Source organism: Cryptomeria japonica, chromosome 1, assembly GCF_030272615.1.
Source record: "Cryptomeria japonica chromosome 1, Sugi_1.0, whole genome shotgun sequence".
NCBI classification, from domain to species: domain Eukaryota; kingdom Viridiplantae; phylum Streptophyta; class Pinopsida; order Cupressales; family Cupressaceae; genus Cryptomeria; species Cryptomeria japonica.
This window is the reverse complement of record NC_081405.1, coordinates 24,248,306-24,392,484: the sequence shown is the minus strand read 5'-3', so window position 1 is coordinate 24,392,484 and position 144,179 is coordinate 24,248,306. Positions and strand designations below refer to the sequence as shown.

General features: G+C 37.4%; 1 protein-coding gene across 2 annotated transcripts; it reads right to left on the bottom strand.

Annotated features, from left to right (window-relative positions):
• Positions 1-53,623: 53,623 nt before the first annotated feature.
• LOC131038914 (uncharacterized) lies at positions 53,624-119,549 on the bottom strand. Of its 2 annotated transcripts, XM_057971494.2 has the most exons (5): positions 119,376-119,549; positions 119,220-119,282; positions 118,988-119,119; positions 105,381-105,437; positions 53,624-54,640 (listed from the first exon to the last, which is right to left on the bottom strand). In XM_057971494.2, the coding sequence occupies exons 1-5, from the start codon at positions 119,388-119,390 to the stop codon at positions 54,038-54,040; spliced, it is 870 nt and encodes a 289-aa protein (XP_057827477.1). In that variant the 5' UTR covers positions 119,391-119,549; the 3' UTR covers positions 53,624-54,037. The 2 variants fall into 2 exon arrangements, with proteins under 2 accessions (XP_057827477.1, XP_057827478.1); XM_057971495.2 differs by lacking the exon at positions 105,381-105,437 and having other exon boundaries at positions 119,376-119,539.
• Positions 119,550-144,179: the final 24,630 nt, after the last annotated feature.

Here is a 144,179-nt window from a genome sequence, read left to right as displayed (position 1 = left end):
ATATTATACAAAGGTGAAATAGCAAGGCAAACTAAGAATCAAGCCAAGGTGCTGCAGGACTTGGATGTGAATGCCTTGCCTCAAGTGAAGCAGCCCATGGCAGAGGAGATCTTGGAGTCAAGGGTGAAGAAATCTACTAGACACCAGGTATACATGGAACACTTGGTGAAGTGGGCAGGTCAACCTGAGTCTGAAGTCACTTGGGTTGAAGAGGGCAGGTTCAAGAAACTTGGTATTGACCCAACTCTCATCTCTCCCCTAGTTCCTTAATTTTGTGTAGAGGGGGAGTATGGTGTAGGAACACCCTTCTAAGGTCTTCCACCATTTGAGTTTGTTGGGATTTTTCTTCTTTAAGAAGCCATGTAAATGTAATAAGAGCCAAGAGCTCATTGGTTTTGTTTAGGTCCTAGGTTCACAAGTCTAGGTTGAGTTTTCTTTTGGAGTAGAGAGTATGTGTTCCCATTGATGTGTTTGGGGTCCTTTTAGCATAGTTGTGTCCATAGGATAGCCCAATGTAGACCTAAAAGTCAAGAAAAGCAACATTGCAAAAGTTGCTCAAAAGTTGCAAAAAGTTGCATGACAACTTTTCAAAGTTGTCATGCAACTTTTCCACCTAATAGGTCATAACCTTAGATTAGCATTGTGAACCCTAAACCTGACACACAAAATGAGGCAAAGACATTATAAATTCGTGCAAACCCTAAAATGAGGGGTTGGATGTTAGATTATACGGCCAAAGGAAAAAGACCTTGACTGTGACTGTGTTTTGGGTGTCAGTCGGCACAAATGGAGCAATGAAGGATTGTTAATGGATTGTTCTGGAATCTAAACCATATTAAGGGTCTTTTTGAGTGTTGACACATTCATTTTGAGCACTTATATTAAGTTTGTTTTACAAGTTTTGGTGTGTTTGTAAATATTTTGTAAATTTCTTCCTTACTGTCCAGTTTTGGATTGTTTTGTGTAAATGGGTTGACAACTCCTATCCCCATTGTGGAAATACCATGAAACCATGGGGAATAGGAGTGCAGACCCTGTACAATATCTCAGAGGAAGCAAGGCCCTTGAAGATGCAGGAAAGCCTTTCAAAGACCCACTCCTAGGCGAGACTGGTTTGTGCCCAGCTAGGAAGGGTCAAGATTTCAAAGGTTCGTGAGAGAAAGGAAGGACAAGGAAGGAGGCACCATTTGGAGGAGTTGTAGAGGGGTGTGTGGAGAATCATCGGTGAGAAGGAGGAGCTTCCACCAATCTAGACAAGGTGGTGAAGACAACAAACCATCACTGTGACCCTGACAGGCCTAAAAACCCTTAAAAACCCTAAAAAAAAACCTTAAATTCACCTAGGGCAGTGTACAGACACTTGGGAACCCAAAACTAGGAAAATCCTTGAGCCTTGGGCAAATGAATAGCAGTCCCTTTGGGGAGTTTCACAAGTTTTGGCATTGTTTGCAAGAAGAAGCCTTAAAAGTCCAGAGTGGAGGCCTAATAGGGGCACATTCCTTGTAGCCCTATTTTGTAGGAAAGAAGCAAAATAGTGAGATCCGTAACAAGTAGGAAGGTAAAAACCTCTTAGGGGCACATGAATGGATGGAGAAAAATGTCAAAGACCTATCTTATCCTTGCTAGGACTTGAGAAGGTGTAGGAAGAGTTAAACCCTTATTAGCCTATGTAAGGGTTTTTGAAGCTTGTGAGTAGGTGAGAGCTTAGGAGAAGAATCACATGTTGTTGGTGGGTGGATTGGGCAAGGTGAGGGGATTCCACAAGCAAGGGAAGTCCTAGAGACCCTAGGGTGTGGTTGGAACACCTGGTGATCCAAGGGGAAGATCAAAGGGCATATACTAGGCTAGTCTATCCCATTTCCATTCCCATCAGATCTCCATCAAAATCTCTGTCGGTGAAACCCTCGTCAGAACCAAAAGCCAATCTTCTTAGCAAGCAGGATAACATCCAACCACCAGACCAAAACCAACTGACTAAATGTGAGTATAAGTATCATGAACATGCCAATTCCATCACTAGACTATATCGGAGCCTACCAAATCATACCGGATCCAAGTTAACCAGAAATCACTTAACCTACCAAGACCAGAAGGGTGTCGGTAAAGAATCCAAAAAGCTAGTGTTGACATCAATGACAAAACATCAATGCAACACATAATCAATTCCACCAAATGGCCAACATGTTATACACGAGTGAAAATTATTAAATAGGTTTTAATCTTTTCATGATTTTCTTTCCATGTTTATGATGAGATAACCTACAACCATATAATTCATAAGGAGGAAATAAAATCCTCTATATCCCTTGCCACATTGTATTGAGTGGATTTGGAAGGTGTACATTGTGTTGTGGGATTATTTTTGTTTGTGGACTAATTGAATTTCAACTATTCCCCTTGGTGAATTAATTTGTAGATATTACCACTTGAAATACATTGTTTAAGTTAAATATTATAAGAAGTAAATGTCAATTAAAATGATTTTTTTAGTGTTGTTTATCTATCTTAATGATTTTCTAGACATCAGAGTGATATGATTAGGACACATCCTGTTTCAAACCTTGGTTGTTAATAATTCACACCCACGAGTGCATTAATTATAGTGAGTTACATTCTCTTCCATGAAAATGTGTCCAATGGAGATATGTGTTGCATGAGCATACATATATGCTATCTTGATAGTGATAAACTAGATTTCATCATGCATGTTGACTCCTACTAAGTGTAATAGGTTGATGTAGAAAATTCAATGCATGTAGCTCAATGGACCAATAGATCCCTTATCAAGTAACCTATTGTCTCATAAAGGTTCACTTAATTATTGATTAGGGATGTGTTTTATTGGATGATGTTAGCACTATATGTGCAATTGAGGGCTCCCTAAGTTATCCTATTAGTTGCATATATAAAATTAACTTAAAACTATAACTTCAATTGGAAGCAAAACAATGCTAAAAGTAAGCCTAATGTTATAGTAGTTGCTGCAAATCATTGGTAGATTGACACAATGGTTGTGGGTGATTCTTACTATGACTATGCTGCAACTTAAGGCACAAAACTTTATTCTATCAATGCTACCAATTGATCATCACAAATATAACTCTAATGAAATAAAAATAACACTTAATCTATCAAAGTAACTACTAATATAACTAACATTAATACTAACAATCTAAACTACAAAGAGAGTTATAGTACCTCAAGTGGTCCTTGCTTGAGTGTTGTAACCATTAATAAAAAATGCTCGATCTACCTTAGAGTATCATCAACATTCCATTATTAAATATTCAATATATACATAAGTTTATAATAACACAAGATCTAATAACTAAATGACTAATATATTCTTAGTAACCTCAAACTCTGACAGGATCTAGAATTTATACATGAATGTCAAGAGTGGATTACTTTATGACTCTAGACAACCTTACTAACAATGGTCAATACTTCATGAAAATCAAGACGAACTATTCTTTTTCATAACTAATAATGACAACCTAACTAACAAGAGTTGATGGTAACATAATTCTAATCGAACTCATATTATATTTGAAGAACAATCAAAATAGGGAATGTGTAGGATAAATCAAATATCATTATTCTGAAATGTGGATTAAACTATTTTTCATCCCTTTGTTGAATTTTGTCAACCTTAAACAATAATGAACTCATCCCAATCTCTCAAATAATGACAAACAATATTCATCAATAAGTAACATTGTATGGTTTATTGGCTCCCACCTGATAATATCACCACCCATTTCTGCTCAAAAGCTTCTTGACTTACTCTAAACTTTGAATTCTCCCGATTTGTTGGTGAATTACTGCAATTACTCTTTTGTTCTTCTCTTTTAGACTAGCCTATAATGAAAACAATGCATGTATCTTCAACTAATGGAAACTCCTAAACTAAAACCAACTTGTGTGGAGTACTGGTTGTAAATAAGTTCACAAATCAAGTCTAGAGATTACCAAATAATTATTACTTTCATGTCCACATAAGATATTCATTCAATATGAGAAATCTAACCCCCCAACTAAAAGGTCCATTTGTCCTCAAATGATTTTACGAGGTGGTAGAAAGTACATAGAATAACAATTTTGTAAGTAATTCAAATGATATATGATCAAATAATAAATAACATGCTTATTAAATGGTATTAATGCAAGTAATACTTGTGATCATGATAAACATGATAGATGGCATGCGAGAAGTGTATTGAGAGTTGGTAATTTGATAGTGTACTAATAGTTGAGTGATTGATTGACTTGTCTTAAGTCCTCAAACTAGCCAAATAGATTGCAATAATGACATGTGTTCATAAAGTAGTAATGATGACAAATGAGTGACTACATTCTTGGAAATGAAAAATGTTATGTACAACTAACAAGAGAAATAGTGTGGTTGCATGTTCATTTTTGTCGAATGTTGTTCCATGTGAGTAGCTAGATTGACAAAATAAATTGACAACGAGAAATTGGTTTTTCTTGTGCATGATCAAGTCCCAACTAAAAAATAGGATCAACAACTACTACAGGTCCCCTATGATGGTAATGTTAGGTGCTCGTTTAGTATTGACCAATAGATTAATGTCTAGTGTGTGCTTGTGATTGTGAGGAAAAGTAGTTATATTTATGAAATGGTTGTGGATGAACCAAGAGGTTCATCCGTACAAGGTGCATGGAATGATGGTGATGGTTGTGATGATGGACCATTATCTTTAGATGAAATGAGTGACATTAGTGGTGTAGGTGGTGAAATGAATTCTTTATGCAGGTAATAAAAATAGGACAACCCTAACATCAAACCCTAACATCAAATGGTAGTAAGCTAAACAACTATGTTGTCTTCTTCTTCATTTTTTGTGAAAATAGGGCAGCCCTTACGAATTTTTCGTAATTTGTTCTCCTTTCTTCATAGTCGAGAAAGTGAGGCATTTTGGTCATCTCGTTTGTCATCGAATGTGTGTTATTCGATGTTGGAATGAGCTCTTTATGTTAAATTTTTTAAATACTAACTTAAAATGCAAACTTCCTTGTTTTGGTGTAAAATCGGGTTTTATCTCCGATTTTGCATTCATCCTTGTTGCTTAATGTTAGAGTATTCAGGTGTTTACTTGATTAATTAAACAATATTTATTTAATTATCTAAGTTCCCTTTATCTCTTTTACACTTAAGCTAACTTTAGGTGCATAATAATTAATTATTTTATTAATTATTATATGCAAGCCTAGGTTTTCTTTTTTAGGGTTTCTTGACCTATTAGAGGATTATTCTTTTCATTGTATTGTAAGGATTATCACATTACACATTTTGTGAATATTGAGCTCTCATCCTTTTGAGCATATTTTCTGTGTATTTGTTTTATCTGTTATTTGCTTCCTTGCTTCTCCTTGTAACAGGTTATTCAGCTTGCAGAGATCATTTGGGCTCCTGTGGTGTTGTGTTTCTCAACTCTCACATGGTATTAGAGCTTTAGATTTGTAGCTATATGTTCTTGTTTTGAGAATTTTTGCATTGGAAGCATATCTGGTGTTTCGGGAAGTTTTTTTATGCACTTAGGGACAGGCCTTTTTTTCTGAGCACTTTGGGCCTAAACGAACCTCACCATCGTGCTCAAGAGGCCCAAAAACCCTTATGATCATATAAAACTTGACCATTTTTTACTCCTGAGCCTCTGGGTGATTTTGGGGCTTGTTCTTCAGATCTGTATATTCGGGGGTTTGTGTAGTTGTTTTTTTCCATTTCTGGGGCTAGCTGATTTTTTGGTACATTTTGGTGCCAAAAGAACCTCACAGTTGGATTCAGAAGGCTGATTCCATGAATTTTGATATATAATTTGCCCATTTTCGGTGATGGGGGTATCTGGGGCATGATTTTTTATTGGCACGTTTTTCAAGGCACAAAAAACTGTATGACTGTACATGCAAATGCGTTAGAAAATTTTCGCCAAAAAAAAAAAAACCCCTTTTTATGCCATGAAAGGGGTTTTTTTATTTTGGCTGTAACTTGGTCATACGGAGGCATTTTTCAATAAATCTTATATCATCGGAAAGCTCTTTCTGAGCTCTATCCAGATCTAGAGGTTTGAAATTTTGATTTTTCTTTTTTTTGATAGTGTATTTTGTTGTCAAAGCCAGAGGTTCCTTTTTGCACTCCGGGAGACATCACTTGAGCATCCATCCGAACTCCTTTTTTCGAAAACTTTATATTGTTGGAAAGTTTGTTCTGTATGCTTTCCAGCCATATGGGTTTTCTTTCCAGATTCTGCTCCATGAATATTTTATTTAATTTTTTGCTTTTCAGCATTCTGGTGGATATCTTGGTTGTTTCAGGTCCTGGGATCTCTTCTCTGAGTAGGATGTCTCGGTTTTGATTCTTCTTTTTGTTTCCAGTCTTATTATCATTGTAGCTTCTTTTATGCAAACACACTGAGATAAAGTGCCATCATGCATTGTTTACTCAGGATCTTGCACATCTTGTGCCTTATTGTACATGTACTACTTTTAAAGTGCCATGAGGGGGTTGATGTTTGCCTTTTGTTTGCCATCTACCTTTGTCCAGTGAGTGTTCCTTCCACGACACTATGTATTGTCTCTGTGCCTTCAATGTTCCTAGTTCTTCATCGTGCAGTTTCTATTGGCCGTTCTTTTTATTATACCTGTCCCTCTCCCTTTTCAACATTATGGGGAGGTTTGTCCTGTTGGTTCTAATGCTTCCTTGGTTCGATTGATCAACTCTTCAGGATTTGGTTTCTCATGCCATCTATATCTTCGAGTTCAGTTGTTTGCCTTTGTTTGCCTTCTGATTTGAGTAGTGTCATTTGAGGGCACTCATACAGATTACAGTCTTCTCTACCTGATCATGTTCTCTTTCAGTGGAGGTTCTTCAGATCAATAGTTATTCTTCGACAGTGTTTGCAGGTTCTTCATGCTTCAGTGATTGTTTTGATCTTCTCTTGTTCCTATCTTTTGGAACATTCTTGTTTGGAGGCTTTTTCAGTCCTTCTTGCTTTTTCCATCTCTGTTTGGAGTAGAGTTTTGTTCCCACGTGGTTTTCTCTATTTCTTCGGTTCATAGAAATTTGGTTGTATTTGGGTACTTGATTTGGCCTTGTTGTCGGGACCCATCTTTCTTGCTTTCAGTAGTTGTTATAGGTTTTAGCTTCTCCCTAAGTCTAGCTTAAGAGGGGGTGTTAGAGTATTTAGGTGTTTACTTGATTAATTAAATAATATTTGTTTAATTATTTAAGTTCCCTTTATCTCTTTTACACTTAAGCTACCTTTACATAATAATTAATTCTTTTATTAATTAATATGTGGAAGCCTAGGTTTTATTTTTTAGGGTTTCTTGATCTATTAGAGGATCATTCTTTTCATTGTATTGTAAGGATTATCACATTACACATTTTGTGAATATTGAGCTCTCATCCTTTTGAGCATATTTTTTTGTGTATTTGTTTAATCTGTTATTTGCTTCCTTGCTTCTCCTTGTAATAGGTTATTCAGCTTGTAGAGATCATTTGGGCTCCTGTGGTGTTGTGTTTCTCAACTCTCACACTTAAGTGTAAAATCGGATTATAAGTGAGACATTACACTTGAATGATTGTCAGTGAGTGCAAATCGGACTTACAAGTCCAATTTGCACTATTTTGGTAATTTAAATGCAATTCAGACCTATAAGTCCGAATTACACTTTGATTATGCACGACTTGTCATTAATATTTTGGAGTTTGTTTTCAACTGGGTCTCTTTATCCTTCTATACTTTGATTAATGTCCCAATCCTTTATTATTGACTAATTTGTGGATTGGAGAATTCAAGTTTTCAAACTTCCTTATTTTCTTTCAGGTATGTATTGTTCTACCCAATTTATTTTAATATTTTTAGCGTGCCCTAGCTGTAAATCAAACTTCCAATTCAATACATCTTTGACGTATCGGATTGTAAATCCGATTTTTGTTTTTGCAATGATCTTATTGGTTATGGTATGGTGGACTGTGTGTCCGTCACACACCATAAACTTGTATGGCGTGGGGCGGGCATACACCTCTCCATACCTGTTTTTCCCTTTTGCATGCAATTCTTTTTATTTACACTAATGCGAGAATAACCCTCGACACCCACCACAATATTAACTATAGTGGTGGTCGGGGATTTATCCCCACGTTCCATTCTTTTCATAGTTGTTGTCGTAGTATATGTGGTGGGCAAGTTTTACCCCCCGATCCCCACCACAGTGTATGATGGTGGTCGGGGTGTTAAACTCGACCACCCTTTCCTTAACATTTGCTCTTCCCATAAGTGTTGAGCGGGGATTAAAGCTCGCTTGACACTGTCATATATGCTATGAAGTGTCGGGTGGAGTTTTACCCCCACCCAACACTCCTTATCATTATTTTTACGTTGAAGTGTCAGTCAGGGTTTAAACCTCGCTCGACACCTGATAATGGTTTTCGGCCCTTCCTAAATAGATGTCGGTCGAAGTTTGAATTCCACCTGACACTTGACTCAAATGATTTACAAATATGTTAAGCGGACTTCTAAGTCCGAATTACATTTCATGACTTGCATCTTTTAGATGTAAATTGGAGTTATAACTTTGATTTACACTGAACTTAGTTTTTTCTAAAGTGCAAATCGGAGTTGTAACTCCGATTCTAAAGTGCAAACCGGAGTTGTAACTCCGATTTACACCTTTTTTCTTTCCCTTTGTAAAATATGCAAATTAAACTTACAAGTTGGATATGCATTATTTTTGGTCTTTGATTTACACTAAGTGTAGACCGGACTTATAAGTCTGATTTGCATTTTGAGCACACACTTGTAAATTGATTAATTTTTTATCAATTTATAATGGATCGATGAATTTTTTGAATAAAATGGAGATTTCTATGGTGGCTAATTGGATCAAATGATGAAATTTTCATGTTGTAGTTGATCTTTTCAAATGTCAGAGCCTTCTCCAAAAAAGAAAACAATGAAGTTTAAAAAGCAAGATATTTATCCAGTGTTTCCTCCTTTTGTATCCTCTAATATTGATAACATTAGAGATACCAAAATTGGTCATGTGGATCTTGAATAATTTCTCAAAAGAGTTCAAGAGCTGCCAATATCATACCTAATGGATCCTAAAATTCATAGTGAGATAGACAAGGTGGCTGCATTTCCCATGTTAGCTCAAAATCCAAAGTTTGTATTGGCTCTTGCCAGTAAATATGATTCCACCACCATATCAGTGAAGGATGCAGATGGGAAAACACTCATCAAGCTTGATGAGGACTTCTTTGATACCATTTTCAAATGTTCACCGATTGATCAATATGAAGATATTGACACGCAATCAACTATTGCATACTTTGACAGAAATTCAGAGAAATGTAGGAAGAACATAAATGATAATTGGTTAAAAACACGTAGGCCTACAACTTCAAGATGGCCTGAGATTCTTCCTCGCAGTGACTTCATTGAGGAGGTCAATGATCTCATTACTCTACTCAATAGAGTAAAAGGCTTCCCAACTTCAAATACCTACCACAAGTGGATGTATCAATATATCCATGTCATAAGGCAAAATAAGAAGAAGATCTTCTGGCGTAAACAAATTGCAGATGCCCTTTGTGAACAGTTGACCAAGGTGCCTACCACCTTGAAATTCTACATGACTTCTTATCTTGTATGTGCAACTACCTCAATGAGACATTTTCTAGGTTTATCAACTGCAAATGACAGGAGTCAAGTTCATGTTTACGAGTATTTCTCTCAATTAACTCTCTCAGAGAGTTTGCATCATTTTAGGAGGGTAAATGATGCTTTCTTTGCTCATGTAATGGTGGAAAATTGGTGAATGATAGATCAAGAGGAAAACTACCCTTTCCCTCAAAGAGAGATGAGAGTCTCACTATTGATTACCCTTCAAACACTTTTCACCATGTTACATTTGGAAGAGGAGAGGATAATTCACTAGATTCAATCTCTCCACACGAAGATGGTAGATTGAATTCTGAATGAAATGGGAATGATAAGTTGATCCCCTTTTCCTCGTTTGAAATGGAAAGGAATTGATTGAATTGTGTAATGCAAAAGTGATAAAGAACTGATTATAACTTGAGATCAGAATATGAGATGAAGTTGTGCACCTGGATCTGGCAGTAATATGTCAAGACAAAGTCACCCTATGAATTTGAGAAAAAGTTGCACGGACCATGGCGAGAATGTACACGGTCCTCGAAAAATCCGCGAAACGAAAAGGGTTTTTCCACCTTTGCAAATGGAGCCCAAATTTGAAAGTACAGTTGTGTACCTACAACCTACACACAAAAAAGAGAGGAAAATGGGTTGGGATTGGGGGTTTGCCTTTAGGTCAAACCCCAGTTTTGGAATTAACCAAGTAATGAAAGAAAGCACTTGCAAGTAGATGTAAATAAAAGACTGAATTGTAAATCACCTCAAGGGAGGTTGTGATAGCAATGTTGATAGAAATGGTTGTGTGGAATTGAATATTGAAATCAATCTCCTCTTCAATGGTTGAATCCTTGACTTGAATGCAACACCTAGCCTTGAAGGGAGACTTGAGAATGCTCAATACTGGAAAGGAATGCTTGAATGCTTGATCTTATGTAAACTTCCCACTCATCCAGCTTCAACTTATGCAAATGAGAGGACAAATTCCCCTTAAATACATGTTAGTGGATTTGATTTTCGTCACAAGCCGACATCGGGGGAGTTTCCCGCCCAATGCACAACCAACAATGCAATCCTAGGAAGGGTCTTGCCCCAAAATAGGGCAGGGATAGGGGTACCACACCCCTGTCCTAGGAGGACAAGGGCACCAGTGCCCCACGCCCCTACCCTAGGGGGGATAGTGGCACCATGCCCCCTTCCTACCCCTTTCTCTAGGGAAGAGTGCGGACGAGGTGATATAGAGGCCAAGAAAGAAGCTATTTTTGAGGGCTGAGCAATCTTCGGTCTCTGATCAGGCTAGAGGATTCAATCTCATGTGTGTGAGGACCCTAATACAGTAAAAAATTGCTAGGGTCACAATTTTATGACACTACATTTAGCCCCCACTTCAATGAGAGTATAAGCGTACACCAATACTGTCGGTAAAGTACAAGGAAACAAGATTGAAAGACTTTTACCACGTCAAGGAGGCAAGATGCACCAAGCCCCCAATGGACTTAGGATCTTACATCTTTGATTGACAAAGTAAAAGGGAAGATTGAGAAGGGGAGAACCATGACTACAAGTAGCAAAGTTCCCTTCACTATGAGTCATGAAAGCAAGGATACAAAAGATTACAAAGAAAAACGAGGTTCAATAAGTAATTCTAAGTATCACAAGAAGGAAAATATGAACAAAGTGTATGCCCCCACGTTAAAGCGATCGCGCACGCCTTATCGGGAGTGATTGCTTTAAGGTAGGATACACCCAAGAGAAAGAGAAGGAAGGGAGCACGTTATCACAAGGATTTAGCCCCCAATCGAGGAATAAATCCAAGGACAATGAACACAAAACACGAGGTAGTGTCACTTTCCTCACGGTCAATATGTTGTATGATAACTCATGTATATCATGTATGTATATGCATATAATAATCTTCATTCCCCAAAGAAGGACACTACCTTAGAAGAAAGGGAAGAGAGGATGTCTTTTGAGTCAAAATGAAAGAGACCAAGAAAAGATCTCAATGCTTTGAATCGTCCCCAAGCAGACATTAAAGGGAACAATAGAAGAACATGGATACACATAGAAGAATGGTCACAAAAGAACAATAAAAGAGAGAGAGAAAGATCTGTAGTACTAATATTGCTAATCTAGCACGACATCCGCCTCCTGATCTTGCTGACCACTATTTCGAGAAGGTGAGAAACATGCCATAGGAGAGACATAAAGCACAATAAATGGAGCTATCACAAGATCCAAACAAGGACTATGCTCATGTTGTAAGTCACTTTGTTTGATTCTAGGAGCTAGGATTAGGGTTTGTAAAAACTCATCCGATAAATGCTTGTCTACATCAACATACTCATACTCACTATCAGAAGCATTAGGAGTTGTATTGCCATTATGAATAACATTTTCACCCATTTCTTCATCAAAATTTAGAGAAAGAGGAGAAAGAACATGAATAGGAGTAAAACCATCACATGTTTTATGCAACTTATGATTTGGAGATGTAAGTTGAACATCTTGCTTAGGAGAAAAGGGAGTCATGTCAACTGTCGGAGTTTGAGGAGATTGAATATTTTGAAGGATAGCTTCACAAGCTCGAACAACGACATCTTCGTCGGTGTTCTCTCGCACAACGCTTCCGTCAAGTCTTAGTGGAAGGCTGAGAAGGAGGAGGAACACTTGAAAAAGTAGGAATGTTTCTCTTCTTGATAGTTTTAGGTTGAGGTCTTTTAGGTTGAGAAAGAGGAGAAGTAGGCCTCTTCTCTTAATAAGAGGAAGGAGGTGGAACTGCACCATAGAAAGGAGGAATATTAGGTGTAGGAAGGAGACCAGGTCCATCATGACGAGGAGGTATAGGTCTAGCCTTAGGAGGAATATTGTTGTTCTCCTTAAGAGAAGGTAAAGTCACATCCATAGGAATAGGTGGACGATCTTCCTTAGGAGGGAGATTAGTTCTATCCGTGAGGGGTGTTAGTGTTGGAAATAAGCCACACTCAAACCGATGATGGACTAGTCCAAGAGGGGCTAGTAGCTCAGTGATAGAGCACTCCAACAACGTATTGAAGGTCCTAGGTTTGAGTCCTAGCTGGTCCATGTCTCAACATGGTATCAGAGCCAAGTCTAGGCTAGGAGTCCCAAGCACACGAGAGGTGTGGCTTAAGGGGGGTGTTAGTGTTGGAAATAAGCCACACCCAGACTGATGATGGACTGGTCCAAGAGGGGCTAGTAGCTCAGTGACAGAGCACTCCAGCAGCGTATAGAAGGTCCTAGGTTTGAGTCCTAGCTGGTCCATGTCTCAACAAGGGGAAGAACCTCATCTTGAAGAATAATAGGAATATCAAGTGTTGGGGATCTAGGTTGACTTAAGGATAAGATCATATCATTCTTCCATTTTTGATAAGATTGAAAAAGAGCATCGCTCCTTGATGGAAGAGATTGAAATTGTTTAGGCCAAAATAGATCAATAGGAACACCGAGGCTTCTTTCGCATGGACAAAATAAGCTATGGTTCACGGTTATGATTTCTCCATTGTGAGGAAATTTCAGACACTTGTGGATTGGAGAAGCAATAGCCTTCATGGAAGATAGCCAAGGATAGCCCAACTTCACATTGAATTGCTCAGAAGAAGGTATGATAAAAAAGTCAACATCCATGGCTTTAGTATGAAATTCAATAGGAAGAGCGATAGAGCCAATGGTAGGACAAGAGAAGCCATCAAATAACTTCACAACTACATAGAAGCATCATATATTGGTTTATGCAATCATAAAGTGAAAATATACTCTTCAGTTATGATATTAACCATGCAAGAGGGATCAATCAGGGCACCGCGACAAGGGATATCCTTAACCTTCACAACTATGTATAAAGGGCCATCGGGTGCTCTAATGGTCTAACTAGGGTCAAATGTAATACAAGGATCCTTAGGCATATCTTGTTTTTCTACCATATTAACCAAGTTTGGAGCCATAGAGGTGAATTCTTCAGAAGAGAAAGAATTAGGTACAATCTCAATAACGTTAGAGGTATGAGAAGGCAAGGGATCAGTGAAAATCTTAATAATTTGATTAGGAGGAGCTACTGATTTATTCCCTTTATCATTCACACCTTCCATAGATATAGCATTATTATCAATCAAGTCTTGAATCTTATTCTTCAATTCAAAACATTTCTCAGTATCATGACCACACTGACGATGAAATTGGCAAAAGGAATTGTTATCAAAATAAGGGGATGCAAGTTTAGAAGGATCAATTTGTTTTATAGGAGGAAGTATGATAACATTTTTGTGCAACAAATGAGACATATTACTATGTAGAGATTCATTCAAGGAAGTAAACTGTCTTTCTCTTTGGAAAAATGCTGAAATAGAAGGCACGCCTGTTGTAGTATTCACATTGTTGTTGTTGATTGCATCATTGAACTTGATGAAGCTTTTTGTTGGTTTGAAATTCGCAAATGGTTGTTGAACACTCTCCCCCTTATCACTCGGAGCCATAGGAGTAGATTGCTTCATTTGACTCACATCTAGTTGATAATTGTGGAGTGTTGCGCACAATTGCGGAAAGGAAGTAAACTCAGACAAAAGAAGCTTTTCCCTGATATATTTTTGTAAATTAGAAATGAAAATTCTTTGAATATCATTATCAGGTACATGAAAAGAAATTTTAGCACACAAATGCTTATATCTACCAATAAAATCAGTCACTTTTTCTTTAACACCTTGTTTACAATGCATTAAATCAGTCAAAGTGATTTTAGGACCAATGTTGTTTTGAAATTGTTGGATGAAAGCATTTGCCAATTGTTGAAAGGAAGTGATAGAATAAGAAGGAAAACATCAATACCATTGTAAATCCTTATCTCTTAGTGTTCTTGTAAACAACTTTGCAAGCAATCTTTGATCATAAGCAAAATTAGTGCACAAGGTTTGAAATGTTTTGACATGCATAAGATGATCACCTTTTCCATTATAGAGTTCCAATTGAGGGATCTCCGCATGTTTAGGTGGCACAACTTTAACAATATCAAAGGTGGGCACACTAAACTTGGATTGACTCATAGAAGCAATTTGTTATTGTAAGGAAGACACAGTTTGAGCAAGATTGTTAATTATCATTTTGGTAGAAGAATTGATGTTAGACATAGGTGATTGGGAAAGTGGTGTGATGTTATTGAAAGAAGGCATGGACTGAGAATAAGGTAGTGGGACATTATGGTAAGTAGGCATTGGTGATGATTGGGTAGGAAAAGGGACACTTAAAGGAGGAATAAATTTGTTGAAGGAATTGCCCCCTCGTGTCACACTAATTGGTTGAGGAATAATAGGAATACTTATGGAAGACATAGGTAACAATAGAGGATTAAATGAAGAAGAGGGATTGCCCCCATGACCCATGGTTGTAGGAATGACATTTTGAGTTGAAGTAGCCATGATGTTGGATGTGAAAGTAGGAATACTAGTCATAGGAGTAGTCAAAGGAATTGAAGGATTGACTTGTGTTGAATGTTATGAATAACCTAGGGTTTTAGCACAACTCTTGATAGGCATGACATTAGAATCAACAATATGTGCAATGCCACACAATATATCAATTCCATTCTTATCACTTTGAATCATGCACTTAAGGCCTTCAATTAATGGAAGAGCTTCACTATTAGGGTATTCTTGGGACATCCAGTGTTGAAAGTTATCAAATTGATTGTCTAATGTGGAAAGTTGATCTAAATAAACCATAGTTAAAGTTTCTTCTTCATCATGGAATCCATCAATGGGGTGAATAGACACATGATTAGGATGGGAAGAATTAGCATGATCCTCATTAAATAAGTCACCCAAATTAGGCTTCATTTCCTCAGTAATTAAACCTTGGGAAGCCTTAATTTTAATGCTTTGTCTAATGGGGATAGGATAGGTAGGACTAATAGTGGTAAAGCTCATGCACTAGAGGGAAAATTTGAATTGTGGAACAAAGCTTACAAAATTGAGTAATACAAAATTTAAGAAAATAATGATTACACCATTTGAACTTTGTTGGAGGAAGGGAATGACACAATTTCCAAAAATGAAAGGAAATTGGAATTTTAAAATTAGGGCCAAGGGAAGACCACTTAATTTTAAAATTAGAATTTTTAAAATCAGGGCAGACTATAATTAACCTCTAAATTTTTAAAAATTTCTTGAAATTTGAAATGTTGAATTTTGAAGGTATTTCCAATTCTAGAGGGATCAAAAATCGATAAAATCAACCAATCTTTTGGATTTAGGCTAGTAAATACAGTCATAACAGTCTCCTAAAATTTCAGGAAAAAAGCCGAGGATCCTGGCAGGAATGCACATGGTCCAACCAACTTTTTTTGAAATTTTCAAGGATGGATATTACGATCATTTTAAAGCTAACCACAAAAAATTGGCAAATTTTACGATCTCTAGATGAGTGAAATGTGAAAATAGGACCCTATTAGGGTTTTGAAGAAAAAGAGGAATTGAATTGCAAATTTGAAAAAGATCAAACCTAATGGATAGGGACACCTTGGAAAATGTTTAGAAAACTGAATTGGATTGAAATTGATTTGAAATTTGCACAAAATCCAATTAAATTTGAAAATTAGGGTTTTATGACCTAAGCACTTAATTTTAAAATTTGAATTTTGGGAAAAAGGGAGGAAATTGAAAATTTGAATTGTAGGAATGAAGACAAATATGAGAACAATCCGAAATATGAAACTTAAATGGAAATCCAATTTTTGCACAAGTTCAAGATGATTTTTAAAAATTAGGGTTTTAACAAGTAACCTCTTAATTTTGTAAATTTTATTTGCAAATTGAACAAGGCAAGGAGGAAATTGAATCTGACAAACAAAACAATTTTCAAATCTAAGATAATGACAAGCATTTTTTTACAAATTACAAGTTCAATTTTAAATTTAAAAACTAGGGTTTTTAATGATTTAACCACTAAGTTTGCAGAAATTTGAAACTTGTAAATGAAAATATGCAATTTTGTTCAAAGGAAAGCATGCAAGATGTCGGGTTCACCAAAATGTAATGGTGGAAAAATGGTGAATGATAGATTAAGAGGAAAACTACCCTTTCCCTCAAAGACAGATGAGAGTCTCATTATTGATTACCCTTCAAACACTTTTCACCATGTTACATTTGGAAGAAAAGAGGATAATTCACTAGATTCAATCTCTCAACACAAAGATGGTAGATTGAATTCTGAATGAAATGGGAATGATAAGTTGATCCCCTCTTCCTTGTTTGAAATGGAAAGGAATTGATTGAATTGTGTAATGCAAAAGTGATAAAGAACTGATTATAACTTGAGATCAAAATGTGGGATGAAGTTGTGCACCTGGATCTGGTAGTAATATGTCGAGACGAAGTCGCCCTACAAATTTGAGAAAAAGTTGCCTAGATTGTGGCGGGAATGTACATGGTCCTTCAAAAAATCTGCGAAACGAAAAGGGTTTTTCCACCTCTGCAAATGAAGCCTGAATCTGAAAGTACAGCTGTGTACCTACAAGCTACACACAAAAAAGAGAGGAAAACAGGTTGGGATTGGGGGTTTGCCTTTAGGTCAAACCCCAGTTTTGGAATTAACCAAGTAATGAAAGAAAGTACTTGCAAGTAGATGTAAATGAAAGAATGAATTGTAAATCACCTCAAGGGAGGTTGTGATAGCAATGTTGATAGAAATAATTGTGTGGAATTGAATATTGAATTCAATCTTCTCTTCAATGGTTGAATCCTTGACTTGAATGCACAACCTAGCCTTGAAGGGAGACTTGAGAATGCTCAATGCTGGAAATGAATGCTTGAATGCTTGATCTTATGTAAACTTCCCACTCATCCAAATTCAACTTATGCAAATGAGAGGATGAATGCCCCTTAAATACATGTTAGTGGATTTGATTTTCGTCACAAGCCGACATCGGGGAAGTTTCCTGCCCAATGCACAACCAACAATGCAACCCTAGGAAGGGTCCTGCCCCAAAATACAGTAGGGACAGGGGTGCCACGCCCCTGTCCTGGGAGGACAGTGGTGCCACGCCCCTGTCCTAGGGGGGGCAGTGGCGCCACGCCCCTGTCCTACCCCTTTCTCCAAGGCAGAGTGCATACAGGGTGATGCAGAGGCCAAGAAAGAAGTTGTTTCTGAGGGCTGAGCAATCTTCGGTCTTCGATCAGGCTAGAGAATTCGATCTCACGTGCGTGAGAACCCTAATGCAGTCAAAAATTGCTAGGGTCGCAATTTTATGACACTACAACTCATTACATGTGTTTGTTTGAAAAGGAGCTTCAAAACAAAACGGTGTTAGATGAAGCATGGAGGGTAGTGAGTGAATATGGTTGCATTTTTCTTCAGTTTCCTACCTTTACATATATCAAAATTGGGTGTTTTGATGGAGAACCATTCATGCTCCCAAGATATCCATTTGATAAGATCATCCTTATGGAGATGGGTTGCCAAATGATTTCCATCCATGAGTGTCAGGTTGGAGCTCGTAAGACGGGTTTGAAGTTCTCCATCTCTATTGGGAGATATTCTATCAATTCTATCTAAAATGCCCATGCCATGGAGGAGGAAATGAGACGAGTGACCATGAAATTCTTCAAGGTCAAAAATTTCTTTGACTATAGGGGCATGAAGAATAAAATTAAGAAAAACTACCCACATATCCACCGAATTGAAGATGTGTGGGTAGATTGCAGGACTGAAGAGGATATCCATAGAATGGATTACTGTCATTTGACAGTAGAGCAAATTGAAAACTTTGATCTTGCTGATGTTCTTGAAGATCTAGAAGAAGATGGTGACATCCTTGATCCTACATATGAAAGAAATAAAGTTGTTGGATTATCTTTGCCTCTTATATAATGGTCCCAAAAGGAGAATACATCCATAAGGATCATATGTCAGAAGATTCTTGATAATACCATTGCATGGTTGAACCTACATGGTGTGTAGATTAAGCCATTCCAGATTGAGTTATTTGAAGAAGATGTTGCGGGTTCCAAGGGGAAAACTTTTGAATTAAGGACCAAGGATAAGCAAGAATCTACGACTTCCAAGGGTCCTAAATTCAAGTTCAGCATTGGAAAAGGTAAAACTCAAGTTGAGTCTTCAACACAAAACACTCAAGTTTCTGATGAAGTTGGAGAAGGAGAATTGAATGAAGATGAACAATTTCAAGAAGAAGAAGAGTTTGATGAAGAGGGATTTTCTATAATTCCAAGAACTTCCTTGTCTCAAGAAACACATGAAAGTATTCCTCCTTTATCATGTGATGTCACAGGAACTAGTTTGGTCACTATCTCTGATATAATTTTTATGAATACCATCGTATCAATTTCCTCATAGGTTCTTGGAATGCATATTATTCCCTCCACTTCCACAAGTGAAACCACTCTTGATACACCTCATGACAACCTAGATACCGTGTTCCTTCCTAATTTATCTAAGGTCACATCTTCTATGTTTGAAGATTTTGATAAGTTCATGTCAGAAACCTAAGTTCCTCCTCAAGTTTCTAATGTTTCTAATCCATTTGTTGTTGTCACCTCAACTCCACCCATTGTTACTACCAATATGCAGTCTCAAGAGTTGGCAACTCTAGTTTTGATTGCTGATGGAAATGAAGATTGCTCATTGCCTCCTTGGTTGGTGTCAAATACTCCTAAGAGGAAAAAGTAAGTTGTCTCACTTGATGACTTTGATTTTAATCAGTTAGTACCAGTCAAGCCTAAGGGTAAGAACAAGGCTAAAACTTTGTCTAGAGTTAGAGTGGATGGATCAAAGAACAAGTATGTGGAGATGACTATTCCTCCTCCAGAGACTGATCTTGATAAAGTTCAACCTTTTGATTATGTGATTAAGAAGATTGACTTGGGCAAGCAAACACATATGGTACAATGAGGAGTAGGTTAATAAAGAGATTAAAGAAACTCGAGTTAATCAACTGACAAAGGTCTTGGTTAAAATCACCAAGTCTTTTGAGGTAATTGAACCAGTCACTTCTTCTGTGGATGAGCAGGTAGTGAAGCAACCTGAACAAATAAGTTCTTGTGGAAGGACGGTAGGAGAATGGATGGACAAGCTTTTGAGTCAAGGGACTCATCTTTTATGTTCAACTGTCACCTTGGTTAATGGATTGGAGGAAGCTAAAATTGAAATTGAAAATACTTTGAATATGTTTTCAATTGAGTTAGAGACACTTGAAAAGGACTTCGATGCTTGGTTGAAGTTAGAAGATTTTCATTTGGATGTACTTGTTGATAATGATGTCATTTACTCAAGGAACATGTACATTGAACATAGGGAAATTCTAGAGCATCGGATGAATACACTTGAGACACTTATCAAGGACTTGAGAAGAGCTCAAAGAGATAGTAATGAGAAAGGAAAAGACATTATGGAGAAAATATCATCTCTTCCTTATACTTTCCTTAATGAAAGCTAGAAGCCTCTTCCTCAGGATAATATTGTGAAGGAGTTTAGTTTGCTGGCTGGTGAAGAAGTTGATAAGAAAGTCTTCTCGATGGCCTCTATTGATAAGTTTATTGATATTCAGGTAAATCTGGATGATTTGGCTTCACTCCTTGGTGCAGGAGCACCCTTCTAAGGTCTTCCTCCTCTTGGTTTTTGTTGGTGTTTTTCTTCTTTAAGAAGCCATTGTAAATATAATAAGAGCCATGAGCTCATTACTTTTAATTAGGTCCTAGTTTAGGTCCTAGGTTCTCAAGTCTTGGTTGAGATTTCTTGTGGAGGAGAGGTTATGTGTGCCATTGATGAGCTTGGGGTCCTTTTAGCATGGGGGTGTCCATAGGATATCCCAAAGTAGGCCTAGGAGTCAAGAAAATCAACTTTACAAAAGTTGCTCAAAAGTTGCATGACAACTTTTCCACCTAATAGGTCAAAAACCTTAGCTTAGCATGGAGAACCCTAATTTTGGCACAAAGATTGAGGAAAGGATGCTATAAATAGTTACAAACCCTAAAATGATGGGTTGGATGTTAGTTTTTTACGGCCCAAGAAAAGAGACCTTGACTATGATTGTGATTTTGTTGCCAGTCGGCACCATGGAGCATCAGAGAGTGATAATGTATCTTTTTGCAGACTAAACTGTGTTGAAAGCTTTATGTTTTGCTTACTCTTCCATTTTGAGCAATTAGTTTTAGAGTGTTGTGCAGGTCTTGAGTCTTTTGTAAATATCTTGTAAAACACTCTTTCACTGTCCAGTTTTGGACTGTTTTGTGTCAATGGGTTAACAACTCCTATCCCCATTGTGGAATCACCATGAAACCATAGGGAATAGGAGTGTAGACCCTGTACATTACTTTAGAGAAAGCAGGGCCCTTGAAGATGCAGGGAAGCCATCCAAAGACCCACTCCTAGGTGAGACTGGACAGTGCCCAACTAGGAAGGGTTAAGGTTGCAGAGGTCAGTGAGAGCAAGGAAAGTCAGAGGAGGATGCACCCTTTGGAGGAGTTGTAGAGGGGTGTGTGGAGCACCATTGGTGAGAAGGAGGAGCTTCCAGTAATCTAGACAAGGTGGTAGAAACACTAAACCTTCACTGTGACCCTGGCAGGCCTAAAAACCCTCTTAAAAAACCCTTAAAAACCCCAAAATTCACGTAGGGCAGTGTATGGACACTTGGAGGCCTAAAACCTGGAAAATATTTGAGCTTTTGCTAATTGAACAACAGTCCTTTTGGGGAGTTTCACAAGTTGGGTCATCATTTGCAAGAGGGAGCCCTAAAAGTCCGGAATGGAGGCCTAATTGGGCTCCTTCCTTGTAGCCCTATTTTGTAGGATAGAGGCAAAATTGTGAGATCGGTAATAGATAGGGAGGCCTAAATCTCTTGGGGGTACATTAATGGTTGGAAAACCATGCCTAGAACCTATCCTAACCTTGCTAGGACCTAAGAAGGTGTAGGATAAGCCAAACCCTTATGAGCCTAAATAAGGGTTCTTTTGAATCTCATAAGTAGGGGAGACCTTAGGAGTAGTATTGCAAGTTCTTGGTGGGTGGATTGGGCAAGGTCAAGGGATTCCACAAGCAGGGGAAATCCTAGAGACCCTAGGGGGTGGTTAGAACACCTGGTGATCCAAGGAAAGGATCAAAGAGCATAGACTAGATTAGTCCATCCCATACCCATTCCCATTACTCCTTAAGAATCATAAGAAATGCTATGAAAACACCTTAGATTCTATCGCTTGAGTCAAGGTCATCACGAGTCACACCAAAGGACCTGATTAGGAATATATGAAAGTAGTGTTGCAGAAGTTCGAGGATTTCATGAAGCAAGATCAAAATGGAGTGTCTTTTGACACTTAGTTAGTTTTCATATTAGGTGTAATTTTGAATAAAACATTGATACTTGAAGTGCCATTTTAGTATTTAGTTTTTGCATGTAGGATATGCATGAGTCCAAAGTCAATTAGGACTCTTCTTTGAATTAGTCATAGTAATTTCCTAGTTTTTTGCTACACCTCTCTTCTATAAATATGAGGTTGCTCATTGTAATTAAGGATCTAATTATCTTTAATATATATGTCGAAACTCTGTTGAAGTGAAGAGAAAAAGTGAAACTTTGTGTTCCTCTTGTGAATTTGCAAATTTGATGAAATAAGAAGAAAGATTTTGGCAGCCATACTTTGTGTTGGATTCATTTGTGTTTATGGTGAGAGTGTTCTTATGTCATTTTCATTAAAAAGTTTTATTTATTCAAATAAAGGTGTGTGGAAATAATATTATTAAAGTGTAGAGGCAATTGTTAACTTGTGAACTTTGTGTCATATCTTGACTATTGTTGTTAGAATTAGGAATTGGTGATCATATTATCATTTTGAAGACTTTGTGCTTCTTTTTTATAGTTAAAATAAAAATAGCTGATAACGTATGTATTAAGGTTTCACTTTGAAGACTTTGGGCTTGATTGTGTTATCTTGGAAAAGAAACAATAACTTGAAGACTTTGAGCTTCATATTACTACTTCAACAAAAGTTTTATCTAAGGTAAAGCTAAGAATCATTTTGAAGACTTTGAGCTTTATTTTGGTTTCCTTAGTTAACTCTTTGGGTTACAGAAGAAATTATACAAAAGGTTGATAGGACAATAGTGAATTCAAGACTTTGAGATGGAGCATTCTTTCTCATCCCAGAGAAGTAACGAAGGACTTTGCACCTTTATGGACACTTTGCTTCTTTTCTCATTATATTATATCATTCTTGCTTTCCAAATTAATTTGTAACAAATAAATTATAAGAATTATTGTTGCTCTATATTGTAAATTCTTTCCTGAAAAAAGAGGAGAAGATGATGTGCCACCCATGTTAAAATAGGAGATATAAATTTGCATCTTAGTTTAGTATATTAGAGTAGTGAATCACAGGGGGGGAGCCTTCCCTTAATAAATAGGAGAGTTAATATCGTGTTGTTGTGGTTGAAACCACAATTTTGTAGGCTCTTTTTTGAGTTGACAAAATTTTCAACCAATAAATTCCATTTGGGAAATCTTGTTGAATCTCTTAGGGACCTAACCAACGTGTATGAAGTTTTCCTAGATGGTCCTTAGAAGTGTGTGGGTTGGGGAGGTTCATTATGATTCATGATTAGTTGGTTGCTAGTTTCATGTAGGGCCTTTTAAATTGGATATTGGCTCGGATATAGTTTAATGTGTGGTTACCCCATTGGCATCACAATGTTGTGTGGTGGGTCTTGCTATTGACGTGGCTTTCTTCTTGCTAGCTTACTTGCATGGCACACATGATTTGGTGCTTGTCTCTTTGGACACACTATGTTGGTTGGTGGGTCGTGTTGTTGATGTGGGATTCTCTTTGTCGGCAGGCTAGTGTAGCATTGATGACTCAACATCATATTTATATGGTGGCCCACCTTAGCAATGATGGCATTTGTACTTACAATATCCCCAATGAGATTCAAAATATTAATAATCTTCACATTTACAAAGCCTCATTATTTTTTATTGAAGTGATGGTGGTTGTTGGCACATGGATTGCCTTAATTCACCTCATAATTTGTACCTCTGGCTCTATGTGACATGTTTGGACATTTATGGGGATGGTGCCTAGTAATAATTCCTATTACTATGACACGCATCCAAATCAATTTATCTTTCTCTAGATTTTTCCTCTTTTGTTATCGTCTTGTTGGTTTCTAGTGTGTTGGCAGAGAGATACTAAGTTTGTTTTGGTAGTTACTGGTTTGAGAATGGGTGGGGATAAAGTTCAAATTAAACCTAGTAATTATGATGAGTTCAAGAACAATGGAGTTTAGCATATTTGCTTGGAATGTGGGGTGTCCCAATTTCTGGATTGTATTAATGGGTTTGATGAGAATCTATCAATTCAATCTATGACTTCTTGGGACAAATAGAGAGTGAGGGTTGGGAAAATTCCCTTTAAAATCAATGAATATGTCAGCACTAAGGCAATTGATATGTCCACCAAGGGTAGGAAGTGGAAGAAATAGAGAAAAGTGATCGATAATGATATCCTATCACTATTTGTAATGTCCCCTTTTCTAGGTGACATGAGATGAGCAGGGGTTGACCTACCATTCGAGTTCCCGTAGGTCAATGACATGGTTAGGGGACTCATTCTGAGGGTCATGGAGCTTTGCAAGAGCTCAGTGAGCCATTTTCATCCTTCAGATGACAGTTCCTATTTTTTAGGGAGAACTGGTAGCTGACTGAATGACCACCTGGGGGACCAAGGAGTAGAGCAGGATCCTTTTGAGCAGTTACAGGTGTTTAGAGAGAGGTTCCTACTTTTTAGGGCAATTCCCTACTTTTTAGGAGGTTGTGGCAGTTTCCATATTTGAGGTTCCATGGGACCATACCATGGTTTCAGTTTCAGGAAGATTGGGTGTGTTTTCTAGTTTCTAGGAGCATCCTTATATTTTAGGGATGGGACTGCCAATTGGCCCATCTTGTCCGGCATCAGTCACAGACAGGTGACAAAGTCAGATTCATGTCTGGTTGGCTATTTTGGGCTATTATTGGATCTATGGAAATATTTTAATATATTTAAATATTTCCTAAGTTAGCAATTAAATAAATTAAAATAAGGCTATGTATATAGCCATTTCATAGTAATAAGGGGTTTTTGGCTTCATCTGGTTTGATATGCCTATGTGTTATAGCTCGTTGGAAAGGTCTTGAACTTTGCTACATGATTCTCACCTTCCAGAGTCTTTTTAGATGTTGGAAGCTATTTATTCGCAATAAAGTGATATTTTTCTATAGTTTGACGCCATAATTGGGAAAGTGTCACTTTAATTATAAAGTGCAAGCTTTATTATTCTTTAGGGTTCGACTTGCAAATGGAAAGGAGTTATATGGAGATGAAAACCTAATTGATAGCATCTTTGATCATTTTGAAACTTGTGAATTTGGGAATTGCTCTGGAAGAGTGATTTTGGTTTGGGACGTAAACCACAGGTCTGAACTTGCTAGGACGTAGCCCTCAACAGGAGTTGACAGTGGATTTATCCAAGATTGCACAGAGATTGTCAAAGGTAGAAGACACGTCTTCTTGGTCTGAAGATTCAACATGCATATTGGGGGTTTCAACAGGGCGGCTGGTGGGGTTTCAACAGGGCGGCTGGTCTATTTCAGTTGGCACGTGATTTGCAACAGCTTCCACGCCTCCTTTTGCAACCACGCCTTGTTTGTATGTTGGCTTATAGGGTTGTATTCAGCTTATTTGGTCTTCCTTGTTCGTTGCCAGTAATATTCCTCCATCTGGCATCAATCCAGATTGAGAACAACTCCAAATAAATGTATGGATTCTTGTTGAATACAAAACTAGGTTATTTGCCTGGTATGATTTGTAGTATTTTCAGATTGCTTAAATTTTCTTACATATGAACATTGTTTATTGTTTTATTTCATACTTGCTGCTATTTATCAATTACTTTACTTATAACATCAAAACCCAAAAAGAAACAATCCCTTTCTGCAACTTCTGTCTATTCTATAAGATCACTGGAAAATTACAAAAATATAGTATGTTTAATTAAGAATTTACAACAGCAACAACAAAAGGATCCATTTGGGATCTTTCACTATTCTTCAAAGAGGGAGAAAATCCCATTAAACTCTGTGGTGGGTTAAATAGAGAGGAGATGCCAAAACCTTGCGGCCAAGTATGTTTAATGCTTATAAAGTTTTTCATGTTGGAAGGAAGGTTTAAAGCCTAATACTATCATTTTCCACTACTTAATCATTTTTGTCACAATTCCATTATTAGTTTCCCTTTCTCTTGGTTAACTTCTCTAAAAAACTCTATCAAAGATGACATTGAAATGGCTAAAAGCTCTAACAAGAAGCCCATTCCTCTTCACCAGGGGCTTATCTTTTATCTTTACCACTTCCATTTGTTCGTGTGCCCTCCCAAGATAATTATTGTTGTTGAGGATCCCCCATGCTCTAAATACCCTCCAATTGTAACTATTTTGGATTCCCCTATCAACCATAAGAGTAATAAGAAGCATATATAGCATCCTAGCACTAGTAAAGCCTCCCCCTTTGAAAGCAATGTGACTCCCTCCTAGCCCACCACCCCTACTACCTCTAGCCCACTTACCCCTCATGGCAAAAAATCCACTTCTAGAACCCCTCATATTGTGCAAAAATTGGTTGTCCAAGGTCTATACGACCTTAAACATAGCTTCTCTACCAATAATTTAGGTAAAAGAAGAAAATTGAAACATAAAATGCCCCCTGCTAAAAGAAGTGAAGAAAAATGTGACCAATTTAAAGATTGAGGAGACTGATATAGAGGAGGAAGCGTCTCTAGAAAACAAGGATGAAGAGACTAAGGATGTTGGTGGTTCTAACCTTAAGAGATCAAATAGACTTGTGGGCCAACCCATGGCTAAGGACAAGGAGATCATGAATATCAATGATAATGAGGATAAGTCTAGACAGAGGATGAGTATGAAGAAATTGAGAAGGATGGGGAAAGATCAAAGAATACTATTGTTAGGTCCAATATGGAAAGCTAATGTATTGAGAGGGGAGGGGTGAATCAATACTTCAAAACTTTTCTTCAACAATAACTTTACTGTTAAGCATGAACTCAATATTGCTGAAACATAATATAAAGCTAAAACATATAAATAACATTCATACATGTTTCACTCCATAACACATATATTTTTGTTACCCAGAAACTCTTTGTCAGAGAGAAAAACTACAGTGGGGATGGCACCCACAACTTCACTACTGCAATAATAAAGGTTGCTCAGTTAGAGCTACATGTTTAGCTATTTCTGATAGCTTACCCTGTTAGGAGTGTCAAGATCTTTAGATCTACCTTGCTAAAGGATTTTACAACACTTATACTAAATGATGTACCTAGTTAAAGGCTTTACAATTTATAGACTTTGTTAGAGTCTTTTACCCTGTTAAAGGTTTCTCTTACAACTCAAAATAATACAATCAAAATCTTTACAAAATATCTGCAACTTTACATCTGAAATGTTATAGCAGATTCTATGTGCTCAATATGAAATTGCCTTGCTCATAGCATACCTTGGTAATTGATAAATCAACTCGGTAAACCCTTCTGTTTACTTTGCTCCTTAATTGTTCTCTGAAATCTTTCTCGGTGACCTCTGAATATCTTTGTCAGTCGTAATAGTCACAACACATTGTGTTTTCTCATGATGTTGCCTTTCAACTTATCTATCACACATGTCTTGCTTCATACTTTTTGATCCCCATTTCATGTTGTATAAATAGATCTCTTATTATGGTGATCTATTAATGCTTCGATCTTACAAACATGATTCATCGAATGAATAACCATACAAATTATTTAATTGGATAGATGTCCTTAAAATCATACAAAATCTTAAGGTGCAATTTCCTATGTGATAACGGTTCCCTGTTCCTTGATCTTGTAACACGTTTCCACATGTGTCCAGGTTCAATGAATCTGGTAACATGTTTCACTTGGTTCATATTAACTCGGTATACCATCTTTGCTGCTCGGTAGACATAGAGCGTTACTCGGTAGATAGCTCGGTGTATACTAACCTCTGTGACTTCTTTCTTCTATAACCGACTGCTTTAGTGCTTATCGACTGAGTATTTCAGTAGTATTAACCGACTAGAGTATATAGGATGACTTTGGATATAAAACTAATGACAACTTAGTAAATAGTAACAATCTCCCCTTTTGACATTAGTTTGGTATGTTTGACAAAACTCTTTTCAAAGTCATAACTCAAAAATCTATATACTTACAAAATTTGACTAAACTGACAGTACATACAATTGCCAATAAATAGTATACTCAGATATACTCCCCTTATCAATATACTATACATAACTCTGATTTTGCATGTGTTGTGATCAATGCTCTGTGTTCACAACTCGGTGTTCATTGCTCCCCCTATCAAAAATACCTGTACATCCAGATACTCTGATCTGCTCGGCATACTTCCTCTTGTATACACTATACTCCCCTTTTTTGACAAACATCAAAACTAGTTACCATTCGATGGAGGCAACTGGTCAAAAATGGATTTATACTTTGTACGTGCATCGTTGAGAGTGGTAGAGAGGGCATCCTTGACACTGTCCATTAGGGAATTCTGAGTTGTAATATCAGCTAACAGTGAAATTGGACCATCTAAAGTGCTTCCCTCTTGTTGAGTGGATAAATAGGTAGCTCGGTTAATCTGCTCTTGGACGGAGGACAAGTGTGGAATGAATAAGGTTTGAAGAGTCATGACATCCATTCTTATTTTGTGCTCTTCATTCCGAAGTTCCAACTGTTGAGCCATGAGAGATTGTAACTTGGTATAAAAATTCTGAATAGAATTGGGCTCGGTGGTCAATTTATTTGAGAGATTGGTGATCTCTTTTTCAATAACTTTGGTTTTATTCTTGATATCTTTGATGAATGAAGAAAATGTATAGAGCTTTTGAAATAAATAAAGAATATGTTTGAGTTGAGGGGACAACTCAACAATGAGTCCGGCTAGCTTAACTTTATCGATAGCAATGGCTTTCTGTACCTCTTAAATCATTTTGGCAGTGAGCTCTTTGTCCTTCAATTTGCTCAGGTATTCAGATGCATCTATTCTAGATGCTTCTATTTTAGTGAGGAGTTCATCTAATTGAATATGGATGGATGCATCTTTTGTCACGGTAGCTTCAGGTAGCATTTCTGTTAATAATGCTTTAACCTTCTGAAGTACTATGTTTTTCTTTTGTATAGCCATTTGTCTCTCTTGTTCTGCTTTGGCTTTGCATAGTTCCCCGAATTCAATGAGTACTTGCCCTTTCAGTTTTGAAATGTTTACATTTGGCAACACAATCGGCTTTGACAGATCTAGCTTGAAACTATACTTCTTCATTTTCTTCTCTTTAGATGATGAGGCTTTAATCGGTTGAACTAGTACAATGGCTTGGGAGGCTTGTTCACCCTCGATAGGTTGCTCGGTAGAGGCAACACTTTTGTTGGTTTCTTTAGCCTTAGATGTAGCCTTCGATGATTCCTTGCTTGGGGTCTCGATGGCAACAATTTCAGTGCTTGTTGGGGCTTGAGAAGTTTGTTCCCTAGTGGTCTGAGAAGTAGCTTCTCCTTTGGTAGACTGTTGACCCTCTTTGCCTTGTTCAGTGTCCTGAGGTGTCTCGGTTGAAACATGTTGAGTTACCGGAGGATAGGACTTGACTTGTTCCAAAACTGATTCACTTGATACTAGTTTGGCATAGGCATTCCCTTCTACCATCTCCTGTTCCTGTACCTCGGTGTCCATGATATCCTCATTAAGTTGTATAGTACCAACAGGATCTTGCTCGATGATATCAACTATTTCAACTTCACCTTACTCATCAGCACTCTTGATTCGAAAAATTTCTTGCCATTTTTCTTTTGTCTCTTTCTCTACTTCAAGATAAAGGCCATTCATCAGTTTCAAGGCTCTTTGCTTGACTAGGAAGTTTGTCTGGTAGTTTTTCAGATGTTCACTTATCTCATCTACCGACATGTCTGGAAAGAGATGTACCAGACTTCTTTCTCTCATCTTCTTTTCTGAGTCCATAGCACATTTCCACCTGTTATCAATGTGTAAGTACAATGCTTTTAGAAGAGAATTAGTTACTTCCAATGGGACTAATCAGAATTTAAGAAGTGTGCAAATTACAGCTTCTTCAATTTGCCTCTTTTCTGCATCAGTTCTGGATTCATATTTTACATATATGAATGCTCCAAATCCACCATATTGTTTCATATTTGCACAAAAATTATCAACACTATGTACATTTTCCTTTGTGCTTTTGAGAATCTGGAAATTTTTTTTGTCTTCAGATTCGGTGTCACTTGACTCTTTATTCAAAATGAGTCTCTGAGTAGACTTCTTATAAGTTTTTGTTACCTTAGGCATTGCAACATTTTTCTGCTTCTTACTCGGTGACACTGCAGATGATCTAGTATTGGGGCGCTTCACTAGAGGAGTAGGTGATACCTGTGATGTATCCTATTTCTTCCTTTTCAAAATTTTGCCTTTTGGCAACTCGGTGCCCAATGTAATTGCTGCTTCTTGGGCTTTAGATTCCTCCTTAGTGATGACTTGATCGCTCTTGACAGGAGTGGAGGAAGAACCTTCTCCAAATTTCTCTGTTAATACTTTGATCATTTTGGTTGCTTTCCTTGTAGCCTTAGGAACTACAATGCTCATCTTAACTTTTTCTTTGACCTCTTCATAGGTACTGTACCTGATCTCAGTAGCATGCCTTGGAAGTGCGAGATAGGCATCTATCTGCTGCTGCGTAATGTCAGAATCAATCTCATAACCCATAGACGGCAAAGATTGAGTTCTTGGTTCTACTGCATTGACATAACAGTAGTTGGTGTCCACTTCAAAACATATATTATCCTTGTATTTCTCCACTAACTGGGGTGGTATTCTGTGCCTGATATGCATCTTTTCTTGAAATTTGCTAAAGTAATCATCCATTATCTCATTGAAGTTATCACCTAACTGTTTGATGAAGTCATTTATTTGATGGATGATTGGTCGGTGTAGCTCCCAAACTACGTTACCGAATGATGGAAAGAATTTCTGAAAATAGAAAAACATGCATACCAAGAGTGACCCAAACTTTAGTGTGTTTGCCAAGTTGTTCTTCTTTGGCTTCCTTATGGTGTTGAGATTTTCAAATAGATTTTTCAACAATACTTCGCATAGGTCAATCTTCATACCCTTTTTCACAATTTTGTATGCTAAATCAACAGCTGCACATGGTACACTATTTTCCCTTGCCGACTGAAAGAAACAATAACCTATGACTCTAATTGCAAACTTCAACTCTGCATCTATAACATTATTCAATTTCAGACCTCTGCAATCAGATTCAACTCCGGTTAAAGTGATCAATTCTTTCTGTGAAATCATTTTCTGAGCTCGGGCATGGTCGAATATAGGGTATCCGGTGATTAAGTGGATGATTTCCTTGGTGATTTTGAATGGTTGCTCCTCTAACCACATAAAGTCATCATGAACTCTGCTCAAAACAAATTTAACCCATTGGGGTTTGAAGACTTGCGGGTAGGTTAGGGCTTCGTTCAATCCCTTGACTTTGATATGCTCATATTTGCTATGTAGATTTCCATTGGTGCATAATTCATCATACGTGTCCTTGATCTCGGTATGACCTAGTTCTTCAACACGATACTTAGTGTAGAATCTGACATCCTCAATCAATAGAACCCTGTACGGAATGAGAGAAAATGTTGTTTTATTATTGGGTTCGGATGTTACTTTGGGAGGTAAGGAATATTTCAGTGAGGGCTTCTCAATGGTTTCAACAATAGAAAGTTTCTGAATCTTTGGAGCCATTTCTAACTTTGGATAGTTACTTAATGAAAAAAGCTTATGGTTTGAAACTTAACCAGCAAATGCTTTCCACTTAGTAAATATAAAGCAGGTATTCTCAACTAATATGATCGGTTGACTTGCTTGAAAAATGTGTTGAGATTGATGAATAAATACCTTGAAATTTGCTCGGGAGGAGTTTGATCGCCTTTGAATCACTTAGCTCTACTCTGAAAACTTGGTAAGTGTAAAATGACCATGCAAAAGGCTTTAAGTACACATTTAACCTTATCGGGCTCCATGCAGTTAGGTCAGAAAACATTAAATGCACTCGGTTCCATTAAACCGATTACCTTCCTTTTTATGCTTTTACCGACTAGACAGGCTTCCTGCATTTACCGACTTCTCTGGTGCTCCAAAAGACTAGATAAAATTTCAAACTTGCTATTGCATCTTAGCTATGTAGATTTTGGAATTAAGTACATGATAAAATAGGAACTGTTAAGATATAACCTTGAGAGAATGCAATCCCTTCATACCTTTACCGATTAATTTGAAATAGATGCACCTAACTCGGTAGGTAAGGTGCTTTCTTCATTAGTTGACACATTTTCCTTCTTTTTCCAAATCATCTGTAATTCACTTCTTATTTCCTCAGTATCTCCTCTGGGCTGATCTCTGCAATCTTTCGCCAAGTGTCCAACTTTGTGACAATGAAAACATGCCATACCAGGATTTCTCCATGATCTTCGGTTGTTCCTTCCAAACCTTATAAAGTAGTTGGCACTTATATGTCCATATCTTCCACAACATTCACACCATATCCTTGTATTGTAATCCCATGGTACTGCAATATACTATCGGTTAGGATCTGTGTGAGTTCGGTAGCTTCTAGTATTTGCTCGGTGTGCAGACCACATATAGTTCTTCTGCTTAAACCAACACTTCTCGATACTGTGTCCATATCTATTGCAGTTTTTACAAAACCCCTTGAATTTTGCCTTCTGATAATTGCTAATAGACTTTGTCCTACATCGATTAGATGTGTGACCATACTTATTGCAATTGTAACAATAACCATTAGACCTAGTGACATTCGGTTGCTTACCTTTTCTGATTTGGCACATGTTGGCAGTATGTCCTTGTTTTCCATAGTAGTTGCAAATAGGCTTCTTTCCTTTGATGTTCTTCTTGTTTCCAGCTTATTTTGATGATTCTCCTCTCTCGGTGATGTGGATTCCTTTCTCGGTAGAGTCTTTTCCTTTGTAACTGAGTCCTGCATCTTTGTTGGGTCTTCTTGTAGTTAGTTGTTCATCCAACATCCTTGATGCTTCATAACTTTTCTTCAGTGTTTCTTTTGACTCCTTTTCTGCTTCAAGTTCATCGGTCAATCTTGATAGTTCAAGTTTCAATGCTTGATTCTCATTTTCCTTTAGATTTGCTTCATGATGTGCATAACCCAATTGATCAGACAGATTACTTTGAATTCCAGTCATCCTTGTGATTTCATCATTCTTTTCAGACACCAATGCTTCTAGTTGTTGTTTTCCCCTTTCCATATCTCTTATGTTATCCTCGACTGTCCTCAATGCATCAAGATTTTCAGTCATCTGTGTGCTGAAATGCTCATGTTCTCTTTTCATTGCTTTGTTCTTTTATTTCAATACTCCAATCATTTCTTCAGTTTCTTCAAATATACTGTTCTTAGATGATGTCTCAATTTGTTCCACCAGCTCTTGCGAGTCCTGCAAATCATCAGACAATCTTCTTCTAACTTTCAGTGATCTTTGCATTTGTTTCTGCATATTTGCAATCACTTGATTAGCATGATCCAATTCATTTTGAAGATTCACATTTCTCCGAGATTGTTTGTAGCCTTCCATTGATAAGATATTTCTCTTTAGGTAGTTAAACCCTTTTCCAAGATTGAAGCTCTGATACCAATTGTTAGGTCCAATATGGAAAGCTAATGTACTGAGAGGGGAGGGGTGAATCAGTACTTCAAAACTTTTCTTCAACAATAACTTTACTGTTAAGCATGAACTGAATATTGCTGAAACATAATATAAAGCTAAAACATATAAATAACATTCATACATGTTTCACTCCATAACACATATATTTTGGTTACGCAGAAACTCTTTGTTAGAGAGAAAAACTGCGGTGGGGATGACACCCACAACTTCACTACTGCAATAATAAAGGTTGCTCGATTAGAGCTACATGTTTAGCTATTTCTGATAGCTTACCCTGTTAGGAGTATCAAGATCTTTAGATCTACCTTGCTAAAGGATTTTACAACACTTATACTAAATGTTGTACCTGGTTAAAGGCTTTACAATTTATAGACTTTGTTAGAGTCTTTTATCCTATTAAAGGTTTCTCTTACAACTCAAAATAATACAATCAAAATCTTTACAAAATATCTGCAACTTTACATCTGAAATGTTATAGCAGATTCTATGTGCTCAATATGAAATTACCTTGCTCATAGCATACCTCGGTAATTGATAAATCAACTCGGTAAACCCTTCTGTTTACTCTGCTCCTTAACTGTTCTCTGAAATCTTTCTCGGTGACCTCTGAATATCTCTGTCAGTCATAATAGTTACAACACATTGTGTTTTCTTATGATGTTGCCTTTCAGCTTATCTATCACACATGTCTTGCTTCATACTTTTTGATCCTCATTTCATGTTGTATAAATAGATCCCTTATGACAGTGATCTGTTCATGCTTCGATCTTACAAACATGATTCATCAAATGAATAACCATACAAATTATTTCATTGGATATATGTCCTCAAAATCATACAAAATCTTAAGGTGCAATTTCCTATGTGATAACGGTTCCTCGTTCCTCGATCTTGTAACATGTTTCCACATATGTGTCCAGGTTCAATGAATTTGGTAACACGTTTTACTCGGTTCATATTAACTCAGTATACCATCTTTGCTGCTCGGTAGACATAGAGCGTTACTCGGTAGACAGCTCGGTGTATACTAAACTCTGTGACTTCTTTCTTCTATAACTGCTTTAGTGCTTACCGACTGAGTATTTCGGTAGTATTAACTGACTAGAGTATATAGGATGACTTTGGACATAAAACTAATGACAACTTAGTAAATAGTAACAACTATAGGCAACTAGTCAAATAACTCTCATGGATCAGACAACACAAAGGTGACCCTGACAGACCTGTCTGGTGATGCCCACCGAGCTGGAGATACACAACCATCCACTAAATGCAATCCTACTGTTGTTGAACTCTCGATGCTTAAGGTTAAGGTGTTGGACTTGGAAAAGAAGTTGTGAGCATCTCCAGACTTAGCTCTAAGGTCATGCATAAGTTGATCACCACCCTTTGTTTGTTGTAGGAGAAGGAGCTCAATAAAGATGGTGACAAGGACAAAACATTATAAAGAACTATTCAAGTTCCTCATTGAATATTGGGGTGGTCTTCTTGCTTAGATCCACGTTGGTTGTTTTTTGGGTCTTTTGGTCGTTTTGTTTAAAAAATATTTTACTGATGGTTATTTATTCTACATATTGTTTTTGATATTAAGACTGGTTAATACTATTAATATGTTGTTAATGGCTTGTTGTTCTGCTTAAGGCACCTTTGGAAAATTTTGTTATAGGGTCAGCACCCATGTTGTGTTGTTGTTAATATCAAAAACATAATTTTACTTACACCATATTTATTTGTTGGGAACACAAAAACCATTGCAATAATTAATTTTTGTGAATGTTTCACCATCATTTATTGCATTTATGGTGTTTGGACGCCTATGATAAATGAAAGATTTTTTATGATGGTTGATCTTTTGTAATAGAAGTTATATTTCTCCTCTATATGTCATGAGTTGATATTTTTTGTATCTTCATTTTTTTTGGGATCAAGTGGAGCATATTCTTTTCCATGCATTTAACACATCTTTCCTTAATAAATATATGTCCCTCTTAATTATAAACTAAATCAAACCATAGTCTAAGCAATTTTGTTTGCATATTGTGGCAATGTCCACATTCATTAGCAATAAGGACTCAATATATGATTTACATTCATTCGAAAACTTCAATGCAAAGATCTCCTTCACTTACTAGAAGGGGGCCATCATCCCTTCCATAGAATTGTTTTCCATTAGTATCACAATGGATCCACTCATTATATTTAATAATTGCAAAATTTGCTCTACCATACATGACCTTAACTTGAAAGTGGGTTTGATAACCATTTTATGTAAATCTTTACAGTGTGTGCATGTTTTTACATTTGTTTCTATTGTATTTAGGGCCAAAATCACACCAATAATTCTTTATGCATGCATAAACATTCTATATTAATTTGTATAACAAAAGTCAAATATAAAAAGTGACATGCTTATTGACTAAATTAAATCTAAACAAACTTTGAATACATCTTGATAGTGTGGTTAATATAGTTTATTGAGTTGTTCTCTCTATGCAACTTGTGTATAAATGTTGTCTTTAAACTATCCAACAAACTTTCTCCTTTGACAAAGTGAGAGCGTCTTCCAAGAGGGATTGTTAAACATAAGTTAATCTCACCATTATAATCTTCAATAGGTATCCATTCAAATTTCTCAATTTAAAAAATATTTTATTGATGAGTAAATCTGATTTATTCTTTTTGTCCATTCTGAATAAAATTAAGATGGTTAGTAGTCCTCTATCATGTTAAAAAAGTGTAGGAACACCTTTAAATTTTCTAACCATTCTCTAATATAGTTCTCTTTCATGTTTATATAGGTTTAAGTTGCTATCAACATACTCATCATATCTTTTTAAATGCAAGTACTAGTAAATAGAATCAATCAATTGACATTTGATCCACTTTATCTTAGGGTTCACACTTCCCTTTGAGATTCAAAATAATATAAGAATGGTTTCAATGACCTATTGTGAAAGATTACATCAAACATTGAAATCAATTATATAAAACAATATACTAACATAAAAATAATAAAAATAACATTACATCATTAATAAGATAGAATGCCATATCCCTTGGTTGAAGGTTTTTTTCGTATTCATTTCTATTTATAAATTATCTAAACATATAGCTTAAAACAAAACTTTAGTAAACAACCAAAGCCATGAAAAAAAGTCACTTAAGGGAATGGTACAAGCATTGGAAACATATACCGCTAAAATCAATAACAAGTCTATCATTAGAGAAATGGCCTATGGACTTATTCAAATAATGTTTTGATAGGAAAGCTATGATAGGAAAGCTATGTAATTTCACTAAATATACCAAGACTAAAGATAATAAGGTTCCTTATATCAACTAACGAGTGTTGAAGCTAGTATACTAAATTATAGCAATTATCTTTTGCATGAACTATTGCACACTGCCAACTATGAAGATAACTAAAATCAATGTAGTAAGTTTCCAATTTTTCCTAGTGGTGCTCATATACTCCATAATCTAGTTAAAAATTCTCAAAAACACAACTAAGGGATGCATTTGAGTGTAAATTTATAATATGAAATATTTATACGCAATTAAAAGATAGATATGAGTTTATATTTATAATATTTATACAATTCAAATTTGTTTGATATTAATTTGTTTGAAAACATCTTGTGGTATCAATTAATTGATGTGTTGTGCATATAGTTTGTTAAGTTGAAGTCTATTATTATCCTAATTTGCATACATCTATAGGAAATGTACTTTATTATTTTTTGCTTTTATAGATATATATCTACAAGAAATGGGCACCATCATAATTTATTGATTTCTCTTGCATCAAATTAAATATAATTTTTAATTCCTGTTGCAAGTGGGATTGAAGCTTAGATTTTTTAGAATACTTTTTATAGTATACATTAGGTTTCTTCATAGGGAAGATCTATTATTTCACTAAATATACTACCACTAGAGGAAAGGAAGTTCCCTATATTCGCTATTGAGTCCAAAAACAATATATTAAATTATGGAAGTTATGTTTTGTGTGGATTAAATGCAAAAAGTTTCCAATAGATCCTAGTGGTGCTCTTGTTCCATATCTCTTAGCAAAAATGCCAAAAAACATATCTAAGAGATGCATTTGAGTATATATTTATAATATAAAATATTCAAATATATAATTATGAGATATAGGTGTGTTTATATTTATATCATTTATATAATTCAAAGTTTTTCAATATTGATTTTTTTGAAAACATCGATGATCAATTGATATGTTGTATACGTTTAGTTGAGTCGATTATTATTCTAATTTGCATACTGTTGGTTACCAAAACCATAGATTACCAAACCCTAAAAGAATGTCAAGCTTTATGACTAGGTTCAACACGAATTCCGACCAATGAATGAGGATCAACCCTTAAATCAAATTGATATCTCCTGCTCTTTAGGCTCTGCTACACCAAGGTGGGTGTACCCTTTGATATTTTGAAAAGATTCTCAAGTTCTAAATAAAACTATAATGAAAGCCTCATTAAATCTATTTCAAAATGGCATAAATGTTTGAAATACAAAAATTAACTTCTACTTCTTCTACCTTTACTGCTATTAAAGTGAAAAATAAGCAAATCGAGTTTAACTCAAATATTCTTAGCAAAGTAATTAAGATTGGTGCCTTTCCTATAGGGCTATAGAGTCCACACACATCCAATCTCTTATCAGAATTCAAATTACTTGGCGCTCAAATTTGTTTATACCTTATATAAACATGCACTAATGTAATGTTAACAATTTCTTTTTAATCCAGTTAATTCCTTCCAATTTGATGTAACTTTATTAAATGGAATTTAATTATGTCTTACAAAAACCAATTAACCAAATTACATAGAGTGAGAAAGGTACTTTGATAAATTAGAAATATCTTTGATAATTCGAATTAAACAAATAGGAAAACACTGAACTGGAGACAACCTTATAACATCTGCCATTCACAACCAAACAAGTAATTGAGAGTAGAAATTGAGATTTTTGTATTATATATTCACCACTGCAAGGAAAGAACAAAGGTTTCTTATGCCACCACTATTTTCTATTATTTGTCAATATCTTTCTCGGTCTTGGTTTCTCCCTTATATGAAAATGGGAGAAGCTACAAGCTTCAAACCGTTTACAAAATAAATGTCCATAACTAAAGGACACAACCTTTCATAACTTAAACAAAGCTTGATTAAAACATTAAGAGATTTGTTGATTAGAACATATTTTTTTGAAACAAATGTATAAAACATAAAATAAAAATAGCAGGTGAATATAAGCGAGCCCTTTATTATCAAACTACGAGTAGCAACCCGTGACCAATTGTAGAACACAAGATGCCACTAAGAAGGGGGGCAAATTAGTGGTTATCAATATTTTTAACCTTTTAAACTTGACTATGTGTACCAGTTAGCAATTCAAACACTAAGTGAATATACCAATGAGATAAGAGAAGAGATCAAGATGCAAGCACACAAAGACACATCACATAACACCAAATATACGAGGAAAACCCAATATGGGAAAAACCTTGGTGAGAAATGTTGTCGGAGTCTACTGCTCCAATCTAGCCTCACAATAAACAATTGTTACAAGGTTTAGGGCACCAACCCAAGGAGCACCAACCCCTGCTGATTTAGGGCACCAACCCAAGGAGAACCAACCCCTAACTGTTTATGGGCACCAACCCAAAGGAGCACCAACCCCTGCACTGAGCACCAACTCAATGAATACAATGAATACTATCAAAGCTATATACATTAGTAATAACCCGGTTACAAATGAGTTATGTAACCCCTGTATACAATTCACCCTGCCGGTTCAACTCCTCTCTGATTCTTTGCTTCTCATTACTGCCGATTATATTCTTTGTTGGTTATGCCAATTCTATTCACTCTTCCTGATTCCTCTTCTGCTCAACCTCAACCTCGCCTAACAACTTCTCACTCTCTCTCTGCCTCATACGCTCACTGCTGTTGACATACCGGTTCAATTAATGTTGGTTGGATGAATTGTGAGACAATGTAACTGGTTACCAGTTACTCTATGCCTTACCAATTAAACCTCTCTTACCCATTCTTTCTCCAAGCACTCAGTCACTTCAATTTTCTTCGATGAACTCTCTAACTGATTAACTTTATAATGCACACTCACACTCTGTTCTTCAATATCCAACACCACAACATCATCAACTTAGATCTTTGGTCTGCATATTTATATTTGTGTATTCCTGCCAAAACATAAATTCAATCTTGGCGCGCTAGGGTTTCTTCTACCAACCACAAACCGTATTAGATCCAATCAGATCTTGTATCAGAGATGGACAACTTGCAACAAATCACGCAACCCTGCCATAGCTTTTCTTCCAATAAACGTTTCCTAAACTCAACAAATTGTCACTTGCCTTTTCGGCCTTGAGATTTGCTCAATCACTATAAATGATCTTGTGGTTGCCTTCACTAAATCCGATCTACACTTGGACATCCTGCATTGATCCTTGCATCACAAGTTTGTGTCGTTCAATCTGCATTGAGTTGCAAACCTCTGCAATCGACCTGTGATTTTCGCAGTCTGCAATAAATACAGACTTAGTCGGCAACAACCTCACCGACGCACTCTTCACCATTGCACGTTAGCCACCTAGATCTTATGTGTCATCTTCATTGACATCTAGCTCAACTGACTATGTCGGTTCAGACTCAGGCACTGACCAAACATACACTACCAATATTCACCCTATACTACTGATTCATCTTGCCTTACCGATTACATTAACCGGTTAACCTTCATGCCATGCACTTCACCATTCTATCGGTCAGGTCATGATGACCTAGACTACTCTCGGTTCAGAGTTCATCACTTCACTATGCACATCTTCGTCTGAAGAGAGTCCTTCACTTTGTCTCTTTGTCATCTTTTCGGTTGCCTTACCTACCTACATACTGGACCAATATTCATTCTTCTTCACCGAGTGCATATCAGTCAGTTATAAATGTGCTCTCTAGTTCACCAAACCTGATGCAATTTTAATCACAGACACATGCCAATGTTATGAGCATATATTCTGAACCGCAACACCTGAATCATCTCCAATCATCTGTACCGGTTGCTTGATCATTGCTATGTTCCTGTTTACTAGTTGACAACACATCTGCTTGCATACTGGTAACAACCTTGATGACTCCATGCCATCAATCTCCAACTATCACCAATTGTGGTAATACCAATATCCATCTGCATCCTAGTGTAACTCCATGTTTGCAATGATAAACCTTTCCTTTCTTCTACATTAGCCCAGACATTATCTCAGTCAGTTTGCCAAAGTGGCAAACTCATCACTTCTTATCCTTCCTTATCTGTCCTGGCAGCTGATCATGCCTTCTCTTGTTGATTTGGTGCATATCTCTCTTTTCACACACCTGAGGCTTCTTTATGTGCTTCTATGTCTTATCCTAGAGGGTTATGATGTTGCCACCAACTAGTGGGAGTAGATAGACAGTTGCACTCAACCTGCCAACACCCGGTGGGAGTGGATCTTTGTCACCTATTGGCCTACAACTAGCAAGAACCAGTTGTCATCACATTGCTCTCTCTGCTTCTGGCATGCACTAATATGACTTTACTGAGATTGAGCAACCATATCTTCAACCAAAACACATGACCCAATAAACTTCCCATATGTCTTCCTTGCTGACTTGAACCAACACACTTTCTATCATTCTTCTCTTCATTCGGTGACAACATCTTCATCTGGTGGGAGTCTTGTTGGTTGACATAAAACTTGCATACCGGTTGAGAATGACATAATGCTAGCACATTACTTACCGGTTGACATACCATACCAGTCTCCAATACTTACTCACTGATCAACATTCAATACTTACTGGTGACATGCTATATCGGTTGACATCAATGACAACACAATGCCAACACCAATGGGTCTGGCAAGGTTCTACTTTAAATAAGGGCACTATTCATATCCACGAGCTAGCTTTCTTCTTCATCAATCCTCTTAAGGATTTAGATAGGTATTCTCCCACTGATAGATGCCATAATTGCTTGGCCATTTGTGGTTCTGAATGGTAGGCATATTTGTTAGATGGTCTCTCCACCTCTTGTCTGTCATGGCTCACACTTTTGTAATAAACCCAATATATCCAACATCTAGTGTCACTATTCTATCCACAAATAGATTACTAGACAAGTCTGTCATGATATTTTACTAGACAAGTCTTTCACTGCATTCCAAACCTTCTCCAACTTGTCTTTCCCTTTGGTTGCTTGCTTTAGTTAGCTCGGGGGTTTTGCAATATTCTCCTCCTCTTTTTCCCTTTTCCTCCAACTTTCCTAATATTTTCTATTTTTAAGACAATTCTAAATGCTTCAGCTGGATCATTTGGATTCTTCATTCTCAATTCATATCCCATTTTAGGATCAAACACATTCAAATAAAATTCCAAACACATAGGATCTGTGGGTTTTAAATGTGGTGGAATTTTATTTAATGACTTCATAAATCTCAAGTTGAATTCTGAAATTGTTTCATTGATTTTTTTTGAATATTAGTGATCTCATGTAAAGCAAACTTTGGGTCAAAATGATCACAATATTGCTCTTTAAATATCATCCTAAATTCATTCCACAAGCTAATTGTTGCATCTAGTAAGTTATTGAACCAATCTCTTGCATCTTCAATCAAGGATTACATAAACAATGTCATGTAAACATCCTCATGCTAGTCATCAAAGTTATCCATGAGTATTTCAAAAGCTCTTATGTGATCTTCTGCAAAAGTTGCATGATTGCCCGAGAATTTAGGGACAACATTCCTCACTTCATTTTCAATAGGGTTTGGGTACCCCAAAATTCCTGAGAAATCTAGCTCCCTAAACCTAACTAAGTTCATGGGTCTTCTTGCAAATAAATTTTGTCTTTGATGTTGTTGAGATTGTACCTGATGATTTTGCACTTGAGAACCCCATTGGAATTGATGGGTTCCGTAATTCAATGGCCCTTGTTGGTATTGATGAAGGTTATGCAAATTCTGATTTACACCACCATACTGATAATTATATCGGGGTATTTGATATCCACCTGCATATGGATTGTATCCATAATTGTGGTACCCCATACCTCCTTGGGCTGTATTAATTATGGGTGGAATAGAGGTATTGCAAGACATCTAGGGGGGACTTACTTTAGTAGTACTTGGCATCATAGATGATTGAGCATTGTGTACATTACTGGTAGATGTGTTTTCTTGTGAAGAAGGATGGAAAGTCATTGTAGTTTACATGGTGGGTATAGCACTTGTTAGTGGCATACTTTGTTGTAACTGAGAAGATATGTGAGTGCTAACCCTCTGTTGTGAACACTGCATAATATTTCCACGAGATTGGTGTCTATTATTGTTTTGAGATGTCAAGTTCATCATCTCCTAGGCAAGAAGATCCCTTTGTGCTATTAGTCTCAAATATTCCACCTTGTCTCTCATTTCTTTGATTTGGTCTTGTAGCTCCTGAGTAGTTGATTCACCTTGTGCTCCTGGTGAAGTGGCATTGTGTATTTGAGTGAAGCACATCCTTTGAATATTAGGTGAAGAAGAACATCCAAGAGGGGTACAGGGTGTTTGATGCCCACTTCCTGGACTTGGCGATTGATTTGTTCTTCTAGCTCACAATTGGTTATATGATGTTGCCACACTAACCAAGGTCATCTCTTCATATTGCCTTCGAATTTCCTGTTCAACCGATGTGACATAACTCACATGAGGATTATAGTATTGATTTATTCTTTCTGTCAGGGATATATCTTGATCCATGGGTGGAGTAGCAATATTACTTGCAGGTACAAGTTTTGTTAGGGTCTTGTTTGAACCCTTATTATTTTGATTTTTATATTGATTTCTTGCCTTTTTCTTGATAGTCATAGGATGAATGGGATGCCCTTGTTTCAACGATCTTCTTCCAAACATAAAAAAATAATTTTCTTCGATCTTGCTCACATGGAGATTCATAAGAGTTGTCACCTTCTTTTATGAAATAAGAAAAAAACAAATCTTCAATTTTATCCAGAGGTTCTAGATGGGATTATGATATTTGAAAACTTGTCCCCACCAAAGTCGCCAATTTGTTGGTTCCCAAAACCACAAATTACCAAACTCTAAAAGAATGTCAGGCTTTATGATTAGGTTCAACATGGATTTTGGCCAACGAATGAGGATCAACCCTTAAATCAAATTGATATCTCTTGCTCTTTAGGCTTTGCTACACCTAGGCGGGTGTACCCTTTGATATTTTGAGTACATTCTCAACTTCTTAATAGAACTATAATGAAAGCCTCATTAAATCTATTTCAAAATGACATAAATGTTTGAAATAGAGAAATCAACTTCTACTTCTTCTACCTTTACTGCTACTAAAGTGAAAAATAAGCAAATTGAGTTTAATTGAAATATTCTTAGCAAAGTAATCAAGATTGGTGCCTTTCCTGTAGGGCAACAAAGTCCACACACATCCAAACTTTGATCAAAATTCAAATTACTTGGCACTCAAATTTGTTTATACCTTATATAAACATGCGCTAATGTAATATTAACAAGTTCTTCTTTTTAATCTAGTTATTTCCTTCCAATTTGTTGTAACTTTATTAAATGGAATGCAATTCTTCCTTATAGAAACCAATTAACCAAATTACATAGAGAGAGAAAGTTGCTTTGATAAATCAAAAATATCTTTGATAATCTGAATTAAACAAATAAGAAAACACTGAATTGGAGACAACCTTATAACATTTGTCATTCACAACCAAACAAGTAATTGAGAGCATAAATTGAGATTTTTGTATTATATATTCACCACTGCAAGGAAAGACAAAGGTTTCTTATGCCACCATTATTTTTTATTATATGTCGATATCTTTCATGGTCTTTGTTTCTCCCTTATATGAAAATGGGAGAAGCTACAAGCTTTAAACCATTTACAAAATAATTGTCCATAACTAAAGGACATGACCTTTCACAACTTAAACAAAGCTTGATTAAAACATTAAGAGATTTGTTGATTAGAATGGAGTTTTTTGAAACAAACATAAAGCACAACATAAAAATAACCGGTGAATATAAGTGAGCCCTTCATTATCACACTATGAATAGCAACCCATGACCAATGGGTCTGGCAAGGTTCTGCTTTAAATAAGTGCACTATTCATATCCACCAGTTGGCTTTCTTCGTCATCAATCCTCTAAGGGCTTTAGATAGGTATTATCCCACTGATAGATGTCATAATCGCTTGGCCATTTGTGGTTTTGAACGATAGGCACATTCGTTATGTGGTCTCTCCACCTCTTGTCTGTCATGGCTCACACTTTTGTAATAAACCCGGTATATCCAACATCTAGTGTCACTATTCTATCAAGAAATAGATTGAAACTTTGAACATTTATTTCCCTCTCCTCCTTCATATGTGATGTGATCTTAGGCACCATCTGGTAGAAGTCACTCCTCCAATCACCGACCTCTAATATGTTTATCTTTATCAATGATCCAGGGTATGGTCCAGTGCTTGAATGTGTGAAAATAATCTATTTTGGCCTTTACCTTAGGTTTCTCACCTGAAATATACTTCAATTCTGAAATATACAAAGTGATGAGAGTGTGATGAACTGGTTGCCATCTTTTTGATAATGCCTCTAATACAAGTTTATTTTCTTTGAAAATATCTAACATTTTTAGCAAAGATTCATAACTCTTATAAACATCATCCAGCTCGTCAATGACATATTTCAACCTGTGTGCCAATATCTGCTCAAAAGTACCCTAGATATGATGTAGTATATCTTGTAGAATTCCTTCATTGGCTCTTTTTAATTCATTGACTTCCTTTTCATATTTTTGTTTTTCCTCAAGCCTTCCCAGATTGTCTCTGATGCCCTTAATTGGCTGGGGTGTAGCATTTTTATGAAGAACAATGGCTTTGCTTTGATTGACTGATTGCTCCTTTATTTGATTTTTCAATGTGACATTTTCAACATATAACCTATTTATTTCATCATTCATTTCAATTTGTGTCTTTTCATACTCAAATATCTTTTGTTGCATATGTTTTACCGCATATTAGGTGAACATTGTTGAATGCATTGTCATGGTGGCCGCCTCCAATGGGGAGGTATATTTCAAGGTTTTTAGATGGTTGTGCCTTTAGCTTCTTTAACCATATCTACAAATTTGGGATTATTAGTGCTCTTGAAATTTACCCAAGCTGCTAGAATCTTTGGTTTGGGATTGTATCTAGTGCCACTTACCCCTTCTTCAGAATCAAACTCTGCCACCAACATTGGATCTTCCTGATGTTTGACTTGGTCTAACAAAAAGATTTTCTTTAATGTCATTCCAAGAACAATTAACATGTTACTTTTCATGACCATTTCTCTTGCCTCAGACGGGGTAATGTTTATCTCATCAAACCTTATTTCTTTGAAATTTTCTATTGTCACCTCATCATGCTTTGATTCATCTACACACATCAAATTCATTTGTTTTCTCTCCTCAAATTCCTTCATCAAAAAATCCTTAAATTCAAGAGTGGTGATGAACTCATCATCTTTTATGAATCTCAATGAAATTGCCACCCTTTCATCTTCATGGTTAACCGACTCTGCATCTTCTTCAATCTGAGCTTCATAGCCGTGTACTTCCTCTTCATACCTCAATGAGGACATTTGTGGCTGCTCCACCTCCTCATCATCATTCAAATCTTTTAGTGTACTAATGGCTTCATCAGTGTCACCTCCTCCTTCTGTATCCTCGTATCACACCAAGGGCTCAAGGTCATTCTTCTTCTATTTCTTCGATGGGGGTGGGCTAGGTGAGGCTTCTTGCACTAATTCATCATCCGGTACATCATGAATTACAACCCCCTAGGGTTTCTTTAATGACAATTTGTCCTTTTTTGGTGGAGATCCACCGCCTACTGATTTTCCACACAAATTTTCAAAATTGTTTATACACAAATCAATTTTATTCAAGACATCAGTCTCATTAAAAAATCTAGGAAAACTCAGATCCCTCTTCTTCTTATCTTTTTCTAGTCGAGTCAATATATTTCATTTCTTTTTTCTCTGAACAATTTCATAAAATGTGACAATTTCTGATCAAGTCTTCATCTATCAACACTTCATGTGTTATAGCTCTACTGATATTATTGATGTGACCTTCTGGGTCACACATCCTCTCTCGACCAAATTTCAGAGAATAGTTTGTTTTTATGTACCCTTGTAGCTTCTCAAGAACATTTGATCCTATGAAGAATCGTGCACATTTGGTTACATGGGGTAGGAATGTCCCCTTCTTTCTTTTCTCAATAACCTTCTCTAACCATAACATTTGCCACATAAATTCTAAGAATGCAATTTTGTCTGAAACAAACATTGGTAGCTGATGAGGAGCCTGAGGACATCCATATACTCTAATAAGAGTGTTTTCTCCCATATAGAACCAATCAGCAAAGTTATGTGTGTGTCCTTTCTTAGGACCCATGGCCAATAGCCTTATTTCCTGTCTCATATGCAATGACAACCTTTCAACTCAGTGATTTAGGGAATGGAAAATCACAACAAAAAATGCATCATGGAAAACTTTGTAGTTGTTGTCTCTACATCTCTTGTCCCATATATAACACCACAATTGTACGGGAACTCCGTTTCCATTGTTATCTACCATTCCCAACTTCAAATTCTGACCCAAGGCTTGTCCGTTTTGGTACATAATCAAATAGCATAACAAAGAGTAATGTCAAAAGTCACACCCTTTCTTCTCTTTCCAAGTCACAATTTGTGTATGAATTTTCTTCTCCAACTCTAGAGCAAAGTCAAATTGAAGATTTAGTTCAAAGTTTTGGATCCTCATTGCCATATACATCAAAGAAATTGGCATTTTTTCCCTAGCATCCTCTCCTTGTATTTGGCATAAAGCGAAGTATGTTGTTTGGAAATAAACAAGGAACTCATCAATTAGGAAAGGTTCACTACTTGTAATCGCCACAAACTGATTATTTATGCCCCTCTTTCAGTAGAATAGGAGCTCATCTCTCCTAAAAGCTTTTTGTAACCTAGTGTAATCTATCTCAAATTGCTCCAAATCAACCCTAGTGAGGGCCTATTTGTTTAGCATGAAACAGTCAATAATGGCTGACTTTGTGATCACTAACAATGGATTCCCACTAGGCATTATTACTGTCCAAGTTATAGGTGATAGTTTTCAGCTAGTATTTGAATCAATTCCATATCAATAAAAAATATTGGCACAATCAATTTAGCCATGTCCAAGGTCTAGGGGTTTGACACTGGGATTTTCCCATCTCCGTTTTTATAGAAATACCAAAATAAATCCCTACTAGCTATGGGAATCATGGCGTCCCTGCAATCTTCCATCCTATCCTTAAAAACATTCTTGGCTCTAGTGTCTTCTAACCCACCTTGGTAATGCATCTAATAGGAATTTTTGAAGTGACCTCTTTTTATCAGCAAGGTTAGATGATTGAGCCCTTTTCTTTGAACCCTCACCCTTTGTTGAACCCTCGCCTATTTTAGATCCTTCACCCTTCTTAGGCATTTTACTTCTATATTCTACTCCAAATTTAGTTGAACTTGCAAAATTATTTACTCAAGAAGCTTCAGAAATGATTGAGTACTTATTTGTGGATTTGCTGATGGTTTTGACCCATTTTCCTTCGTCGCAGAACTCATACTGCTCGATCTCCAAGTTTCAAATGAATTTCGCAAGCAAGAGTTCAGTCTTTAATTGTAGGCTGCGAGAGTCATTTCTCATTTAATTTGTTTGTCTCATTGCAATGGATCTAATAGCTCTACCACCTTTTCTAAAAATGGAACTATGACATGCTGACATCACCTCAAACCAGCTCATTTCCCAACTTATTGCTATATCGCAAGCTTCTCCTTGATAGTCTAACTTACCGCTGTGAGATTGCGATAATGGTCAACACGTTATCACAACCTTCATTTTTATTATGTTCTTGCTTTTTGTGATATAGCGGTACATGAGTTTACCTTTATTGCTATATCGCAATAGCACCTTTTCATAGCCACTAGCATCTTGTGCTTTGGCAATAACTTTTGTCCCGAGATATTGCCATATCACAACATTCCTATCTTAGTGTTACACCTCATTTGCGATATTGCGATAGCATTACCTTTTAACCTTTTGTCATTGTATCGCAATGTGATTACTTTAATACTGCACCACTTCTACGATATAGCGATAACCTTATAGAATTTGTTCCCTTTGTCGCTATATCACAAACCACTTAATGTGATGAGGGAAGGGTCTTGCGAGATTGTGATAATTAGTAATAAAGCAATGTTAGGGCCTAGAGGACATGGTAGACAAGGTGAATAAGATTAATTAAGAAGTATGATGGGAAATAGGAACAATTAACTAAGGGGTCTTGAAAGGTGTAAAATCATAATTCCTTTTTAAGGATTCTTGATAACTCATGATTAATTATCAAGCCATTTGGTATTGATTTTTTGAATTTAGGCTAGAAAACACATTGAATTACGACGCAAAAGGGAATTTGGCTATAGTGTTGTTGTTAAATGAATGTGCACACATATGAGTTCTATTTGTTTTAGTCTAGCCATTGATATGGACAGTAGCGGGAAAATAATGAGAACTTGGTAACACAATAGTTATGCTAGATAATACTATATTTTTGGGAGTTCCAATAGATACATCTATAGGAAATTTGTTTTCTTTATTTTTTTCTAATAGAGGTGCTATTAGGATAATGTGACACTGACCTTGAAATCCTGACATTCATGTGTCTCTGTGTTCCTTGAAAAGTGTTCTCTAGGACACGAGAGAAAAATATTTAACATTTGTACTTTATGGAAAATTGTAGTTGCATTTTCAAGAGGTGAACATGTAACAGTGGTAAGCATAAGACAAAATGGATAAAGTTCCCTCTTTTAGGTGTCTACGTTGGGATACAAAGAGCCATGTTTTTGGTGCCTAAGATTGAAAAATGAAAGGTTGTTTGTTGGGTGATTTGAAGAGTCATTGGGGAGTTACAAAGCATCCAAGAAGCAAAAGATTTGAGTTGCTATGGGTTAGGTGTCCATGTTGGAGCCATTTGAAGGAAATTAACATTTTATCATGCCTTATGGCTATTGACTTTCCTAAGCATGGGTTTTTTGCAAGTGGTTTTTTGCCTCTTATTTCAAGTGACCACTGTTGTTTACCCTCCCTCATTTTGCTATAAATTGGAGCCATAGCATAGTAGTTTTGTATGATTCTTTTGTAGATATTCAATATATCCAAGTGTTCCCTGGTTTGGTTGGGGAAGTGAAGTGTATTATTGTAGTTATCTCTCTTTTGAAAATTAATAATATACTTGCCCCCTTTCTCTAGTGGAGTTTTTTCTTGAAAGGGTTTCTCCACATAAATCTAGTGTCTCATTTGGTTCTTGATTTTTATATTATGCTAAATGTTGCAATCACATGTTTATTTTAGATTTGGTAATCTAATATTCAACTTTGCAATCAAATAAAAAAGTTAATATTGCAAAGTCTAAAGGGGCAACATAATTGGTTAAGGGCTTTAGGTTCTTCCCATATAGGTCCTGAGATTGATTCACAGTGACTTGGGTTAAATGGCATGTGGTTGGTTCAAGCTTGATTGTTTCTTCCTGTTGACTAGTCTCACCTAGACTCACCTCTACAACACCCCAAAACTTGACAAAAAAGTAAGACTAAGGCGAGGTTTGTTGAGACATTAGGTTGAGTTGCAAGGGGCCAACACTTGTTGTAACTTCTGGGGATACCACAGGGTTATTAAAAAAAAAAAAAATTAATATTGCAAGCTTTTTGTGTCTTGTTTTCAATAGGTACATCTAGAAGAAATGGGCACTATCGTAATCTATTTATTTCTACTAAAGAAATTAAATATATTATCTATTCCTACAAATGAACAAGGAAACTAGAAAAGACAATTGACAACATTTCTAGAGTTATAATAGAAAAGTTATATTATGCCAAGTCCTATATAGTATTTGTTAGAATAGATGTGTTTTTCATCATTCTTCTCACTTGTCTCTTTAATTATCTAGTTATAAAGAATGGGTGTGTACATTAATAAACATAGAGAAGGGAGATGAAGTGTTAATCAAACCAAAAGTGTATCACATCCACTTCATAACTACCTCATGGCCACTGAATACTAGTTAGGACTTGTGGTTTTTCATTTGGGTGCTAAACATGTTAATGATCACACTACAAAATCTATAAGGGCCTTCAAACAACACCTAGTATTTGTGGCATGGTCCATTGACTCATGTACTCTTGGATCAACATGCTTTATTGTTGTGTTTTACCATTCACTTAGAATTGTAAATTTGGTCTAGTAGGGGTCTAATTGAGGAAAGCATGATGCTTGCAACTTAAAATTCATGGGAGGAAATAAAATATTACTTTCATCTTTTCCCTCCAAAAATTATTTTCGCAAGTTAAATAATTATCCTTTATGTGAGCAAAGTCCCCCTTATGCCTAGTGTCCTTTGAAGACACAACTTAAAACGTTGTTTATTAAATAATTATACCTTGGTTACCTTTTCTTTTTATCCTCCTTAGAATAACTTTTAAGTTATAACTATTTAATAACTTAATTATTCACCCAAGTTTAGATTAGATAACCTCAGGAAGGGCTCGATCCCATTTCCAAACAACCATCAAGGCAAAGAGAGTGAATCTCACAAGAAATGAGATTGGGAAAAACAAAAAAACCAACAACTAAAATGCTTTTGACTAGTGCAAGGAACCAAAGGGAAACAAGGGTGTCGACCCTATACTAAAGACTTCTCTTTCACAACACATGAAAGAGTATGGGGAGAAGGACCTTTCCTCCTATAGACTACAATCTAAGCAATGCTATCATCTAAGAACCCGTGACAACAAGAAGCGAGAGGTGACCCTCATTGGCGAATCAACGACAATCAGAAGGGGGACAATAAGATAACAAAGCGTAAGATAGTCATCAACCATAGGAGAAGACTGGAGTTGAGAGGAAGTAGATGACACAATAGGTGTCAAACACATAATAAAAGGAGCCACAATAGGGGCTTTAGGGCATGACAAAGCCATGCCAAAAGCAAGACTATTATTATGAATATTGGAAAGAACTAATCTCAGAAGAGGTAGGAATCTCAACAATCAAGTGATCTTCCTTAGCATTCTTCCACCACATAGCAGTTCCTTTATGGCATGAAAGAGACCAATTCAAAGCCAAGTGACAAATAAAAAAAACAATGACAACATTTGAAGGGGTGGCCCTCATAATCCAATGGTTTTGTCCAAGACCTATCCCCTACCACTAGAACTACATCATTGTGAAGGGGTTTGGAGATGTCAATATCTATCAAAATGTGAGTGAAGGTGGAATGTCCCATGTGAGAAGTGGAATCATCAAACTTTAAAAAATGATCAACTTAGTTATTGATAGCCTCATAACAAGAATCCTCCCAAAATTGGAGGGGAAGATTCATATTCTAACCCAAATTGGGCATACATATAGTGGTTCGATGATGGGGTTAAAGGAAGAAGACCAAGGTTTGACCGAGGAGAGTGCTCTCCCCAATCCAAAGCTAACCCATAACCAAGTTTCTATCCTCGAAAGAGGAAAAAGAAACAATGAAAAAACTCTTAGCATAGAGAAAGAGCTCAATCTTACCAGCCACAATGGGCTTCCAAGAATCCAAGAGCTAGTTGTGCAAGTTGGGAAGAGAAGGCTAGAGGTTGGAGAAATGACATAGCAAGCCTCTATGCTAGTAAAAACGGTCATTGTCAATAACATCAACACCACAAACAATCACAAGATAAGGTTTGGGACAAAAAAGAGGTCAATTAATTTGTTGAGGACAAGCAGGACAAGACTTGGTAGGTTGGGCAAAACTATGAGTCCCTACTGAAGAATGATCAACATGGATGGCGACCTCAACACCAGAAATAGGGATAACAACAAAGAAACCACCTTGCATTGGACCAAAGCGAGCCACAACCTCAAACTTGAGCACAAATACATGGGTATGAGAAGTCGAACCAATAGGAACAAGAGTGTTGTCAAGGGTGAATAAGAATCTTCTCACCAGTTCAAGGGCCAACATCCTCAATAGGAGTCTAAGGACGACTAGGAGCAACTCAAAGTAGAGAAGATGATAGAGTACGAGAGACATGAATAGGGGTTTCCGTAATGTTTCACTCAAGTTGTGGAAAGCATCAAAATTAGATAGATATGATTTTTTGGTCATACCATAATGTTTTTGAATTAGGATGTGAACTGTAAGAACTTGGCATCAATCTAAAAATGATATGCTTCTCTTGGAAGTGTGTAGAACTCCCAAAAAGATAAAATCACATTCTATAAGCACCATGAGGCTTACTAAGATCACCTAAACACATTGTCATAATCAAAACTATTACTTGATCAATCTTGTGCTCTCCAAGAAAGTTGGATTTCTCCCTTACCCATCAATTAGCCTACCAAAAAAATAAAAAAAAAGCTAATTAATTGAGTGAGTTGATTATAATTCCTTTTTGAAGGGAGCCAAAATGATAAAATGGACACATGGCTGGCTATGAGGATTTTATTAGCCATTTGAATGCGTCCAACGAACAATCTTTCTATTTAAATTTGCATGAACCATTTCCACATTTCAGATAATGGACATGGCTATCATCAGCAAAATACCTCAGCTTTAGGTAGATAAATATTGACATGGCTATCAATTTTTAGATTCCATAGTTTGTTAACATATGCCATTATTTTTATAGCAAATCCGATGTTGTTACTTAAACCTTCAAGGATCTCTAACAAGGAATTCAACAAATTCTATTTAATGTGCATGAACCATTTCCACATTTCAGATAATGGACATGGCTATCATCAGCAAAATACCTCAGCTTTAGGTAGATAAATATTGACATGGCTATCAAATTTTTTTAGATTCCATAGTTTGTTAACATATGTCATTATTTTTATAGCAAATCCGATGTTGTTACTTAAACCTTCAAGGATCTCTAACAAGGAATTCAACAAATTCTCAAATCTTACCATTTCTATTAAGATTTATAGCAAAAACTTTCATTACAGGTAATTTTCCCGCTTGGGAATGGAACCCAAATTTAGGGATTTTCCATTCCCTTGACCAGGAGGCCATTTCTCTTGGACATCAAAAGTATTTTGCCGCCAAATTTATGGCAATTGCAATCATTATTCCTAATTGCTACAGAATTATAATCTCTAATTATCTAGCTCATGAAACATCAAAGGCAGAAACCCAAATGGCAATTATTTATCCAGTGATCCAAAGAAATATTACGGTAAGTGCCTTCGTCCATTTATCTCTTGGGCATTTATCCAGTGATCTGAAGAAAATACACGCAATTGCCTTGCTCCATCTATCGCTGGACATTTATCAAGTGATCCAATAAGAAATTCCAGCAATGGCCTTGGTTGATTAAACGTCTAATTTCTTTTGTGCAGGACTCCTCTTAGACTCATGCAATTTGTTGATGTGGGATTGACTGCTCTTTGCCGCATCTGATTTGTTGATGTGGGATTTAGTACTGCTCTTAGGTGCATCAATTTTCTTCCCTACATTGCCGTCAGTTCTCTCACACTGCTGAAATTGATTATTATTAGATTCAGTACTGCTCTTTGACACAAAAAAATTTCTTTTCCTCCCACAACCATCCACTGAATCTTTTACGTCAACTCTCAATGCTGGAGACCTTACGAAATTCTCTCTTTTCTGGAACCTGGACAACAGAGACAAAATTCTCTCTTTTCTTCCACTAGTGTTTCCCTCAGCAAACATTTTTCCCTTGAAAGGAGTGTCTTCTTTGCCAGCAAACTCATCGTTGATGACAAATATATTTTCCTTTTCACTTACTATTTCAGAGTTCAGAAGCACAAGTGAATTTTCTACCTCGTCAGATGAAATATTTGGGGCCTTCAATTCTCTAGGTGTGCATGCTCCGGAGGAATGATGATGCTCATTCAGCTTGGAAGAAATTAAATGACTCCTTGCTTGATTAGGTGAAACTTGAAGTTGGCAAGGCTGCATATATGAAGTCAATTGCAGCATAGTTAGATTGTTTGCAAGCAAATAGCTTCTATGTATGATTTTACTTTGAGGTATGATAAAAATTTAAAACTCACACATCAAGAAATAATTAAAAATTAGGAAAAAACAAGAAACTTCCATTTTCCATGTACAACCTTCACCAATCATTCCAAGGGCCAACATAAGATAAGTATAAGCAACTTTCAAAACAGGGCCCCTTTATGTGCTAGCCACAATGAGTTAATAGTTCATTGAATTCAGCTTAATAGTTCATTGAAATCAGATGCAAACTCTAAAATATGTAAGCATAATTTCAGACAAATTTCACATATTTGCTGACCCAAGTTCATGCATACAAAGCCACAAATGGGAGGGATACATACTCGAACTTCAGCAACAGATGCAAAGAAATTTCGGACTACTGTGGTGCTCTAGTAACAAGCCAGATTACCCAGAGTACTGTGGTGCTCTAGTAACAATCCAGATTACCCACCCACATTTCTTGTGACGATAATTTTATAATAAATAATTATTTCAAATTATAATTATGATAGTTTTATTGTTAAGGATCACAACTTACAAAAATTTAAGTAATTTGAGAATCAACGTTTAGGAAAAAAGCAAACTTTTGCATTCCTCTTTGACTGCTAAGATCTCTCTTGTAAATAGCGTATCTTGTTTATGCGTCAGCAAAAGTACCACTTCTGTAGCCACATAATTCCTTATTTTGTTTAATCATCTTTTGGAGCAGGACTGTAGATCATGTAGTGTTGCTAGCATCCATAAATAACTCAGGGCTGGTAGGCTTTTGCATCTCTCCTTTATGTTTTGCACAGTTTCAGTGCAAGTGTCATGCCATGGCTTGCCATTTTTTCTAGTTGTTTCTACAATTTGCTCCTCTACTATGCAACATACTCAAAAAATGGACTAACAAAGACATTGAGGCTGTCTGGGAATTGATAAATTTTGTTAGGACATGGTCCTGTAACTTAACTTTCCTTGCAAAGAGTTTGAGTTCTTAGAATTCTCTGTCAGTTTGGCCTGTAGGCAATTTGGATTCAGCCAGAGCTATGCCTTACTGATTTGAACAAAATTCTTGAATGCTCAACATGTGTAAGAATGCTATTTACTGAAGCCTAAAATATCATCATATACACAAAACTAAAAGCATTGCTGAAGGGGGCCAAAATTTGTCCATTCTTGATTGGAATATGCAGGGGCTGTACATAAGCTAAGAGGTATTACATTCCATTTGTAATGACCTTGTGGAATTGAGAAGGCAATCTTTTATGTCTTTGACCAAAAACCAAGCTTGCAGTCAAAATTCAAGTATTAAATCTACCTGACTACAATCCAAACTCAGTCGGAATCCATAGAATAGCTATTTGAATCCAAACTGCTTGGAAGGCCAAACTAACATAGAATTCCTTGGACTCAAACTTTCATCAGGAAAAGTAAAGTTACAAGACATTGCCGACTCTAATCCAAATTCAGTAAGAATTGATAGGATTGCTATCTGAATCCAATTGCTGGGAAGGCCAAACTAACATAGAAATGTCTTTAACATAGAATTCCAATTGCTATCTGAAAAGTGTTATCTTCAATATAGAATTCCTAGAATTCAAACTTTCATCAGTAATAGTAAAGTTACAGGACAATGTCCTAAGTTATAACAATGATTCATCAATTCCCAGACAGGCTGAAAGAGAAGAAACTCTGAAAATTCCTAAGATGTCTGTATTATGTTTTTCCGTATTTCGAGTAATTGGCAAGATGAGGAGCACATTACAGAAGTAGCTAATAAAAAAGAGCAAGCCATAAGGTAAGAACTACACTCAAGTATTGCAAAGGATAAAGGAGAGATGCAAATTGCAAAACGTAGCCTTTTTAAATGCCCTTGAATTATAAATTTATATATGTATTCTAGCAATACTTCATGGGTCTATAGTCCTACTCCAGATGACAGGAACAAATGAGGAACTTTGTGGCTCTAGGAGTGGTACTTCTGCCGAAGTAGAAAGGAGACACTATTTAAAAGAAAGATAAAAAAGGAATATAAAAGTTTGTTATATCCCTAAAACTAATCCAGTCTGGCATACAAAGATAACAAGGCAATCGAATGGTTCTCAAAGGATTTGCACAAGGAAGAATAGCATGATGGCAACAGTGGTTCTCAAAATTCTCAAGTGGATCAAAGAATCTAAGAATTCCCTGGAAGGTGCCATTTCCAGGGAATTACAAGACCCGACCATTAGCTTGTGTCACTAAGATTACAAAATGTAAGGACTTAGGATTAGCATTCAAGACACAGAATTGAATTAGTTTAATTAAATTTAAGTTTAAACTTGATTTCCTGGTTAGCCCAGTAGCCACGCTGATCCTCATGTTAGGTGAGGAAGTTCAGTATTTGACTTAGTAAATGGTGGATATATTTTGCTTGTAGCATGAGTAGAGCATTGTCGAATCCTGATGGGTGATTAAATTCCCCACTTTGTCAAGAGGGAAAGTGAAACCTCACTACTAAGTCTGTTTTACCAGAAAATCTTTAATGGACCTGCTCTAACTAACGAATTATTGCAGCACAGCAAGAATACACACGGATGCTACTAGCCCCAAAATTCAGAGCATACTGAAAGAAGTTGTGCAACTTCACTGTAATGAACCTGACATAAAAGATACCCAAAAATCCAATAGGCTGAGTGTGTTACACAAACAAGCATGTCTAGATCAGAGAACAGATGGAGGTCCTCAACATATTATTCAGTCACCAAAGGGTGAACAGGTTCTTCATCCAACCTGATGTCAGTGACATAAGCCTCATTAAGAATTACTAGACTCATGCTTGCCAGCTACAAGATGGCAGACCTTGTTGACAAAAACCATGTTCAATTGTGTTGTATTAAAAGATTATGAAAACTAAGAGTAAGTGGGAATCCCTGCCACCTGGGATGGTCATGCATGAGATCCCCAAGAAGCGAAGACTAGTCAGGCAGTAACAAAATTGAAAAGATGAAGGTACTTGTGAGAGGTGGGCCTGGGCACACATAAAGCCAAAAGATGATTACCCTGACAATTGTGACAGTAAGTGCAACGGAGAATAGCATACCCAGAGTGCCTGACATTGACTGTGATAAGTCATTCTGCCACTTGATAGTATAGATATGTTTGACGTCTGGATTTAGGGTGCATGGCTATAAATAAGAGCCCAAGACTCATTGGAAAACCACCTTTGGAATTGTTTTTCTAGTATGCTCTTGCACCATACTATATGCAATCTTTGCAATTAGAAAGATAGAAAAGTGAATGTAAGCATGTCACAGCTATGAGTGATTTCTATCAGAATATGAATATATGGGTCAAGCTTCTATTCTCTTGTTATTTTGTCAATTCTCTTGCCATTTGCTGCATTTCTATTAGAGATTTGCTGAAAGTTGGGGAATGTTAGTAAAGATATCATTCTCAATTTGGTTGAGAAAATGAGTTGCAAAGGTTAGCAAGAGTCTCTAAAAAATAATATATAAATATAATATACTAGTTAAAGCCATATGTGTGCAGTGAAATTGTGATCCAAAAGAACAGTCCAAACAACTAAATTAAAGTTTGAACAGCCATAATAACAAGCAAACAATTAGGCCATTAGAAGATCAAATAAAACATTAAACATTGTAAAATGAACTATGTTAGACCCTCTAGTTGCACTCAAAATGGTTTTTCCCAATGATTAAATGTGTGCTCACAAACTGACAGCATAACATTGCAAGTGATTGTTATGAAAAAGGGTAAGATGACATTAATTTATAGATTTTTGATGCAAAGGATGGATGGCTAGGAATCAGGATCAACTTGGGAGATCAAGGGCTTAGAATGCTTGAGATCTCTCAAGCAAGGAGAGGATGAGGATAGTGGCTCCAAGATTAAAGGGAGATCAAGGGGTAAGATTTGACATGGGAGTTAGTGAAGAGATGAGATTTGATGGGGTACCTCCAAGTACCATGGAAGGATCTCCAAAAAGGTGGCATTAGACTAGGTAAATAATTATGGCCAATGGTTGTGTTGTGACGTTTTCACACATCGGCCCATTGCAAATGGGAACCCCCACTTTTTGCTTTCTAGTGTAGTTGTTTTAGCTTACTCGTCTAGCTTGGCAGTAGTTTTAGTGTCTTTAACCTCTTGCTTGTGAGGGGATGCGGTGTAACTTCTAGAGGGTGCGGTGTAAGTATGATGAGCAATCAAGTGAGTAAGTGGATATCTTCAGGTTTGAACATAGAAACGAGGAGCGATAAAGGAAAGATGAGCAATCAGCTGAGATGAAGTGCTTCATGAAAATCAATCAAGGTCTAAGAGATGATGGAGGAAGGAAACTATGAGCAAATCATTCTACAGTTGGTGAAAACATTGAAGTGATCAACTTAGGCAAGCATTAAAGTGGTTAACTCAAGGTGGAAGCAAGAACTATTCCTTCGCCAAGTTAACCCTACCAGCAAATCATTCTACGCTCTGTGAAAACATTGAAGTGATCAACTTAGGCAAGCATTAAAGTGGTTAACTCAAGGTGGAAGCAAGGAACTATTCCTTCACCCCCCCAAATCCACGACCTAGATCACATCCTTCCTTGACCACCTCAAATCCCCTGCCATCCTCACACTTTTCCTTGGCACCTCCAAATCCACAGCCTAGGTGGAGCTCTTCCTCCACTACCTAATATCCACGGCAATGACCAATTTTCCCTTGACTTGGCAATAGAAAATGCAAATTGTGATATTTGATCAAGCAAATGAATAAGTTTGATTAAGGGTGAAGGTGGTTACGGCAAACATGACTTGGAGAAGTCAGCAAATATTTCCCTTGCAGGCACAAATCCACGGCCATCCTCATTTCTTCCCTTGCATGCTCAAAACCCTGACCAAGGTAGAAGTAATTCCCAGACACCTCCAAATCCCTTGACATCCTTCCTTCATGCTCCAAACTCCCCGGCCATGATCAGAATCTTTTCTTTTATCCACAGCCTAGGTGGAACTCTTCCTCCACTACCTAATATCCATGGCAATGACCGATTTTCCCTTGACTTGGCAATAGAAAGTGCAAATTGTGATATTTGATCAAGCAAATGAATAAGTTTGATGAAGGGTGAAGGTGGTTAAGGCAAACATGACTTGGAGAAGTCAGCAAATATTTCCCTTGCAGGCACAAATCCACAGCCATCCTCATTTCTTCCCTTGCATGCTTAAAACCCCTGCCAAGGTAGAAGTAATTCCCAAACACCTCCAAATCCCCAACCATCCTTGACATCCTTCCTTCATGCTCCAAACTCCCCGGCCATGATTTCTTTTATCCCCTCAAATCCATGGCTGGAAGCAAGTGGATGACAACCCCAATGTCAAGAAGAAGATCATGATAAACACATATTAAGAGGACTTCATCAGCAATCATTAGTAGATCAAGACTCAACATGAAGATTGGGATCAGCTCTAGGACAAAGATGACAATCACAACCTTTAAGGTAGAGGATGAACTTTCACAAGAAAACTTCCTTCCCACCTTCAAATCCACGGCCAAGGTGGAAGTACTTCCCTTGCATGCTGAAATCCACGGACCTCCTTGAAGAAATTCCTTTGCCCCTCCAAATCCACAGCACTCTTTGAGCACATTCCTTTGCCCCCCAAGATCCACAGCAGTCTTTAAGCACATTCCTTTGCCCCACAAAATCCACGGCAGTCCTAAGCAAACTTCCCTCACCCCTCCAAATCCACAGCAGTCTTTGAGCTAATTCCTTTGCCCCTCCAAAATCCACGTCAGTCCTAAGCAAACTTCCCTCACCTCCAAATCCACGGCAGTCTTTGAGCTAATTCCTTTACCCCTCCAAATCCACGAGAGTCTTGGTGAAGTGCAGCAAGTTTGTCGACCACTTGGTAGAAACACCAAATAGACCTCTATAAGGTGAAATCTCGGACTGAAAACCCCGATCAGACCTGAAATCAATAAAATCAGACATGAGATCAGAACTGAGAACATCATTTCCCAAGTGAAAATCAGTTATTTCCAGATTTAAGTTAAGGTTTGAAGGCAAGATTTAGGACGGTATGGAGCACTTTATTTGCATACTTCTTGGTTTATATTTGTGCTCTTTTCAGGTTGAAGACAGAAGTAAAGCATATGAAAGGGAGCAAGTGAGGATGCTACAGCAATGAAGGGGTTGAGGAAATTCAATCACATGGAGAGATCACACTTGCAACATCAAAGAAGACAACAAAGCAAGAGAGAGGACTTCACAAGGGAAGATATCATCTAAGCAAGAAAGCTGATTGCTCTATAATGAAGAACACTCCCAAGATTCATCAGCATGGAAAGGGAAGAATAAGAACAATGCATTCAAGGTAAAGAAGGACAAACACAAGTGAAAGAATCATGTTTCAAGGAGGAATGGTCAACACCTTCAAGGATGCCATTGAATGAAGATGAAGAAGACAGCAATGAGCATACAGGATCAAGAGCTAAGATATTCAAAGACATCATATTGATGATGAAGGAAATGTTATGGCAATCTTGAATTTCCTCCAGACATCCAAGAATTGTTGCCAATACAACAAGAGAGTAATCCAAGACGAAGGCTTCAAGTGAAGGATTCGGGATTAAGGATAAGTGAAGGTGATCAGATAGATATGATGACGCAATTTGGAAATATCTCCCACCACCATCTCATTCATCACGGGCTTGGAAATGTTGAGTATCAAGAGATATTGCCTGAATCACAAACACTTGTGATGATCTACAAGGAGTAAGCTGAGGTCGCACCTAGTCATCTTCAACCCAATCACATCATTTCCAAGTCAAAGCGCGTAGATTCAATCCACTTGACTCATCCAACGATGAGGATAAATACCACATGTGGAGGCACAAAGTTCGGTGTACCTAACCTCATCATTCATTGGTCAACATTCAAAGGACATGTGTCCAATTAAGTAATTTTATCATTGGTCAAACATTAAATGTTATGTAATGGGTGTAACAAACCCTAATTAGGGTTTCTATCTTTCAATCTTGGCCATTAACGTGGATTTGATCCAAGCCATTCATTTGTAATGAGCTCTCTATAAAAGGCTTGCTCTCCTCATTTGTAAAGTTAATAGTTGATCAATAGACAATAGTTAGAAGTAGAATAGGAGAAGGCATAAATTGTTGCCAATTGTAAATAAACATCCTTTTCATTGAATTTGTGGTGGAATGTTTTGTTTCTTCTACATATTGCATGGTTTTTCATTGTATCCTCATGTTAGATGAAGTTCATTGATTGTGATGGAGTAATGTGTGGATGTTGATAATTCCTTGGTTCATACTATTTGTGGTTGGATGATTTTCAATTGTAGTGCATAATTAGCCTGAACATTAAAATGTGCTAACTGGATTCAATTGTGGATATGATTATTCAAGTTGCGCCAGTGTATTGGGTATTAAGGTGAATGATTCATGATATGAAAACCTTTCATTTCCTTGGAAGATCGCATCAATTTTGTGTAGTTGTTGGCAACATGGCGAATAAAAGCTTGGCTAAGGAATGTGTCCATCCTAGCATCATCCACTGCTATCATTGATCTTAGGAGTAGTGTAGTCTCTCTAAACCTTCATCCTTTATATCTTTTTTCAAGTCAATTAGATCTCAAGTTCTAGCCGGAGTTTATGTATAACGTAAGTCCCCCTTGTGATTCTAGCAATATGACATCAAACCATTGAGTTTATCCACACGTCAAGACCTGACATTTGGAACCTTGGAGTCACCTCAAGTGATCACTTAGTTCAGCATTTGAGGAGATTTTGTTCAAGAGATGATAAGATATCTTGGTATTTTATTCTGTGTATGAAGTGCATAAAAACACATCAACAGGTTGGAGATTAGGAGAAATGGAAAAAAATGTTTTTTAGATGAAGAATGGGATAGCAAGATCATTAACGGAATATTAATTAGATCATTGGAATAATATTTAATTAATATATAAGTCAAAAATGGGGAGTATAAGAATAAATTGATCAAATGTAAATGATCAATTTTAGGTGTTTACATTTTGCCCCTCTTTGAAATGGCACTAAGTTGACGTTATTTCAAAAAATATAGGTCACAAGAAGAAGGACAAAATGAAATAGATGCCCTACTATGGAAGTGATGGAAGAAAAATTATTAGGATACTGATGCCCCCTCGAGAGGATAGGCGAGCAAAAGGGGCTCGAATGACCCTCTTGAAAGAAGAAAATGGTAGAAAAATCGGAGAGAGGAAGAAAAACAGAGTTAGTATGAAGAAATGGTGGTAAAAAGAGTGATTGACATGAATAAATGGGCTTGGAAGACTAAAACAGAGCAACGAAACAATGACGACACATGCACCAATAGTAGAGAATTGGATGGATTGGGTGAGCAGGTATGGGCAACCACTACGAGTGGCCAAATAGGTATGCAATTTGAAGCATAGCTTTAGGAGTAGTTTAGGGTCATTAATAGGGGGGTGGTAGAAAAACACATGAGATGCATCCGTTGATCACGATTTGGCTGATGTGTTGGGGGATCGACGAATATGCCAAGAAGTAAATGAATGCAGAGCGCTTCAACAAAACTTTAGGCAAATGTGCAAAAAACGTGGCAAATTGGTGGGAAAAGGGGTGGATCTATCAATTTTCAGTAGATGAGTTGGAAAAAAATGGCAAATGAACTCGGTGTTTTAGAGAATGCATCAGGGAGGAAAAAGACAAGGGAGGGAAGAATTTATTTGGTTTTAGTTTTAGCTAGGTTGATGAATGATTGTGATGTGATAGGATGATGTTGGCAGCTTTAGCAGAGAAATGGAGATCGAAGACGAGCACATTCTATCTCTCAACTTGGGAGATTATAGTGACATTGGATGATGTGTGCAGAATATTGCAGTTGTGATTGGTATACAACTCAAGCAGGGGGCTAATGTGTTATTGATTCAATTGTTTTGGAGTGCAAACTGCAAATATACCTACCTCATGCAAGGTATAAAGAAAAAATGGCAACTAGACATAGGTGGTGTTGTGAAGTTTCACACATCGCCCCATTGCAAATGGGGACCCCCACTTTTTCGCTTTTTAGGGTAGATGTTTTGCTTAGGTTGTCTTAGTTTAGCAATGGTTTCCTAATTTTAGCCTCTTACTTGAGAGAGGATGCAATGCAATTTCCAATTCGTGTCTAGGCATGAATTCCATGATGAGAGTTCAAGGTAAGAAATGAATGAAAGTGTGAAACTTGGAATATCAGTTGCTTCATGAGAGGGTTCCCATCTTTCCATCTTCCCTTCCTTCAATCTCCATCCTTGACCGCCTTTCATTCTCCTTTTTGTCCTTGATCATCTTCCATCCTTCCCTCCATCCCATATCCTCCATCTCACATCCATATCCTTTACACCTTCCCTAGTCACGACATCCTTTGTGCCTCTCTCTCCTCCCTTCTCCCTTCCTTCCATCTTTCCATCCTTCCTTCCTTTCACCCATCCGTTCTTGTGATCACCTTTCCATCATACTTTCATCCACCCTTCTTGCCTTCACCTACCTTCCTTTCATCTTCCACTACCCCCTTATACCTCCCCCATCCTTCATCAACTTCATCCCCCCAATATCCCTCACTTTCTTCTCTCCATTTCACCTTACATCCTCCATCTTCCATCCTTTACCTTCCACTTCAACCTCTCCTTTTCCCTTTTCATCCTTCCTACCTTCCTAACCTTTCCCTTCACCACATACTTTACCTTTCTGTCTTATTCCCTAACTTTCCACTTCCTTCATCTTATATCCCTTCCATTCTCCTTTCCATCCTTCTTCATCCCACATCCCTTATACCTTCACTGCATCGCATTTCCCTTATGCCTCCCTCTCCATCTCACCTTCCTAACATCTCATCCCTATACCCTTCCTTCCATCTCACCCCACTTCCTACCTTTCTTCCATTCCTTATACCTCCCAACTTCCCTTTCTTTCATCCTCTAACCTACATCCCACTTCACTTACCCCTTGCTTCCCTTAGCATACCCCCCTAATCCTATCCTAGCCTTCCCTTACTACCCACTGCCAACTCCTTCACTACCCTTCCACCGCAGCACTTCTTTCCCCAACCTTCCTCACTTCCTTCCCACCACGACACATCCTTTTCTAACATCCCGCACCCCTTTCTCCCTCGCGGCATGTCTTTGACCCACATCCTTCACTACCTCTCCCACCATGGCATACACACTCCCACATCCCTCTCTCCTTCCCAGCCGCGTCATGTGCCTAGCTTCCTAACATCCCCAACAAGCATAAGATGAGCTGGCACCAACCAAAGAGATAAAGAAAGCCGACTCTTAAGGAGGAGATGTGTTTCATTCAAAACATAACTGGTGGAAATAAAAAAAATAAAAACATTACCAAGTAGGTCAGCCTTCATTGAAGGGAAATTCAAATTTTTAAAAGGCAAAATAGTTAATCCTAAGCTTGCCGACCTTAATGGACATTTTATTAATTCATTTCCCAACCACCCAGTGTGCAAGTCGGCCTAATATTAAGAGTGCAAAATCGAACTTGAGGAATGGTATATAAGAAGGGGACAAATTTGTTCATTGCCAGGCATCGAATCAAGTTTAATTCAATGCACAGTGAATTAGGAGCAGAGCGAACCAGACAGACCTGGGCGAATTATTAAGAGCAGACCTGAGATAAATTTTATTAGATTTTTGGAGCAATATCCTTCCACCTTAGAGTGAACTTGTATCTCAGACATATGGGAATTTATTAGTCCCAAGTTAAAGCGAATTTAAGAGGCATTTGTATGTGTTTTGAGGCTGATTTAGAGTGAAAGCATCACCAGCCTTGATGCAAATCAAGCAGACCTGATTCTGATTTCCAGAATCAGACCTTCATCATATCAAAGTCAGCCCTAATAAGCAGATTGAAGATGACTTTAGAGAAAACCAGATCACAAGCAAATCAATTCAAAGTAAATCAACTGCAGATCAGGGCTAAATCAGACCAGAAGTCTTTCATTTTCTGACCTGTGTTAGCATTATCAGTCCTAAAGTGATCATTTCCAGATTTTTGGAAGGCTTTAATAAGTCAAATACATGATTTATTATTGTAATTTTGGATGCTATTTATTTCATATTCTTTAGAACTTTATTCCTATTTTCGTCTTTTCAAGTATGATTGCACAGAACTAGCATCAAGAATAAAGACAAGCTCGTTGGAAGACTTATAATATCAGGGTTCATGCTTCAACATGGCAGAACAAGAAGAAGATCAATATTGCAAAGAGCTCAAGGATATGCGTCTCCAAGAGGAGATGATGGAAAGAACGATCAAGGCAAGAAAGATAATCAGGAGGAAACAATTTTCCTAAGGAGGTAGAAGAACTAAGCAAAGGTAGAAGGTTTGCTTGACCATGCCTAGATGATGCCTTCATTGCCATCACACCAAGATTGGATGCTGAGCATTAAGAAATATTGCTCAACTACATACGCAGATGATGAAATATCAAGTCTACAATTCAAGTTGAGGTGGCATCCTTGTCATCACCAACCAACCAGAAGACTCCACATCAGCATGTCCAAATGCAATGTACTTGATTCACCCATGGAGGCACAAAGTTTGAGACACCTAACCTCATTTTTTATTGGTTCACATTCAATATTGGAACTAAATGTAATTTTCTCATTGGCCAGAGGGAGTTGTTGTAACAAACCCTAATTAGGGTTTGTATCTTGTAATCTTGGCCATTGATGCGGATTCAATCTTGGCCCTTCATTGTAACAGAAAGCACTATAAAAGGCTCACTCTCCTCATTTGTAGAGGTTAATAGGTTAATAGTTAATAGTTTAATAGAAGGTTAATAAGCATTAGATAGCAAGCAAATAGTTAGAGTAGAATAGGAGGAGAAGGCAGAAATTGTTGCCAAGTTTGTAAATAAACATCCTTTTCATTGAAGATATGGTGGAATGTGTTCCTCATGTTAGGTGATGATACTTAGATGGATGGAAAATCTTTGTGCATGATTGATGGTGAAGCTCTTATGTTCATACTACTAGTATTTCATTGATTGTTAAGTATCTTGCGTAGTCAACTGAACTCGTTTATCCAAGCTTAATTTCAATTGCTACTTCTTCATTGATATGCATCATCTTGATGGTGTCTATGTTCGTGGTGGTGATTTGAACATCATATGCTTACCTTAGGAGATCACACTAAACTTTGTGGAGTTGTTGCTTCACATGACGAAGCAAAGTCTAGTTGAGTTTCACCAAAGATTGTCCATTGCTCTTGCATTCATATGATTAGATTAGCTTTCTCAACTCTTTGTCCTTTTTTTTTTTTTTTAATCAAGTAAGATCCCACATTCCAGCAACATTCCAACCGAGTTCATGCAACAACGTAAGTCCACCTTGGATTACCAACAAATCACATCACAACCATTGAGCTATCTACACGTCAAGACCTGACAATAGAAACCTTGGAGTCATCTCGATTGATCACATAATTTAGCATCCGAGGAGATTTTGATCAAGAGAGGATAGAATGCCTTTGGTATTTTATTATGTGTTGCATAGTGTATAAAAACACATCAATAGGTGGATGTCGCAGATTGGTGCCAAACTAGCATTAGTTATGGTGGCTCTTGTTAGCGGAATATTCACATAATTTAGCATCCGAGGAGATTTTGATCAAGAGAGGATAGAATGCCTTTGGTATTTTATTATGTGTTGCATAGTATATAAAAACACATCAACGGGTGGATGTCGCAGATTGGTGCCAAACTAGCATTAGTTATGGTGGCTGTTGTTAGCGGAATATTGTTGCTTGACAAGAGTGGGAGGCATTTTTCTCTAGGATTAGGCGATTGTGTGGCCAACCTGATAAAGCACGCACAGAGGTTTGCATAGGGAGCCTGCATGTTAGCCCACTTATATAGGGACTTTCACACAGTGATTTATAGATGAAGGGTGAGCATAGGCCATGTGACCCTTTTACAAGTGTGGCCTTTGGGAGTACATAGCAGTGTGCAAACTATGAGGTGATTGAGTGGTTCGAGATGTGGATGAGCCATATGTATATGATTGGGACAATGTACTACACTATAAAGAGGTGGGGAGCAAGGAGTATTGGTAGCGGGTCCTAGATGAGCTATAGCTAGGAGACATCACATGGAGGTCATACAGATAGGCAAAAGGGGTGGGTAGACTTGCAGATGATGCCTTATATGCTAACACTGTGTTACTCAATTAGGAGATATGACTATTTGATAGATAGATAAAGGCCATATTGGGTCATGTGATAGTTCTATGAAAGATGCCAACTATTTTCCTGCTCCAATTCTAAGTTTTTAGGTCTGAAATAATTGTCTTTGACCAACGTATGCAAACTGGTGAATGGTTTTTTTGGTGTTTTTGTAATTTGTTATTTTTTGAGTTTTTGAATGAGTTCTGAGAATGTTGATTGAGCTATTCTACTTAAATGAACAAATTAAAAACATATTTGACTGGAAATGAAAGAAATTTAGAATTTTTGAGTCCAATAACTGAAGCATGGATTGTATTAAGGCACATGGGTCAATTACATACCAATTCTATCAGCAATAACATTTTGTAAGGTCTAATACAGAAAATCAGAATGAATTATTAACTGATCAGCAACTTCAAAGCCACCAAAACACTAATGCCACATAGGAACTTGCTGTTTCAGATTGAAGAATGGTACAACTAAGATTGTATCAATAATTTGTGATGACCTCAGCACCTCGGCCACCCTAGACCCCTGATCTGCAATTGTCTCTGTAATTTGTTCCCAGCTGGATAATTTCTTGAAACCTGTTGTGACGTATTCACACATTGCCCCATTGCAAATGGGGACCCCTGCTTTTTGCTTTCTAGGGTTTGTTTTCTAGGTCTTTTAGGGTTTTGTCTGTTAGCCTTTGCAGGATGAGTGCTGTCGAGGGGATCGTTGGATTACAGGCTTTGCTTGAGCCAGGGTGAGTCCACAGGGCCCCAGAATTAGGGTTTCTTTGAGAGTCTTCCTTAGGGCCTGGTTTTGCTCTCGTTGCTAATTGTGTCTTGCTTTGTGAGTGGGTATCATTCTTGAAGGTCCGAGCTAGGTCGAGTTGGTGAGTGATGAAGTCTGAAATGTCATCCTAACCTTCAAATGCCCTAAAATTTGGCTAAAAGTCTGGAATGTCTTGATCCTGAAATTTGGCTAAGTTTGGAATGTACTGATCCTGAAATTTGGCTAAGACTGGAAAACTAAAGAATCCTCCAAAACTAGATTTTGCAATATAACTCCTGGAGGTCTGAAACCACTCTCAAACATCCTGAAAGTATATATGGAATATAACTTAAAGTATAAGTTCTTATACTTTAATGTCATATTCCATAAAATGATCCTGACGGAGAGTCCAAAATGTCAAATTTCGCTCCTGACCCTTCCAAAGGGTCCAAAGCGAATTTCGCTCCTGACCCTTCCAAAGGGTCCAGAGCGAAATTCTCCATAAGACATTCCACTTTAACCAAAACTTAGAACTAATGCATTCCTAGGCTTGAATGAAGGTAAAAACGCTTGTTTGAATGAAGAAATGTGAAAATGAAGTTAGGATCTTGGCCAAGATAAGGAATTTCGCTCCTGACCCTTCCAAAGGGTCCAGAGCGAAAATCTTTATAACTCTTGTTTTCCTCCTTATTTTGGCTAGGCGTTGGCTTGATGAGAGATGAATGGGTATGTTTTTGCCTTGAGAGGGAGTTTGATTGATTTTGAAGAACAAGATTTTAGCCTAAAGGAGAATTTCGCTCCTGACCCTTCCAAAGGGTCCAGAGCGAAATTCATCATAAACTTCATTTGCCACCTTGTTTGAGCTTGAAACCTTGTTCCTAACTTGGAAAATGGCCTAACTTTGCCCTGATAGATGGTTTGAAGCTTGAAAAATGAGCAATTTTGGACAAGAAGGGAAATTTCGCTCCTGACCCTTCCAAAGGGTCCAGAGCGAAATTCCCAAAAGCTCTTACTTTGCAATAAAGGAAGTCAAGTTTTTGATTTGTAATGACATGGATGGAAAGAAAATGACTTGGTTTTGCCTCTTGAGGTCGTTTTGAAAGGGAGAAATGAAGGATTTAGCCCAAAAAGTGATTTTCGCTCCTGACCCTTCCAGAGGGTCGAGAGCAAAAATCTCTCTAAGAGACATTTCTTGCCTCATTTGGCCAAAATTTGATGTCCAAGGCATGATGAGATGAAGTATGAACATGGTCTAGCCTTTGGGGATGTTTAGAAGCATTGAAAATGAAGGATTCTAGCCAGGAAAGGAAATTTCGCTCCTGACCCTTCCAGAGGATCCAAAGCGAAATTCCTTATAAACACATTTTTTAGCCTTTCTTGGACATGAAATCCTATTCCTAGCACAGTGCAAGGTCAAATCCCACTCAGCAAAGAAGTTTCAAGGTGAAAAATAAAGGATTTTGGTCAAGATTGAAAAAATCGCTCCTGACCCTTCCAAAGGGTCCAGAGCGAAATTCCCAAAAATACAATATTTCCTTCAAAATTTTGATGAGCTAACCCAATGATGGAAGGAAATGAACCCTGGAGATTGCCTTGGGGGAGTTTAAAGATCAAACTAAGGTAAATTTTGGCCTAAAATGAAAAAATCGCTCCTGACCCTTCTAGAGGGTCCACCCCGAAATTCACATTTTCACCTAGTTCGTGCATGAAAAATGATATAAATTCGAAATACAAGACCTTGAGTAGGTCAAGACACACATAAACTCACCTTCCAGGAGATTTTGGAGTCAAGAAATGAGAGATTGAGGACCTAATTGAAAAAATCGCTCCTGACCCTTCCAGAGGGTCCAGGGCGAAATCATTAGGAAGCTTCATTAAGCCTCAATCAAACCTCCATATTCCTAAATTTTCACCAAATTTGCCAAATTCAAGACATTTGGGAGGTTGAATTAAATTCGCATGAATTAAGGCATTTACAATTTAATTAATTAATTTCTAGGCCTTGAAATAATTGAAAAAATCCACCTTTGAGCTTTGGAATTAATTTAAAAATTAAAAAATTATGCTTAAGCGCTCAAAAAATCATTATTGTGCCTTTACAAACAAGTCGGCCATCTTTTGAGAGGAGTTTTATTTCATTTTATTCCCTATTTGCCAAGTCGGCCTTGAGGGAAATCAAGGTGAGCGCCCTATATAAGGGAGGTGTATTGTAGCATATTCAAATCATTCTTTCATTATCTCTCATGCGAACTTGAAGAGCATATTTGGAGGTGCGAAATTGAACAAGTTGGAGGATAATTTCCAGATTTTGGAAGGTGTTTGAAGGCGAATTTCTAGATTTTGAGAAGCTAGTGGAAGGCGAAGCTTTTTGAAGGCTAATTGAGGCGTAATTCATCCAAAGGAAGACCACAATTCAATCCTTATCCAGCAAAATCTGATCTCCTTTCTTTCATTTTTCAAGGTTCATAGTTAGGCTTTCAAAGGAGAAGGTATGAAGAATCCTTTTTGAAGTTCTTATTCAAGACTTGTTTTGATTTCATTGCAATCTTTTAAAGTCTAAAGTCTTGAAAAATCTAATCTCCATTCATAATTAATTTGAAAATTTAGAATTCTGGATTTATCATATCATTTTCAAATTAATATCTTAAATCATTCTCTTGGAAGGTCCTAAATTCTATGCTTTAAGGTATGATGCTCAAAGACTAACTTTAATCTTTTGTGTAGGCATCAAATGGCAACCCCCGGAGTCGGAAGATCAACTACTTGGCAGACCCTCATCAAAGAAGATCAAGTCAAGACAAGGACGACCTCCTCCAATCCAGTTTCATTAAGGACGACCTTCTCCATCTATCTTCCAGTCCAGCATTTGAAGGAAAGCATCACCAAATTGAGCATCAACCAAGTGTTAGACATGGTGGCATCCCAATCATCACTCCTCCAGTCGGATTGGTCCACCTCAGCATGTCCAGATTCAATGCACCTGACTCATGGGAGATGGCACAAACTTCGATGTACCTACCCCAGTTATCCATTGGTCAAATATTCCAAAGAAGACATGCGTCCAACTAATGCAATTATTTCATTGGTCAGAATTAAGTTGGTTGTAACAAACCCTAATTAGGGTTTCATTGTAAAATCTTGGCCATTGATCTCAAATTGATCTAAGCCATTGAATTGTATTGTGGGCACTATATAAGCCCTAGCTCCTCATTTGTAAAGGCTAATAGTTAGTGAATAGTGAGTCAATAATAGTTAGTCAATAGCTAGAAGGTGAATAGTTAGTTGATAGAGGTTAGAATAGCTAATGATTAATTGCAAATAGAATAGTAGTTAGAGTAGAATAGAAAGAGAAGGCAAAGATTGTTGCCAAGATGTTGTTGTAAAAGACTTGTAAACTTCATTGAAGAAATGGTGAAATCTATGGGTCGATTCAACAATTTGCATGGTCTCTATACTTCTCAAATTTGATTTCATGTTATTAGATGAGTGGAAGAAATGTCTTTGATTGATGGTGAAATTTGTATATCCATACTACTAGCAGTTTGTTGATTGCAGACTTGCCTTGTGTAGTCAACTGGAATCATTCAGCTTAAGCTTAACTTCAATTGTCGCTTCTTCACTGATATGCATCAGCCTGATGGTGTCTATGCCTGTAGCGATGATCTGAACATCATAAAGCTTTCCTCCGAAGATCGCACTAACCTTGTGGAGATGGTCCTGGGATGTCAAAACAAGACTTAGTTAGAATTTCATCAAAGGTCATTCATTGCTCCTACATTCTTAGTGTCAGAATTAGATCCTTTCTTCCCCCTCATCCTTTTTTCCTTTTTTCAAAAATCTAGGCTAGCGAAATCCTGTGTTCCAGCATTATTCAAAGCAAATCAGACGTTTAGTCATCAAGTGTAAGTCCCCTTGTGATTCCAGCAAAATCACATCATACCACAAAGAGCTTATCCATGAGTAGAGATCCTACATAACAGGAACCTTGAAGCTTCTCCGATTGATCCTTCTGCGATATCTTTAGCATTCGGGAGCTTTATTCAAGAGAGTGTTGACGTGTATTTTGTACACCATCATACACAGAATAAAATACCTAAAGGCATCTTATCCTCTCTTGAATAAAGTCGCTAACTGCTGAAGATTTCGCAAGAAGGATCAGTTAGGATGACTCCAATGTTCTTTTTGGTAGGGTCTCTACGTGTGGATAAGCTCCAGCGGTATGATGTGATTTGCTGTGTTCTTAAGGGGCCTTACACTCCGAAAGTCTTACTAAACTAAAGAAGGTTTCAAAAAATAACAAAAGGATAGGGTTTACAAGAGATCTAATCTAATCTAACCCTAAGAATGACTTCATGTGGACAAGACTTGGCAAGATTCAACCAACTTCAATTTTGCCATAAAATAACAACTTAATTGAGATTGATGCGATCTTCTAAGGTAACAAATGGTTCTTCAACACACCAAAGATCCAAGACACTACCACGAAGGTACATATCCAAGATACAATAACGATTGAAGGTTAAGTGATTCGAGTATTCTCCAGTCGACCACGCAAGGCGTTCCTACAATCAGCAGGAAGCTAGTGGTTTGGATTACGAATCCTACCAAAGATCAAGTCTCACACTATGTCCTTCAAATTAACACACTACTTAGATTGATCATGATTCAAGTAAATTGAACAACCACGAAGATAACCAAGAAATTTGCAACAAAACACCATAACTTCAATATTTCATTGATTTCAAAGTCATCATATACAACAATTGTTTGAATTCCTTTCCTCAAACTCAATCTTGCTACAAAAATAAATTGCTTCTAAACTCTAATCTCTCTAATACATCAAACTCTCTCTCTAATCTCTTAACTATCTCTATTACAAATGAAATGAAAATGAGGGTATAAATAGCATCCTCAATTACAATGAATGGTCCAGATTGAAAGCAGATCAACGGTCAAGATCATGACACCTAAACCCTAATTAGGGTTTGTTACAAAAGTTCCCCTTTTATTGCACAACATTAAATGCATAGCCAATTATAAATTTGGCATGAAAATCTAGGAGACATAGACCAATGACAATTAAGGTGCCATGTCATCTATAACAACCTCTCATCTAGAATCTTATTCCCTTTCCAATGCTCCTTTTTAGCATATGCAATGAATCTTGATACGATTCCCTCGATCTCAGCAATTGGAATCTCGGGAAGATTCTTCATTCTTTCTTCCAAGTGGATGACCTGATCAAATGCATCTAGAAGAGCTGCGTCCCATGTAAGTTCAAGTTCCTTAGTCTTTTCAATCAGGAGCATGGTAGCAAACATCTAGTCCTGTTGCTCATCTGTGATATTGACGTCCTTGCAAAAGATGACCTTGATTCTATCTTCTAATTCTTGCAAATCCACATCTGTCTCAACTTCGATCCTCCTGCCAAGAATGGTACGAAGTACCTCAAATACTCTGTCCTGGATCGGGTTGATCACCTCCTCAACATGACTGCACCTAGTACTGATGTCCTCAAAGAGAACTTCCTTCATCTGGAGTAAGGTTGACCACTGAAGTAAACTGTGAGGTCCTCCATCCATAATCTTTTCCTGCGCTAAGACCTTCCTCGATGTTTGTCTAATTACTTTCAAGACAGGAATGATAACGTCCTTGGTATGAGCAAAAGCAGCTACCGTTATCATCAAATTGTGGATAATCTCAAGAACCTGAATAGCCCTATGAATAGTCTTCATCATCCTTGTTACAAATTCTACGGCAACTGTATGAGATTTATCCATCCAAGTACTCATACGCTGGACCATATTCCTGAATCTTTCTGCCTCACCAATTGATTGAAGGGGAAGTGCCTGTATAGGTGATCTTGCTGGATCCTGACGTCCTAGAGGCTGATTGAGATGGCTGAAATATGTTCTCCATGCACCGATCTCTCTCTCGAGCTTTCTACTCTTCTCCATTTCTTCTCTAAGCTTGTCCTTCAATGCCTCAAAGGAATCGGTGGCATCATCTAGTGTCTGCTCGGCTGTGGATGGACCTAGCTCAAATGTCTCTACATCATATTCCTCTGCTAGAATCTCCCCTTCATACTTGTCCACCGCCGGTGTAGCTATCTGTAATTTTCTGGATCCAGTCTCATCTCTAATCATCTTGGACATCTTGGTAGCCTTTCTCTTCTCTGTCACTTCCTGGGAATGTCCAACAAGGCTCTCTAAATCAATCACATTGTCTTCGTCCTCGATCACAATCACCTTCGTTAATCTTTCCTTCAACCAATCTGGGATGGCTGATCTTGTCTCTTTGACCTGAATCTCCTTATGCAATATTTCTTCTTCTCTGTGAGGAGATGTTGCCTCGTCATTGTTCTTGTCTTCATGTAACTCATAATCTTGGAGAGATCCACTTGGCGACCCTTGAGGTACCTGTCCTTCTTTATCATTCTGAACCATCGACTCCATAGACTCTTCCACTTCAAGTGTCCTTTTCTCTTGTCGAGAAGATGTACCGGATGAACGATCTCGGCTGGCCTCTTGTTTCTTCTTGGAAGATTCTCTCTTTCCAGGTCTCTCTTTCCTCTTTGAGCCTCTTGGATGGAGATCGCCTTCACTTGCACTTCGAAAGTTGCCTTCATTTGCATTTCTGGGATTAGGATTACCTTCGCTTACACTAGCTCCACCTTCGGCTGGCTTCTCTTCCAAAGTGAAAGTCATAGCTATGCCTTGCTCTCTCAACTTTTGATGCTGCACATCAACCCATCTGCGAGTACAAGACAAGACTGGAGCCATCACAGCATCTAGATCCACGACCTCGGGCTCATTCCAATCTAACCTTACTGATTTGCTTTCTCGACCATAGGATGACTGGAGATGTCTGCCACTGTCCTGTGCTTGGTCGGCCACTCTGTAAATCTTGCATTTCCTGATGAAATCCAAAGGCAATCTAGAATGCATCTTTCTTTTCACTTCAAGATCGTCTAAGAGATTCATCATAAAATCTTCAATCTGAAACTCATGCTTAAACTTCCTACCGACTGTCTCCTCTATATATCCATGTGGATCAAAACTCTCCCTCAAAGCAAAGAATGAAAAAGAATACAAAGCTAACTCCTTCTCTGCGTCATCCATGGCTAAAGCATTAGGACATACCTCAACTGAATTGCCCAAAATGATAGGTACTGGAACTCCATTCCCATGTCTGTGTCTGAATGCCTTCGCATATGCTGCCAACTGTCTTGTTACTTCAAGTAACACAATTCTGTCTGTCGGATATCTCGGCAACATGTATGGAGGTAAAGGACATCCATGAACTCTGATATAAGTGAACTTCGGAAACTGAATAAACCAAGCACCATACCTCTTTACTAGTTCCTGTGCATCCTGAGATAATCTGTTGTGAATCCCGCCTTGCAACGTCCTTGTGATGTTCATAGTGAAGGTATCATTAACTAACTTGTAGTTGCTTCCTGGCGGATGATGCAAGTGAACATAGGAATCACAAACTCTGACCTCGCCGGGTCCTCTTCCAATCACTCCTCTGTGAGGTAGTCCTGCGTACTCAAAGCTCCTAATCAAAGCATATATGACGTATGAACTCATGTGGAAGGACTTGGTAGCTTTGAGTCTCCTCAACTGTACGTCCAAGCAATGGCTAATCATTCTAGCCCAATGAATTGTTCCTTTCCCTTGAACGATCACCTGGATGAAGTAGAACATCCACTTTTCAAAGTAAAAAGCTTGAGGGGCTCCTGTGACTCGGTTGAGCATTGTAATCAAATCTTTGTACTCCTCCTGGAAATCGATCCTATGTGGTGTGTTCGGTACCTTGCTCAGGCGAGGACGACTCCTGAGTAACCAGTTCTTGTTAATGATGCTTAGGCAAGCATCTGGATCATCTTCGTACATTGACCTGGCTCCTTCTATGCTCTTGTAGACCATATCTCTGTGCTCTGGAAGATGGAAAGCTTCACTTATAGCTTCCTCTGAAAGATACGCCAAAGTGTTTCCTTCCTTGGACACGATCGTTTTGGATTGAGGATCATAATGACGAGCACACTCGATCATCAACTCATGACACTGTACTGCTGGAGGGAAGCCGGCCGCCTTAATGATGCCACTTTCAATTATCCTCCAGGCGACAGGTGATGGCTTGCCAATGTAAGGGACATCTCGAAACTTCTTCGTGCTGAAGTTGCCCAAGTTAGTATCTCCAATGTTGCTCCACTTCGACACGATCTTGGTCTCCACTTCTTCGGTCTTTTGATCTTCCTTCATGAGAGCTGGACGACTGGTGGATGCTCCCGTCTTCGGGGTCGCCATACCTACACAACATTTCATAATAAGTAACTAGATATTGCAATGCATAACATAGATTAGATTAATTTTAGGAAACCTCATGATAAGTCTTTGAGTTATCATTTCCTAAATAACGATTAAGCTATTGAAATTCAAAATTTCAAAATTCAAAACTTGAAGCAATGACGATCAACGTTCAAAATTTAAAACAATAAATCAATATCGCCATACCTCACTAGAGAGCTAACTCTAGAATGCAAAATAGAGGAAAATCGCCTAGGCAAAATTTGAAATTAGATGGCTTCAACGTGATCTCCTTCAAATGAACGTCCTTTTTATCAATTCGCCACCCTTGGAGTCTTTGACGTATTCTTCAATGTCTTTCGCCTTAATTCAAACTTCACGTTCGCACTCCTTAGATGATGTTTACGCCTTCCTTTGATGAAATTCGCACCTTGAACACCACTCGCACCTCCGCTTGAATGATAATTTCGCACCACCTTTGGATACTCCAAATCGCACTTGAATGTGGATGATAAAATGATAATGTGAAAATGAAAATCTTCACCACCCTTTATAAGCGCTCACACCACAATTACCTTGAGGCCGACTTGGTAAAAATAAGGTAATTAAAACGATTTTTAAATAAATAATAAGGCCGACCTTTCAATCCAAGCGCTCCATTTGATTTTTAATTAATTAATAATTAATTATTAAATGCCTTTGTTTTTTAATTTAACAAATTCGATTTTTTACAAGGCAAAAATAATTAATTAATATCTTGCGCAAATTTTAAATGCTATTTTAATTGAATTTTCAAACTTTATCGCTTTTTAGCATTTAAATAAATTCAAAAATGTTTGAGCGCCCAAAATTTGAAAATGGAAAAGTGCAAACCTCATTGCCCTGGTCCCTGACTGAGGGACAGGAGCGAAATTTCAATTTGGTCTTGATTCTTGTGCTTTTGACGTTCAAAATCTTCATCCTTACGTTGAAGTTGGCATTTTTACTAGGAATTTCAAACTTGGGTGACTTGACCTTGCAAATGAGTGCCTCTTGAGGTGATATCGCCCTGGTCCCTTGGAGAGGGACAGGAGCGATCCCTATGTTCTTACTTGAAATTCTTCGTTCTTGATTTTAACTCCTCGTTCATTGCCTTCCAAACGACGTTTTAAACCCTTTGTAACTTTGCTTTGACATGATCTTCGAAGGATAACAAGTATTTTAGCAAATATCGCCCTGGTCCCTTGGTGAGGGACAGGAGCGATCCTGGTGTTTTCTCCTTGACCTTTGTAACTTCAAACTTCAATCTTCATTGTGAAGGATAAACAATGTTATTCTTTTCATTCTACTCTCATTTCACTTGGCTTCTACAAGACACTTTGATGTTTAGAGGACTATCGCCCTGGTCCCTTGGAGAGGGACAGGAGCGATCTTGAAGCTCTAGCCAAAATTTGTCATCTTTCAACCTTTGTTCTTCATTCATTGCTTCCTAAATGATGTTTTTGATCTTGCCTATCCTTGCCTTGTCTTGATTTTGAAGGAAAATGAATGATTTAATGAAAATCGCTCTGGTCCTTGCCTGAAGGACAGGAGCGATATAGCTTCCTTGGCTCAATTGATAGTCGTTTGACGTTTGAAACCTTTGTATATCATCTTCTTAAGATACCTTAGACCCTTTTACCACCTCGCACAACCTTGACTTAACGTGATTTTTGAGAGATTTGGCCAATATGGTAAATATCGCTCTGGTCCCTGCCTGAGGACAGGAGTGATCTTCAATGTCTTGTGCTCATACTTGCTTTCATCAATTTGCCACTGCTTTCATTGTGTAAAATGAAGTCCTTTTGATCCCCTTGGACACTTAAAACGTGATCAACTTTCAAAATCTAGGCTCTCATGAAAATTTTGCTCTGGTCCCTGCCTGAGGGACAGGAGCGAACCTAGGTATTTAAGTGCAAATCCTTCATTTTGGCGGTCCTTGTAACTTTGTTCTTCATCAAGATACCTTAAAACGTCCTCGCCACCTTGTACTTCGTCCTGGAGTGTCTTGAACTTGGGATGAAAGCAAGATAACTAAGATATCGCCCTGGTCCCTGGCTGAGGGACAGGAGCGAATTTGTGCTTGTAGGCTTCATCTCACTTTGCTAACCTCAAAAATTATCTTCAATGGTCTTGTAGTGCTCCGTTTCACTCATCCATGCCTTGGAATTTGCTCTTACTTGGCAAGAAATTTGTCTAAGGTAAAAATCGCTCTGGTCCCTGACTGAGGGACAGGAGCGAACTTAGGCATTTGGGTCCTTTGTAGATGTTTTGTAATCTTCAATTTGTCTTCAACGGGTTCAATTCACCTCCTTTCTTGCCATCAAACTTAAAACTTGCTTGATCTTTGTTTAAAACATGCCTTATGAAGAATTTCGCTCTGGTCCTTGGGAGAGGGACGGGAGCTACAATGGATTTCACCCTGGTCCCTGACTGAGGGACAGGAGCGATCTTGGCATTCTGGTCCACTTTTCTTCATGTTTGTGCCTTCAAATTATATTCATCTGGTAAAATGCACTCCCTTGGATCTCTCCAAATCGTCAAGTTGTTAAAATCCTGCAAGGACGAGGTGATGTTTGATTTTAAGCTCCGGTCCTTCACTGAGGGACAGGAGCGATTTTGCTTCCTGAGGCATTTCTGTGTTCGTGAAATTCTTCAATTTATATTCAACGGAAAGATCACGCCTTTCTTTACTACTTCAATTCGAAAAATCATCTTGATCCTGCAGAGATAGTAAGATTTTTGAAAACGAGCTCCGGTCCTTCACTAAGGGACAGGAGCGATTTTGCTCCTACAGGCCAAAATATCATGATTTCACAAGTTTAATCACTTCACAAGGCAAAAACAAATCATTCCCCATGCCCAGGATCAAATATCAAAAAACTCAAAATTTAGGTCAAAATTACTCAATTGAATAAAATTCACATTTTCATCATCAACACTTAGACAAATTAAGACTTTGCACTCAAAATTCCAATTGAAAATAGACCATTCTGGCGAATTCATTTCATTCAAAATTGCATCCTACAAAAGGAAGCTTAAAAAGCTCTCAAGACTGACTGGACTCTGGCCTGAAAAGACAGTAACGGAAACCCTAAGGCTTGACCCTAAATCCAGACAACTGACGAACTACCAAAACCCTAAAAAGCAAAGCGAAAGGCGAGCAAAAACGAGCAAAAAGAGGGGGTCCCCATTTCAAATGGGGCGATGTGTGAAATGGTCACAACAAAGAGGATAAGGTACCTTTAGGTATTTTATTCTGTGTTTGGTCGTGTACAAAATACACATCAACAAAACCCTAACCCAAACGTGAAGGTAATCTGCAAATTTCCTCTGTTCTAAGCTACGGCCTTGCACCAAGGGCTCATATAAGTCTGGAATAATGCAAGAATACGCCAAGGACTGTTGTGTGCTCCCAAAATATGACTGAGACTGCCGCTGATCACTGAAAATGTCCTCCAATCAGCCAAAGATTAACCTGCCAATGAGAATTATGGTGAAATATTGCTGCTACAAGATTGGGGTTTCGTCCAATCTCTGTATTCTGAGGGATTTTTCATTCCCACAAACTGAACTCCTGCAACATGTGCCAGAGCTCTAATTTCCAGAAATTTTCCTGTAAAAATGAAGTGTTGAATTCACAAATCAGTATTTCTTATTCTGACTTTTGCTGTCACAATGGTTTTGCCTCTGATTTGGCTCCTAACCGCCTGATAGAGGCCCGATCTATCCTTGCTAAGTGCCGATGATGATTGGGGTGGCATCCAAACATCAGAGAGTTGAGGGTTTTCGTCCTCAATACTGCTTCCAAACCTGTATCTTCTGTTGCAGACTTGTTGCAAAGGAAAAGATGTGAAAAATAAATCTGAATATGCCTCAAATGGCTACCTTTTCCTTCTTTTATTCACTTTTTTTCCTAGCCCTAACCCTAATTTCGAATTAGGGTTTGCATTGTTGATTGTAATTAGGTAGGAGGGGTGGATTCCAATGATTCCAATTGCCTTAGGCAACATTGGAATCCGCCAAAAGGGCTGGCCCCTCTTTAACGTATAGGGCTGGGCCCTCTCTCACAAGCCACTCCCTAAACTATTCCTCACGCCACCCTAAGGGAAACGTGTTCCCTCTAAATAGGGCCGACCCTATATTCAAAAAGACAATTCGCACAAAAGAAATAAAAGGATAAAAAGAATTAATGTCAAAGCCGACCTAAATAGGTCCTTCGCCTCATATAAATAAAGGACAACTTGACTTCATTTGTACACTCAATCATCTACTCTCTCATATGGGAATCTGATCTGAAGGACAGTGAACTTAGTCTTTTATCTGTTGGGCATAAAGCGATCCATCTCTGCTGTTAAAGAAGTGGTCTTCATCAAGCGATCTGCCAATTGAAGGACCTGCTGTTCTGAAGTTGATTACAGTCATCAGCTGGAGACATTCAATTCATTTCAAGATCAAATCCTTGGTTGCTGGTTGATACAACAAAAGGGCAGATCCGAAACTGGTTAAGGGGCAGATCTAAAACCACTTGAAGATGCCATTAGCCCTAAGGGTAAACTAAGATAAGTATTGTAATCAGATTATTATTCATAACCCATAATCAGATCTGAGGATCTTTTCTGGCTGGGTTTTTCTTCCTAGGAGGTTTTCCCAGGGTACTTGTGTGTTGTGTGTTCATTCTGTTCATTTCTCTACTTTTGCTTAATTCTGGAAATTCCTAAACACTAACAACAATTAATATTAATCTGGAAATTAAAGATAAATTCTATTTTCTGAGTATTGTATTAATCTAAAGGACTAAACACAACACTCATTACATGTATTAACAATGTTTTATTCCATATTATAATGCCGTCAATTGGTTGGAATTAAGCCAAGGGTCTATTTTATCATAATATAAAATGGCCCCATTTTAAGTTATAACTTGGTAAGTTATAACTTCTAGGTAAATGTGCCCCATGGGTACTTTATTATACTTTAATATAATGTAAAGTAATTATAATAATTCACTATATAACTATTTATTTAACCTAACTTAGGAAATATTTAAATATCTCCCATTTTATTCAAAAGTTGCTCATCTGGACTCCGAATCGAATTCTGACTGAAGCCACCTGTCCATGGATGAATTCTGAGTGTTGCAGGCTAACTAGCAGTGATCCCCCTAAAAAGTAGGAATCCTCCTAGAAAGTAGGAAATTGTCTCCAAATCTCTGGAAATGCTCAAAAGTGATCCTGCTATGCTCTGTGGCCCTCTGGGTTGTCAACCAGTCAACTAGTAGTCCTCCCTAAAAAATAGGACCCCTCCCTAAAATTTAGGAGATGGTCTCAAATGATCCAGAATGGTTCCTAGATACCCCAGAACCAACTCTCAATCATTCACTAAAAATAGGGATCCCTCCTAAAAACTAGGAATTGTCGTCTGAATGTTTGAATTGGCTCACAAAGCCCCCTGCAAGATTCCATGACTCTTGAACGGGTTCCCTCTTCACTCCACTGGCCTACGAGAACTAGATGATAGGCCAATCCACGCTCAACTGCCTGCCACCTAGGAAGGGGACAATACATTCTAGATAGTGCAGGATGTTACGGAGGGACCACACATATTTTTGTAGGTAGTGTGAGAGGTGAGGGATTGAGGCCAAGTAGGATGTAGCTGAGTGATGGAGGGAGCTAGAAGCAATGATATGGTATCCACATGTTGGGTTAGATGATGTGGGGACTATAGCAACATACCAAGCCTAGGGGAGAGGACATTAGTCAATGCAGTTTATGCCACCACGACAAGGAGGGATGGTGGGCAAGATACATGTAGCAATACAAGAGGTGAGGAGATGAGGGAGGGCCCATTTAGGAGACATGTCAAGATGGGGGGGAGGGGAGCAAGAGACGCAAGAAGACAAGATGGTAGGGGTGGTGAGAGAGGGAGAACGATACTATCCATAATATATACACTATATACAAGGGGTGTTGATTGTGTTATATCTTAGTGTCTTGTATGAATATTGTGATTACGTGCAAGGATTAGTGGGTTATGTTAATAAATTCATGCATGAAGGTGAAAAATGGGATGCAAATCACAAAAAGAATAATAGGGGTGGATGGGTAGGGATGCAAGCGATAATAGGATAATCAAATGTAGCAAAAATGTGGGGGTGATGGTTATGGATGCAACGAAAGTAGTGTGAGGACTTGCAAGACAATGGAATTGCCTTCTACACATGGCACCTATTTGCTGGGCTTTGACCATGGTACTTGTCCAAGGTGCCACGAAAGGTGGTTTTCACAATAAGATGAATTATTTCTCTTTACTATTTTTGGATTTTTTTTGGTATTTTCTGATTTTGAAAGTTGCGAATTCAAGCATAAAACCATTTGAGGTGGATGATGTTGAGTGGTTCATCTAAGGTCACCCTTCTAGAGTAGCTAACTGATAAATACTGATCCATACGTAGTTGTAATGACATAAGGACCCAATCAATCAAGCTCAAACTTTCCTTTCTTTTCTAGATCTTGGAGATTCTTTTGTTTTTCTTTGAGCACAATGTCACCAACTTGGAATCCTCTAGGCCTGATTTTCTTATTGTAGCTTCTGCAGAAATGACTTTGATAGTGCCATTCATAAAGGAGCTCCAATTGATGCAAGCATGCAACCCAATACTCTTCATCATTTATAAGATTCTTCAATGATATGTGCAATGATGGGAGTTCAACTTCAAGATAGCATTAGTGTCGAAGACAAGGGAATATGGAGTGCTTCTAGTAGGTGTGCAAATGCTAGTATGATATGCATGCCAACCAAGACCAATATCATTGACAACTTTCTTGAGGATTATGAGAAAGGTTGTATTAGTTGCCTTAGCTTAGCCGTTACCTTGAAGTAATTAGGGGTGGACCAACTTGGATGTGGAATTTCTCACAAAGAGTGTGAAGTTCATGGTTTTTGAATGGTCTATGGTTATTAGTAATGATGGTGAAGGGAATTCCATAATGACAAATGATATGTTAAAGGATGAACTTGGATATTTGAGTTCTCGTAGTGAAGGTGATGGGGATGGCTTCTACCCACTTCATAAAATATTCAGGGTGGTGATAATGAACTTATGAAGTAATTAGGGATGGACCAACTTGGATGTGAAATTTCTCACAAAGAGTGTGAAGTTCATGGTTTTTGAATGGTCTATCGTTATTAGTAATGACAGTGAAGGGAATGCCATAATGACAAATGATATGTTAAAGGATGAACTTGGGATATTTGAGTTCTTGTAATGAAGGTGATGGAGATGGCTTCTACCATCGTTATTAGTAATGATGGTGAAGGGAATGCCATAATGACAAATGATATGTTAAAGGATGAACTTGGATATTTGAGTTCCCGTAGTGAAGTTGATGGGGATGGCTTCTACCCACTTCATAAAATATTCAGGGTGGTGATAATGAACTTATGTCCATTGGAGGATGAAGGATAAATCTTGCCAACTAAGTCAAGGCCCAACTAAGAAAAGGGCCAAGGAGCAATAATAGGTTACAACACTTGCGATGATGCATGAATGAGGTCTCCATGTTGTTGGCACGCAAGGCATTGTTTGACATATTGACATGCATCACGTTCCATGGTCAACCAATAATATCTTGTTTTGAGAAACTCCTTAGCCAATACCTAACCACTAGTATGTGCTCCACAAATACTATCATGTACCTCTTGTAATGTAAAGTTAGCTTACATTGTATTTAAACATTGCAATATAGAACCATTATAGCCTTGATGATAAAGTGTATCTCCTAAGAGAGTGTAATGGGATGTGCGTTGGATGAAGGATTTGTGTTGGTTGCATGTGAGATCGGGTGGAAGAGTTTAATCGTGAAGGTAGGTGTTGTTTTCGCACACACACCCCCTGCTTTAGGGGACCCCCGCGTTTTTTTTTGGTCTGCCCAATAGAGAGAGAATGAAGGATCTTGCACTTTCAAACCCTAGCACCTTGCAGATGCCGAAGCAATAGAAAAGAAAGTCGTGCATCTCCCCTCTGTTGTCGGAGTTTGCAAGAGAAGCACACAAGCCGAAAATCACATATTCTTGCAAAAAGACCTGAATTAAATCACATAGGAAGGCATAAAAACAAAGTCGGCCCGTTCTCATGTTTTGCGGAAAAGGCACGAGGAAAGAAAACCGCATAGTTCGACCAAATTAGCCGAAATTAGAAGACCAAGTTCGCAAAAGGACCCCATAAGACGAAAATGCAAAGGAGCCAAAAAATTCATAATATCAAGGTCTTTTAGGCCGAAAAGTGAGAGACTCAAGTCACAAAAAATCGAGCTAATAGGCCGAAAATGAAGTGGAGGGTAAAATCGCGCATTTCTACCAAAACGTCCGAGTTTCATTTGAACCAAAAAATCGCGCATTTTTTTCATGGAGCCCGAAGTTCCCCTTCCATATCCTCTACAAAACCCACGTTTTGACGTAGTCGCTCATCGTCATAAAAAAAAAAAACCGAGTTTCATAAGTAAAGAAAGGGAGGGTCAATAAAATCGCGCAAAAGGCTTCAAATAGCCGAAAATATCACCCAAATAAGATCGCGCAAAAGGCCCAAAAGGGCCGAAATACGTTTAAAGAGAACTTAAAGCCAACATCGCGCCTCTCATTTTGGCTTGGTAGTCCGAAATCCATGGAAAGGGCGCTTTGATATTAAAACCAAAATCATGCATTGTGGGTGAGAGAGCCGAAATTTCATAAGGCAAAGTTGGTATGTTTAAATCAAAGCATAAAATCACCCCCTTTAATCAAAAGGCCCGAATTTTTATCTAACAAAGGGGGCGTTTTAAAATTTTGGTGATTTTATTAAAATTACAAAACAAAATCCCTAATTTCATCTAAGGGACCAAAATCACGCAAAAAGGTCAAATTGGCCTAAATTCGTATTTTATGAATTAAACCTTCGAATTTGCTAAATGGAAATCTCGCATTTTAGCCAAATAGGCCGAAATTCATAAGGGGGTGTTGCAATTTAAAACAAATTATTCACCTACCAGACGAAATCGCATCCTGCCAGAGGAAAATTAAAGTCGTGCATTTTTATCTTAAAACACTAATTTCGCACAATGGTGATTTATATTATTTTAAAAAAGCAAACATCTTTCCTCTTTGCCAAAACAAAGCCGAACATTGGCCCAAAAATTTAGTATTTGTTGAATTAATTTATTTAATTTTTCAAAAATGATTAATTCAGGTCGAAATTGGTTGTTTGCAGAATCAACGAGCTAAGGCGGCCACCTGAAGCATAGATTGAAGATAGGATCGCCAAAAGTGAAGATGTCGCCTGTAGGATTAAAACAACACTCAATCACGGGGAAGCGCACCACCGTTGAACCGACAAGACTGAAAATGAAAGAACACTCAAAATGCCAAAAGTCAGTGCATTCTCAGAATTACATAGTTGGAATTAATTCCAAAAAATCAGTTGCAAAATTGAATTGTTTAAAGTAAAGAATTGCCTGTGGGCCTCGTTCAAGATATTTTTGAAACAAAGGAACACAAGATAGTTATTCCCAACTACCGGATTGACCCGAATTGATGCCAAACAGTTGTAGGTAGTTGGAAATGTGGTTGGGAGGATAACTAAGGATTAAATGGGCATAGGTTAAAGCTGCCAAGTTCTAAAAGGCAGATCAAGGCTGTTGAATGCAGTCAATCCTGGCCTCTGGTTCAAATTTGTAAAATCTATAAAAGGTAGAGGCCTTTCTCTTGTAAAGGGTTAGACTTTTAGAGTTAGATAGTTAGAAGTTTTTTTAGATAATTCGATTTCTAGGAATTAGAAGTTAGATAGGTTTCAGCAGTTTTCAGATTAGGAGTAGCTTAGAAATGCTGCAGAAATTGTTGTAATAGCAGCTGAAATCAATATATGGACATTGATTTGTTGTTTATCATCTTGGTTTTATTTTGCTTGCATGGTTTCTTTCAACTAGTTAGAATTAGAGTTCAATGATTTCAATGGCAAAATGTGGAGGGTATTTGATGCATTTCAGGTTCATACCATTGGGGGCTTGTTGATTGTAGGTCACCGTGCATGGTTAGTCTTAACCCAAACTATGCTTAGTTCAACTGCAGGTGTTCGTCTTAGGCTAAGCCAAAATTGGGTGCCTAAATGAGTGTCTCCGGTCTGAAAATCCTTCATCCCTTGGAGATTGCGTTGTTCTTCTCTAGTTGTGAGGGTGCCTCTGGCGAAACAAGAATATGTTTATGGAAATCCATCTACCCGCTACACTAGTCATTCTTATCGCTGTCCTTAGGATCCCTTTTACTTTTATTTCCTAGTTCGAGAATCAGATGCAGACCAACTTGTTGCAAACGTAAGTCCCCTTGTGCTCCCAGCAAAACACATCAAACAACTGAGTTATCCTGTAGTCATGACCTAACAGTTGGAACCTTGAGGTTGTCCCTTTTGATCAACTAAAATGGCATTAGGGATTCCTTATACAAGAGAGGATAGGATACTCAGCGAGAACATTCTATTCTACGTTGGTCGGATAGAGTTGTAGCAATACGATTTTAGCCACGTCAATAGTAGGGTGTATATATATCATGGTACCAAGGGGATTTGGGACCAAAATTCTCACATACTATCTCAAAATCAAGTACATCAGATGCCAAAATTTGGACTTGTTATGCTAAAAACTCACATTGTTAACTGTCTTGTGGCATGTTTAGTAAAGATCCAATAATACTTTGTTGGGGATTTACAAATTCTTATTGAAGAATTTGATTATGGTTTTATGCAAGTTGTACTAAGTTTTCACTTTATTAATATTTCCCCAATATTAAATTAAATACATTTTTCCAATGTGAAACCCATATTAGATATATTTCCCAATACATACTATACATAAATTGGCTCCAAGAATGTTAACTCCAAGTGATGCACATCCATCTAGGTCCCCCTAGGTGCACCATACACATAATAATAAATTAAACATTATAAACATTATGCAAGGTGTACAAAACCTAATTCCTAACATATTTTACCTCATGTGTTGGATTTCAACAAACAAGATATCATTGGAAATCTAAAGACAACGACTATCTATCCATGTTGGTCTTGATTAGATTTTTATGCCTTGTTTTCAAGTATTACAAATTAAAGCTAATTTTTCTAAATTGTGTCAAGTTCATTTTGTTTCAAGAGTTGTACTTTTCGCAATTGTGAGACTTCAGACTATTGTAATTTGGGAAAAGCTTTGTAATCACACTAAACAATAAAGTGCCAACATTGTAATATTTGCGGGAGGGGATTCATTTATGAGACTAGTGCAAAGGGTGGGTGTATTGGCATTCTTTTGATCTCTTTATTTTAGTACTTCTTTTTGCATTTCTACATCATGGACCAAACAATAGTTTCCATTCTAACTCCTTATAACTATTTTGAGTGGAAATCACACATGACAATCTCCTTAAGAAAATTTGGTTTGCATATGATAACAATGGGATTAGAAACTGAACTTGCATTAAATACATAAAAGCCTAAGTGGCTTAATAAATGTGGTGAAGCATATAGAACTCTGTGTTTGTATATTTCTCTTGATTTACTCTAGCAAAATGATCTAAGGAAATTTAGGTTAATTTTAATACACTATTGGAGCAAAAGCAATTAATGCAAAATTTTCTCCAAAGCTCAACTTTTCAAATTCAAAATGGTTGATGAAGTCACTATGTCTAGCCACATAAGCATAAATGAAATTCAATTATTTTGGATTTAATTCAATGCACCCCAAAAAGTTATTTTTAAAGCCAGAGTAGGGGTCTAGGGGTAGCAACCCCTAGCAGCATTTAGAAGCAATGTCGCTCACAAATCTTAGGGTATTGTCTATCCCTCCATCAAACCCAAATTAAAGCCTTGAAGGCCACAAGGACCCTTTCTTTTTTAATTTTTTCAGTACAGAGTTTCCTCTTCCTCTATTCGTCTTTCTATGATTGCAATAGAGCATGGGCTAGTGTATTTAAAAGTCTTTTAGGGTGGACCTTGTTGGGGCCCCTTTTCAAGTTCAATGATAAGTTATTAGGCTCTTCCTAGAGTTCCTACATATGGCATAAAAGGGTCTAAGTTTGAGTTAGGACAAGTTCATTAAAGGTTTGCTTGAGAGACAACTTGGATATTGTATCCATATTTAGGGGGGCATACTTTAAGTCTCTAAGACAATGCCTTGGGCATACTCGAGGTGCCAAGGTGGTGCCATCGGGGAACCTATGAGCCCCTTAGTTGACAAAATTTTTGGTTAGCTATATCCGTCAAAGCATGGATGTCTTCCTTTCCCCTTTTCTAAGGGAACTAAAAGATGCATTACATCTATGTGTGGTAGTTGATTGATAAACATTACTCCTAATGTAATAAAAAAGTTTGGCTAGCCTCAACGAGAAAAGGTTATCAAGTCTGAATTTTCTTCTACTTCATTCACACATGTATCAATCATGATACTATTAAATACCTATTTATACCCAACACACCTTGAGAGGACCAAGCTTCTAATCATAGCTATAATAGTAAGGAGATTTTTGTCTAGATTAACATGAACCAATGCTTGGTATTTATTTGAGTCAATTTGCTCTCAACTCCATGGTGTACTTTGAGCACTTGGCAATGTCCCCCTTCCCCTGTCTTCAAACCCTATTGATACTTGAATGAAACAAGAAAATTGATATGTATGCCATGCCCTAGGAAGAACAAGCTTTCTTTTTTCTTTTCTATTAGGATTTCAAACGTATCTTTCTTATTATGACATTATATTATATCATCACTTTATATCTTGCAAAATACATTTTATACTTAGGAAATAGGGCAATTGTGACAATTGAACTTGTATTCAATCTTACATAACATAACATAAAATAGCCTCATGAGATTTGATAATATAAAATAATGTCATTATAGTTTTTGTTAGGAATAGTGAAGTTAATATATGCATATAGTTGTCCGAAGTGGTAAAAAGGCCTTAATAATATAGTTGTCCGAAGTGGTAAAAAGGCCTTAATAATTACTAAGATAATATGCCTAGGGCAATTAATTATAATTAAGAGAGTTTAATTGAATGTTAGGATTAAAAGAGTATTAATAGAGTGCTAATATGGTAACAACGCAATATGAGAATAGTATTGATATAGTATTAACTGATGACATATTCGATGTTATATGTGTGTGGGGGGATTTAACCTATCCAAGTTTTTGGGACTGTTTGGATGGGAGGCCCTTTTAGGGGATGACAATTGAAAAAATGGGGAAAACTTTTATTAAAGAAAATTTGAATATTTAGAAGGCATCCACCATATTCATTATGTAACCATATTATGAAAATTTAGAGCTGAATTTAGAATTCATGAGTCACCATACAAATTAATGGCATTTCATTGTTTGATTATTTGAGTTTTCATTATCAATATGTGTTGAAGATATAGCTACAATAGAGATCTTCAATGCAGTGTTCCTTATTTATTTTGTCTAGTATTGGCTCCTTAGCTTCCGTTCTTTTCTTGCCTTGTTTGTTGTCGGTGACTCTTCATGTTGCTACAGCTGTCGATGAAGGTGATGAGGCTGTCGGTGCAGATGTAACTGTCCATGCCTTTCCCTCTCCCTTCGTGTGACTCTTCACTGGAAATTCCAATATGTTATATTGATTATTCTTCCTTGTCTCGTGTTCTTCTTCTTCGGCAGTTTCAATATCGGCTTCTCTCTTTCATTAAAATCGTTTGTTTGTGTCTGACAGATCAGAGATATTATGTGTACCTTCTGCATACAGAGTTTTCAGATATATAAAGGTTTTGGATTGTATGTGAGATCTATCATCTGAGTTCATTCTTATGATTGATTTGTAGAGAATCAAACTCATATTATTGTGATTGATAGTAATGTGAGACTATCATCAGTTGTATTCTTTTCTGCGATATAATAAAGTTCATTTTGAGTGGGTTGGGTTTTTCACCCTCAGGTGGAGGGTTTTCCCAGGATAAGGGCTTGTGTATTTGTGTTTCATTCTTTATTCTTTGTTCTCAGATTTTCTATATTCTGGTTAAAGTTTTAACATGGTATCAGAGTGGGTCTAGAAGATCGATCCAGAACCAGAATTTTAAAGTTCTTTATTTCTTTCAGTTGTTTGCCTAAGTCATTCATTATGGTGAACGGATTGAAAGTAGAAGATAGACTAGATGGTTCGTCAAATTTCTCTTCTTGGAAATTTAGAGTTCTGATCACTCTAGAAGAGAATGATCTCCTTGACTATGTCTTGAAAGATGTAGAAGAACCTTCTGCTGATGCAAAGAAAGTTCAATGGAGAAAGAATAAGACTATGGCTAAGAAAATTCTGATTGATTCTGTTAAGGATCATCTGGTGCCTATCATCTCTAAGTTGGATTCAACTAAGGAAATGTTTCAAACTCTAAAAGATCTTTATGAATTCAACAATACCAGCAGAGCTTTAGCCCTTAGGCATCAACTGCTGCATGTGAAAATGTCTAGAGGAGAATCTATTACTTCTTATTTCATGAAGATTTCTAAGTTAAAAGATCAGCTCAATGCAATTGGAGATACTTTTGCTGATAAAGACTTGGTTATGTTAGCTATGAACGGGCTTCCCACCTCCTGGGAATCCTTCATTCAAGGCATTAGTGGAAGAGATGATCTTCCTAAATTTGATAGGTTGAGGGAAGATTGCATTCAAGAAGAATGCAGACAAGAAGCAAGAGGTTATGGTCACAAATCTCATCATGAAGATGATCATGTGCTTGCTGCCCATGCATCTAAGGGGAAATGAAAGAAAGGTAACTTCAAAAGATTCAGAGACAAGAATGATGAGTTAGCCCATGTTGCCAAGAAAAAGTGGAAGGACCTTTCTAGAATTCAGTGTTTTAGGTGTGACAAATTTGGTCACTTTGCCAGAGACTGTGTTTCAAAATCTAAGCCTCAAGCAGTTGCTGCAAATGTTGAGAATCTTTCTCCTCAAAGAGAGTCAAGTGAAAATTCTGAAGGATTCTTATTTATTTCTGCACTTTCTAGTAATGTTCCTACTAACTGTGATACATGGTTGATAGATAGTGGAACATCTCGTCATATCATTGGTTTTCGTGAGCACCTTTCAAACTTGAAAGAAAAAGACTCTCATCTTCAAGTTATCATTGGTGATGATGCTTGCTATTCTGTGAAGGGTGCTGGTTATACTTCTTTTCAGTTGGACTCTGGTATTCCTCTTCATTTAAGTGATGTCCTATTTGTTCTTGGTATTAAGAGGAATCTGATTTCTATTTCTGCATTAGAAGACAAAGGTTATCATGTTGCTTTTGCTGATGGAAAAGTACTTTCATGGAAGAAGAACTCTAGTATTCAATCAGCTCATGTTATTGGTGTTCGTCATGATAGTCTTTACAAGCTTTCAGCTCATCCTATTCAAGTCTTAGCTCATGATTCTTCAAGTTCAAGTGAGCTGTGGCATAAACGATTTGGTCATTTAAATTTCAAAACTTTGTCTTCAATGGAGAAGGTTGTCATTGGTCTTCCTAAGCTGAATCAAAACCATGAAGGTGTTTGCAAGGGGTGTGCTCTAGGTAAGAACATTAAGAGCACCTTTCATAGTAGTGAAAGTAGGGTGAAGAGTGTTTTAGAATTAATTCATTCTGATTTATGTGGACCTATGTCAATTGCTTCTCTTAGTAGTTTTTGGTATTATGTCACCTTTATTGATGATTTTTCTCATAAGTGCCGGATTTACTTTCTTAAGTCTAAAGAGTCTGATGAAGTGTTGTCTATATTTAAAGAGTTCAAAGCTCTAGTTGAAAATCTATCTAGCAAGAAAATAAAAATTCTTAGATCTAATAATGGAGGAGAATACGTTTCTGGTGTTTTTCATAACTTTTGTGTTGATGCTGGGATTGAGAGGGAGTTATGTGTCCCTTATAATCCTCAACAAAACGGTGTGGCTGAAAGGAAGAATAGGACAATTGTTGAAGCAGCAAAGGCTATGATTCATGACCAAAGTCTTCAAACATTTATTTGGGCCGAGGCTTGCAAGACAGCAGCTCACATTCAGAATCGTAGTCCTCATCAGATTCTAAACAACTTGACTCCAGAAGAAGCTTTCATAGGTGTCAAACCAGATGTAAGTTATTTCAGAATCTTTGGATGCCCTGTTTATATTCATGTTCCTAGAGAGAAAAGATCTAAATTAGAACCTTCAGGCACGAAAGGCATCTTTGTTGGTTATAGTGAATCTTCAAAAGCATATAAAATCTACATTCCAGGGACAAACAACAGATTGAGATCAGCAAGGATGTTTCTTTTGATGAAGATGTAGCTTGCATGAAATTCAAAGAATCTAGCATAGAATCTGATAAAGAAGATTTTAAGCATCCTCAAGATTTAGATACAGCTGATCCGAATCCATCTTCAAACATTCAGAGGGAGTTTACAGATTTAGAAGATCCTGTTGATTCAACTGATCCAATTGATCCTGTTGACTCTATAGTTACAAAAAACAGATTGAGATCAGCAAGGATGTTTCTTTTGATGAAGATGTAGCTTGCATGAAATTCAAAGAATCTAGCATAGAATCTGATAAAGAAGATTTTAAGCATCCTCAAGATTTAGATACAGCTGATCCGAATCCATCTTCAAACATTCAGAGGGAGTTTACAGATTTAGAAGATCCTGTTGATTCAACTGATCCAATTGATCCTGTTGACTCTATAGTTACAAAAAACAGATTGAGATCAGCAAGGATGTTTCTTTTGATGAAGATGTAGCTTGCATGAAATTCAAAGAATCTAGCATAGAATCTGATAAAGAAGATTTTAAGCATCCTCAAGATTTAGATACAGCTGATCTGAATCCATCTTCAAACATTCAGAGGGAGTTTACAGATTTAGAAGATCCTGTTGATTCAACTGATCCAATTGATCCTGTTGACTCTATAGTTACATCAACAAGTCCCAGTATTAGTTCAGCTAACAAGAAAAGACCTTTGTGGACTAGACATGTTGAAGAAGCTTTAAATCAGCAAGTGTGGAAAGATGCCATGATAGATGAATATCAATCTATTATGAAAAATAATGTTTGGGACATTGTTCCAAGGCCTAAAAACAAACCAGTGGTTTCTTCTAAGTGTCTGTTCAAAATCAAACATTCAACTGATGGGAGTATAGAAAAGTACAAGGCCAGATTTGTAGCCAGAGGTTTTTCCCCAAAAGAAGGTATAGATTTCAAAGAAAACTTTGCACCTGTAGCACGTTACACTTCTATCAGGACTATCATAGCTGTTGCAGCTGTTAAGGGTTGGAAACTTCATCAAATGGATGTGAAAACAGCCTTCTTGAATGGTAAAATTGAAGAAAATGGCCTTATATGGTCTTAAACAAGCCCCTCGTGCTTGGTATGAAAGGATAGACCACTATCTTTTGAGCTTGGGTTTTCTAAAGAATGACGTTGATCCAAACTTATACTTCAAGGTATGTGATGATAAGGTGCTGAATTTAGTACTGTGTTGATGATTTATTCCTCACCGGTAATGATGATCTCATTGACAAATGTAAGAAGGATTTAGCTTTAGAATTTGAAATGAAGGATCTTGGTTTGTTACATTATTTCCTTGGACTTGAGGTATGGCAAAGACCAAATGAAATCATATTGAGTCAAGGTAAATATGCAGTTGATATTTTGAAAAGATTTGACATGTTAGAGTGTAAAGTCTATGGTGACTCCTATGGAAGTAAATCTGAAGAAATTACATGAGGATGCAGCTATTTTAGATTTAGTTGAGCCTACTATGTATAGACAATTAATTGGCTCTTTAATGTACTTGGTTAACACAAGACCTGATATATATGCAGTTAATACCTTGAGTCAGTTCATGTGTGAACCAAGGCATATTCACCTTGCGGCAGCCAAACATATATTGAGATATGTACGTGGTACAATTGGACTTGGCTTAAAATTTTCTTCGTGTGTAGAGCTGAACTTGCAGGGGTTTTCTGATTCAGACTGGGCAGGTTGTGTGCATGACAGAAAAAGCACTTTAGGTTGTTGTTTTAGTCTAGGTTCCAACTATGATTTCCTAGTGCAGCAGGAAACAATCTTGTATTGCACAAAGTACAGCTAAAGCAGAATATGTTGCAGCTTGTGTGGTTGCAAGAGAAGCTGTGTGGCTTCGGAAATTACTTGCAGGCTTGTTTGGACAGGCCTTTGGAACCTACTGTGATTATGTGTGATAATCAAAGTTGTGTGAAACTTTCAGTTAATCTAGTATTTCATGATAGAAGCAAACATGTGGAAGTTAAATATCGTTACTTAAGAGACATGGTTTAGCAAAAAGTAGTTGAACTCAAGTACATTTCTACAGAGGAGCAGACTGTAGACATTCTCACCAAGCCACTTCCGAGAGTGAAGTTCCGTTACTTCGGAGAAAAGCTTGGTATGATGGAGAATGATGCACTTGCTGAGAGAGAGTCTCAGCTTTAGTGATACATTGTTTGTGTTTAATGAGTCCTCTGTGAGAGAAGTTCGAGGTGAAATCCCTTATTTAATGAGTTCTTCTCTGTGAGAGAAGTTCGAGGTGAAATCCCTTGGTTAATGAGTTCTTCTCTACGAGAGAAGTTCAAGGTGAAATCCCTTGATTAATGAGTTCTTCTCTGCGAGAGAAGTTCGAGGTGAAATCCCTTGATCCACCCTCTGGGAGTAGCTATGGTGGAAGTCATGTGTAAGACTTTATGATTTTTATTTTTTGGTTTTATTCATCCTCTAGGAGTAGCTATGATGAATATTGTTATACTAGGATAACAACTTTATTGAATAAAAACTGTGATGGTTTTTTGGGTTGACATCTTCTGAGTTGCAGGTATGTGTACTTGTCATATGTTGACATAATGAAGATCTCTCTCTTGCCAAGATGGAGTGTTGAAGATATAGCTATGATAGAGATCTTCGATGCAGTGTTTCCTTATTTATTTCGTCTAGTATCAGCCCCTTAGCTTCCGTTCTTTTCTTGCCTTGTTTGTTGTCGGTGACTCTTCATGTTGCTACGGCTATCGGTGAAGGTGATGTGGCTGTCGGTGAAGGTGATGAGGTTGTCGATGAAGATGTCATTGTCCATGCCTTTCCTTCTCCCTTCGTGTGACTCTTCGCTAGAAAGTCCGATATGTTATATTGATTATTCTTCCTTGTCTCATGTTCTTCTTCGGCAATTTCAATATCGGCTTCTCTCTTTCATTAAAAATCGTGTGTTTGTGTCTGACAGATTAGAGAAATTATGTGTTCCTTCTGCAAACAGAGTTTTCAGATATATGAAGGTTTTGGATTGTATGCGATATCATTTGAGTTCATTCTTATGATTGATTTGCAGAGAATCAAACTCATATTATTGTGATTGATAGTAATCTGAGACTATCATCAGTTGTATTCTTTTCTGAGATATAATAAAGTTCATTTTGATTGGGTTGGGTTTTTCACCCTCAGGTGGAGGGTTTTCCCAAGATAAGGGCTTGTGTATTTGTGTTTCATTCTTTATTCTCTGTTCTCAGATTTTCTATATTCTGGTTCAAGTTTTAACAATATGCACATACAACAAAATGACAAAACATAGAAAACTCAACATGTTGCTATGCATTTGCCTCATCTTCGCTGAAATCAAAATCAAAGTTTGAATCCAAGTCACTACCAATATGAGGGACTACATCATCCGAAGGAGTCCCAACCAAATACTCATGGGCCTCCTCATCACTTTACATGGCATCTTTGGGATCAACATCCAGTCTTGTAGTTGAATCTGTCAATATTTAAGAGTCCATCGATCCTAAAGTTTCTCCACTTGTTGAGAGGTAAGCCATTCCTCTTTGTAGTAAAGGAATTAGCAACCTATGAAAGGAGATGAATGTAAAGAATCCTCAACATTGTTGCATTTTTACCATGCCATGTCCACCATCCAATAGGGTTGAGCTAATGTAGCCCTATTTGTTTTTACCTTTGGTTTGCTAAATACTGGACCTCAAAGATTAACAAAGCAAGCCACTATGTTTGAAGTAAAGTTGTAGCCTTAGTGATGTACATCTTTCAAAGGGCCTTCATGAACCCTTCTTTCACCTCTTCATTGTTAAAAGGAGGAACTCTCCCAAGCCTTTAAGCATACAATTTGGGAAGTAGAGCATACATAAGTTGCCATATGAAGTGGGGTGTTCCATTGCCATGGCACGATGGCCCTGAAACGCTCCTCATATAATCCTAAATTTGCATTCCTATTATGCATTGCTTGCTTCTATCATAAACCCCAATCTCTAAGGCCTAGCTGGCCTTCCTTGCGGTGCTCTTTAGCACTTGTTAATCGTGCTTTTGGTTTCTTATTATCTTAATAATTGGGATATTTTTCTTTATATCCTTGTGGTGGCTTTTATTTAATTTAAGTTTTGTTGCCTTTTTGTTTCACCAACCTGAGGTCGACTCCTCCATAACACAACACACTTTCCCTATTTAAGGTGAATCATGGTCTTTGTCATGTATGCTGGGTTTTACACAAATTGCCTGTGTGCACAAAGGTTATTGGTATGAAAATCTACATAGCCAAATCCAGGTGGGACGTCCACCCTACGTTGGTAACTCCTTGACTTAGCATCGCAATTGTTTGTTTAAGCGAATTATGATCTTGGTATTTATCTTCAGGAAGTTTGAGGAATAGAGCGTGGGTAGAATATGAAGAGGAACCTATAGTCATTGCAAGAGAAGGATCCGTTGGATACCTGGAGTAGACTTAGCTTGGCTTTGCCTTTGTCTTTGACAGGGCAAAGCTAGATATTTTGATAGCAACTAGTGTGGATACATGAGCGGTGGGAAGGGAAATCATTTCAGCATATTCGTTGCAGATCCAAACCCAGAGGAATCACAACTATTCTAACCTGTCTGGTTTGGCTTGTGGCGGGGGACTCCAATCATTAATAGGCTTGGTGACTTCCAATGCCAAAGCACCGATCTATATCAATTCAATTCATATCTGCAGGTCATATTGGGAGTGCAATGTAAGTCTTTATAAAATTCAGAAATGTTGAATCCATGAAAGAAGTATAGGCTTCGATAATTGTGTAGAAAACTATCTAAAGGTTTGAGCTGTAAGGATTTCAAGTTCAATCAATTAATACAATCTAGTTATGTGCTGATTGCAACCTGGGTAACACTATAGCATTTTGATGTTCTTATTAATAATTATATCGTCTACTTGAGCATGATTTGATCCTAAACACAAAGAATGATATATTTGCACAAAGTTAGTTTCAGATTTGATTAGGTATCTTACAGTGGTATTAGAGCCTTTTATCCTACCAGCTGAGGGTTGTTGATGAGTGGGAGAGAACAAAGATGCTTGCTAAGAGAAAAGAGAAAGGGCTCACACATGGATGACATTGACAAAGAGGCAAGGGCCTTCTTCAAGTGGTCTGAAGAATTGCATCTCAGTGTTTCTGAGACTCTTAAGGAAGTGGCCCAGTTGTTGAAGGTGCTCAAACAAAATGATGATGGTGAAAAATCAACCAATGACAAGGAAGAAGTAATCTCAACGATGGGAAGCTTGTAGCAGATAAAGAAAGGGCTTCACACAACACTAAATCTTTCGGAGCAAAGTTTTTGACAACTGAGGAAGTTAACAAAGGGAAATCAGATCAAACAAATGGGATGGAATGCCTCCATGCTGAATATCACACTTTGAGTGAAATAGTCAGAAATGACCTGACCTTTGCAGAATACTATAAGTTGAAAACAAAAAGGGATCATAGGAGGAATGGGTATGAAGAGAGGAAAGACATCCAACACCGGCTAGGGAAGATTACACCCTAATTTTGATGGAACCGGTGAATCATCAGCCCGATCATGGTTGCAGAAGCTAGATACCTATTTTTTGTTGAATCCTATGTTTCAGGAAGAGGCACTCAAATTTGCTACATTGCATTTGGAAGGAGTGGCCCACGAATGGTCGTATCACAGAATTGAAACCCAAGGGCATGGTGCAATAACATCTATAGAAGAGTTCAGTCAAAGATTAATTGAAAGGTTTGATAGGACAGACTTTGAGATACATTTTAGAAATTTAGCTTAGTTAAAGCAAGAAGGCAAGGTAGATGACTATGTCTGAATTTCAAAAGCTTTCCGTAATGGTACTAGACGTGACAGATAGGAGGTTAATAGTACTATTCATAGAGGGTTTAGCTGAACCTTTGAGAGGGTTACTAAAAGCCTTGAACCCTACAACTTTCCAAGAGGCCATCACAACATCTTTAAATTTGGATGATTCAGTGCCTCGTGACAGTTTCAGCAGTCGAAAAACAGCCCCACCACTGCAACTAAAAAAACCTTTCCAAAGGAGTTCAACACCTCCCAATATTCCTTTCACAAAATCAAAGCAATTTGATATCAACAAGAATGAATTAAGGAGGAAAAAATTATGTTTTACATGCAAAGAGCTATGGCAACCTGGACACTATTGTTTGGGTAAAGGACAAATACATTACATTGAGGTAATCTCTGACAACGAATCAGTAGGCGAAGAGGTTGTTCTGGGGATGAAGGAAAAAAAGGGAAAGTTCTTGAAGAAGGCTCACTTGCTGCTCTTACTGGAGAACCCCATTTTAGTGCCTTCTGCATTAAGGGGGTTGTAAAAGGACAATGAGTTTTGGTTTTAGTTGATAGTGGGGCCACCTATAATTATGTTAAAGAGGAAGTGGTAAGGAGACTTGGATTACAAACTACCCCCATTGAAGGATTTAACGTGAAAGTGGCCAGTGGAACCACTCTATCATGCACTCAAAAGGTGTGGCCAGTGGAACCACTCTATCATGCACTCAAAAGGTGCCCCAAATGGAGTTAACTATGGAGGATTACAAGCTGAAGGATGACTTTTATATAATAGACATGGATATGGAAGTGGTTCAAGATGTCAGTGGTTGCATTCTATTGATAAGTATTAGACCAACAACTGTAAGATGGAGATCTCCTTCAAACATAAGGCAAAAAAGCTTGTATTGCATGGTCTGACCAGCAAAGGAACTATGGAGGTATCAGCTAAAAGGATAGAGAGAATCTTTCACAAGAAGCAAGTAGCATCGGCAACAGGGTGCCACATCTCCAACACAAACCCTGATAAGGATGGAGGATCCATCAATATGCAGATTCAATAAATCCTAGTATAACATTACAAAGTATTCCAGGATATACCCCCAAGTTTACCCCCTCCCTAATAGGGGATTCCAGCACATCATAGAACTTGAGGAAGGGCAAAACCAATTATGATTACCCCCTATCGACATCCAAAGGTTTATAAGGAAAAGATTGAAAAGGCCATCAAAGAGTTGTTGGCAATGGGGCATATAAGACTGAGTTCTAGCCCATTTGCCTCGTCTGTAGTGTTGGTTAAGAAGGAGGATGGAACCATGAGGATGTGCATCAACTACCAAGCTCTAAATAAGAGGACTGTTAAGAATCGGTACCTGTTAGTTTTTAATTAGGGTGAAGAGCGGATTCCAATTGCCTAAGGCAACATTGGAATCTGCCCTTTAGGGCTGGGCCCTTTCTCACACGCCACCCTCTAGGGTTGGGCCCTTTCACACACGCCATCCTCCAATAGGGTTGGGCCCCTTCTCACACGCCACCCTCCAAATAGGGCACACCCTATACCTCACGTCACTTAATAAGCCTTCATGAAACGTGTTAAGTAAATATTTAATAAATAAAATATAATAATGCTAGCCGACCTAGAGGTCTACCGCCAAGAAGAAGATATATATGTGATGCAAGTCATTCATTCAAATATACAATCAGAAAATATAATATGCTCTGCTCCTAAATGCGATCTGCTCTCCTACACTTGGCGAATCTGCTCCTTGGTGAACTGCAACAAACATTTGGTTATATGCTGCTTCAGCCTGTTGAAGTTATCTTCTGTTGATTGGTGTCTTGGTCATCTACAGCTAGGGCATCACTCTACATCACCTTGGCAACCTGCTGTTTGGACAGCAATCAGAGGTAAGTGTTGTAAACAGAACATTGTGTTTAAATCATAATCAGATCTAAGGATCTTTCTTGCTGGGTTTTTCCTCCTAGGAGGTTTTCCCAGGGTACTTGTGTGTTGTGTGTTCATTCTGTTCATTTCTCTACATTTGCTTAATTCTGGAAATTCCTAACACTAACAGCAATTAATATTATTTTGGAAATTAAGATAAATTTCTATTTTCTGAGTATTGTATCAATCTAAAAGACTAAAATTAACAGTACCATATACCAAGAATTCATGAGCTGATCAATGAGCTGCATGGTGCTAAATATTTTTCTACAATCGACCTACAGTCAAGCTACCATCAAATCAAGGTCCGGAATGAGGATGTACACAAGACAACATATTGGTGTCATTATGGGCATTATGAATTCTTGGCAATGCCTTTTGGATTGACAAATGCTCCCGCAACCTTCCAGTCATGTATGAATCAGGTATTTATCCATCAATTGAGAAAATGTGTTGGTTTTCTTTGATGACATTCTAATTTATAGTAAAACTTGGGGAGACCATTTAAATAAACTTGGATGAGGTGTTGAATATTTTGGAACAACAAGCCTTCTATACTAAGCATCTAGATGTAGGTTTGGGATGAAAGAGATTCTGTATTTGGGTTTTTAAATTAGTGAACAGGGAGTAAGAGTAGATGAGGAAAAGATCAAGTCTATTTTAAAATGGCCAGAACCGAGCAATTTAACACAGTTGAGGGGGGATTCGTAGGGTTGTGCATCTACTAGAGGAGGTTTGTGAGTGGGTTTTCCCAGCTTGCAGCCCCTTTAACAAATCTGACCAAAAAGGGGGCATTTTTATGGACTAAAACAGCCCAACAAGCCTTTGAAAAACTCAAAGAAGTGATGAGTTCATGCCCGGTCTTAGCTATTCCAGATTTCTCCCTACCGTTTGCTTGGAATATGATGCATCCGGTGAGGGAATAGGTGTTGTCTTAACTCAGAATAAACATCCCATAGCATTTGAGAGTAGGAAACTTAAGGAGGTTGAGCTAAATTCTCCATCTATGACAAAGAGATGTTGGCTATAATGCATGCTCTAAATAAGTTCAGCAAATACTTAGTCTGCAACAAGTTTGTGGTCAAGACTAATCATAACAGTCTGAAATACTTTCTCAGCCAAAGGGACTTAAATGATAAGCAACAAAATTGGGTAAGCAAGATCCAAGCTTATGATTTTGATATAGAGTTTGTGAAAGGGAACATCAATGTAGTTGCTAATGCTTTATCCAAGCGACCCCATTTGCACTCCATCACTAACATAACTGTCGTTGATCACTGCTGAATATGTTAAAAATCCATTCACCAATGATTTATTAGAAGGCAAGGTGCAGGATGATAGGTTTAAGACAGTGACTGAATTGATTATTTACAAGGGACGAGTATTCCTTACACCTGAATCTAAGATGAAGGACAATATTTTAAAAGCTTGTCACGATACTCCATTAGCTGGTCATCCGGGTTTCTACAAAACTTACAAACAAGGGAACATTTCTCATGGAAATGATTGAAGGGAGACATCATGAGTCATGTAAGGGAATGCAAGGAATGTCAAAGTAACAAAACATAGAATATGTTTCCATGGACTTCATCACCGGGTTGCCCAAGGTCCAAGATAAAGATTGTTTGTATGTAGTTGTGGATAGACATACAAAATTTGCTCACTTCTTGGCTATATCATCTGATTTTAAGGCTCCTCAAGTGGCTGAACTATTCTTTAAGGAGATTTTCAGATTCCATGGTCTTCCCAGGACAATTGTGAGTGACAAGGATAGTAGGTTCTAATTGGCAAGAATCATTCTGTTGGAATTAACACCTAGCACCAACTATCATCCCCAAATGGATGGCCAAACGGAAATAGTTAATGTTAGAATATTTAATCTTTACTTAGTTTAGGTTTATTTGTATTTAGTTTAGGATATTCCTTTGGAATCCCTACATGTAATTTGTCCTCTAGTACATGTGTGAAGACAAGTCATTTCTTTTATTTTCCTTTATTAAAGAATATTAGATTTCCTCCTTAAGAGGATGTGGACACATGTCATACACATTTTATGAATGGTGGCATTCATAAATTTGGGAGTTACTTTGTAACTCCTCTCCTCATCTCTATTTAAGAGATGTCTCCTCTTTCATTTCTTCTTAATGACATTATTGTAAAGAGCGCTCTCTCTCTCTCTCTCTCTCTCTCTCTCTCTCTCTCTCTCTCTCACATTTTAGGCATTGTCTCATTCATAATAACACAAGGGGTTTTTTCTTTGCTTTTCCCCTTTCAAAAGTTATTGTGCCTCCTTCTTCACATTTGGGTGATTGCTCCAATGTTTCTGCATTTTTCTTGGTAACATTTACTTCATCAATAAACTTACTTGGATTTTGTTTTTCTTTCCTTGCTCTTGTATTTTCTTTCATGGTATCCGAGCAGGTTCTAATCCTTGATTCAAGTTGAGATTGATGAAGGTTACCATTTTGTGGAGCTCACCTTTCTTGGAGACATTTTTTTTAGAGAAGAGAAGAAGGTTGTTCTTTAACGTTTTGTTGTGCAGGTTATGATTTAAGTTTAATTTTTTTTTCAATTGCATGCATGTTTAATCTTCTTAGATTCTAGTTTAAAGTTGTTTTTTTAAGCTTTGAAAGGCTTGCCGTCAATGTCTTGTTTCTAGTTTGAGTGTTTGATTTTGCAAGGCTTGCTGCCAAACCCATTTTGCCTAGCTTGTTTTGAAAGGCTTGCCGCCAAGACATTCCTTATTTTACTTGCAGGTTCTAACATTTCTTGTGTTTGTAGGATCTTGTTTAAAAGAAGTTTCATATTGATCTCTATGTAATAAATATCTCTATTTTTATTATATATTCTCTTGTTTGTCTATTGCAGGTTTTGGTTACCAGAAATTAATATTCTAATAGTATTTTGCATATCGCTTTCAGTTTTTTTGTGTTCACTATTTTTATTGCTTGTCCTCCTGTATCGTATTACTTTCAATTCTTTCTTTCAACAATTCTTTCTTTCAGTTATTGTATAATTACATCTTTGCTTTCCCGACTTCTTCCTTGACTCATTCCAGTAGTTAGTTGCATTTCTCTTTTAAAATCTTGTTTTTACGTCTCTTCGTATTGTTCCCTGTCTCTGCCATTGCATTTTCGTTCTGCATTTTTTTCCTATTCTATATTATCTACCTACCATCTGTCACCTCTGTATAACGTTTCTGCTTGGTCTGTGTGCTTTCCTACCTAACGTTTTTGCTTGTATCAACCAGAAATGGCTCTGCAAGTATCGTTTTTCAAATAACTTAGTTCGCTGCAAGTTTAAAATTTAAAAAAAATTAAAGCTCTTCTTATTTGTATAAGAGCAAAGCAAAGCACTATTTTCATTAAAAAAAATTTCACTTTTAAAAAAAAGTAAAGTATACTTTATTTGATATGAAAGTTTAAAATTTTTACAATAAAGTTAAGTTTATTAAATAAAAGTTGATACAAACAGAAACGTTAGTCAGGAAAGCACAGAGACCAAGTAGAAACGTTATATAGAGGTGACAAATGGTAGGTAGATAATACAGAATAGGAATAAAATGTAGAATGAAAATGCAATGGCAGAGACAGGGAACAATACGAAGAGACGTAAAAGCAAGATTTTAAAAGAGAAATGGAGCTAACTGCAAGAATGAGTCAAGGAAGAAGTCGGGAAAGCAGAGACTTAATTATACAATAACTAAAAGAAAGAATTGAAAGTAATACGATACAGGAGGACAAGCAATAGAAATAGTGAACACAAAAAAAATGAAAGCAATATGCAAAATATTGTTAGAATATTAATTTCTAGTAACCAAAACCTGCAATAGACAAATAAGAGAATATATAATAAAAATAGAGATAGTTATTACACAGAGATCAATATGAAACTTCTTTTAAACAAGATCCTACAAACACAAGAAATGTTAGAACCTGCAAGTAAAATAGAGAATGTCTTGGCGGCAAGCCTTCCAAAACAAGTTAGACAAAATGGGTTTGGCGGCAAGCCTTCCAAAACCAAACACTCAAACTAGAAACAAGACTTTGGCGGCAAGCCTTCCAAAGCTTAAAAAAACAACTTTAAACTAGAGTCTAAGAAGATTAAACCTGCATTGAAAAAAAAAAAACTTAAATCATAACCTGCACAGCAAAATGTTAAAGAACAACCTCTTTCTCTTCTCTAAAAAAAATGTCTCCAAGAAAGGTGAGCTCCACAAAATGGTAACCTTCATCAATCTCAACTTGAAACAAGGATTAGAACCTACTCTGATACCATGAAAGGAAATACAAGAGCAAGAAAAGAAAAACAAAATCCAAGTAAGTTTATTGATGAAGTAAATGTTACCAAGAGAAATGCAGAAACCTTGGAGCAATCACCCAAATGTGAAGGAGGCACAAGAACCTTTGAAAGGGGAAAAGCAAAGAAAAACCCCTTGTGTTATTATGAATGAAACAATGCTTAAAATGAGAGAGAGAGAGAGAGCTCTTTACAATAATGTCATTAAGAAGAAATGAAAGAACAGACATCTCTTAAATAGAGATGAGAGGAGTTACAAAGTTAACTCCCAAATCTATAAATGCCACCATTCATAAAATGTGTGTCATGTGTCCACATCCTCTTAAGGAGGAAATCTAATATTCCTTAATAAAGAAAAATAAAAGAAATGACTTGTGCTCACACATGTACTAGAGGACAAATTACATGTAGGGATTCCAAAGAAATATCCTAAACTAAATACAAATAAACCTAAGCCAAGTAAAGATTAAATACTCTAACAGTTAACAGGTGGATTGAAGGTTATCTAAAGAACTATGTAGAAGGGCAACAATCAGCATGGATCAGGTGGTTGCATTTGGGGGAATATTGTTATAACACAACCTACCACATGTCAACTAGCATGTCCCCTTTCAAAGCACTCTATGGATATGATGCTACCTCCTTTATGGACTTAATTCTTATAGACAACCGAGTTCCTAGTGCTAAGGATGTTGTGCAAAAATGCAAGGACATTCTCAAAGCTCTCAAGGAGAATTTGCAGCAAGCTCAGAACCAGCACAAACTTAATGCTGATAGGCACCGAACTAAGCAAACCTTTGAAGTAGGAGACTTGGTGTTCCTTCATTTGCAGCCTTTTCGACAGTCATCAATTAAGGGTAGCGGAGCTAAAAAGTTGAAACCTCGATTCTATGGGCATTATCCAGTAATCAGGAAAGTGGGGCCTATGAACTGGAACTAACACCTAATAGCAAAATTCATAATACATGTTTCATGTCTCAAAAAGGCTCTCGTACAGCAAGTTACTCCTTCGACAGAGCTACCTCCTCTTGACTACAAGGGAAAAATCATCCTAGAACTTGAAACCGTGCTCAATATCAGGGAGAAAAGATTAAGAAACAAAGTGATACTGGAGTATTTAGTCAAGTGGAAGGGATTGTCGCCTGAAGATGCTACTTGAGAGGGCATAGAGATATTCAAACACCCTAGTCTACAATTGCTTGTGGTTAAGCAACTTGGGGATGGGAGGATTGTCATAACCCCCCAATCTCTAAGGCCTAGTTGGCCTTCCTTGCAGTCCTCTTTAGCACCCGATAATCATGCTTTTGGTTTCTTATTATGCTAATAATTGGGATATTTTTCTTTATATCCTTGTGGAAGCTTTTATTTAATTTAAGCTTTGTTGTCTTTTTGTTTTTACCTTTGGTTTGCTAAATATTGGACCTCAAAGATTAACAAAGCAAGCCACTATGTTTGAAGTAAAGTTGTAGCCTTAGTGATATACATCTTTCAAAAAGTATTCATGAACCCTTCTTTCACCTCTTCATTGTCAAAAGGAGGAACTCTCCCAAGCCTTTAAGCATGCAATTTGGGAAGTAGAGCATAAGTTGCCATATGAAGTAGGGTGTTCCACTGCCATGTCACAATGGCCTTGAAACGCTCCTCATATAATCCTAAATCTACATTCCTACTATGAGTTGCTTAGGGTGTTCCACTGCCATGTCACAATGGCCCTGAAATGCTCCTCATATAATCCTGAATCTACATTCCTATTATGAGTTGCTTGCTTTTGTCATAACCCCCAATCTCTAAGGCCTAGTTGGCCTTCCTTGAGGTGCTCTTTAGCACCTGATAATCATTCTTTTGGTTTCTTATTATGTTAATAATTGGGATAGTTTTCTTTATATCCTTGTGGCAGCTTTTATTTAATTTAAGTTTTGTTGCCTTTTTGTTTCATCGACCTAAGGTCGGCTCCTCCATAACACGACACACTTTCCCTATTTAAGGTGAATCATGGTCTCTGTCATGTATGATGGGTTTTAGACAAATCACCTTTGTGCACAAAGGTTATTGGGACAAAAATCTCCATAGCCAGAGCCAGGTAGGTCGTCCACCCTACACTGGTAACTCCTTAGCATCGCAATTGTCTATTTGGGTGAAGTATGATCTTGTTATTTATCTTCACGAAGTTTGAGGAATAGAGCGTGGGTCGAATACGAAGAGGAACCTACAGTTATTTTAGAACAAGGATCCGTTGGATACCTGGAACAAACTTAGCTTGTCTTTGCCTTTGTCTTTGACAGGGCAAAGCTAGATATTTCGATAGCAACTGGTGTGGATACATGAGTGGTTGGAAGGGAAATCATTTCAGCACATTCGTCACAGATCCAGACCCTGAGGAATCGCAGCTATTCTAACCTGTTTGGTTTGTCTTGTGGTGGGAGATTCCAATCGTTAATAGGCTTGCCGACTTCCAACGCCAAAGCACCGGTTTGTATTGATTCAATTCATATGCGCAGGTGATATTGAGAGTGCAATGTATTCAAAAATGTTGAATCCATGAAAGAAGTATAGGCTTCAATAATTGTGTAGAAAATTATCTGAAGGTCTGAGCTGTAATGATTTTAAGTTCAATCAATTAATACAATTTGGTTATGTGTTGATTACAACCTAGGTAACCCTATAGCACTTTGATGTTCTTATTAATAATTATACCGTCTGCCTAAGCATGATTTGATCTTGAACACACAGAATGATATATTTGCACAAGGTTAGTTTCAGATTTGATTGGGTACCTTACAGCTTCATTTGCCCAAGCATGTTAAAAGTCTCATAAATATATCCAAAATTAGTAGAGACTACATTGGTATATCTAATGACCCACACAATAAGTGAGATGAAGGAGCTAACAAATCTACAAACAAAATTTCAAAAAAGAATTAGTCAAATGACAAAAATGCAATGCCCAAAATCTCCAGTTGTTAAGCAACAAACTTAAATTGATGCACACAAAGTCTTTTCATAACAAGTGAATGCTAGGCAAAAAGTGAAAATAATTTTTCAATTAGAAACATTCATAATTTAATAATAAAATTATAAATCTCTTAATTCACAATGGACCACCGATCATTAGCAAGGATCTTCTGCTTCACACTTTTTCCTTCATCATTAACTATAGCGACTCCTACACCTCAAGCATCCTCTCTATCAAATTAAAGAGGCTAGCATATCTAGTTTCCATGAGGTTGACGAATTCCTTCTTCAAAAAAGTCTTGAAGAAAGTGAGGTGTTCTGGCTGCGAATGAACGTCTATCGTAGACACCTAAAATTGACCATTTACATTTATACTTAATTCATCTAATTCTCCATCGTCTTTAATAATTAGATAATATTTTATTATTTAATATTTCTTATTTTTGTTTATTTCTTTTAAGTCTTAAGATAATTAGTTAATTTAATTATTTCTCCCATCTAGCCTATCTTATGCCTTATATCCTATAAATTAAATTGAATAAATTCTATTTATTTTTTTATTTAATCATCTTCTACATGTACCATCCTCCAACTTTTCTTATTATCTCTAATCTAATCCTAATCTACCCCCTAATCGTTTGCACACACTTAATCCTTGATTAAATAAGATCAACCCTCTCCCATCAAATCATGTGCATGGCCTTAGTTCCATGTCACATGAGTCTTGTCCCCTCATGGTACACTCAAGGAATTTTGAATTCCTATATTCTTATCACTCTCTTCTTTTTGGAATGCGAAGACAAACATTGTCTTTATAGCAAGATCGCCTTCCGCACTCCAAAGTACCATCTCTCTCTCCTCTCACCTCATGGTGCCACTTGACACAATCCCATGAGGTGAGATCCCACTCAATCCCCTCCCTTGATCCTATCAAGCAATCTTGACCCTTCAACCAAAATCTATATATATATCCAACACTTTACCATTTTATCTCTCTCTCACTTCCTTTGCAATTGAACGTCGTTTGTTACCGGATTTTCTTGAGCACACATCAAATTGACTATCACGGGCAAATCTACTCAACGACAGTGTAATTTTGTTCCATTCTATGTTAATTTGAATCTCTTTCACCCAATCTAAGTGTTTGTTTGTTATTTGTGTTATTTGATTTAAATAGCTAGATCATTCACTTTGGGACACAAATTTCATGCACACATTTCAAAATGTGTGCATGAAAATAGTTTCAAAGTGAATAATTTAAGCAATAAAAAACAAATGACAAGCAAAAACTCAAGATTAGGCAAGAGAAGACCAAACCAACATAAAATTCAGTATGAGTGAACTATGTCAATCTCCTCATTATGTAGATTTGCCAACGATGTTCAGTTAGATGTTTGCTCACTTGAAAATCCAACAACATAACAATGCTTGGTTGATAAGGAAGTGAGTGTCAATAAAATGATTAAGTATTGGAGTTTTATAAATTGTTGAATTTTGGATGGATAAGATCAATGGTTGAAATTGATTTGGTCCTCTTACCTTATGGGATGGTGCCAAGTTGCACCATAACCATAAGGTGAAAAGAAAGAGATGGTACTTTGGAGTGTGGAAAAAGATCTTGCCATAAAGGCAAGATTTGTCCTCATATTCCAAAGAGAAGAGAATGATAAATAAAAGAATTAAAAATTCCTTGAATGTACCATGAGGGGACAAGACCCAAGTGACATGTTACCAAAGCCATGTGCATGATTTGATGGGAGAGGATTGACCTCACTTAATCAAAGATTAAGCGTGTGCAAATGATTAGGGGTAAATTAGGATTAGATTAGAAAATAATAAGAAAAGTTGGATGGGACATGTAAAGGAGGATTAAATAAATAAATTATTTATTTAATTTATGGGATAGAAGGGGTAATGTAGGATACATGGGAGAGATAACTAAATTAGTTAATTAGAAAAAATAGACAAAAATAGGAAATATTAATTAATTAATAAATATTATTTAATTATGATAGATGACGGAGAATTAGATGAATTAAGGATAAATTGATCAAACACAAGTGGTCAATTTTAGGTGTTTATATTTTGCCCCTCTTTGAGATGGTGTTACGAAGTAGATTATTTCAAAGAAGATTAAGACATAGCACCTAGAAGAAGATGGTTAGATTCGTGTAGTCGGAATAAAATGCCTATCGTTATATTTGATAATATTTGTTATTTGCCAATGTATTAATTGTTTGTATTAAGTGGGTTGTCACTCTCAAGTAATTAATGTGTCGGTTGGTTGACGGTTGTGTTCCTCTCGGCAACCGTCAGGTCCTTTAAATATGTTGTGTATTGCCAAGGAAGGGAGGACAACATAGTCGGGTGAATTGTGATCCTTGGCTGACCATCTTTGGTCTTCTTCTCTATAATAATTGCATGTGGGAATAAAGATATATTTTACTATTGTGTCTGGCATGCATTGTCATGTATATAATTATGTCTTGTATCTAATTTATTAGTTGTAGTAGCAAACATTTTGGTGTCATGCCTTAAAAGAAATTGGGTCAACCTTGCGTGATTCATGCCCTTAGACCCTAATAAAGGTGAGACGAGGCCATAGGGTGATCAAGACCAAGCGATTAGGTGATCCATTGACCCTTGACCAGAGGGAGCACAGGGACGAGTCAAAGGCTGGAAGTACCCGGAGTGTTGGGACGCTGAAGGAACGCGTGCGTGGTCGAGAGTGCAAGGAAAGCACCATAACGTAGTGGTCACACCAGTCCACCCAGGTTTGGCACACCTAGAAGCACCCAGAGTGTTGGGGAGGCTGGAGTTGGACGTGTAGAGGATGCATGTGTGGCTGAGAATGCAAGGAAAGCACCAGAACATAGCAGTCGGAACAGTCCACCCAGGTTCGACACATAAGGGATTAAGCGGGCGAGAAACCAATTTGCACCGTATCAGGAACTTACCCCTCACCGAAGGTGACCAAGGTGTAGAGACGTAGAAGGTGGACGTGTAGAGAGATCGCGTGTGGCCGAGAGTGTAAGAGAGGCATAGGAACAAAGGTGAGAGCGAGACGGTCCAATCTAGTTGAATACACATGATACCTTCCGAGTGAAAAAAATGATGAACAACCTATTACAAGTTGCGGTGCACAGCACAAGGAGACCAAGGGCGCACACCTTGCAACACAACCAAGAGAAGTAGAAACTCCCCAAATTTATAGGGGATGGATCGGAGGATCTAGTATGCCATTGAAAGACCCACATAACAATATGGGATGCAAATGTTCAGGATGACCAGGATTACTGGTTGAAGGCATTTCCCGCCACCCTACGGGGAATTGCCATTGACTAGTATACAAATCTTGACGCTAATCACAAGACAGGATGGAGTGATTTGAGGAAAGCATTTCAAGACTAATTCAAACTGCTCTGTGATGACAATGAGATTGTTGCAGAGATTTACAACACCCAACAAGGCAAGACGAGAATATACGAGCATACAAACGTAGGCTCAAAAAACTGTTGAACAAGATGGAGAACAAGCCAGCCGATGGGTTGAAGAAGAGGTGGTTCACTAAGTGATTGATCCCCTTGTTGCACAAGAATATGAAAGTAGTGCCTCTATCCTTGTACGTCGATGCTTACAAACGGGCGATGGACATCGAGAGTGAAAACGAAGCATCCTCCCGAGGGAAGAGGAAGACTGATGATGATGAGAGCATCAAAGGTAGTAGTGATGAGGAATCCAAAAGCGTACAAGCCCTTCGACGGGAGAATGATGAAAGAATTGAAGATCAAGAAAGGAACCAATAAAGAGTGTAATGAACTATGGTGTATTGAGTGCAGAATTGAGGGGCACATGAAAGGTAATTGTCCAAGAAATATGTTTTGTGAGATTTGCCAAGTGTTGTTGGGTCATTCAATAAAGGAGTGTGCATATAATTTGAAGACTAAAAGTACGCAAGTACTCTTCACTCAGGAAGGGTCTATCCCATTGAAACACAAAATATATTGCGTGGCGGCAATGGAAATCAAAGAGGGCAAAATCAAATACAGTACGACTCCAAAGGAGGTCCTATCATACAATGCAAACAATGAAGTAAATGGGGACACTTTGTGAGAGACTGCCAAAATAAGAAAGACAACATACAACTATTGTGCAAATGGTGTGGACTCGGGAATCATGAAGACGTCGACTGCCCGAAGCAAAAGGGTATTAATATGCTAGATGTAGCAAAACAAGATGAGGCAGTTTTGGCAATCATGAGAGCACAGACGAAGAAGGCAATGTATTCAGACTCTTGTACGGAGAAGGAACGACTCCGAGAAGCAAGTGTCAGCGAAGGAACGAGTAACCTCCAATGGAATTGCAAGAGCGTCATTGCGGGAGTTAGAGAAGAACATAGTTCAAAAAGTGCTACAGACAACCATACCCATCAAGGTGGTAGACCTTCTTCAAACTGTCGCAACTGAGAGTGGCAATTACCAACACGGTCAGTGACAACACAGTTAGCCAAAACAATGCAAACCACAAGAGGAACCAACAAGGAAACCACCATCTGAAGGGAATGAGGCTAGTTATCCAATGTTGTTGATGGTGAGCATCGGGAGGAAGTTGGCGGTCATCGAGATGGAAATAATGGGAGAGAAGTTGACAAACACTATTGTCGATGGAGGCTTGGGAGTAAACATGCTACCAAAAGATACTTGGAAATGTCTGGGGAAGCCAACGCTCTGGCCGCCAACCTTCCACTTGGTAGGTGCCCACTAGCACGGCATCGAACCGTTGGGAACATTGATGGCACAAAAAGTAATGATTTGGACGCAACAATTTTCCTTGGACTTTGTAGTCGTCCCGTTACAAAAGAAGGCGTACAACGCACTCCTTGGGCAGGGATGGTTGATTACTGCCAAGGAAAATCATAATTGGAAGCGAAACACACTCTTGATTGAGAGTGATGAGAGGAAGCACGTCATCGATTTGAGGAGCCAGGCAGTGAGTGAAGGACTGGCATCCTCCAACTCAGAGTCCAAGGGTGGAGAGTTAGGTATGGACGAAGGGAGGAAAGGCATGAAACCCAACAATGAAGGGGTGCTCGAACTAAAAGATTGCTCTAAATATGAGACGAGTTCGTTACATGGACTATTCTGCTGGTAAATGGAAGACTACGCGGTATTTCCATCAACTTGTAATTTTCTTAAAGTTACAACTCTTGGTGAAGAGCAACGGATGAAAGCATGTAAAGATATGGATGATGCATCTGACACTACGGAGATGGAAAATGGAAGGAAAAAGACCTTGACAAATGAAGGCCCTCATAAATTGATCCAAAGTCATCTCTCTTTACCAAAAGTAGAAGTGCGAAGAAGCATATTGACGCAAGCAGGGAATAGAGAAAAAAAACCGTACGCAAGTCACAGGAAGAAACTGTCATACACGCTGTATAGACATGAGGGTGGGTTGTACAGGTTGAAACCATATGCTACGAGCATTAAACTGAATAGGTTGTATGAAGGACAAAGGAGCATATTGTACGAAGATGGAAAATGGAAGGAAAAAACCCTGAAGAATAGAGGCCCTCCATAAGTTGATCCAAAGTCATCTCACTTTACCAAAATTAGAAGTGCGAAGAAGAAGCATATTGATGCAAGCAAGGAACAGAGAAAAAAAACCGTACACAAGTCACAAGAAGAAACAGTAGTACACGCTGTATAGACATGAGGGTGGGTTGTACGGGTTGAAATCGTATGCTACGAGCATTAAATTGAATAGGTTGTACAAAGGACAAAGAAGGAGCATATTGTATGAATGAAAGCAATACGTTGTATGAAGCAAGCTAGGAAAGAAGAGGTCGTATGGGCCAAGGGCATACGAGGAGAATCTGTGCATAGGAGGAAGAAGAAACTATCCATACATCGTACAAAATTCACATGAAGATGGGGGCCACACCATATGGAACCCACATGCAAAAGGGAACAAGCACATCAACAAGACCAATCGGTACAATAGGCAGCCTCCCATATGGGCAGTGAAGATTGCACGAAGGAGAATAAGGGTAAATGTGAAATCGTATGGAGACAGGGAGCAAAGCATAAGCTTTCGTACGGTGGAAGGGATTCTGTACGTAGGAAGAAGTGACTATACAAGGGAAAAGAGTCTACACAAAGAGAAGGCAATGACTACCATACAGAAGGTTATTGTACATGAGTAGGAGTTCGTATGGCAGAAAAACACTAGCCATCCATATGAAGTTGGGCCCGTACAACAACAGAGAGGAAGACAACTGTATCAAGTTGAGAGAAATCCGTACGGGGTTGGGAGCACAGACATTCATACGAGGACGTTCATGTTGCAAGAAAGTCCATACAAACGAGTAGACTGTGAGGAGTTAAGTCCATACACTATACGGCATAGGAAATCTTTTGGTCTCTAGGTGGAAAAACAACCAAGGTCGTACAAGGCGAGAAATAATTGTTGGTAGTCGTACAAGGAAAGGAGGAAGTCGTACGAATGAGGAGTTGAGACCAAAACATACGCCAGAAGGATCGAGCAACTTGCCAAACCTACCAACCCGTACAAAGGGATAGACAAGTTTGAATTGATAGAAGTGTCAAATACTCTGTACGTAAGGAAGCCCTAAGAGAGAAGGGTATGGTATGGAGGGGTGATACCGTCACAAGGAAAAGCATTCAGCTGTACAACAAGAACACCAACATGTCGTACGAACACGAATATACCCAAGTTGTATGTGGAACCAAATGTTTTGTACCTACATCCTACCAAACCGTACGAAAGACGAGGATGGAAGAATCCGTACGTACCGAGGGATGGGTGGCCGTACATGAGAAAGGCTACCGTACTTTGGAGGGGTTTGTACAGATTCAAGAGCAGAAGGTCGAACACCCTGCAAACATTGTATCAGCACACAAATGGATTTGTACGAGGACTAGGCATGTCATACAAAAGTACAGGGTCGTCGTACTGGATGTCGTACGAGGGAAGAAAAACAAAGCAATCTGTATGGGTGATAGGCATGCATGAAGGGAGAGATGTCGTATGGGAAGTCAACAAGTCCGTATGGAGAATAGAGACCATACAAGGCACCTACTTAGCCATGCGGAGATTGTGCACCAACAACATTGCGAAATCTATATTTTTTTGGCTTCATCAACATTGTTTTTGACATTTAAAAAAATCAGAAAAATGAGGTGCACCATGGAGTTTTGTGGGGTTTTGACCCCGCAATGGAGCCCCTTGACCCCTCTGGGGGCATTGCCCCCAAACCCCCATTTGATTTAGCAGGTACACTACAAGTTGGGGTCGTCTAGTCCAAGTCATTGTTTGTCATTAGTCTTCCCGAATATTTCTTGATGTTTACTTGTCGTCTGGAACACGACTTTTTTTTGGGGGGGGATGATGTAGTCTGCATAAAAAGCGTATCGTTATATTTAATTATATTTGTTATCTACCAATGTATTAATTGTTTGTATTAAGTGGGTTGTCACTCTCAGGTAGTTAATGTGTCGGTTGGTTAATGGTTGTGTTCCTCTTGGCAACCATTGGGTCCTTTAAATATGTTGTGTACCGCCAAGGGAAGGAGGACAATATAGACCAAAGATGGTCGGCCAAGGATTAAATATAAATATAATATTTTGAAATTAAATGTTTATACTATTTATATATCTTAAATAATATAATATTTATATATTTTAACATCTTAAATATATTGTATGGTCGAATCCAACCCTACTTAATGAAAAAATGGTCATATTGGTCAACCTGTATCCAACCCCATACCTGATTCAATAACATAGGTTTAGGGTTAAGGTTTACGTTTATTTTTATTTATTTAGTCAATACTTTTAACAAGAGGCCGAGACATCTTGTCATGCATATGACAATTAGAAGACGTCTAAATGTCCCACAACTACAAGACATCCTTGCATCTAAAGGGCCCATCCCAAAGACAAGCCCTTATGAGGATGTTGTCCATGGGGATATTGGGAGCATGTTTTGTCCCCTTTGCATCACTACCAGGATGTCTCTATTCCCAAAAACATGGGTTTTTTCTTGAAGACACATCTTAGTCAATACTTCTTTTAACAAGAGGCCAAAACATCTTGTCATACATATGACAATCAAAAGACGTTTGCAAGTCCCACAATGTAATGTCCCCCTTTGGTGATACTTAGATTTTGTCTTCAAAAGGATAAATATAGCTTGCGACCAATACTATGAAATCAACTTCAATTTGCTTAAGCGAGTAATTCTACCTTAGTAATGGTTTCGATGCTTGGTTATGTATGTACATTTTAAGAGAAGTAATAAAATTAATAACGGTGCAACAGTCCGATTTGAATTACTGTCAATGGAACCCGATATAATGATTATCTTTAATAGGAATGGAAGTAATTGTTGTTTTTATATGATTATGCAATGAAGATATGAGGACTAGCCCTTATCTGTATAGCTATGCTTGATTGACCTTTGTACCCTATTATAGTGCGTACTTCACGTTGTTGCAGGTGGATGATATACCTCCCTCTTACTCAGCTGACCAAAGGATTCCCCTGAGTGTTGTGGCTATGCAATTTCCTAATCCTCTCACCTTGAAGAGGCTTACGATCTTGTATTAAAAACTCTCCAAGCGGTCATGACTGAAGAGTTGTATTCCAAAGGACATGTCTATTTATCACTGCCTCCCGACCATATTATGATGAATATTGTTATCAGTTTAGACTTCCCTAATCGATATCTAATCCTTAACCTTCAATTGATTAGTGGCAACTTCCATGTAATCCCCGATTAAATCTGTATTAGAATCGTTGTCCATTTCCCACTAATTTCCACATAAAAGTGATTAGTCTTTCTTTCTACTTTATCGATTATACTTGGCGACACTGTAAAGGAGTTTTGATTATTAGTTGACATCGTGTTACTCTAATCGTAATCATTAATCGCCCTGGACCATTTCTTAGTTGCTGCTATTATAATTCAAACTACGGCATTATTATTATTATGTGGTTGACCATCACAGGGTATTCATGTTATGGTCGGTATTCACGATTATTAATTGCCCCTCGCTTGGCTACCGATTTCCATATGGACTACCGTTGCTATTAACACTTAGAAATATACCTTCATACATCGATTACTTTCAGTATTGTGCCTACTATGCCATTCTTCTTCATCGTGAAGAGTGGATGATTGGTTGGTTACATTACTATATTTTTATTTATTAGATCCCCTTCATTTTAATTGTCTTAATGAATATTATATTTTATTATTTTTTTTATATTATTTATATTATTATTTATTTTTTATTTCCTTTTGAACTTCAATTTTATTACTATTTATTATCCGATCCTTAGTTCAGGAATGGGACATTACACACAATTACGATACATCCTTGCATCTAAAGGGCCATCCCAAGGACAAGCCCTTATGAGGATGTTGACGGTTTTTTCCTAAGGACACATCCTAGAGAAAAATGAAATCAAATAACCTACTCTACCTATCTAATACATAAAACACAAATCTATGTAATCAAGATGCATTTGGATTGGCAAGAACTGATTTACTCTCAAGTCAAGCCATAAAGCCAAAACCCAAGGGTAACATGTATGGTAGATATAGAAAGAAATGCTATTGTGGATGGACATCGCACAACACCAAATTGGTGTCTGGCTTGGTTGACTATAAACAGCCTTGTACCTATACATGATTTATCAACAGCTGCATAAAAAAAAGAGCATGGATTTCAATATCATTGAAATATGATGTGATGTCATGACCCCTAATGTTGAAAAGTTCAAAGATCATGAAAAAATATTAATGTGTGAAAGCCCTACCAACAGCTCAACCAGAAATGTAAGCAGAAACAGGGGAGAAATAACTAGATCAAAACCTGTAACCTAATGTCGGCCAAACAAATTAATTTTGCTGTTAATTGGCATCACTAGTTCAAAGATCATGAAAATTCAGGGTGAAAGTTCAAAGATCGTGAAAAATTAATAATGGGTAAAAGCGTAAAAGCCCTACCAAGCGCAACCAGAAATGTAAGCAGAAACAGGGGAGAAATAACTAAATCAAAACGTCTAACCTAATGTCCGCCAAACAAATTAATTTTGCTGTTAATTGGCATCGCTAGTTCAAAGATTATGAAAAATTGATACGGGGTGAAAGCCCTGCCAACAGCTCAACAAAAAAATCACTAGTTCAAAGATCATTAAAAAGCAACATGGGGTGAAAACTCTACCTGTATGTAGTAACATAGATCATTACTATAGGGACAGCTCAACTAAAAAAGTAGAAACAAGGGAGAAATCACTCGATCAAAACCCTTAACCTAATGTCCGTCAAAAAATGTTAATCAGAACCCTTAATATAGGATGAAATGGGATAACCTCCAGTGGTGAAGCATAAAGAAGCCTCAGTTTCAAATCACCAGGAGACATGATAGAGTGTTAAATTTATGTTAAGTATTGCATTCAACTCTAAGGGAGTTGTCACAGTCAAGCAGGGTACAAGTTCTGAGTGAATTTGACAGGAGATATCTACTACTCATAGCAATTAAGCCAAAGATTAACCCACTAAGTAAACTTACCGGATCAGAAGAATCTTTAAAAAAAAACACACAACAAACAAGAAAGTTAAACTCATAATTTTCTTGCTGTGAATTAAAGAATAGATATAATTTGGCATCTTACTGTTTTGGATGGTGTGTTGCAACCCAAACTAACCGAGCGCTGTGGTAAAGATTTTGATATAGACGTTCTTGGAATTCTTCTGGGCGTCTTCGCAATTTCGTTGCCATTGGAATCCACCGGAACTCGCCGAGGCTGCCATACAAATCCATCACTCTTTCATATATAACTTTGCACGTATTCACTGAACTAAACTGATTAAATTGAAAACAAAAAACAAAAGCGCAAATATTACCGTGCCCAGAGATCGCTTAGGAGTTTTGGCAAACTCCCTGATAATGTTCAGTGTCTCTCCTGTCTGAATAATTTTTTAAATAAAAATTCAGCATTAGATGTGATCTTTGTATTAACACAGGAAAATAGGTAGAATGATGGTATGATAAGAAAATACCCTTTTTCCAGACATGTGGACTCTGAGTCCTGCCTTTCACTTCACAAGACTTAGAAGCTTCCAATTCGATCAAACCCTCGATTTAGCAAATTAGAGGAAATAAAATTTAGAGATGCTCGTAATATAGGACTCGTAATTGAATAGCTGTACAATTCGACCGTTGCAATTTAATAGTATTTGAATGGGATACAGCAGTTTTGAGCCGCTTTAGGGAACTTCCTTAAGTGGGACGCGTGACTCTATTCATTGTGTTTGTTTATTAATTAAAAATTAAACTAGCAATTGCATCTTGGTGTGCAATGGGTACATTGAAAGGTATGGAAGGTCAATCACATAATTTTTTGGTCATTTCTTGAAATTAGTGTAGTACATAAGGTTAATTGTTAAGCCATTTAGAAAATGATGATGTTTATTCAACAATGGTCCTAATGAAAAAGTGATAGTTTTGAATCTATTGTGCATTCATTTTATGGGAAACCAAACATAAGTGAAAGAAGAAGATAATTGATCTCCATTACCAAGAGGCTCATGTTATGTTTGTAATAGTGAGAGAGAAGAGATGATAGATAAAGAGAGCGAGACATGTCTAAAGATAGGAGGAGAGGGGAAGAGAGAGATAGGGATGGAAATGAAGAGAGAGAGAGAGGGCGGGGGGGACAAAGGAGAGGTCTAGGAAGGAGAGGGGGAGGCGGAGGGGGAGCGAGAGGGAGAGATATTGATGGGTAAAGAGAGTGAGACATTTCTCAATAGAGCAAGAGAGGAAGAGGGAGAGAAATAAAGAGAGATATAGATGTAGAGGGAGAATGAGAGATAAAGATAGAGATAAGGATAAAGTTAGAGAGAAGGAGATACAAAAAGAGATAGAAAAGAAGAGATGTAGAGATACAAAGGGAGAGGAAAAGGGATATGTGTGGCCCAATTTGTAACTCGTACTTATCAATGTATATTTTGACATAGGTTGACACCTAGTAAGGTGGCTATACCTTTGGTAAATATTTGAACCACTAATGATAAGTTTAACAAAATTTTGAATTATGTGTAATTGACATATATAACCTTTTTTTTTTTTTTTTGTCACGTATACACTATCCTTTAGTGTCCTTATCCACTTATACTTCTGAAGACATAATACATATGAGGAATATTGTAGAGAGAGTGCATAGGGAGAAAGCTAGTTAGAAATTGCATACATTCTCACTTCTCTTGTTTTATTTTTCACCTTTGGGAGTCTTAAATTAAACCATGTGCCATTATTTTCCTTATAACCATACTTGTTTAAAATATTAAAAATCAAATCAAAATAAATGAAACTTGTCTTCCTAGAATAGAATTATATAATTGTAGACGTATAAAAATGACCACTTTCCTAAGTGAATATTTAATATTCATTTCAAACCTCATTCCTCTATTTAATTAAATTTTGTTTAATTAAATTATTCACATTCATCTATTTGATTAAATAAGTTATTCAATTTATTTAATTAAATTCACCTAAACCTTTCATAGCCTTTAATTAAATAAATCACTTTATTTAATTAATTTCCCTTTCTCCCCTTTTAATTAATTTTACATTTAATTAAATTGTTCATTGCAAATAAATAAATCTAATTTATTTAAATCCCTCACTTGTATTTATACAAGTTGCATCTATTTTTATTGAAATAAAGTAGTTTATTTTAATTAAAATTCTCCTCCATCCACTTGCATTCTCCTACATCTCTCACTTGCCTCTCTAACCCCCCTTCTAAATTCTTCTAATCACTTCTAAATTAGCCTAACCCATCTCTTAAATATTGTCACATCCCTAAGCAAAGGGAGGTCACTTCTCAAACCCTCAAAGTCTTTGAAAACCATTAAAGGCTTTATGTCATCAACAAGTTAACCTTGAAAGTCTTCCAAACCATTAATGGTTAACTCAACCCTCTTGCATGATTAGAGACTTTCTCTCTAACTCAACCCTCGCCTAACCCTAGGGTCTCATCAAGCATTGATGGCTTTAACCTTGGTTATCCCTTTAACCCTTGCACAAGAATTTATCCTTTGGGTAAAAGCTTTATCCAATGGATAACCCTAACCTAACTTGAACCCTTACCTCCTAAGGTAATCATGAGGTCTTCTCAAGCATTTAATGTTTCTTACATCTCCTCTCAAGCAGTCTCTTGTTGACAATTGTCACCATTTCATTGGCAAGAATTGTAAACATGGATTGATAACTTTCAATCCTGGCCCTTGATAGGATTATCCAATCTTGACCATTCATTGCCCTATTTTTCCTATAAATAGAGCCCTCATTCCTCCATTTTCATATCCAAGTCTTTAGTATCAAACTTATAGACATTTTATTAAGCATCTAATCTAAAATCATTTTTAAATCAAGCATTTAGCCTCTTTTGAATATAAATCATCTTGATAATCATTTTAGGAAGCATTTCTATTATCATTGCATTCTCATATTAGACTAGTATATAATGTTAGGATAGATTTTACTAATCTTTCATCTTATCATCATATCCATGCTAGTTTAATTCATATTAGATTTAATATCATGCATAACTAGGAATGCATTCATTTTAAGTTGATCAACATCCTTCGTTCTCATGGTTGTCATCCCTAAGTCACTTTGCTTAGTGATCTGAGAGCAAAGGCATTGGCTTGAGGGGTCTTGTGAGATAGAGAACAATGGAACATCCCTTGGGAAGTTGAGTTATTCAATATAACTCCATAACTTGCACCAAGAGTCCCATTAGTGTGTGGACTAGTCCAGAAACTGCAATTCAAGTTTCATCCCCCCACTTTTTTCGCATACATTTCTGGTGCCCACTGTGAGGCTTAATCCCATAAATGATATCGTTTTTAATGCAAGACTAACATTGCAGGTACGCGAAAAAGCTGAGTTAGCGCGTTGGTACCTTCTTTTAGAGCATCTGAGTCATCTGTCGGCACATCGTGACTACTATTTAGCACGTCAGACCCAAACCTTAGTACATCCCGCAGTCAAAATAGTGCATAACTCTTCCTTTGGTAGCTGATAAACCTCAGCACATTGAGGCATCGGTTCAACGCATCGAAGCAACAGCTTAGTGCATCTAGTTTGTTGGGTAGCGCATCTGTGCCTTTATGCAGCACATTCCTGCAGTACTTTAGCGCATAGAATTGGCAGAACAGAAGAAAAAAATTTGTAACAGAGGAATATCATTTTAGGCTTGTGGAAGCTCACCTAAGATTTCAACTTTTCACTAACTTCTTTCTTGTAGGTCTTAATAATTTCTTGCAGGTTATAGGAGTTAGAATTAGGAATTTTAGTTTCTTTTTAAAAAGCTTTTTCAAAAGTTGGATAAAAGGAACTCATCTTTCCTTTGGGCTAAAAAGAACATTACATTTATTTTGAGCTTAAAATTAATCACATTTTTCTTTGGGGTTTAAAAAGAATCAAAATTTGTAAGGTAAAAAGAACCACAAAAATTATTTTCTTGCTTTCTTAGGGAGAAAACACTTCATTTTGGGCTCTAAAAAGAACAAGACAAAATTTGCTTTCTTGCAAAGTTTAAAACGAACCCCACCATCCTTTGGTTTTTAAAAGGATCCACTTTACTTTGCACAATTAAAAGAACCTCACTTTCAAATTCTAGACAAAACAAAAGAGGGAAATCTTTCCCCTTTCGAATTTATATTTTGTTGACCAAATCGCAAATTTGTTTTGTTGACCAGGTTTGATTTAAGAATTTAATCTTAGAAATGCACACTTTTCTATGGGTAATTAAAAAGAACATCATGCCTTTTGGAGCAACATCTCCAAGTAGAAGTTGGAAAATCATTGCCTTTGAGGGTTAAAAAGAACTTGATTGCTTTGTCTCGAAAGTGGAAGGCATATGCTCTCCACTTAATTGGGTGACCAAAAAGCCACACCACTCTTATGCTTTTTGTATTTCAAGTACTTAAATCCTTTAGCAGGCATGCCCTCCCGAGTTGCTCTTAGAGCGTCATTTAAATGGTCGGTGAGAGGGGAACGATCTAAGTGGGAAAAGGCTTTATCGCCAAGAGTTCCAACCCACTATAATCAAAAGTGAAGGTTGACGAAAGTCCCTTCAACAGTTTTGCTCAGCGATTAGCCTTCCCCCAGTATCTTTACGATACGCAAAGCCTTTGTTCTAAAGGTTGGGAAGCCTCTCGAGGGAGTTTATCATTGAAGACTGAACAAGAAGCTTGATTATGAACTTTAGCAATAGAAACCTTGAGTCGAGTCAGTATCCAAACATCTTCAATATCATAGTGCAAGGATGGGGAAGAATCCGCCCCAAGATCACTCACCATATATCTCTCAAGATAACTACCCAATTGTGAAGCAATTCACTTTGGGTTAATTTCTGACAAAAGACAAAAAAATGGGCACCCCCTAGGGGGTGACATGGTTGTTTGAGATGACGGAGTATCGAGACTAGTGGGTTATGATATTGTTGATGACCCTTGAATAAAGAGTCTGTCTGATTTGTCTTCTTTGTATACGAACCTATGAAAACATTGGGGATTTGAACACATCCTCGCAGAACATACACTATATGTTTAGCATAGACAAAATTGGTTATCTCTTTCATGTTGTGTTTTCAATTTATATTTTCAGAAAATCATCCATCAAAATCAAACAAGTGTTAAAAATTTCCAAAAAGGCCAAAAACATAGCAATCAGGGCAGTTTAGTGCATAAGAGAAACTTCTTAGCGCATTTGAAACATTATCTAGCACGTACCAACCCAACCTTAGTGCTTTTATCCTGATAAACATTTCACTAGCACTTCTGGATACTATATTGGCGTTTTCAAGCATCAATCTAGTGCATTGGGGGCAAACCTTAGCGCGTTGAGTCTAAACTTTAGCGCGTATTGAGGATATAATAGCGCTTAATCTTCCCAGTCAAAACAAATTTCAAAACTCTGAGTTAGCGCATAGCACAAGCAGCTTGGCGCATTGAGGACCTTGAATAGCGCATCTAGGTCATACATTAGCACATCCTATCTTTGTCTTAGCGCATGGTTAAAACTTAGAAAAACAAAGAGTAAACCAAGCAGTCTTGAAAATTTTTATCATCAGTCCTAGATACCCTTTTGGATCTTTTATCAAATTCACCAGTCAGAATTTGAACCAAAACATCAGAGAAAATATTCCAACAACCAAGCAAGCATTCTTAGAGCAAAATTGTCGAATCTAAAACTAGCTAGAGATAAGACTTTATCCAAACAAAATCAGGTAGTACCATCACATTGATCAAAAGGTCTGCCATCTAAACAGATTCTATCAAACAATCATACGTAGTTTAAACTTAAGTCCTCATATCGAGTCTCCATATCGAGAGAATCTTATCCATATAATTAACCCAAAATGATTTGCTTCACAATTGGGTAGTTATCTTTGTCATGGAGGCAAATCTAAACCTCTACTCGATAAAGTAGGCTTAAGTTTTCAAACGAAGTATCCTAATCCAAACAATCAAAGGAAACCATTGATCACTCGTGTATGACCACTCCTCATATTTTGAGAAGAAAAAGTCTTCATCACAAAACTAAGTTGAAGAAACGACAACCTAGTTCCAAAACACTTGCCAAATGGAACAAATTTCTCTATATAAATCGCCAACTTTTTAAATCACATCATGCATTATTGCACCATATGCGATTATATCTTCAAGGCAAATCAAACAAGTTTGACAAAGAACCCTTAAGAAGCAGAGCTTACATTCATAAAGCGACATTCAGTCAACATCTAAATCGAGGAGGAAGAATCAACACCGCTTTCTTCCCACAAGTTTGCATCACTTAAAATGTAGCTTGACCCGAACCACCAACCCCTGAACAAGTAGAAGAGGAGTTTGTTCCTTTTGTCACAGAAAGCTTCTACTAGATGCCCGTTGTCACTCACTCTCAATGAAACAAGCAAAGCGAACCACAACCAGAGTCAAGTATGGGTCGAAGATTATCAAACCCTTTCGATTATACTAATCTAGGAGAAACAAAGATCACTAAGGAACTTCTCCAAGAATGTCAAGAAAACCCCTCATTTCAAAAACTTATGGAAAGACTCATAGAAGCTGACAAACAAAAATACATGCTCATGCTAACAAGCAAAGGAGTTAGACTTCTGGAAGACTTCGATACTAAAAACTTAAGGAAGGTTGATGAACAAATCTTTTGGACAAGGTCTCGAAATTATGCCTATCAAGAACAACAAAGAGAAGAAGAAATGCATGACCCAGAACAACATACCATACCAGAACAACATACCATACATGGAAAACATACCATACAATTAACATAACATACCTGAACACACCCATGCCCGAACTAGGGATAATGAAAGGGAAGAAGCTTTCCCTCGACAAACAAATGCACCCATGGTCACTCTTACGCAACAAATTCAAATGTTGCAAAGACAAATGTAGGACATGCAACAGGGTACTACAGTATGATACTCCTTAAATGAAATTTGTCCATACCCCTTTTATAGAAGATTAAACATGATACCTTTTCCCCCGAATTCAGATATACCAAAATACGACAAGTATGATGGAAAAAGTGATCCACGCGATCATGTTCAAGAATTTTGTACCATGAGCCTTGAATTTGCTCATGATGATACTTATTTGATGAGGCTATTCCCAAGAAGTTTGGGGGGACAAACAATGGAGTGGTTGTCTAAACTTACACATCCCATCAGATCCTTTGATGAGTTGGTAAATAAATTTATCACACAATACTCCTATAATATTCAACACGCAATCACCATGTTGGATGTATGTAATACCAAACAGAAAAACAATGAAACATTCATGGTGTTTCTTCAACGTTGGAGACGTATGGTTTCGAGATATCCTCGAGATGTGCCTAAAAAAGAAAAGATGGAAATCTTTATTGACAATTTGAATAGTGAGATGAGTTATCTACTCAAGCTCCAGTGCATACTGTCTTTTGCCAACTTGATCGAAAATGGAATCGAAGTAGACTAAGAATGTATCAAAAAAGGGACATTGAAGTTCTTCAAAGAAGGAACTAATTCATCCAACACCCACTTTAACAACCAAAACAACAACACTTTAGACAAATCCAGGTTCTGGACCAGAAACAAAAACGTTGTTAATGAGGGAGGAAATGATGCTAATGATATGAAGTCCAAACAACCAGTATTGGCTTTATCAGGTAATCTGCAAGCTAACAAAATCAAAAGGGTGTTAACCAAAGCACTAACACTTATCAACAAAATACCAATCAGGGACCTTCAAATGCGAATACCAACAATACCCAAACCAACAACAATACACAAGGCAACAACACTAATTGAGGAACTAACCCAAATCCAAGGGGTAACACCAACAATTTCCCAAATATAGACCCATCTACACACCATTGGGGCAATCCTTAGAATCAACATTTCGCGAACTCCTGACAAACAAGATTATCGCATTGCCATCCATAAACAACTTCGAACCCCAGATCAAACCACCTTGGTGGAATGACTCACATTTCTGTGATTTTCATCGAAAGAAAGGACATCACACAAACGATTGCATGCGACTTAAAAACATTATTCAAGACATGATCGATAGAGGTGATTGAACGGTCGATGGTCTCAAAACAAATGGCGATCATGACGCCTTTAAAAAGCCTCTTCCAAATTACAACAAGGAAGGAGCTTCATCATCAAACGATGCACAAGGAGCTTGCATAAATCATTTGTACAACAACACTATCAATCACATACCAACAAAGGATAACCAAATAAATGTCATAAAGATCAAAGACAAACAAGACCATGCACCAATCAATGTGACAACTCGAGCTCAAAAATATGTCTTGAAAGGGCATACATCAACATCGACCACTATCCCCAAGACTCAATATGATTTGGTAAATCAACTGCGGCGAAATCGCTCAGATATCCATACTTGAGTTGGTCAAACTCTCGCCAAAACATAAGGACATATTGGAACAAGCACTAGTTGAAACAAATGTACCTCAAGATCTAGATATTGACAAATTTCAAGACATGGTGGATCACATGACAAGGCCTCATAATCTCATCTTTTCTGAACATGATAATATCTCTTTGAGCCATCCACATAATACTCCCCTTCATATTGAAGTATTAGTTTACAAACATCAAGTTAAAAGAGTATTAATAGATGGAGGAGTTGGTCTCAATATCTGTACCTTAAAACTTATCTGTGCATTAAGTTTCTCTGAGTAGTCTATTGATCCACACAAAAAGATCACCATCAAGGCATATGATGATGAGGAAAGATCATCCAAAGGAATAGTGATACTACTTATTCAGGTAGGACCGATACAAAGGGACACTATGTGCCAAGTCTTAGACATAGACTTAACATACAATATTTTATTGAGTCGTCCGTGGATACATGAAATGCAAGCAGTGTCGTCAACCTGCCACCAGTGTGTCAAATTCCCATATAATGGACAAGTTATTTCCATCTCTGCAGACAATAACCCCTTTCAACATTGCAATGCTATGGGGGTAGCCCAAGACAACTTGGTTCCACATAATAGGGAAGCTCAAACTTCCTCAACATTAGATCATCATCAAAAAAAGCTCAAATCTTTATCAATAGATTTCAAACAAAAGATGAAAATCAAAGGGAAAGGCATGGGAGAATACTCTTTCGAACCCATGTGTCTATCCAAATTACCAGCATCACCAAAATCTCATGGACAACCTTTTGCATCGACACATCAAGCAACACAACCCATCACCAAGTTTGATGGCAAGTTTATTCAATAGGGCACACTAGCACATGAATCAGAAGAGAAAGACATCCTTAGCTGGCTATACAAGGATGAGAGAGAATATAGGGCTGGTACTTTGGAGGTAGCCATACCAACACAACAATATGGAAAGGGATTCCTAATCATGCAATAGATGGGATACAATGGAAGGGGACCTATAGGCAAGCATCAAGAAGGCATTACAAAACCACTAGATCCTCCTTCACAATTTTCACGAGACAAAACAAGATTGGGATATGGACACAACATACCCCCAAGGCAGAAGTAAAATAAATATCAAAAACCTCAGTGGAAAGCAAAGAAGAAATGCAACGAGGACTCATGGCAAGAGGCACTACACCAAGCAGCAGAAACAATAAGGAAAGAGCGAGAACACCAAGAAAAAGATAAACGACAAGAGGAGCTAAAAATTCAAAAGGAAGAAGCATCTTATGAGGAAGTGCACCATGTTCAGGAACCTATTCAAAACAAGGCAGAGTCACCACTAGAATAAATCACTACTCCCCAAGGAGAAATAGTATATGAACAAATGCAAAGAGTACAAGCAAGCTCTGATTCAGAATCCAAAAAACTACAAGACTGGTATCAATTATTAGGGATCTCTTTTCACCATACAACATACCTGTCAATAGCACTGAAAGGCTCCGAGACAGTACTTCTAAAACTGATTCTAAGGTTCTATTCATACACCCCTTTCTCAGGAAGGACAAGGCACAAAGTCTAGATTACTTGAATTTGGTCCACAACATATCTACGAGGCTAAGGAAAATGAGTAGTGGCACTACGAGCAAGTCTACATGGAAGATGATACCATCGAAGACCTTGATAATATCATTAACTTACCCAATATCCCATACAACCTTAATGATACCTCTATCATGACACTTACCATAGCCGACCTCGACCCACCAAATGACTCTTTACCGCTCGTATTTCTTGATTTGATAGACTGGGATGAACCTGAACACCATGACATACCTATTTTCCCAGATGATGAATCCATTGTCCATTACCTATGCACTATCAACCCAGAAACAGACTCTACCAGCAAACAAAATAACTATATATGCAATCAAGAGGATGCCAAGTCTCCCAGTCGTAAAAATGAAAGAAATAAAGGATCTAATGCTGAAAACCAGTCAATGTCAGCATTAGATCATAAAAAAGTCAAAATAAAGGACGCATCTGAGGGTGAAAACCTTTTTAAGGCACCTAAGGATTGGAGACTTGACACTCTTCCTGAACACTATCAGGAGCGATTACCCATATTGATTGAGCCCACTCAATCAATCAACATTGGTACAGAAGAAGCAGCTAAAAACATACACCTGGCGGAATCTCTGACAGAAGAGGAAAAACCAAAGTTTATCAGATTCTTCATAGAAAAGAAAATCAATTTTTCTTGGTCCTATGTTGATATGCCCGGAATAGATCCAAACTTAATCATGCATCATTTATCTATTGCTCCAGGAGCTAAGCCAGTCAAGCAAAAGTTAAGAAAGATGAATCCGCATGTAGCATTAATGGTCAAAGTTGAACTAAAGAAGTTATTAGATGTTAGTTTCATTCGACCTATAGACTATGTTGAAGGGATTTCAAACATTGTGCCAATTTCAAAACTAGATGGCAACATCAGAATATGCACAGATTTTAGAGATGTCAACAAAGCTTGTCCAAATGATGACTTTCCTTTGCTCAGAATCGACATAATTGTGGATCTCATAGCAGGCCATGCAATGCTCTCATTAATGGACAGTTTCTCTGGTTATAATCAAATAAAAATTGCACCAGAGGATCAAGACAAGACAACATTCACCTATCCTTAGGGAGCGTATTGTTGGAACGTCATGCCTTTTAGCTTGAAGAATGCTAGGGCAACTTATCAAAGAGCCATGAGGGCAATCTTTCATGATATGATGCATACCTTTATGGAGGACTATGTAGATGATTTACTAGCTAAGTCATTCACCCGAGAAGAACATGTGGGCATATTAGATAAAATATTTCAAAGATTGGAGAAATTCCAAGTCAAGTTAAACCTTAAGAAGTGTGTCTTCGGGGTGACATCAGGCAAATTATTAGGCTACATTATGTCAACAAAGGGCATTGAAGTAGATCCAGTGAAGGTACATGCCATCATGGAGATGCCACCTCTCAAGAACATTAGTCAACTCAGATCTCTACAAGGATGGCTACAGTCAATCAGGAGATTCATAGCCCAATTAGCAGATAAAAGTTTACCATTTAATCATTTGCTACATAAGAACATACCATTCAGATGGGAAGCCAAGTGTGCAGAATCATTCTATCAAATCAAGCAATATCTAATGAACCGACCAGTTCTGGTACCACCAATAGCAGGGAAGCCACTTATTCTCTACATATCAACAATGAACATATCATTGGGGGCACTATTAGCACAAGAAGATCAAGAAGGCAAGGAACGATCTTTATATTACATTAGCAGAACATTAAATGGATATGAGCTGAATTACAAATTCATTGAGAAGGCTTGTTTAGCTGTAGTCTTCACCTCTCAAAATTTTAGACATTACATGCTAGCTCACACAATTAAGCTAGTAGCAAAAATTGATCCTCTCAAGTATTTACTCAGCAAAGAAGCTCTCATAGGCCGACTGGCTAAATGGGTCATGATTATCAGTGAGTTTGATATCCAATACACAGAGTGTCGAGCTATCAAGGGACAAGTAATTGCAAATCAATTAGCTGAAGCACCTCTACCCGATAAACAAACAATGAAGGTAGAATATCTAGACAAGGATGTCCTTACCTGTTATACTCAAGCAATGAACCCTGTAATTTGACGGTTCCTATACTCAACATGGCTCAAGCATCGACATCTCATTCGTCACCCCTGACGGACACACCATTCCAAGATCATATAGACGCATGTTTCCATGCACCAATAACATCGCTGAGTATGAAGCCTTGGTCACGGGAATCAAAATAGTCATAGAATGGAGAATTACGGAACTGAAAGTCTATGTAGATTCCCAACTAGTTATAAATCAAATCAACAATGGATATCAGACAAAGGATGACAAGTTGCTGCCATACAAAAGAATGGTGGATGACTTCAAACAATACTTTGTACACATCACCTTCGAGCAAATACCAAGGTTGGACAATAGAGTGGTCGATGCAATGGCCACTATCGCTTCACTACTACAAATTCCAGAGCAACAGAGTCGTTATGAGTTTCTAGTAGAGTAATTGTTTTCCCCAACCTATGACAATTCTACATCCCACATCATCTATACCTTAACCGGTTCAGACTCTCCTTTATATGGGACAATCTATGAATATCTTAAAACCAATACCCTACCCATTGACCTATCTCGTAATAAAAAATGCAACTTTATCCGGCAAGCCGCCCATTATACTTTAATCATTGATACCCTTTATCGTCGAGGTCTAGATGGTACTCTTCTTCGTTGCCTTGATCGTAATGAATCTGACTCTGCTTTACACGAGCTTCATGAGGGTATCTGTGGCACACATTCAAGTGGTCCTACTCTTGCTAAAAAACTTCTGAGAATGGGATATTACTGATCGACAATGGAGAAAGACTCTTATCAATTTGCAAAGAAATGTCCTAAGTGTCAAATCCATGGCAACCTTATTCATGCACCAACACAGGAGTTGCAGCCATTTACAACATCTTGGCCTTTCTGTCAATGGGGACTTGATTTGGTAGGGAAAATTCGTCCTTTCTCTTCAAATGGACACAAGTTCATAATCACTGTGATAGAGTATTTCACAAAATGGATTGAAGCAGTCCCACTGACCACAGTAACTAGAAAACAAATTGCCTCATTTATTCTCAATTATCTAATTTGCAGATATGGCATTCCAAGTTCCATCATCATAGACAACGGGCATCCCTTCAAAAATTAGGATGTGCGAGAACTATGTGAATAATTCAAGATCCAACATCGTTTCTCTACACCTTACTACCCACAAGGGAATGGTCAAGTAGAGGCATCAAATAAAACAATCTTGAAAATCCTAAAGAAAATAGTAAATGATGCAGGTAAGGATTGGCATGTACAACTCAATCCGGCACTCTGGGAATACAAGACTAGCATCAAGACACCTACAAGAGCTACACCATATTAATTGGTGTACGGATCATAAGCAATTTTACCCCTTGAGGTAGAAATTCCATCACTCCGCATATCTTTAAAAGGTCTCATACCAGATGAGGAGTATTGGGTCAATAGATTGCAAGAACTAGAGCTTCTAGATGAAAAATGACAACATGCCTATGATCATCTCAAAGAATACCAACAACGCATGTGCAGAAGCTACAACCATAGAGTCATCCTTAGGATTTTTAAAGTTGGTGATATTGTACTCAAATAAAACCCCAAAAATCAACAGGATTGGGAAAAGAAGGGGAAGTTTGAACCTAACTGGTTAGGTCCCTACATTATCATATCAGCCTATGGATCGGGCGCCTATCAGCTAACAACTTTAGAAGGAGATGTGCTCGATGAACCAACCAACAACATCCATCTGAAGAAATTCTACACTTGAGTGGTCTAATGTGCCGAAAAAGTGAAAAATATACAATTTAAAAAAAAAAAATCAGAAAAATATTAAAAAATCAGAAAAATAACAAAAAGGTGCACTAAAAACAAGTGGTGAAAACCTGGCAATAGGTTCTATTTGTGAGGGAACAACTCCTTTATCTATCATTACTTATATCTTTTGCATCCAAGTCAAAGCTAATGGTCATCACCCAACACTTTATAGGCAACATTATCCTGGACACACTTAGCGTAGTCACTATCTTTGATTATCTGAAGATCAGTTCATCATATCCCACCATGGCTTGGTAATCACTATGAATATCCACATCGATCGGTATCTATAGCTAGGGGCAGCATCCCTCTGAATTCAAGCCTTCCAACAACAAGCAAACTTTAATCACAACATGCCAAGAAAATCCTGTTAACAATAGCTCAGCAGCCGAGACAACAAAACATTGATCCAATTAACAACTTCGACACACAAATGATGGATGATTTTCTGAATTATAATTTGTTTACATCTCGCATGAAGTTTTGGCTATTTTGCACTTCAAATTTTGAATCATTGGATCTCCTTAATTTCTCAACGATGCATCGAGCTAGAGAAAGTAGCAGGAGAGTCTGATACTTTTTTGGTTTTCTGTCTGTGAGGCGATCACTTGTATTGTGCAAATTTTGTCTTGAGACATGATTGGAAACATATCATTGAAGACATTGTTCCACTTTGCACATACAAATGGTTCAATCTTGTCTTTTTTTTTTGCAAGCAACACTCAGGTCGTCTTGGTTTATTATACCTCGACGCTTGTGTCGTCTTGCAATATCAAAATCCATGTATGTTTTTACTCAGGTCATTATGGTTCAATTATACCATTATGCTTGTATAAACTTCAAACATGTCAAAAGCTCAATGATGACAAACCAAAACAAAGCAAAAATATGTGACTACACAGGAATGACAACAAGAAAATGAGGGTGATCAATTAGTTGCATATCATTTTAAATCTTGCATTAGTTGCATATCATTTTAATCTTGCATTAGTATCATCTCACATCATTATCATTATCATATATCTCATTTTCAAGATACATCTCACATCATTATCATTATCATACATCTCATTTTCAAGATACATCTCACGAATCAAATTCATCACAACAACCTATCATTATATCATCACATCTTCACCATAAATCATATCAATCAATATCAAATCAAGAGCATTTATCTAGGCATCATCATCATAGAAACATCATATCAATGCATAAATCATCATTTATAAACACATCACATGTGGATCAGAAAATCAGTTTCGTATATATCTCAAAAATGGTCAAAATATACAAGGGATTTCATGTCTATCAAAATACAACAGAGACAAGTCTCTTAGGTATGACTATCTCCTGAGGCTGACGGTCTCGTAGTAGATGTCCCAGCTCCTGGATCTCTGGGTTGATCACGTCGAGAAGGTCCTGTAACACCTTTTCTCTTTGTCCCCGTCTGACTCTGAGCTGATCGACTAGCTGCATAGCTAGGAGCTCTATGCTCTCTAGGGACTAGCTCCTCGTATAAATGTCTATAGTACTTAGCCTCCTTGGTCATGTACCATATCTCCCTTAGTGTGTCTCTCATAGGGGCACCGGTCGTCACTCTCTGTAGTCTCTCTGCAAGCTCCTCTGCTTGACCTAAATGCTTTATCACTGTATCCCACTCTGTTGTGATCTGCATAATTTGACGTTGTTGAGCTAGTACCTGTGCTTGCAACTCTTGCACTATAACCTATAGTGCTCAAATATGTGAATCCTGTTGATGCAATGGTACCCTAATCTACTCTGGTACCTGAGTGGTGACACTACCTATCCCTATCCTAAGCTTTGGTGGAGGTAACACATCCAATCTCCTCCGCTGGGTCGGTCGCCTAAACTCCTCTAAACCACCCACAGTTGCTAGCATCTCGCCTGCTCTGCCAACCCGGCCAACTCCAAAAGCCAAACCTCCTTTACCTCCATCACCAACTGGTCGTCTGACTAATCTAATCCTCCCTCTGTCTCCTTCCTCTCCTCTCCCATCTCCCCCTCTATCTCCCGTCTCCCTCCATCTCCTCCTCTATCTCCCCATCTCCCTCTACCACCTCCCCTCCCATCTCCCCCGTCATCTCCTCCATCATCTCCATATCCCTCCTCCATCTCCTCTCCCCCCTCTCTCCATCTGGCTCCCCCTAGCCTCTCTGGCTACTCATCCTTATCATCGTCAAAGGCAAGAAGCATCTCTGTCGGATCTGATATCTATGCCGCTGCATGTACCATGAAGTACACTACAAACTCCTCCATCATCCCCGCATCCACTATTCCAACCCCGTAATCCCATATCTGTCTAGCCAAGAGCATGTACTCCTCCACAACCGCTGCACTATCAACGGTCGGACCCCACTCTAGCACGTCTTGTCTCCGACGAGCATATAAGAATGCTCCTTGTGGTATACCCTACTGTCAACCATATTGCCATTGAACATGACTATGCAATAATCTCTCAATGATAAAATGTGTCTACCCAATTAGGTATCGCGACATATAAACATAGGGCATTTCTAGCCCGTCCTCAGCCCATACCTCGCAGTCCATATATGGTTTCCAGATGATCGTATCAATATCATCCAAAACCCTCCTCCAATGCTCTAGCTTGCCCAACTTACGCTGGACAACTATACCTGTATAACCATATGCATATGCTTGACCAATCAGCCTATCCCTATCTGCAAGTGGCTCCGCTGCAGGAATGTGCTCCCAAGCCCACACATGTAATAGTGTAACCCCAGCTGATAAACTGTTATACCCCAGATATACCACCTAGTGCAGCTCCCTATACAAGTGTGCTAGCATGAAGGATCCCCAGGCGAACCTGCATCCCTATGTAACCACATCCTCCAACACCAATCCCCAGCCCACTGCCAGTCCCTTCGACCTTCGGTCGGGACACAAGAATCCACCTACAAACCTGCCAATATAGAGGGTAAGTGAGCATACTCAAGATCCACAAACTCCTGCCAAGGGATCTCGTATCCGCAAATCCGATCATCATGGAATACCCGACGAAGAGCCTCTGTCCCATCCTCCTTGGTCTTCTCATATGGTAATAATGCCCTAATCACTAGAATCTGTAGAATCCAATAATAGTCCTCAGGTGTGATTGTTATCTCGCCAATAGCCAAATGAAAGGTGTTTGTATCACTGTGCCACCTCTCTGCCAAAGTTGTCAGCAAACCCTGGTTAATGATATACCGAGGCATGTCCAACAAAGAGGATAAACCACACCTCTCAATAACATCCCTATCGGCCTGTGTCAATCACGGAATCAATGACCATGGTCTCGAAAATCACTCTCGCGACTGGAGTACGCCAAGCTGTGCCTACAAAAGAACAAATGTCCAACATCAGCCCCATATCTATATGGTATATCCAATCAAAACAAAATCAACTTGAAACAACGAAGCATCAAATCAAGTTCCATATCAAAAATCAAAGACTCATAATGCAAGCACCATATCGAGAAATCATATCAAAGACTCATAACACAAGCATCATATCGATAAATCATATCAAAGACTCATAACACAAGCATCATATCGAGAAATCATATCAAAGACTCATAACACAAGCATCATATCAAAGACTCATAATGCAAGAACCATATTGAGAAATCATATCAAAGACTCATAATGCAAGCATCATATCACAAAATCATATCAAAGACTCATAACACAAGCACCATATCGAGAAATCAAATCAAAGACTCATAACGCAAGCAACTCAAAGACCCATATCCAGAAATCACATCAAAGACCCATAATGCAAGCAACTCAAAAATCATATCAAGTATCATATCAGCAACCATATCAGAAATCATGAATCAGAACTCATATCGGACATCAAATTCAATTGCAAGGCAAAAATCAAAGATCCATATCAACAGAAAATCAGGATCCTCATTCAAACAAACAATCAACTTGACACTTCTTAAACGATAGCAATTTCGACATACTCTCAATCATCATATCAAAGACTCAGACATCATCATAGCAGGCAAAACATTGGCTCGAATCCCATCCCAAAACACTTAGCAGGCACCTATCCACCCCTAAACCATCTACCTCACTTATCCCCCTACGGCATAATCTTCCAAATCCTCTCTACCCATTTTTCTTGCTCACGTGCTAAAGCAGTCCTTTCACGCGCTAGGCTACTAGACATGCGCTACCCAAACCTTGCTACGCTCTAAGACATTTACCCTATGCACTAAACTATCTCTACGTGCTAACCAAAGCTTCCAGTGCACTAACCTAAGAACCCTATGTGCTAGGTTAACCCTACGCGCTACCCTATGCACTACATGCACAAAATTGTTTCATCTATGCACTAGAACTCCCTACACGCTACCCTAAACCTATGACATGCTGCAAGACAAACCAAGGACACTACCCTAGTTGGAAAACCCTATGCGCAAATGTCCCTATCGTATCCGCTAGGAGAGGAACCCTACACGCTAAATCGCAAAAATTGGAAGCAAAAAATAAAAAAACATGACTAAAATCGACAAAATAAAAAACAAATAGGGAAAAATTAAGATGACTTACAAGTGGACCATACGCGGCGGGCCTCTAGTATCAGCAAATGCGCTCGAAATGGTGAGAATCATAGGGAACCAACATTTTGTCACTCTCCACCTGTCACTCTCACAAGAAGTCAAAAGGTGCAAATAATACAAATGAAATCACTTTTTACCTTTTTATAGGGAAAAAGTCAAAAAGGGTTCATAAGTGGGGCATGTATTTTGCTCGTTTTATCACTTGTAACCCTATCAAACATCACTTTTCGGGAGATGAATCAATAACTCTGCATTTAACACAGTCAACATTTGAAAATGCAATTAATTAAAAAATGATCATCAAAATCAACAAATTTTTCAAAACTCATTGATTCATCTCCTGAGGAGGTATCATCAATATCGTTCATCAAATTTGGGGCACGACATCATCATATCGACATCTCAACACAAAAATCATATATGGCAATTTTTTTTGAATCAACATGTGCACACACGTCACTTCAAAGAGGGGAAAAATGTAGATGTATAAAAATGACCACTTTCCTAAGTGAATATTTAATATTCATTTTAAACCTCATTCCTCTATTTAATTAAATTTTGTTTAATTAAATTATTCACATTCATCTATTTGATTAAATAAGTTATTCAATTTTTTTAATTAAATTCACCTAAGCCTTCCATAGCCTTTAATTAAATAAATCACTTTATTTAATTATTTTCCCTTTCTCCCCTTTTAATTAAATTTACATTTAATTAAATTGTTCATTGTAAATAAATAAATCTAATTTATTTAAATCTCCCACTTGTATTAATGCAAGTTGCATCTATTTTTATTGAAATAAAGTAATTTATTTTTAATAAAAATTCTCCTCCATCCACTTGCATTCTCCTACATCTCCCACTTGCCTCTCTAACCCCCCTTCTAAATTCTTCTAATCACTTCTAAATTAGCCTAACCCATCTCTTAAATATTGTCATATCCCTAAGCAAAGGGAGGTCACTTCTCAAACCCTCAAAGTCTTTGAAAACCATTAAAGGTTTTATGTCTTCAACAAGTTAACCTTGAAAGTCTTCCAAACCATTAATGGTTAACTCAACCCTCTTGCATGATTAGAGACTTTCTCTCTAACTCAACCCTCTTGCATGATTAGAGACTTTCTCTCTAACTCAACCCTCACCTAACCCAAGGGTCTCATCAAGAATTGATGGCTTTAACCTTGGTTATCCCTTTAACCCTTGCACAAGAATTTATCCTTTGGGTAAAAGCTTTATCCAATGGATAACCCTTACCTCCTAAGGTAACCATGAGGTCTTCTCAGCATTTAATGCTTATTACATCTCCTCTCAAGCAGTCTCTTGTTGACAATTGTCACCATTTCATTGGTAAGAATTGTTAACATGGACTGATAACTTTCAATCCTGGCCCTTGAGAGGATTATCCAATCTTGACCTTTCATTGCCCTATTTTTCCTATAAATAGAGCCCTCATTCCTCTATTTTCATATCCAAGTCTTTAGTATCAAACTTATAGACATTTTATTAAGCATCTAATCTAAAATCATTTTTAAATCAAGCATTTAGCCTCTTTTGAATATAAATCATCTTGATAATCATTTTAGGAAGCATTTCTATTATCATTGTATTCTCATATTAGACTAGTATATCATGTTAGGATAGATTTTACTAATCTTTCATCTTATCATCATATCCATGCTAGTTTAATTCATATTAGATTTAATATAATGCATAACTAGGAATGCATTCATGTTAAGTTGATCAACATCCCTTGTTCTCATGGTTGTCATCCCTAAGTCACTTTGCTTAGTGATCTGAGAGAAAAGGCATTGGCTTGAGGGATCTTGTGAGATAGAGAACAATGGAACGTCCCTTGACAAGTCGAGTTATTCAATATAACTCCATAACTTGCACCAAGAGTCCCATTGATGTGTGGACTAGTCCAGAAACCAAAATTCAAGTTTCATCCCCCCACTTTTCCCGCACACAATAATAATTATTTTTAAAACTCAAAATATAATTTAAAGAAATTTATATCAAACTTTATGCTTTTAAAAATTGTTATAAGGCAAATAAAATAAAGGCATATGTCTTCATGGAAAACATCGTATCATGCGAGAAGTTGTAGGTCCTCTGATTATTTATACATAATTGTTTGTGTGGAAACGATGAGGGTAGAATAAATGGTGAAGAGTTTTAAACGACAATGGTATGCAAACATCCACATACGATGGGAAACAATAAAACCGGCGGAAAAATTCACGAAAAATCCAACGATCAGAAACGTTTGAATCATTTTTCATTTCCTTTCCTTTGTTACATGTCATCGGTGGTCCAAATCAAGTTGTCCCTTTCAAATAAGGGAATGCCTTCAGCTTAAAAAAAATTCATGAAAAATCCAATGATAAAAAAACATTTGAATCATCTTGCATTTCCTTTCCTTCATTACACATTGTCGATGGTCCAAATCAAGTCAGCCCTTTCAAATAAGGGAACACCTTCGACGTAGAATATAACGAGTTTTTTTTTTCAATTAATTAATAAACATAGTCAATGGTACAGTTTGGGTGATGGATAGACATTGTCATATTGTCGCGTATACTCCGATTGGTCTCATAGATAAAAATGTCATAAAAAATATTAATAATAATAAAATACTAGCAATTGCAATTTGGTCTGCAATGGTTATGTCAAAGAGGCATGAAAAGTTAAATAGAGAAAAATTTGGTCTAATTTTTCATACAATTGAATCGTACATGAGGTCAATTGATAGACCATTTATCAAATGATGTCATTTTTTCAAATAATAATCAAATTCCATTACTAATAGGGTCATGTTATGTGTGCAAAAGGGAGAGATAGAGAGAGAGGGAGAGATAGGGTTAGAAGGAGGGGAGAGAGAGTGGGAGAGAGCAAGAGAGAGAAGTAAGGAAATAGAGATGGAGAGGATAATAGAGATAGAAATGGAGGAGAGGTATATGGAGAAGAGAGGGAGAGGAGAGAGAGGGATAGATAGAGATGGAAGAGATAAGTATATAGAGAGGGAGAGAATGACAAAGGGAGAGAGGGAGAGAATGATAGAGGGAGAGACAAAAAGATAAATATAGAGATGCAAAGTGATATTTAGATTGAGGTAGAGAGAGGGAAAGATATAGGAGTAGAGAGAGATGGAGATAGAGGGAGAGATAGAAGAAGAATATGGAGAGATAGAGAGGAAAAGAGATATAGATATAGATGTCTATAGAGAGAGAGAGAGAGAGAGAGAGAGAGAGAGAGAGAGAGAGAGAGAGAGAGAGAGAGAGAGAGAGGAGAGAGAGAGAGAGAGAGAGAGAGAGAGAGAGAGAGAGAGAGAGAGATGAAGTTAGAGTAAGAGAGATAAATGACATGCTTCCTTGAGCATAACTCCCCAAGGACACATCCCATTCTTGGATTTTTGGCACAAGATAAAGATTAAGATAGGAAGTGATATATAGATTGAGGTAGAGAGGGAGAGATATAGGGGTAGAGAGAGATGGAGATAGAGGGAGAGATGGAAGAAGAATATGGAAAGATAGTGAGGAAAAGAGATATAGATATAGAAGTCTAGAAGGAGGAAGAGAGAGATGAGAGATGTCTAGAGATAAAGGGGAAGAGAGGAAAATAGAGGTAGAGATGAAGATAGAGTGAGAGAGATAAATGGCATGCTTCCTCGAGCGTAACTCCCCAAGGACACATGCTTTCTTAATCATAACTCCCCAAGGACACATGCTTCCTTGGGCATAACTCCCCAAGGAACATAAACCTATTTTCTCTATTTGTCTTTCCCTTTGTATCTCTTATATTTTACTCTTTCTCATTATCTATCTCTATTTTTTTTCATTTTTTCTTTTATAATTTTAATAAAACTCGACTCCCTATGTTTAAGTCATCTTGAAACTTTAAAAATATTTTTAAAATCCAAGCTCTACAAACATGGAAGGTACCTAACAACCTTTGTCACGTTTAGAAGGAAGATGACCACCAAGGAAGTGGATACACAAACAATCAAATTTATGAATTTATAAGAGCTATGGATAAATGAGAACAAGATTTTGCATGGAGATTAGGCACCATACGAGATATCATATAAAGAAAAAAATATAGATATGGTGGGAATCAAGTTATATCTCCTCATAGTTAATATTGAAATGGCATGTTTAACTATTAGCTTATACTATCCTAACTCTCAATATCATGTCTTTTGATCCTTATCTTCATATGTAGAATATTATTCTACATTTAGAAATTTATGAAACTTATAAAGTGATGATTGTTTGAATGTATGGTTAACCCAAGAGAATGTTTTTGATTAAGGTAAAATGAGTTTTAAAGGGGCTCTAAAACCCAAGAGGTTGTTTTTAATTAAGGTAAAACAAGTTTTAAAGCGACTCTGAAACCCAAGAGATTGTTTGAATGTATTAATGAGATTTTACAGGAATCTATTTTAATACAATATGACATCTACAAGTATGATCTTAGGATTTTGATTAGTGTAGCAATTGATATTGGAGTGAAAAAGTATACTAACATCTACTTCAGTCTCCTTGTTACTTGAAATTATTTTTTCTTCCACATATAGCATGACATAAAGAAGCAATATTCACCCCCACATGCTTACAAGTAAATGACATATCAATTTTTAGAGTGACCGCCATAACAAAGATTTTTGCAAATAGAAGGTATAGATTGATTTATATTATAAAAATATACATTATGTAGTAATTATATATTGTATTATTTATATGTTAATTTAATTTGTAAGATATTTAAAAATATGTTAATTATAAATTATAATAACTTAATATTTGTATTTAACAATTTTTGTTACAACATATAATACACAATAATAATATAAATTATATATAATATTATTAAAAAATGCATATGATTATATTATATATAATTTAATTTACATTATATAAAATACTTATATTTAATAATTTTAAATATAATATATAATAATAAATGTTAATGATTTATGAAATGAAGATATGAGCACATCTACAATCTTTATCAAACCAATGTCATTTTATTTTAAATGTTTGTTCTCATAAAGGGAAAGCAATGGAGGGGAATGAATTAAATTTGCCATCTTTTTGTGTGTTTCCATTGATTTTCTTGGGTATAAAGTATGGATTAACAATTACTTTATAGATAAATATAAAGAAGAGAGTATTCAAGGGAAAAAGTGTGATAAAAAAACATGTGGAAAAAGCAAACATGTCATCTAAGTATAATATTCGAGAGCATAGGATCAATGTAAATAATAGTTATTTCCTACATGCTTTTCTATCCACATATTACCATTCACACATTTCTGCCAAATTATTTTATTTACACATACTATGTGGAAATGACAAAAAATCATTCAATAAGAGGCTTATGTACCTTTATCATTTATTCGCCAAATATATTAATTAATTAAAATAAATTTCAAACTTAAAATTTAAATTACAATTTAAACAAAATAAATTAAATATAGAGTCAAAATATATCAAAGTCAAATATTAAAAAAAATAGTACAATTAAAAAAATAAAGAACAATAAATTTATTAAATTAGAAATGGACTTTGATAAGTGCACAAGTACGACTTCCATGTAGAAGTTGATGATCAACCACAGGAGCCAAGAATCATCTGCAAGCGAAACACCTATCATACAAAAGAGATCAATCAAAGATTATATGTTCTATAACAACCAAAGACTTTTGTATTATTGCACAAAACAATATTGGAGATACAATAATAGAGATACAATTATAGTTAATGAAAGACTTGCTTCATAGGAAACAAGAGATGCCCTAATCCTAAAATCATAACTAAAGCAATGCAAAGTAGGAGCTAAATTAAGCTCAATTGCAAGCTAAAAAAGCTAACTAGAAGTGCTTCTAAGTGAGTTCAAACTGAAAAACATAACACCTAGATAAAATAAAGCACCTAAGTTTAGCTTAAGTGAAAAAGCAATTTATAGACCTAATTAATAAATAATTAGATAATTGTCCTAAAATTACTCCAACACCCCCCCTTAAGTTTAACTCTTGGAAAAGCTAAAGAGCTAATGATGAATGTGAAATGCATGCATGAATGAAACCTGACTTGACCAAAGCTTGATTAGGTACTCATTTACAAACCAATGCAAAGCAACGCGACTCACACCAATGAGGTCTCTCCAAATGAGAAAAGGAGAAAAACCACATGGGAAAAAACCCTTTTGCAAAATGAGAGATGCAATGAAAATATAAAAAGGTACTACATATGATTAAGATGAAGGACTCAAGATGTCCCCCAATTTCTGAATCGGTCACTGAAGTATTATATATATCCACCCCATAAGAGAGAGAAGAAGAGACAATGTATCCCTCCCCATAATGAAGAAGCTCCAATGTTGAAGATGATAGCTTGAGGATGTATACTAATGGAGATACAAGAGCGACAAACCACGTTCCTCCCCTAGAAACAAGTCAAGTAGCCAAGGTTGAAACAAACTCCATGAAAGTAAATGGAAGGAACAATCTCTAGATGTGTGCCATGGAAGACTACTCAAATGTTCACCTGTCTAAATAAAAAAAATCATTGAAGATGGGATGATAGGAATGCTCAAATTGCCATCAAAGAGGAATGAAATATCCTCAATCATGTCCATTATATCTAGAGTGTGTGATGTATCAAACAATGTTACAATGTCTGGCAATTACTCATCCCACTCTACTAAAATTAGAAGGGAAAAATCAATCTACTAAAGTGAACTAATATCTGAAGAAGCAGGAGGTGGAGGAGAATCAAAACAAGTCTCAAGAACCATTGCAAATGATTGAAGCACACATA

Coding starts and splice junctions, on each gene's coding strand:
- LOC131038914 (XM_057971494.2), bottom strand. Junction 119,120..119,219: donor CTAAGCGATCTCTGGGCACG/GTAATATTTGCG, acceptor TTTGTATGGCAG/CCTCGGCGAGTTCCGGTGGA. Junction 105,438..118,987: donor GCAACACACCATCCAAAACA/GTAAGATGCCAA, acceptor CCCCTTTCAAAG/GTTCTTGTGCCTCCTTCACA.